The 138,120-nt window shown below is 41.6% G+C and overlaps 3 protein-coding genes, 1 non-coding gene and 1 pseudogene across 7 annotated transcripts; 2 read left to right on the forward strand and 3 right to left on the reverse strand.

The window, feature by feature from the left end:
• Positions 1–6,920: 6,920 nt before the first annotated feature.
• On the forward strand, positions 6,921–56,056 carry Phgdh (phosphoglycerate dehydrogenase). 3 transcript variants are annotated; one of them, XM_026413705.2, is made up of 13 exons: positions 6,921–7,022; positions 9,790–9,889; positions 29,366–29,517; positions 33,682–33,747; positions 34,969–35,023; positions 35,117–35,215; positions 44,944–45,076; positions 45,567–45,715; positions 46,942–47,094; positions 50,843–50,975; positions 52,160–52,290; positions 54,704–54,944; positions 55,758–56,056. In XM_026413705.2, the coding sequence occupies exons 2-13, from the start codon at positions 9,833–9,835 to the stop codon at positions 55,910–55,912; spliced, it is 1,524 nt and encodes a 507-aa protein (XP_026269490.2). In that variant the 5' UTR covers positions 6,921–7,022; positions 9,790–9,832; the 3' UTR covers positions 55,913–56,056. The 3 variants fall into 3 exon arrangements, with proteins under 3 accessions (XP_026269490.2, XP_077647360.1, XP_026269489.2); XM_026413704.2 differs by lacking the exon at positions 6,921–7,022 and adding an exon at positions 22,537–22,756 and having other exon boundaries at positions 9,863–9,889; XM_077791234.1 differs by lacking the exon at positions 9,790–9,889.
• On the reverse strand, positions 41,507–41,613 carry LOC113200322 (U6 spliceosomal RNA). The gene has a single exon (XR_003303037.2). It is a non-coding gene; the product is annotated as a U6 spliceosomal RNA (small nuclear RNA).
• Positions 56,057–59,615: 3,559 nt separating the features above from the next.
• Positions 59,616–81,159, reverse strand: Hmgcs2 (3-hydroxy-3-methylglutaryl-CoA synthase 2). Its single transcript, XM_026413713.2, has 10 exons — positions 80,988–81,159; positions 73,281–73,735; positions 70,274–70,399; positions 69,546–69,710; positions 67,724–67,886; positions 65,599–65,769; positions 64,311–64,417; positions 63,626–63,751; positions 62,074–62,182; positions 59,616–60,085 (listed from the first exon to the last, which is right to left on the reverse strand). Exons 1-9 carry the CDS (start codon positions 81,089–81,091, stop codon positions 62,076–62,078), a joined length of 1,524 nt encoding a protein of 507 aa, XP_026269498.1. The 5' UTR covers positions 81,092–81,159; the 3' UTR covers positions 59,616–60,085; positions 62,074–62,075.
• A 12,823-nt stretch (positions 81,160–93,982) lies between these two features.
• On the forward strand, positions 93,983–94,645 carry LOC113200319 (large ribosomal subunit protein eL29-like; annotated as a pseudogene).
• Positions 94,646–108,306: 13,661 nt separating this feature from the next.
• Reg4 (regenerating family member 4) lies at positions 108,307–122,668 on the reverse strand. 2 transcript variants are annotated; one of them, XM_026413717.2, is made up of 5 exons: positions 122,605–122,668; positions 116,854–116,951; positions 115,427–115,564; positions 112,354–112,459; positions 108,307–108,374 (listed from the first exon to the last, which is right to left on the reverse strand). In XM_026413717.2, exons 1-5 carry the CDS (start codon positions 122,666–122,668, stop codon positions 108,307–108,309), a joined length of 474 nt encoding a protein of 157 aa, XP_026269502.1. The 2 variants fall into 2 exon arrangements, with proteins under 2 accessions (XP_026269502.1, XP_026269500.1); XM_026413715.2 differs by having other exon boundaries at positions 122,602–122,668.
• Positions 122,669–138,120: the final 15,452 nt, after the last annotated feature.

Here is a 138,120-nt window from a genome sequence, read left to right on the forward strand (position 1 = left end):
TTTGGTTAGCAAAGAAATTCTGCTTTTCCTGCCTGCCCCAGTCCTGGAACAATCTCTGCATTTCTGAAACATCAATAATATGCTCAACTACTCAAAAGACAATTACCTTGGTCTCAAGCTTTAGCAATACAGGAAATAGATTTCCACATTTTTACTTCCTTTTCTCTTATACCCACTAAGATTTATAAGTAAAGAGGAAGCAGTAAAGATGCTTATTTTCCTTTTGCTGTGAATAGTATTTTTTCACTCAGCTATACTTGTTAAAGTAATCAATTTTAAAACAACACACTCAATCACTGATAGAAGATACCAGGTTAAACAAATAAAATACAGTAGTTTCCAAAATGTAATAGATCCAGGTGTTCGAAAATATGAAGATGCACACCTGTAATCCCAGAGGCTCCAGAGGCTGAGGCAGGAGTATCACAAGTTCAAAGCCATCTCAGCAAAATAGCAAGGCCCTAAACAACTCAGTGAGACCCTGTCTCTCTATAAAATATAAAAAAGGGCTGCAGATATGGCTCAGTGGTCAAATGCCTCTGGGTTCAATCATTGGTACAAAAAAAAAAAATAGCAAGTTGCCTGAAAGCATTTGTAGTATGAAGCCATTTGACATTTGGCAATGTCTGGATATACTTTTGGTTGTCACATCTGAGTGGTAGTGGTAGGGGACCACTAATGACATATAGTGCATAGAGACCTGGGATGCTGCTAAACATCCTACAATGAACAGGGCAACCCTCCAAGCAAAGCATTTTCTGACTCACCATGCCAACAGTATCAAGATTAGGAAAATCTGTTCTAATTGTGTTAAGTGAAGTAAGTCAAATTCATTTGACTTTTATGTTTGCATTTTATGTTTTCCCTGCAGAAGCTAAAGAAGAAAAAGGAAAAGAAAGGTCAGGATGTCTTGTGAAACTGAAGGAAGACCAGTAGAGTAGTGGAAATGGAACAGGAGGAGAGAGGAGGGAAGTGAAATGGGAAGTAGTGCAGAATGATATTGGTCAAATTATATTGTTATGTTATGTGCACATATGAATGGATACAAGTCCCACCACTGTACACAGCTATAATGCAACAATAAAAAACATTTCTAAAAATTAACCTTGTTCTAGAATTTCTCTGAACAGCGGACATCTTCAAGAGTTCAATCATGAAGGAATTATACTTTCTAAATCATTAATCTCTCAGTTTACATTTCTTTTAATGAGCATATTGTAATAAGAAGGTTTTGAGGGGCTGGCATTGTGCCTCAGTAGTAGAGTGCTCATCTCGAATATGTGAGGCCCTGGGTTCCATCCTCAGCACCACATAAAGATAAATAAAATAAAGGTATTGTGTCCATCTACAACTAAAAATGTTGTATATAATATTTATATATACATATATATAAAAGAAGTTTTTTTGTAATTTTGAAATAGGATGAAGATCACACACATAAAACAAAAATCAATATATTTGATCAAATTACACAGTGGATGGGCAGACAGGAAGAGCACAGGGCCAGTGCAGCTAGGAGAGGAGAGACGTCTGTTTCCAAGGGATGCCAAGATGAATAATGAACTCAGGTAAGAATCTACCCTCTGTGCACATGGAGGAATTTCCTCCTGAGAATACATCTCACCAATTGTCTGCTCCTTCCTAGACTCACCCTGAAATGTGCTGCCTGTAATTCAGCACATTAATATTCAAAGGGCAGGGGTTGGGATGTGGGAGGTTGTCTTCTTTCCTGTCCGAACATCACACCCAGAGACCAGGAGCTGAGGGATGGAAATGTCAGGTGCTCAAGAGAACATAAAACTACATGTGAACTAGAAGTCATGGTGCTATTTATTTTTCCACATTGTAAATCTCCCTTTTTCATTTTTGTAGAGTTGTTGCTACACTGGATTCTCTTGGGCGCCATCTGGTGGATAGATTTCCAATTCCCAGTTGGATGGTCACTCTCCTAACATTTTAGCTGTTATACCACTGTCTGCAGTTCAAGTTCTTCTCCCATAGTATATATCTACAATTCCTCATTACTATGTGATGTTGACACATTACAGACGACCATCAATCTTGTAGAAAGAGTAAACTCATCCAATATAAGCTTGGGATGAATACCAAAATCAGGTATAGACTCTTATCACAGGGCCTGGTGGGGGCAGTAAAAACCAGGAATAGGCTGTCCTGTTGCTACCTGAGAGTTCATGCCTGGAGCTAGAAGCAAAACCAACTCTAGGCCTAAGAACATGTAAGATCTCAAACAGACTCCTGGAGAACACAGAGCCTGAAAGACTTGTCTTGGAGCCCAGTAAATTTCTCATTAAGAAAAATGAGACTTAGGCCTGCTTCCCCAGTAAGATACCACAAGGTGCAAAAAAAACCCCACTCTCTTTCCTGTTGCTTAAACTCTGCCTCTTAGTTCCCTAATAACACAGTTCCCAGATTCCAAAGAGTGGGCCCCAGAGAACTTGGGAGCATTTTGCCATCTAACAGGGACCGCTGCCTCTTAGTGAAGTCTCCTGGTTGTTAGAGGCCAGTGCGGCAATGTTTGCAGACTTTTCAAAGTGAAAATCTTGACTGTTATGTGAAATTCCTTAATTTTTCTATTGTTGGCTCTAATTATTTTTGAAAGACTCCATGGGCCCCAAAACATTTGTGTTTGGAGCCAATATTTAATGAGCCATCAAAGAGTCTTTAAGTCCTTTTGAATTCTTCTGATGAACTGTGACTTTGACCTCTGCTCACATCTATTCATGATTACTTTTTTTTTTTTTTTTTTTTGGTGGTTCTGGGAATTGAATCCAGGGGTATTTTACCACTGAACTACATCCTGGATCAAACTTGTGATCCTCCTGCCTCAGCCTTAAAGGTTTTGACGGGCAGAAAGCCAGGCAGGAACCAACAGGAATGTCTCTGGCATCCCCTTTCTTGGTAGTAGTTTTTTAAAAAATCAGTATAGAATTATCAGTTCTCAACATATCCTTGGCCAGAAACAGATAGTCTTGGCAAATTTTCTTAGTTTTATTTATTTGTTTGTTTTCCATAAATCCAGTAAAGAGACAATATCGTGTTGTAGTATAAATTTGGAGCCAGACAACCTGGATGCAAATCTTGTTTCTGCCAGTGTCATGCGTCTAGTGTCATGTCATTAGTTGCATGACATTGGCAGATTTTTAAATTCCTCATGTAGAAGTTAACTTAATCTCTATTGTTTTATGAAAGACAATAGAATCCACCTCACAGAGTTGTAATGAAGGAACAAAATATATAACAATGCTTATAATGCCTGGCAGACAATAAATATGAACGTTAGTTTTCCAACACAATGACAAAATACCTGAGAGAGCTTGGTGATGTGGTGCCCACATGTGATCCCAGAGACTTGGGAAACTGAGGCAGGAGGATTGAAAGTTTGAGAACAGGTTCAGAAACTTAGTGAGACCCTCGGAAAATTAGTGAGACCCTGTCTCAAAATAAAAAAGAAAAAGGACTGGGGATGTAACTCAGTAGTATAGCACTCCTAGACCCAATTCCCTAGTACAAACAAAACAAAACAGAACCCACCAAGACTACCCACCATCTACAATTTTGCCATCTTACATTGAGATAATCAAGTTGAGATAATCAACTTGAAATTCGAATAAGGAAGGGTTTATATTGTGGCTCATGGTTTTGGTCAATGATCACTTGATAATCATTTTAAAGACTGTGGCAAGGAAGAATATCATGATGAGGATTGCTTAGTGGAATGAAGCTGCTCACCTCATGAGGGCCAGAAAGCAACAAGAGAGAGAGAAGAAGGGAAGAAAGTCCCAATATCTTCTTCAAGGGCATATCCCAAATGACCTTCCACTAGGCTCCACCTACTAAGGGTTCCATGACCTCAGAATAGCACTAGAGGCTGTCAGCCAAGCCTTTAACCTATGGGTTTGTAGGGAATACTTTCAATCCATAGCATTTGCCCTCAGCACCCTCAACATCACCATTCAAAAGGGAGGAATACAGGTATAGAAAGGAAGAATTAAACCAAAGCTCATGTCCACCTCATAAAACAGAATGCATCACTAGGAGTCCCCAAAGTCTAAACTGCTTTAGCAGGGGCTGGGACTCAGTGGTAGAGCTCTTGCCGAGCACATGTGAAGCCCCAGGTTTGAATACCAGCACTGAAAACAGAACAAAACAAAAGATAACCCAAGTCCAAAGTCTTCTCTGAGACTCAGTTCAAACTTTCAGCTGTGAGTCCCTATAAAAAATCAAAAAACCAAGTTACCCACTTCCAAGATGCAATGGCCCAGAGTAAACATCCCCATTCAAAAGGGAGGAATACATGTATAGAAAGGAAGAATTAAACCAAAGCAAAACTGGAATCCAGCAAGGCAAATGTTAAATAGCACAGCTCCATGCCTGGCATCGCAGGCATGGGTGCTGTGACATGAGCTCCAATGGACTTGGACAACTCCACTCCTATTCCCTTGCAAGCTGCAGCCCACATGGCCTCTCTCTTGGGCTGGCCCTGCTTGTTGTCTGAACAGGCATTCCACGTTCCTGGCATCTCTAATTTTCGGAGGTATTCAGCTTGGGCTTTACTCTCAGAGTTCACATTGCCCTGTTGTGGGGCTTTTTACAGGGATTTCCTCAAGGTAAGTCACTGGTAAGCCAGGCTTCACCGCAGGCAGAAATGCAAGGTGATGATTCTAAGCTCTGCTGACTCACAATGTCACTGGAGGCCCACAGAGAGTTCCCTTTATTTGCTGCCTCAGATTTCCTTTTACACCAAGGGTCATGGTCAAATACATGAAAAATGACGAACTTACCATTGAGAGGATGCATAAAATGAAAAATTTGAGAAAATAAAAGTTGTTTTTTTTTTTTTTTTAAATCCCCAGATATCCTTTATCCTAGATTTCCCTTGGTCAAGAGAGAACAAAATATCTTATTGTAATGCCTACGCTAAAAGAACAGAAAGAACAAAATGTTCAGAAAACTTAGGACAAATAATTGATGGATTAAATAGTGTATCATATTAGGGTCTATAAAAACAACAATGGCAGACAGAAATCAAAAGAAAATAATCATCTACAATTCTGCCATCTTACATGTTTTAATTTTTATACGTTCCGTTTACATTTTATTCAAATGTTTTTCCATTTCCCCCCACCCCAAACTCACAGAGACAAATCTTATGTGTCTAAGGGCGAGACCAGCCAAGGTGGTCATCAGGTCATGCTACAGTGACCAGGCAATATTTCTGTACTTCTGCCTCTAGTAGTTCTGCCAAAATTCCAGTCCTCTTCAAGTCCCTCCTAACGAGTTCTTGAATTCTCAGGAACGAATCCTCCGGCTATCATGTGTCACCTTCAGTTTTCCTCTCCTCTTTAGCGTCTCTCTTCAAACATCTGCTCTTATTGGTGCTTCCTAAGAAGCTTCAGAAGCATCAGAAACTGTCCAACTCCTCCTCCTAGTGGAATGCGCTGTTCCATTCTCTTCCATCAGCTTGAGAAGGTTGGGCCAGCTCCTTGGTTTCTTTTTTGCACTCCATCTACAAATCCACTGAGCTGGATTCGGGGACACTGGTTATCAGGCAGTGAAAATGTGAGGATTTTAGTGAAACTTTCCTTGTGTTTTTTTTTACTGGCTCTTTCTTGCAATCCATAGTCTCTTGAGCATCTCTGAGTCCATAGTTTGGGAAAGGGAAAACTAAAAGCTCAACAGTCTTCTTAGGATTACGTTTTTCTTATTTGCTGACAGTTCCTGAACTGTACTTTTATATTTGATTCTCTTCTCTTTATGATGAAGTTTTATTCAAAAAGTTCCTCTGTCCCAAATGCAAACAAACACATGCCAGACCTAAATATGCAAAAAGCCTTGAACAAACACAATTTAAGGTGACTGGCCTCCTAATACAATAGCATAGATAGAATTCTTGGTTTCATCTTTCTCATTATATAGTTACTTTGTGTATATTTCCAGCTTACTACTTAGTTCTCATAATTATTATGTAAGAGGTTATATTACAAATATTATATATAATGGATTTGCTATAATTTATCTAATTGTTCTCTTATTTGGAAATTTAGGTTATCAATGATTTTTCTTTTTTAAATATTTTTTAGTTGTAGAGGGCCACACAATATCTTTGTTTATTAATTTATTTTTTATGTGGTGCTGAGGATCTAACCAGTTCCTCACACATTCCAGGCAAGCGCTCTACCACTGAGCCACAGCCCCAGCCCCTCAATAATTTTTCTTTTTCTTTTTTTCTTTCTTTATTTCTTGGTACTGGGACTAGAGCCCAGGAGCACTTTATCACTGAACTATATCTGAGCTATATTCCCAGTCCTTTATATTTTTATTTCATTTTTATTTTTCATTTTGAGACAGGGTCTTGTTAAGTGGCTTAGGGCCTTGCTCATTTGCTGAAGCTGGCCTCAAATTTGCAGTCCTTCTGCCTTAGCCTCCCAAGTTGCTGAGATGACAGGCATGAACCACTTTGCCTGACTATCAGTGATCTTTCTATAGTTAAATGAGATGAACTGAGCAGAGACAATTTAAATGGTCATAATTGTGTGTTTTACTTGGGAGATGTGTATATTAGTTAAGGAAATCCTTGTTCTATGATTTTTCAAATTTCAGGAGCATGACATTAAAACTATTTATTTCTCAGTCATTTAACAGTCCAGTATGAGGTTCTTTATCAGCAATGTCAGGGATAGAGAACTCTGCCTCACATATTCATAAGAGACCCTAGTGATAGGGCTTTCACCATCTCACTGCATGGTTTCCAAGGTCTCTCTGGGCACCATCATCAGCTGGCAGATAAGTAGGAAAGAGAAGTTCATGTGAGAGTTTCTTAAAATAAAAATGACCCATTTTAATGGTGCAATTTGATGATCTATTTATAAGTGTGTATAGTTGTATAACCACCATGAAAATCAAAATATAGACTTTCCAACACCCTGAAAAGTTCCTAATGCCTTTTTATGTCTGATCCCCTTTTGCAACTCCTACCTCCTGACAACTTTCTGTGGATATAGGTAAGTTTGTTAGTTCTCAAATTTCATACAAATGGTATATAATATATATTATTTTTGTGATGCCTCCTTTACTTAGCAAAATTCATGTGATAATTGAAGTAATAGTAGTAGTAGTAGTAATCTAGTATTTGCATCATCCATTGCTTTTTATTGCTGTGTAGTATTTATTGTATATAGTAACCATTGTATGGTTACTATATACAATAAATATTCATAACATCATTCACCAATGGTTTTAGATGTTATGAATAATGCTGATAGAATTTATGTACTTATACTTTAATTTCTCCTGGGTAAATATCTAGAAGAAGGATCACGATGTCACATGGCAAGTGGATATTTACCTTGATAAGATATTGCCATACTGTTTACCAAAACTGCTGTACTATATCTGGCATTGTTACCAGCAATATCTGAGAGTTCCGGTCATTCTGCATTCTCACTAATCCATGGGATTGTCCGTGTTGTTAATCTTCACCATTTTATATTGTTTTGTAAAAACAGATATTTCTAGGGTCCGTATATATTGATTGACTAGATTTCTGGGATGGAGTCATGTTTTGTCTTTGTTTGTGTTTTCTGTAGTACTGGCGATTGAACCCATTAGTGTTCTATCACTAAGCTACACCTCCAGCCATTTTCTTATTTTTATTTTGAGACATAGTTTCACCAAGTCGCCAAGGATAGCCTTGAACTTGCAATCCTCCTGCCTCAGTCTCCCAAGTAGCTAGGATTACAAGCATGTGCCACCTCACTCAGCATGAAGCCATGTCTTATTCTTCTTGAGTTTCTTTCTGGCAAATATATACTGGGCACTTAGCAAATATTGGTTGAAGAGCCAGGCATGGTGGTGCATGCCTGTAATCCCAGGAGTCTGAGGCGAGAGGATTACAAATTTGAGGCCAGCCTCAGCAACATAGCAAGACCCTGTCTTAAAAAAGAAAGGAGGTATCTGGGGATGTAGCTCATGGTTAAAGCACTCAATCCCCAATACCTTAAAAAAATGGCTAGGGATGTGGCTTAGTGATTAAGCCCCTCTGGGTTCAATCCCTGGCACACAGGTGTGCGCACACATGTGCGCACACACACACACACACACATGCAAAAAAAACAACAAATATTGATTGAATATTTACATCTCTACATGTTTAAAATTAAATCTGAAACTTGTCTAAAAATCTCCACAACCTGTATCATACTGTATGCTATAAAAACACCAAATGCTTGCAGATTCCTGATCATCCATAATGTGTTCCATTCCTATGCTATTTGCATCCTCCACTATTCCTAGAATTTGTTTCCTTGTTCGTTTATCTGGCTAATTCCTCTGCCTGTTCTCTGTGACCCAATTAAGGAATCATTTCATCTTCCCCTTCATTCCTGGGCTGGATTATCTATCTCTTCTCTGAAATATTTAAAATACCTTGTGTTGATCATTATCATTTACTTATTGCACTGTTCTTAACAAAAACACCTAATATGGAACCAGCTGTGTAACATTTATGTCCCAGTTTCCTTAGCTATAAAACATGGATAAACACAGGGTAAAAATGGGAGTTCATAACCCACTTGAATCTAATGTATGAAATATGATTTGTCAAGAGCTTTGTAATGTTTTGAACAACCAATAAAAAAAATTAAAAAAAAAAAGAATTGCCCTTGTAATGCTGAGCATGGTGGCACACCTGTAATCTCTGAACTTGGGAAGCTGAGGCAGGAGGATCACAAGTTCAAGGCCAGCCTGGGCAACTTAGTGAGATGCGAGACCCTGTCACAAAAAAGGAGGGTAGCTGGGATATATCTCATGGTTAAAGCACTTAATCCCCAATATCCCTTCCTCCCCCCCAAAAAAGACTTGATATTTTAAGACCTTAAAAAGTAAATATTTGGCACCTAGAAAACTCTCAATAAAATTGTATAATCATGCAAAAAATTTAGCCATTTTAGTGGATTCATAGTAAATTATTCTTTTTCACTTGCATGATCACAATGACTAGTGAACTTCTTTTGTGTTTATTGGTTATATATGTGTGTACGTGTGTGTGTGTGTTGTGAAGTGCTTGTTCAAACCATTTGCCCATTTTTAAAAATGTGGTTGTTTGTCATATTTTATTTGTAAGAGTTCTTTACTTTTTTTACATATTGTGGATACAAGCAAAGAGTATACTCCTCACTATCCAGTGTTTTCTAATACATTTAGGTTGTTGCTTCTTTGTATTATGTCCAGCTTTTTTTTTTTAGTACTAGAGTCCTTGTGCTTGGTAGGCGAGCACTCTACCACTGAACTACATCCCCAGTCCTGTGTCCAGCTTGAATAGTTGAAAGAGTTGGTCCTATAGGATCTCATTGTATCATTATGGAAGATGGAAACTGTGAAGGGGATTTTAAGATTCAGAGCTAGAATTGGCTCTCATCAATTCTGCTTACAGTGTGTTGGCTGGAATTCAGTCATGTGACAGCGTCTAACTTCAAAGAAGCCTGGGAAAGGCAGGGCAGAGTGCCCTGGAAAAGAACAGGATTGATAATGAGCTAGCAGAATCTGCTGTGGGAGCCTCAAAGGAACATATAATTGTAGAAAGCCTAACCCAGGGACATGATAGATCTATTTCTAAATCCCTTCCACTATAAAAAAATCATGGTGTACTAACTATAATCAGACCCTGGGCTATAATAGCTGAGGCCAGAATTTATGGAGCATTTGCTATGAGCCAGGGATACAGAGACTTTCTATACATTTCTTAACTATTAAACAGACCCTGTTTTTAAGGTGGCCTGGGGAAGACTGTCCACACCTTTGATTCTACTGCTGTATGATGGTGTGTTTAACGATGCCTCCAAATCTTGTCAACCCCAGCAGAAGCACGGTTGTGAGTAATGAGGCTGCTTGCCAAGCTCTCCTAGTTCCCCCAAGGGAAAGGATCACTGGGGAAACAGAGCATTATTAATATTCCCAAATTTCAACAAGCCAGTTTTTCCACTCTCTGGTAATGATTGGTAGACTCCTGTTGACCCTCCGGGGATTGGGTAACATTCCAATTTGCAATTTTTCCGTGTGGCTCTCTGCATTTGCTCTACACCAGTCTCATGACTATTCACAGCATTCTGTTGTAGAGCTGTTCACAGACCAGTGTTTCTGCTCTCGCAGTTGAATTTCCTGCCTCACTACATGGTATGGACAGATTTATCTGTAATAGTTTGTTGATGATCCAAGTGGATTGGAAACGCTGCTTATGAGCCAGACACAAAACAAATGCAATGATAATAATAATGATGGCAGCACTCACTGGGCACTATTGCTGGCAAACTGCTTCCATGTACCTTGTTCTATCTGGTGTTGTCTCTCAGAGATCACTCTTTTGTTACCTGATGATTAGTGTCTTGAAAACCATTGTTATATGTGGTTTGTCCCTTGTTTTGGATATTCCAGGTAGGAGCATAAACCTGAGCTCAAGCAATTATTTCAGATCACCCTAACATGCAATGTTTCTATCAGAAGTCAGGAAATGATACCTGAAGTCCAGGTAGAAAAGGATATATTGCCTCTTGGAGGACAGGAGGGCTTGAACAGAAGGCAACCCGGGCCTAAAAGTATGAGAAGATAAACTAAGAAAAAACAGAACAGTGATTCCAGGGTTAGGAAGATGGATAAGGTTTTGCTGTCTAAGTAAAGTTGGAAGAACATGGAAAGACGAAAGATGAAGGTCTCCAGTCTAGTGAATGCAAATTGAGTAAAATGAGATTCATCTCAGTTCTGTACATTCATACTCTGAAATCCACTGGTAGTATGAACTTTTGGGCTTGACATTTGTTGAGGAAGCCTGATCTTAGAGCCATGGTTTGTGGGTTGGGGAGGGGAATGCTAATTTTTTAAGGCTTTTGCAGGAAAGTAACTCTGTTCTCCACAGATAACTTCATTTTGGGAAATGACTGTAAATAAAATGGGAAGAAACTTTCTGTCTTGTGTCTTCCTAGAGATGCTCTTTTTTAAAAAAATTCCACTTTGTATGTATATAGCAATCATGAAGGAAGTGGCAGGGCCAGGGTCCCGTTCCAATCCATTGCAGCCCAAGACCCCAGTGGCATGAAGTGATGGGACTATGCCTTCTCTAGGCATTGTGACACGGGCTGAATCATCGATGTGTGACAGAGAACCACACCTCAAACCGCAGAAGCCCTTTTCATTTGGATGCACTTCCAGGTTCTCACTTGACCTCAACGGTGCACATCTAAATTTGCTGGTTGTGTTAGCTTTTTGTCACTGTGACAAATGCCTGAGAAAAACAATGTAGAAGGAGGAAAGATTTATTTGGATTCATGGTTTTGGAAGTTTCAGTCCAGAGTCAGCTGACTTCATTGCTATGGGCCTGTGGTAAGGCAGAGCATCATGGCAGAGAGGGAATGGACACTGACTGGTTCCTGACCCACTTGCTGTGAGAATTAGCCTCTCTTCTGCTGTTCTATGGATGCTCTTGTGATGGTACAATAATCTCTGCCATGATGCAGCCAGTAGTCCTGGAGGCTCTAGAATGATGTTTTGCATATGCCCTGATCTCTGGACTTCTTCAAGTTTCATGAACATGCTCACTCCCCATCTCCACATCAAAGGATCTGCACTCACTGCTTCCTCTGCTTGGAACATTCTTTCTTCTTTCTCTCTCTTCCCCTGAAAGGATCAAAGGGCCAAGTTAACCTCTATGCCATCTTGAGGTTTCATATGGAGCTTCTCTCTCTCAAAGAAACCTTCCTACTCCCTTTCCTCCTCGCCCCACAAGTCTTGATTAAGTTCTTTTGTTAAAGACTCTCAAAGAACCAGTTCTACAGTCTGCTTACGCTAGGTTATAATTATTCCCTTATTTGTGGGATTACTTGATGCTTGTTACCTCCACTAGAAGTAAATTCCGTGAATGCAAGGACCTCAGTACCATCCCCAACTTGTCTCAGTATCAGTTACGTCAGGTTTGGGGAAAGACTGAATGAGGAGTGGGAAATGAATGAGTGCATCCCCTCTCCTTTCTCCCTCTGCCACCCAAGAGCACTAAAGTGGCATTCCCTGTGACCTAGGGTCACCTCCCTTAAATACCTCCTCCAGATTTTGCCTGCAGTGCCACATTCCACAGACTCAAAATCCAGCCCTTTGGACTGTTTGGGGGATGGACAGCACTTCCTATGTCCTTCTCTCTGGCCCCAGATATCCTTAATCACTCACTGCAGGAAACAGATGCTTGAGGATTGGGGACCAGAGGTGAGACAAGTTCTCTAGGTCCCATTCAGCCTATCTCACCTTCAGGGTTAGTGGGAACTACTGGGTTTTTGTTATTGCTATTTTTTCAGTGCCTAGGATCAAATCCAGGACTATGCTAGCATATGCTCTTCCACTGAGCTACAACCCAGCCCTGTTGGTGTTTTAAAGTAAATTTCCTGGTTAATTAGAAGCAATAGGGAAGGGGTCCATTAATGCTCCCTCTAGCCTACCTACCATCTAAACTTGCTTTTTATTTCACTGCTACTTAATCTCTCTCTCCTTGATAAAATTGGTTCTTTTAATTTTTCCTGGTTTCCAAGTATATTAGTTTCCTATTGCTGCTGTACAAATTAATCACTCTTATGGTGTTACTTTTTGCGGGCCTAAAGGGGCCCCAGGGTGCAGGCTGGGTTGCTTAGAAATTGCTTGTTTTGCATTCCAAGGGTTCATGGGTATTTCCTGTATCCCAATGGTTTATGGGTGCTTTTCTTTTGAGACTTATATGTTTTTATTTCTCTGTAGCCCCAAATTCCTTTATCATCCCTAATAGTTATTGTAACACCCAAGCCTTTTGCATTGTTTCTGAATTGAATATAATGAATTAAGGAATTGAAGGACCTTAAACTTCTCATGGTGGCACATGCCTATAATCCCAGAGACTCAGGAGGCTGAGGCAGGAGGATTACAAATTGAAGGCCAGCCTACGCAATTTCAGGAGACCCTGTCTCAAAATAAAAAATAAAAAGAACTAGGGGTATAGCTCAGTAGTAGAGCATCTTTAGGTTCAATCTCCCCATCACTCAAAATAAATAAACAATAAAAAGAGCTGAGGCTATAGGACAGAGCACACACCCGGGTTCAATCTCCAGTACTGCAAGAATAAATAGAGATAGATAAAATAAAAATGAGAAGAAAATAAATTGGAGGACCTTAAATTTCACTTTCATTTTGAAAAGTACAAAAGACAGCACATGAGAAGTTTAATTAGACATTTAAAGAATCCATAAACCAGGCCTGGAGGCACACACATGTAATCCCAGCTATTTAAGAGGTGGAGGCACGAGGATCACAAATTCTGTTACTCCAGCCAAGTCAAGGACCCTGTTTGGATTCCAGCTGGTTAAATTCAGCTGTCCATCCACATTGGAAATAAGCAAACAACATTAAAAGGGAAAATGAATTTCATGAAGTTTGGCCAAACTGGGGAGAAGCAGCTACATTACTTCTCTGCTAATCCTACAGAAGTGGTTACAATTTCCAGAAACAAAAGCCAGGTAATAGAAATATGTAGATTTACTTAGGCTATGCGGGCAGAGAACATGGCGGTTTCAGCTTTCTTGGTACCATGCAGGCGAGGGGGTAATTTTTTTCTTAGCATGACAACATTCAGGAGCTGTTTCAGTTCAAGGCCCTCCTGGAAACCTCAGCAAGATCCTGTCTCAAGATAAGGTAAAAAGTGCTGGGGATGTAGCTCAGTGGCAGAGTACTTGCTTAGCATGTGCTAAGGCCCTGGTTACAATCCCCTCCCCTGACACCCCCAGGACAGAGAAAGAGAAAGAAACAAAAGGGGCTATGAACTCAAATTTATCCACTTATTGCCATATAACCTTCAGTAAATCATTTTACTTTTCTAAATTACAAAGTAGGAATAAATACAACAATGCATCTCAGATTTACCATCAATGAAATGAGAACAATTATGCTACTTATCCCATAGAACTATTGTACAGATCTGTTGAGTTATACTCACCTAGCACTTAAAATTGATCAGCAAATATTTGTATTGTTATTATAGCTAGTTTGTATTTTATCACCATGCCTAATCCATGTAAAATGCAGGTTTTCATAAAAAGGTTCTTGGGATCCTAAAAGGGTCATGAATTGGCTTCAGGAGGTGCATGAATCATTTAAATTATGTGCAAGCTTAGAAGGTGAGAGAGCTTGTAGCTTTTCAGGTTCTTATAGAGTTTCAAGACACAGGTAGTTGAAATTAAAGACTTGAGATATCTGAGGGAAGTTCTCTGATTAGTAAACTTGCAAGGTAGCAAAAAAAACTCTGGCTCTAACCTCTAGTCAATACATTTAAAATGTGATTGTTAATAGTTAGGGTTGTAGCCCAGTGGTAGAACATTTGTTTAGCTTGCACAAGGCCCAAATAGGCAGATAGATAGATAGATAGGTAGATAGATAAATAAATAAATAAATAGATAAATAAATAAATAAATTTAAACCAAGTATGGTGGTGTACTCCCGTAATCCCTGCATCTCTGGAGGATCATAACTCAAGGCCATCCTGGCCTGAAAAAAAAAAGAAAAAGAAAAAGAAAGAAAGATAGTAAAGAGCTGGGGATATAGCTCAGGGGTAGAGCATTCCTGGGTTCAATCTTCAGCATTGCAAAAATAAACTAATAATAATAATAAAATAAATTGGAGGACCTTAGATTTCATTTTGGAAGTCTCAAAAGACAGCACTATTAGAAATTTAACTAGACACTTAAAGAAGTTATAAACAGGCCTGGAGGCATACACCTGTAATTCCAGCTACTCAAGAGGTTGGGCAGGAGGCTCCCAAGGAAAAAATGTGATTTTATAAGAGCCCTACTATTAATCAGAGTTTCAGAGACCATCAAGATCCTAATTAATAAAAAAATCAGTGAGCAAACCAGAATGCCAGGGATTGTTTGTCTAGTAACTAAAATACTTGTTCCACCGGGCGCAGTGGTACATGCCTGTAATCACAGCAGCTCGGGAGGCTGAAACAGGAGGATTTCGAGTTCAAAACCAGCCTCAGCAAAAGTGAGGCACTGAGCAACTCAGTGAGACCCTGTCTCTAAATAAAATACAAACTAGGGCTGGGGTTGTGGCTCAGTGGTTGGGTGCTCCTGTGTTCAATCTCCAGCACCAAAATAAGTAAATCAATGAAATAAAATACCTGTTTTCCTTATTCATTTTCCTGATGGAGGTGTCTGAGCATGATTGACAGAGCTGTCAACCTATAGAAAACAGGACCAATTGGTAGCTTCTTACCGGCATCAGGGTATCTGGAAAATAAATTACTTACTCAGAACAATGGTAAAGAAATCCAGGTATACAATTAGAAGAGATGTTTGTATATGGACTATGATACAATGTAATGAATTGTCCCTGTACCATATCAAAGCAGCCTCACTAATGCCCATGACACACCTGTCACATGTACAGTCTTTCCCTCTTTCTCTTGGAGTATTACTGTGTAAAAGCAAGACCCACCTTAGCTCATCTTTTTGAACATGCAGACAAGCTCTATTCATGAATTTTTTCTGCAGAAAAGAAATAATATAATTGATTATGTTACAGGATTTTTCTTTTCTTTTTTTTTCTTTTTTTGGAGTGCTGAGGATTGAACCCAGGGCCACCCCCCCCGCCCCCCCCCCCCGCCCCGCCGGCACATGTTTGACAGTACTTCACCACTGAGCTACGTACCCAGCCCACTTTTTTCTTTTTTAACCATCAGGTGCATTTTGATGAAACAGTATTCTTCTTACCTTAATTTCAATTGGTATTTCCCAAAACTCTCTTTTCAGGTATTCACTCACTTTCTCTCCCGGGGTGGTGACTTTCTCAGGTAGTTCATTCATTATTCATTGATTGGTTCTAGGTTTTCTGTCACAGTTGCCTTTTCATTACTAAGTGACTTCCTATGTCAACCAGAAGAATCCACCTCCCTGCTAATTACTATCATTATTGTCATCATCATCACCATAAGGATAATTAAAAACAACTCTGTAAAGAGGAGTTGCATGTGTGTATGTTAACAGAGCCATCTTTTTTTTTTCCCCCAACCCTTGGTACTTGTGATTGAATCCAGGGTCCTCTACCACTAAGCTAATGTACACATAAGCTACATCCCTAGTTCTTTGGATTTTTCATTTTGAGACAAGATCTTTCTAAGGTTCTGAGGGTGTAGTGACACCCTCAGTTGTTGAATCTGGCCTTTGAACTTGTGGCCTAAGTCTCTTGAGTGGCTGGAATTACAGGCATGCACCACTACACCCAGGCTGAAACCCTCTTTTTAAGAAAAGGGATAATACTAGTCCCCTTCTTATAACTAACCACACTTGCCTAGCTGGCAGGAGACCCAGGGTTCAATTCCCAGCACCATTAAAAAAAAGAAGAAAGAAAGAAAAAATCTAATGCAAACTTCTAGGATTGCTAAACTGATAGTATATACAGTTGACTCTTATATTCTTTGCTAACGTGCAACATTCTTTCCTCATTTTGCCTTTATGGAAATGAATCAAACCCCAAGGAAAATAGAGATACAGATTACCCAGGGACACCAGAGGATACTTCAGTCTACATTAGATCTCCTCAGACATCTAAGTCAATACATTCCTTTTTTTCTTTGAACTATTTTATTAAATATATATATATATATATATATATATATATATATATATATTTTATGGTGCCAGGGACCAAACCTAGGTCCTCGCACATGCTAAAAACCATTCTGTACACTGAACTAAACCAAGGCCTGAATAGCGTTGTGACCAGGCTTGAGAAAGGGTCTTGCTGAGTTACCCCAGCTGGTCTCAGCCTCGAAAATCGCTAGGATTATGGGTGGGTTCCACTGGATCTAGCACATTGTCCTGTTTTATATTCTTCATCTTTTTTTATCAAGTCCTGAGATTATCATGTTCAATTATTTTGCTTATTTTTTTTTTGTCCCATCAGAATACAAGCTCCATAAGAACAGAGATTTTTCTCAGAACGTCATTTTCAGCACCGTTAGGAGTGCCTGGCTCATGAGAGGGTGTCAGTAATAGACACTGATTGATTGATTGAATGAATGAGTGAGTGACAATCAAGCAGTACTGATTCTAATCGTGCCCCCTCAACTGGAAATTTAACTCAGGGGCACTTCACCACTGAGCTACACCCATAGCCCTTTTGTTTGTTTGTTTTTATTTGAGACAGGTTCTAAGTTGCTTAGGGCCTTTCTTTCTTTCTTCCTTTTCTTTTTTTGGCTCGGGGGTGGGGGGTACCAGGGCTCAAACCCAGGGTTGCTGAACCACTGAACCACATCCTCATCCCTTTTTATTTTTTGAAACAGGGTCTTGCTAAATTGCTTAAGGCCTTGTTAAGCTGAGGCTGGCTTCGAACTTTCAATCCTTATGTGCCTCCGCCGTACAAGACCCTGTGAGCCACCGTGCCCAGCTATTCAGTGTCTTTTTAAGTTGCTGAGCCTGTCCTCAAACGTGAGATCCTCCTGTCTCAGCCTCCTGAGTCCCTGGGATTACAGACATGTGCCACCTTGCCCATTCAGAAATATAATCTTTTGTAAGCTTTACTTTATCTAATCTTTACAATTACCTTATGAAATAAACAACTATCATACTATTAATTCACTTTATCATACTATTAATTTCATTTTAGAGAAGAAAACTCTTAGAGAAGCAATTTACCCAAAGTCATGTTTGATAGTAATTTGAGAAATCAGAATTCAAATCCAGACGTTCCATACACTTTCTATCCCTCAAAATATCTGCTTTATTTCTTGTAATGCAAGTCTGGAGATCACAACTGAATTCCAAGTAGAAAAATGAGTTTCCTGCTCCTGTCCTCACCCCCACTAACCCTGTTGGTCTTATCCTCAGAGCCACCGTCAGAGAAGCTGGCTAGCTGCAGCCCCTGAAACCCCAGGGACATGGGATAGGGCCTGACCTGAAGGGTTCACTACACAAGAAAGCAGGAAAGTGCACATTATCGGTAGGCTTCCAGCTCCAAAGCAGATAGCCAAGAAGGGGCTGGCCTGGGTATGCACTAGAACCTTTTCCCCAAACTTCACTAATCAGAAGAGTCTCTCTTCCCAAAGGGATGGGGCCAGGGGAGGGAGGGAGGGAATGAGGGGTCTAGAGAAAAGGGCAGAACTATTTATTTTCATAATACTTCCATGGAGGCCAAAGTTCCTGTCTTACAGATGGAGACAGTAACAGAGGGAGAAATTTCCCAATCTCCAGCATTGATTTATAAAGAGGTACACTTAACTCCCCACCCTCCCCACAACTTTTTTTTTTTTTTTTTTTTTTTGGTACTGAAGATTGAACCCACAGGCTTTTTACCACTGAGCTATATCCCCAGCCCTTTTATTTTTTATTTTTGAGATAGGGTCTCTATAAGTTGCTTAAGGCCTCACTAATTTGCTGAGACTAGCTTTGAATTGATAATCCTCCTGCCTCAACCTCCTGAGTCACTGGGATTACAGGCATGTACCATTGCACCCAAATCAAATTTCTTCCGATATTGTAGACTGCGGAGTGGAGCATTAGAAGATATTTTCTATATTAACAATATCAGGGCTCAATTAAACCCATAAATCTAATCAAATCACTTCTAAAAATTATTCTGTATTCCTATATCATTCATTTATATTTGAAGAATAAATAATTGGGTTTTATTCTTGAAAGGTGTTTTCTGATATGCACAGACACTGGAGAAACTACGGTTAATTTATTGCTCACTTTCACTTCACTTCATTCTCATTAATCTCAAATTATGCTCAAGTTAAGTAGCAGTTAAAGAGCTTCTTTCCGCCTATTAACCTATTATACTAGCTCGTAAACATATGTGAACAGTTCATGGTTCAATAATGCTCTGGGCTTCATAGCTCCAGCATAAAGACCAAATTTAAGACAACTAACCTGTTGTGTAGCCAGTTACCTGCCCCTTCAACACACATAATGGAATTCCACAGGATTTCCATAGTGCTAATCATTAAAAGCCCTGTCTAGTGAGTGTCACTGTATCAACAGCTGTGGAAACTGAGGCACTCAGTTTAATTGAGGTTAAGTTTAAAATCATACAGATCACTAGGAAAGGAGGCTTAGTTTGGGGGCTTTGAATATTATAGCTACTCAACTGAAATCTCTGTATGCCAAGTATTTTTCCTGAATGCCACTGATTTCTAGGTAAAGAAAAAAATTAAGGAAAAATATAGTTAAAATTAAAAAAAAAATTAAACATGGTAACATGAAAGGTAAGACCCTTTGTGATTTAGACCTAAAATGCTTTGTGATTTAGACCTAAAAAAAAAAGACTCAATGCCTTTATGTCACTATTTATGTACATTAAGTATGTAACACTATTTATGTACTTAAAGTATACTTAAATTATTAGAATAACTTCAGATGCTCTCAAGATCCCAGCAAGCCATAAAATATGTGCATCTTTTTTTTTGAAATGGGGCATTGCTATGTTGCCCCACTTAAAAAAAAAAAATGGTTGACCTTAAACTCCTGCCTAGGCCTCCCAAGGATCTGGGACTACAGATGTGCACCACCACACTCCAGGCCTATACTAGCTTTACAGCCAAATTTCAACTCCTTTTCAGGTAAAGGCTATTCACGAACAGCTCCAGGTCCTCTACAGCCTCATCTCCTGGTCTCCACAGCTATGGTGGAGAAACTGAGCGTTTTGCAGTTTCTCATATCTCCCAGTCTTTGTGTCATTTCTTTTCTACCTGGCTACTTCCTGGGCAACCCTCAGGATTAGGGAGTTAGCCACGAGCAGTGAGCAGTTTGAAGTCGGATTGTTTTAAAAATCCTTGTGTCCTTGGGTTGCTCAGAGTGACTTCCTTGAATGGATTTCAAAAATCAACTTTGCTGGACACTGTCTGAATTCACAGCCCAGAGGGCTTCCATACCTGATCACCTGACCTTTAATTTTCTCTCTTTTCTATGCCCCACTGACTTTAAGACTCCAGTTGGGTGTGGTAGCACACACCTATAATCCTAGAGACTTGGGAGGATTACAAGTTTGAGGCCAGCCTCAACAACTTAATGAGACCCTGTTTCAAAAGAAAAATAAATAAATAAGCAAACAGACTCAAGCCACACAGTAAAAAACAATTCTAAATTCATTAAGAAAATAATTAACAGGTAATAATTAATGTCCAGGTCAAAAGGACAGTATATAATAATCACAACCACAAATTAGTCAGAAATGTTCCTTCCTCCCTCTTTTAAATTTCAATGCAATTAATTGTTTTCAAGTTACCTCACATAGTCTTGTATAATATGTATGCTAACATTTCATGTCTTGTTTCTTTCTGGGCTCTCATTTCATAAAGACCAGAGACATGTTTTTATATCTCCACCCGAATTGTGCTAAGAGTGCTTTCCATATTGAAGACATTTGGAAGAGATTTCATTGAAAATTTAATTTATTGAGTACCTACTGTGTGCTAGGTATGGTGACTTAACACTGGGGATATTGGTGATGCATAGTCACAGTCTCTTCCCTCAGAAAGAAAAACATTTAAAGTATAGCTTAAGGATTATAAGCAGGGTTTGGGTGTAGCATAGTAGTAGAGCTTTTGCTTAGTGCATGTGAGGCCCTGTGTTCAATATCTCCAGCACTGAAAGAAAAAAAAATTACATACTGGTGTATTGGAGTGCTTTGAGAGCAAGGAGAAATCACCACGTTGGGGTGCAGAAAGGTCTCCAAGCAAGGTTGCCTTGTTTTGGTGTTAAGGGGTGGGATTAATATCAGGGTTTAAATCTACACTGAAAGGAAGAAGATGGTGAGCCCCAGAGGGAATTTAAGGCAACTGGTAAAAATAGGTAGCTTCCCAAGTCCCTCCATTAACTTCCTGGGATATATCTACTGTTCATCTGCAAGACTCCTGGAGAGGATGGGAACCCCCTGAGAGGCAGAGAAATGGAATACTCGTGGGTGCTAGAATTCAGAAACTCCAAATCATCCAAACAAGTAAACAGGGTTGACAAATTATCTTCTTTTCAATGAGAACATTGTGCCTAAAATCTGATTTGTATCTAGGAATCATTAGTATAAAAGTTCTTACTTTATAGGATTGATAGTTCTGCAGGAGGACTTGGCACTTGAATTCTGTGACTAGCTCAGAACAAGGGCACACAATGTTCAATGGTTAAACATATAAACATACCCACTCTGGCTAACAATGGTTAGCCAGAGTGGGTATGTTTCTAAAGCTGAATTCCAATTTGATTATGAGCATCCTTGATTCTGATTTTGATCCTGGGTGACTCTATAAACAATCCAAATAGGGCATGGAAGGGCATGTGTCATGATTTGGATGTGATGCATTCCCCAAAAGCTCATGCATGAGACAAGGCAAGAACATTCAGAGGTGAAATTATTAGATTATGAGAACCTTAACCCAATCAGTGAATTTATCCCCTAATGAGGACTAATTGAGTAGTAACTGAAGGTAGGTAGAGTGCGACTGGCGGAGGTGGGCATTGAGGCTGTGCCTTTAGGGTATATATTTTGTATGTGTGAGCTGAGTCTCTCTCTACTTACTGATCATCATGTGAGCTGCTTCCCTCTGCCACACTCTTCCACCACGTTGTTCAGTCTCACCTGGAGCCTAAAGGAATGGAGGTGGATTTCTATGGGCTGAAATCTCTGAAACTGTGAGTCCAAAATAAAACTTTTCCTTTAAGTCACTGCAGTGAAAAAGCTGATTGAAACAGCGTGCTTCCCATGGGGTTTAAATATAAAGGAATTAGAGGTGGCAAGTGCCTCCTTGGTTAATATATAAATTAGGCCAGACTGATCTCATTTTTTTTTTCCCAGAATCAGAGGAGTAGGAGAGGAAGAGGAGAATAGAGAACTTGAACAAAAAGTCTTGCTAGTCTAAATGCACCAGGTCCTCGCTCTCTTTTAAACTAGTATTTCTCTTTTAAACTAGTATTTCTCATTGTATCATTCATTTCGAACTAATCACAGTTTTGTGATATCTCAGAAATAGTTTTAGATGTCTTTTAATTATTTAACTTTCCATGTCTGTGTTTGTACTCTTGTGTGTTAGGCTCCCCCCAGAGGAAGGGAACTTTTTGATGTTTTAGCTCCCTACAAGTCTAACACAGCCCCTTGCACTTTACACCTTAAAAAAAATAATAATACTAGTTAAGGAATTAATAAATGAGTTTTTAGGAAGAAAGAAGTTAAGATAAAAAATTTCACCGTGAGAATGTGTATTTCCATGTGTATTTCAGATATGAATCCGCTAGTCAGCGAAAATCGTGCTTTTTAATATTCACCAGGTGTAGGCAAAATCTTCCGCTGAGCTTGAGAAATTCATCACAGGCAGAATAATAAAGTGGGCGGAGACATAGAAGGCTCAGAACCTTGAGGAGGTGGAGTCACAGAAAGTTTGAGCATTTCTGTCCAATCAAAATGAGACGGTAGGAGGAGGAGGGGGAGATAAAGGGGGAGCGGGAGATCAAGAATCCTGCCCAGTTACAGGAGCCAGCCAGTGCGAGCTGCAGCTTCTTGGCTTAAGTGCTTCTGCCCACCGAGAGTGTAGGATTCTTTGGCCTGCTCCACAATGGCCTTCGCAAATCTGCGGAAAGTGCTCATCAGTGACAGTCTGGACCCTTGCTGCAGGAAGATCCTGGAAGATGGAGGGTTAATGGTGGTGGAGAAGCAGAACCTGAGCAAAGAGGAGCTGATAGCCGAGCTGCAGGTAAGGTGAATCGGAGAAAAGCGAGGTCTCTGGGGCATCCTCCGCTGAAATAGGCTGGCTGAGCCCAGGCCTGCGCGCCCCCTTCCCGGCCCCGCATATCAGATTCTCGGCCTCCTGAGATTGGCAACTAGCGGGGAGAGGGAGAAGCGGGAGGAACTGTGAGCTGTAGGGTGCAAACTATCCGTCCCATTTGCAGCCGCGTGTTCGCGTTGGCTTGCCTCCCGCGAGCACTGCAAAGCGCAGGCTGCTCCAACTGGTGCTGCCGGCGGCCCGTGAGATGCCAGCGCGGCTCCTGCACTTTAGTGCCTAGTGGCTCTGGCTGCCAGGCGCCACCTCCCCTTTCCACTCCTTCTCACAGGAGCATCGAGGGGAGGGGCGCCAAAGTGGCCTCCCTGAGTGGAGCCCAGCTACTGGCCTTCCCCAACAAGGTGCTGGCCCTCCCGGTCGCGTTCGGCCTTCGCCGGGGGGCGCTGGCGAGTCCCAGCCAGTCGCGTGGTTGCTGGGGAAGCATCAGGGGTAGGCGGCCCTCCCGGAGCTGCCGCTGCGAACCGCCTTTCGTCTGATGCAAGACCTCCGCGAGCTTTCACCGCTCCTCCGCCTCCTGCGAGCGCCTGAGGAAATGGGGCGGGCTGGGGGCGCGGCGAGATCCCCGGGCCGCCCACGCGGTCGCCGCCACAGAGGTCGCGGGTTGATCTCCACCTTTGGCCTCATCCCTGATTAAGGGTGACCGGACTAGACTAGAATCTGATTCCAATCGCCCGTGGTAACTTTATTCTTATCAGATGTTCCGATTGCTATATATAATTAATGAAACCGACTTCAAATCTTTATCTACCTTTTTTGAAAAAGTCCTGTCAAGTTTGGGGACTTTTTTTTTTTCCTCTAGTTGCTGCGTTTCCTGCCTCTACATTCCACCCAGCCGCCCAGTCTCTATCTGCCTTACCCCATCGAGCTGTTTTTCCTATCTCCTACACTCCGCAGAGAAGCTTGTAGGCTAGTTAGGGAGCACAGAGGACACACAGGAGACAATTGATCTGGTGGCATGGTGCTTGGTGCTCAAATTTCAAGTTAGAATGCCCAGCAGCCTAGCCTAGCTGATGCTCACTTTCCTACAGGGAGAGTGCAGAGAGAGGTTGATCGTCACAGATTGAATTGGTGGGCAAGGGCTCAGGACCCGACCCTCAAAGCACGGGTGCTTGGTTGGGTGGTAGGCTCCTCACACTTGTCACCTCCTTTTTTGTATAAATGGTATCAGTGGCCTTGGCTCTGGGAGATGACCAGCGTCTCACCTTCACCTCTACCAGAGCACCAGTGGTTGCAACTGGAAGCGAGAGATCTTATACCCTAATGAAGCAGGACTGAGAAGGGAAAGCCTCTTCTGGAAGCAGGGAGGGCTTCTATGAAGTCCGGAAGTTGCATGGTGGGGGTGGGAGTCTGTGTTGAAGCCAGAACACTTTCAAGGCTCCCAGAATTCTTGGCAGGAAGAGAGGGGTGTTTGTTGGCTCACTTGACTGTGGGCATTGTTGGGTTGTTTGAGTGCTCAGCCTTCATGTCTGTCTTGGTAAAATAGTTCGGAATGCCAATTAATCTCTTGGGCAGCCACTGAAGGGCTCTCTTTCCACATTTTATTCTGCAAGGAGAGGGGTCTGGCAGAGTGTCTCCTGCCCTCTGCCATTTAAATCTTTTCAATGCTGGAGCAAGCGTTAGCACCAATGACAGAACTGGTCTTCCTACTTCAGCTTCACTGCTTTGTATTCTGAGCAGGTGCTACTTGCACTGCCTCATCCCTGATCAAGAAGTGTAATCATCCCCTCTCTCTCCTAGTAGTGCATTTTAGACTTGAACAGAATCATAGCTCATTAGTGGGTAATGAAGTTAGTTTAATGGGTCAGCATTTTAAAAAACAAAATAGATAATCAGAGAGTAATGCAGATAGCAAGGATATTATTTCATTCACTTTGTTTCAGTTATATGTGTAGGTGTGGTGCCTTAGTATGAAATCACAACTTAAAACTGTGTTTCTCAGTTAAAAAAAAATAAAAAGTTTGGAAGGAGTTAGGGATGTAGCTCTGGAGTAGATTTCTGGCCAGGCCTATGTGAAGCCCAGGGTTCAATCCCCAGCACTGCAAATGAACAAACAAACAAAAAAATAATTTAGAAAACATTAAATTAGAAAAATAAAGCATCTATGCAACTCATGTCTTAAATAAACCAGACATGCAGGAAAATGTTTAAATAATCTTATCATGTTTCAGGAACTTTCAAACTATGACCATGTGCCACCATTACATCTTAACTCAATACTCTCATCCACATGTGTGCACCTAGACATATATAAGTTTATGAAATAATACTACATAAGATGCATTCTGATATTTTCTTCTATTCATTAAATAGCAATGCTGGTCAGTACCATTAAATTGAACACTGGTAATGCATCTAATCTACTGAAGCACATTTATATTTTATCTCAGAATTTTCAGAAAGGTTAAGAAGGAATAAATTTTTCTATGCAAGAATCCATCATTTCAAAAGCTTTTTAAAAATAAACATTACACTGGGATTTGGTTTGCATGTGTTAAATAACCACCCAGTTAATCAGGATCATACATAGAGTGCAGAATAGAGTATTCCTGTATTCCCTATTGCTGGAGAACAAGACCAGGAGAGCTTCATTGATTTGCCCTATGATTTAAGTCAGAGGCAAGAGCAACCCTGAGCTACCTGCAAGATCAAGTCTGCCCTCCTGGGAAAGGAAGCATGTGTGAACTTGAGGAATGGGACTTGGTTTCCACGGCTGACTTAGCATAGTTTGTCTGGAACATTCATGAATCAAACTGATCTGTGGCTTACTGTTTTCCACCTTAGGAGAGGGGGAGTGGCAATGTGCAGGGAAGCCCTGGGTGTGCCTGTTCCAGCTGCAGCTCTGATACAGAAACCACAGCCAAGAGCAGTAAACAGCAGAGTGTATTTGCATTGAGATGCTTGATTCCCAAGATGGTAGGGAGGGGTGTTAAAAAGGAGGGCTGGTGTATTGAGAAGAAAGCTCTTTTGGATCTTTGGATGGGGCCATAGTTTGCACAAGTAGAAGAAAGGAGTGAGCAACCTGGAGCAATTTTGGAGGGAAGGAGTGTTACTTTGAGAGTTCCCTTGAAAGTAGGTTGGCTGTCAGGCTCTCAGTGAATTGTACTGATGGAATGAATAGGGAAAAGGTGGCTGGTGAGGTTGTGGGAGGTCTTGGAAGCTAGATAACTTTGACCAGTGCCATTCTAATATGGAACCAAGGTCTCCTGAATACAGTCTCCAAAGGCCAACTGGTCCTTGGGACAGGCCAGCACCAAATGCACACTAGTACCCATCGGATTGGGGGTGCTTCTGGCTCATTGGTGTCAAAGAAGGCTGGCTTAGGAAAAGATAGAGAGATTGTAGGGTAAATCTCCATAAAGAGATCCATCCAAAGAGGTGCTTTTGAAAGGAAAAATTGTGCTGTTTCTCTGCTTGTTCTTGGGTGATGCAAGAATAGGTGGATTCGTGGGGGAATCTGCATCCTTTACTGTTGGTTTTTCTTGTGGGCAGCAGATTTTCAGAGCTTGGGGAGTGTGATGACAGCTTTGGAGGAAGCACTGAAGGAGGCCCAAGGGAATGACTGAGTAGAATATCAGGAACAGTTCTCAGGGAAGGATGTAGGCCTGGAACTGATACAAAGGATACATCCCTACTTCATATCTTCCATCTCCCCACCTTGTCAGTGGAACTTTGATCTTGGGTCCTGGGTTGACCATTTCCAAAGGCGGTTTAATCCCTCAGTGTGTAACCAGTTACCTAAGGGGTGATTACTAGCCTCGAAGGAACACACTAAAAATGAGCAAACCCTGTTTTTACTCATATTGTTCCAGTTGCCCTCCAAAAAGACTATACAAGACACACTCCCATTTCCCCATATGTCTGCCAACACAGAATTTTATCAATTTTCATTTTGCCAGTATGATGGCTGAAAACATATTTGAAATTTGCATTTCTCTTTTTTTGTTTTTTTTTCCCAAATGCTTTTTTAAAAAAAAAATTCTTTAATTCATTTGAAGTTTTAAAAATTTGAAGTGAGCTAGTAATCTAAATATTTTTTCTCTTGAATTTTCCTAACTCTATACATTGTTTAGTCCTTCCTATCCCTGTCAATTTGAATTCTGACTTTATTTTCTAAATTCCCACGTGTTTATAGGTCTGTTTGTCTAGTGCCTATTTGGTTCTGTTGATCCATTTCTAAATATGTTTCTTGTGCTCTCTTTCAACTTGTTCTCCCTTTTCAAAAAATTCCTGAAAATCCTTCAGCACTGTCACAGGTGGATGACATGCCTTGTTATCACAGTCAAGGGAGGGGGTTTCTGGTGTTTAATTGGGGGAAGGCAGTAGGTGTGGGTTTCTGTGGGCCTCAAATCACTGAGCTCATTCATTCACTGGGGGTGTTTAATATGGTTATTAATATGCACCAGCCTGCAACCCAGACTCAATTTGCTCTTGTAGTTAGAGCTATTCAAGGCTGTCTGTGGCTCCCCATGGGCAGGCTGACTGGAAGGAGTAGGTAGCCAGAAGATCTGGGACCTTTATTGGGGATCCTAGAGGCCATCTCACAGGAGTCACATATTTCTGCCAGTGTCTCTCTTGGTTCAGGTGTTTTTAAATCCTGTATTTGTAAGATCTTAGACTTAGACCCTCAAACAACTTGGACTTAGTCTGGCACAGTGGTGCCTGCCTCTAATCCCAGTGATTTAGGAGGCTGAGGCAGGAGGATCACAAATTCAAAGCCAGCCTCAGCAACTTAAAGAGACCCTGTCTCAAAATAAGAAAATAAAAAGTACTGAGGATGTGGTTCAGTGGTAAAGTGCCCCTGGGTTAAAAAAAAAAAAAATGGGCATGATTCCAGCTTCTGCTATATCCTAGCTGAGTGACTTCAAGAAGTTACCTAAATTCTTTAAGTGTCAGTGAACTTGTCTGCAATATGGGGATCATTATACTATCTGTGTCAGTATTACTGTGAAGCACAGTGCCTGATGTAAGGGGCTTGCTCAAAAAAAATGTTAGCTCTTACTACTAGTAAATCCCTCCAAGGGATTTTACAGTTTAGATTTCACTCATAACTGGCCATGACCCTGACTCTGACCTTATCGTTTGGACATCTTGAGAAGCTTTTATATAGTCTGAGCTGGCCAACAGCAACGACTTTCCAGTTTTTAGGGCTGGTTTTCAATCTGTAAGAGTGACTTCGGGCAGCTTACCTCTCAAACCCTGTTTTTCACCTGAAAAATGAGGATGGTTATGCCCCTTCTCTTTGGAGTTGTGATAGGAATAATGCAAAGCACCTGGTGTAATGGTACATGCTCAGTCGATAGTTTACCAGCACAGCCCCAAGCCTGGTGAGACTGGTACTGTGGAGATTCGGAATACAGATACAGAAAATGTGTTAATACAAAATCCTCTCTAGGGCTTCAGTTTCTCATCTGCAAAATGGGCGAGGGCCAGATGTTCATGAATGTTTCTTGGAATCTCCTACTTTGAGGTTCTATTTCAGAACCACAAACACAAAAGGGGTTGGAGTGCCTTTCAAGCTGCCTGCATGGGGCTCTCTGCTGGCAGACACAGCCCCAGCCAGTGAGGATGTGTAAGTGCAACCACCTCTAGACAGAAAGTTCTACCACCACTCTTGTATGCGTATACAAGTACAGTGCTTAGAAGCTCTTCAGATCTAAATATTCTATGCTACAGCATAAGCTTCATTCCTTTTCTCTCCTCAGGGAAGATAAATATCTCTCTCTCTGCAGTAACTGCTCTGTCCAAGTGTGTTCCTAAACTCTAGGCTTGTGCCTAATAATGTGGTTTTGTAGTAGTGGGGATTGAACCTAGGTGTGCTTCACCAGCCCATTTTATTTTTTATTTTGAGGCAGGGTCTCACTAAGTTGTTTGACTAAGATGTTCCCGATTAGCCTGGAATTTGCAATCCTGCTGCTACCACCTCCCAGGTAGCTGGGGTTACAGGCATGTGCCACCACCACGCAGCTGGGATCCAGATTCTCAAGGCTTTTCTAGAGGAGGTTTCATGGAATTCAGCTGAGACCTCTTGTGGGGAAAATGGATCAAACCCTTTCCATTTATAGATGGAGACTAGGGGTGAGGAGTCAGGGGACTTGTCTGGGTGAAAGATAGGGGTTTTAATTTTAAAATTTATTTATTTATTTGATTTTGCAGTACTGGGGATTGAACCCAAGGGTGCTTTCCAACTGAGCAACATCTCCAGTTCTTGTTATTTTTTATTTTGAGGCAGGATCTCACTAAGTTTCTGAGGCTGGTCTCGAACTTGCGATCCTCTTGCCTTAGCCTCCTGAGTTGCTATGATTATAGGCATGCATCACTGTGCCTAGTTCTCCTTAACTATAATGGAAAATTACTGATTTCTGGTCCATATCTCCCTGTAGTTTTCAGAGAGGCTATCTAAGTTGCCTATGAGTGGACACACATTGCCAATTGTGTGGCTTTGGGAACACATCTCTTACTCTGAAACCTCAGGAGGTCTTATAGAATGACTTGGTGTCCCCAATTTTTTCTTCTTCTCCATAGGACTGTGAAGGCCTTATCGTTCGCTCAGCCACTAAGGTCACTGCTGATGTCATCAATGCAGCTGAGAAGCTCCAGGTGGTTGGCAGGGCTGGCACAGGTGTGGATAATGTGGATCTGGAGGCTGCAACAAGAAAGGGCATCCTTGTCATGAAGTAAGTCATGGAGGCTGAGGGGTGGGTGTGGAGACTGACAGAAGGATGGGGGAAATTTTGCTTAGAGACCAGGTATGATGTGCACTCCTATAATCCCAGCAATTTAGTGAGACTCTTAGCAACTTATCAAGACCCTGTCAGAGTTAGAAGGGCTTCCAGAGGGATGCCTGGTCCAGGCCCTGAGTCCCTATGGACCATCAACAACCTATAGTATAGCGTTTCCGAGGTGTGTGAGGTTGAGGCTCTCTGTAATCTCAGTGTTTCACATACCCACCCATGTGTAGTGCATGCACATTTGTAGCCTGGCTTGGAAATAAGAATATTAGTGAGTTTATCTGCTTGGCCCATCCCCTTCCATTGTTCTATTCAGGGTTGTTTTCATTATTATTATTATTATTATTTTATTTTTATTTTTTATTGATTTGGGATGCATTACAATTCTTATTACATGTGTATAGTACAATTTTTCATATCTCTGGTTGTAAATAAAGTATGTTGACATCAATTTGTGTCTCATACATGTACTTTGGATGATGATGTCTGTCACATTCCACCATCCTTACTAATCCCCTGCTCTCTCTCTTTCCCTCTCACTTCTCTGCTCTATCTAGAATTCACCAATTCCTCCCATGCTCTCCCTCCCTACCCCACTGAGTCCAGCCTCCTTATATCAGAGAAAACATTCAGCATTTGTTTTTTGGGGGTTGGCTAACTTTAATTCTTATGCTATAGGAGTCTTATTATTAGCATTATCTTCTCCAATGCCATCCCTTTACTTGCAAATGCCATGGTTTTATTCTCTTTTATTGCTGAATAAAATTCCATTGTGTATGTATGCCACATTTTTTTAATCCGTTCATCCACTGAAGGACATCTAGGTAGGCTCCACAGTTAAGCTATTGTGAATTGTGCTGCTATAAACATTGATGTGGCTGTGTTCCTGTAGTAAGCTGTTTTTTAAGTCTTTGGGGGTATAAACAGAGAAGAGGGATACCTGGGGCAAATGGTGGTTCCATTCCCAGTTTTCTAAGGAATTTCCATACTGCTTTCCATATTGGCTGCACCAATTTTCAGTCCCACCAGCAGTGTATGAATGTACCTTTTCCCCCACATCCTCACCAACACTTGTTGTTTGTCTTCATAATAGCTGCCATTCTGACTGCAGTGAGATGATATCTAAGAGTAGTTTTGATTTACATTTCTCTAATTGCTAGAGATGTTGAACATTTTTTCATATATTTGTTGATTCATTGTTTATCCTTTTCTGAGAATTGTCTGTTAAAGTCCTTGGCCCATTTGTTGATTGGGTTATTTGTTTTTTTAGTGCTTAGCTTTTTGTATACCCTAGAGATTAGTGCTCTATCTGATGTGTGAGGAGTAAAGATTTGCTCCCAGGATGTAGGATCTCTGTTCACCTCACAGATTGTTTCTTTTGCTGAGAAGAAACTTTTTAGTTCGTTTCCATCCCATTTATTGATTCTTGGTTTTAATTCTTACACTATAGGAGTCTTATTAAGGAAGTTGGGGTCTAATCCCACATGATGAAGATTAGGGCCTACATTTTCTTCTATTAGACGTAGAGTCTCTGGTTTAATTCTTAGGTCCTTGATCCATTTTGTGTTGAGTTTTGTGCATGGTGAGAGATAGGGGCTTAATTTCATTTTGTTGCATATGGATTTCCAGTTTTCCCAGCACCATTTGTTGAAGATGCTATCTTTTCTCCAGTGCATGTTTTTGGCACCTTTGTCTAATATAAGATAATTGTAGTTTTGTGGGTTAGTCTCTGTGTCCTCTATTCTGTACTATTGATCTACCGGCCTGTTTTGTTGTCAGGGCTGGTTTTTTGTTGGCTCTGTCATACTTAACCTCATACAGTCCACAAACTTTCCTAGTGGAATTGAGAAACTGATGTGACTCCTTGAGAAACTAGCCTCCACCTCAGAGCAAAGCCTGTTCAAGGAAGGGGGCGTGACCCTTGTCCTTGGAAAAACCCACAGAGCACTCCTAAGCACATACCCTGCTGAGTTGTTTGTCTACAAATAACAGGAGAGATCTGTGGCACCAGGTGTCCCTGACTCAGTCAGGCTAGGTGAGGAGCCCATAGCAACCCCCTAGCAACCACCAATCAGCATGAGACAGGGAAAATACCTGCGATGCTAGATGACCCCCCAGTAGTTTATGGTGGTTGATAACATGTTGGGAAACCATGTAGTTTAGCATGTACTCCCCTCGTGGCTTAAACCAATCAGTTCAAAGGAATCCCCCTCTTGTACTAACTAATCACCCCTTACCCAGCTTGTTCCCGCCAGTGAATGTGCTAATCAGTGTTAAGAGTTGTTGTTTGACTTTCCCGGGGTGTGGAATGATTTGCTTGTGTGATGTTGTGACGCATAGAGTATTCCCCAAAACCTATAAAATCTCACTGAACAAAGGACCGGGTCTCACTCCCTGGGACCGCTGTGTCGGGAACAATTGTGAGACAGGATCCAGCTTGCAATAAAGACTCTTGTGTGATTGCTTTGGATTCAGCTCCTGGAGGTCTATTGAGGTCCCACGAATCTGGCATTACAGAATAACTCCATCCTTTTCTCTTCCCTTCCCTTCTGGAAATTAGACCCCAGTTTCTTAGGCCCAAGAGGAGAAGAGTCTCCTTTATGGTGGTGTTTGCAGAAAGCTGTGGGCAAAGGTCATTGTCAGCATGTCAGTGCTGCACCACATCTATTTAGGCACTTTAGATAGTGTACAGGGCCACCCCTAGTCCTCTTCCCTGACCTTAGGCCCTTTCTGATCCCTCAGGGATCCATTGTCCTTTAGACCTTTCCCTTCCACTGCCCTCCCCTTCCCCCTGGAGGGGAGGGGTTAATTTACCCAAGGATTCACTGAGGTCAATATCCATGGGTAGAAATGTTAAATGCTAACTCACACTGGCCCTAGACCCAGAGGCGGCCAGCACCAACCCTCACCTCTTTCCCCTCCCTGGACAGCCTGTTCATTGGAGGGGAATGCGTAGTGGGTAGTTTTGTAAAAGACAGACTCTGGGAGTTCCTTTATCTTTTTCAGAATCTCTTGACTTTTCCTCCTTTATTTCTAGAGATGAAAGGATCCAAACCAGTAGGGGAAGAAGGAGGGTGAACCATGTGTGTTGAATTCTTTCAGAAAACATTAAAAGACTTTTAAAAAAAGAAAAATAGTTCTGTAAGTTTCCTCCTCTAGTCTCCTTTCTGTAAAATGGTCAGAGTCAGCAGTGCCCCCTGTGGAGGAGGCATTCTTGCCAAACAAGTAAAGATAAAAAGCTTTTGATCCCTGTGACCAAAATACCCAACAAGAAGAACTTAGAGGAGGCAAAGTCTGTTTTGGCTCATGGTTTCAGAGACTTCAGTCTGTTGTCAGTCGGCTCTTGCTCTGGGACTGAAGTGAGGCAGAGCATCGTGGCAGAGGATATAAGATGTTAGCTCATGGCAGCCAGGAATCAGAGAGAGAGAGAGAAGAGAGAGAGAGGCAGGCAGAGAGGAGCCAGAGAAGAGACAAAATATATAATCCCCAAGGCAAGTCTCAAGACACCCACTTCCTCCAGCTGTGCCCCATCTGCCTATAGTTAGCCTCCAACGATCCATTTAAGTTACTAACTCATGAAACGATTTAAAACCCACTGATTAGATTATGGTTCCTATGATCTAATCATCTTACCTTCAGCATGAACACAGGAGCTTTTGGGGGACACCTCATATCCAAACCAGAATGCTAATAAAAACCAGGTTGTGTGACCTAAAGAAGGTCTCTGGACAGTGGCCTGACATGTGAATTCAGTAGACTGGCTCAGCCATCACCGACACAGCCTTGGTAAGATTGACGGCATGGAGCAGCAGGGGATTTGTGCTTTCTGTAGGCAGGTAGACATGAAAGGGCTGAGCCACTTACATGTCTCCTAATCACGTGGAGTCCTTCTCTACCCTGGGAGAAGTGAGGTATTGGGTAGAAGGGCCAAGCGTTTCTCTGATGAAGGTCCCTCTGCATAGGAACAGTAGGCCCGGACAAGGCAGCTTCCTGCCCGTCGTGGGCCTGGGGCAAGAGTACATGGGAGAATCCAGGACAGGGGTCTGGAGTGGGGACAGAGGAATGCTGATTCTGGGCCTACTAATGTCCCCTCTTTTCTTTGGGTTTTAGCACCCCCAATGGAAACAGCCTCAGTGCTGCAGAGCTCACCTGTGGGATGATCATGTGCCTGGCCAGGTAAGCATTTGGCTTCTCAGAAGGAAGGTCATTGTTGTGACTTGTCAAGCAAACTGATGGAGAGAAACTTAAGATGACTTTTCATCCTGGCAACCTGTAGACTGCCGAGAACTTCTGAGGCCATCAGTCCTCTACTCAGTCCCCCTGTTCTCAGCACACAGAGGGTATGGCTGCTCAGGGTGCTAGTGAGTGCTCATGGGGAAGGGGTGGATAAAGAGCTCATTGAGAGAGTGTGCATAGTGTGATCTTCCTTCTCTTTCTTCTCACTCATTTGCCTCTCTCTATACCTTCATGGGCTGTGACTCTCTAACCTCTAATCCTTGCATGTTTTCCATACCCTGCTGCCTGGAACGTCTACCACCTTTGTCTAGGTACTGCTTCTTATTTTTTAGCTTGTTTAAACTCAAGATTTTAAAATTTATCTCAAATGTCATAATTCATCCATGAAGCTCCCTTTGGTTTCCCTACCTGGGCCCTGGCTGATTCTCATAGCCCCCAGGGCTTACCTGTCACTGCCCTGATAAATACGTAGTGTAATAGCATGGAATCCACACCTACTCCAGATTCCTGTGCCCACCTGTGGATTCATAACAAAACCAAATCCAAATGCTCAAATCTCTTACTCTTCCAACAGGGGTCCTGGAGGGTGTGAACCACTTGAGTAGAGGGGACAGTCCAGTGATCGGATTGGATGTGGCACATAATGTGCATGAGTCCCATTGTGTCCATTGTGTTTGGTACTCATTTGGCAAAAATGATGCACTTCTGTTGAATAGGCATTTCATGAATTTCTATGATCAACAGAAAGGAAAAAGCTCTCGATAAACAAGACAGGAAGCTGTTCTAGGTTCCTTTGAAGATTCTTGGATCCTTAAACCAGGGGTCCAGGTAGCCAGGTCTCTTTACTCATGCTTGAAACCTGCTAGGATCCAAAATTTACCCTTTTCCCATCCAGAGATGATGGAATATTCCTATAACCCCAGTTACTTGGGAGGTTGAGGCAGAAGGATCACAAGTTCAAGGCCAGCCTGGGAAACTCTGTGAGATCCTGGTCCAGGTTTCCTGGTCCCAGGATTCCTAAGTCAAGAGTTGCCAAGGGTCCCCTTATTTCTAGTAGAATGACCATTGGAGGGTGGAGGCTGTGCAGGTCTGTCTTGGTACTTCCTTCCTGGGTTGGTGGGAGCCTTGGTGGGCCTGCTGAAACTGTTTCTGTCCTTGCAGGCAGATTCCCCAGGCGACAGCTTCCATGAAGAATGGGAAGTGGGAGCGGAAGAAGGTGAGCAGTGGCCTGGCCTCATCCGACCGGGGCTCAGTGCCCGAGCTCCACACTCAGTATTGAATCAACTTCTCTGCTTTTTGCCCTTTGCAGTTCATGGGAATCGAGCTGAATGGAAAGACCTTGGGAATTCTTGGCTTGGGCAGGATTGGGAGAGAGGTGGCCACCCGGATGCAGTCCTTTGGGATGAAGGTAAGAGGTTGCCAGACCCCTTGGACATGGGGCTTTCTGTACATTTTGGAAGATACAGTTTAGCTTGGGAGAAGCCAGAGCCTTTGTCTTAAATGGGTCCTTAGAGCTCCTGACTACACATGAGAGCCAGGGATGGAGGGAACACTGACATGCTATCCAGGACATATGAACTCAAAAGCTTGATGAAGGACCGTCAGCTCTCCAGTGAGTCAATAGCCCTGAGTCCCAGTGAGCTGGAGAGGGTTTTAGCTCTCTGTCCATCCTGTCCTGTCTGGCTATGAGGACTCCTGGTTTGCTGTCTCTTCTCTCCTGCAATACTTTATAAAATAGCATCAAATATTTTTAGTACTACAGTTGTCCTGTACTTTTTGTTTCTCTTCATATTCCAGAAAAGATTAAAAAGTGTGTGGGGTGTCCATGAATAGGGGTCTGCTTTGTCTACTAAGCCTGGTGGCACATACCTGTAATCCCAGTAACTCTGGACATTGAAGCAGGATTATCCCAAGTTTGAGGCTACCCTCAGCAACTTAGCAAGACCCTCTCTCAAAATACAAAGGGCTGATGTGTAACTCAATGGTAAAACACCTCTGGGTTCAATCTCCAGTATTAAAAAAAAAAAAAAAGCAGATTTAAAGGTGCTTGTATGCACACTGTGGTAGAATTATAGAGCCCATAGTGGCCAGAAGATGTCTCAGAAATCCTGCCTGGCCATTTCCTACTCTGGGAGCTCAGAAGGCTTCTGGTCAAGGGAAAACTGTGATCAACAGTAGTGACATCCCCTCAGGCTAATCCAACAGACCATGCCAACAGGGAGACCAGTCAATTGAGAGAAGGGTCCTGCAGTGTTGCCCAGACAGGCTGGAGAGATGGAGGTGGCTAAGAGTGCCAGCAGACATCCCCAAGTTCACCATGGTTGTTGAAGGAGTTACAGGGGTTATGGGTCAAACTGCAGCCAGGAAGCCTTTAGTTAAACATTAAGGAAAATTGTCTTAACAATAATCAGACCATCGTAGGTCTAGAACATGTTTACATAGAGCTGCTTTGGAACTTTCCCGTTCTCTCCTCTTCTCTTCATCTCTAACCCTCCTACCTTCTTAGAGCTAGAAGGGATGTTATAGGTCAACCCTTAACTCAATATTGATTTCCAGATTTGTAAGTCATTGCCTAAGAACTCAGAAATGGATGGCAGCCTAGCACCCATATGGGCATCCCATTATACCACATTGAATATCTTCCTCTGCTTCCTGCCTCCATTCTTCACCCTATTTATTTAAGTCAGATTTCTTTCATAAATCTCAGCAACGGGAAGGAGAGAGATTTTTCTAGATCCCCGAGAAAGGTGGGCATGGCCCAGCAGGATCTTTTGATCATGAAAACAAACCACATCCTTGCTCTGTGTGCAGGGGTAGAGGGATGCCATGAGCCATCAACAACACTTTCTCCTCCGTTATGTTTTGTGAGAATCAAGGTCAACCTATAGCCCATGGAGAATTCTGATCTTCTAAAACCTAAGATCAGGTATGGTAGTTGGATTTTCATCACGGTGACCAAGATACCTGACAATAACAACTCAAAGGAGGAGAAGTTGATGTTGTGCTCCTAGTTTCAGAGGCTCAGTTCATGGTTAGATCCTGTTGCTGTGGGCCCCAGTGAGGCAGAACATCATGGTGGAAGAAGGCTGCTCTGATTATGACAGTCAGGAATCAGAAAGATTGACGCTTCAGGGACCAAACATGAACCCTAAAGACATGCCTCTTGTGACCTACTTCCTCCAGCCATGTGCCACCTGCCAATAGTTATCACCCAGTGCAGTAGTCCTTCCAAATCCATCAAATGGATTAGTACACTGATTAACTTACAGCTTCATAGTATAATCTTCTCACCTCTGAACATTGCTCCATGATTTAATATGAGCTTTTTATTGGGGGAACCTCATATCCAAACCACAACATCAGGGGTTAAAGAGCACTAAGAGCACATGAAGCCAACCAGATGAGTGTATCATTGATGATGCAGTGACTTGGAGACAGATGCCAGCAGCCAGCCCCTAATTCCCTCTCCCCTTCCTGGCGTACCACCACCCACCAGACTCTTCTAGCTCAGGAACATTCGTCCTCAAGGAGATCATGAGGGTGACCGAGTCCAGCCGGTAAACCCCACTTTGTTTCCTGATAGTGGCAATGGTAGTGAAGCTTGTTCATCTGCTTACCAACTGCTTACCCCTAGCTGCTTTTGAGGCGCATGGGCATTTGGAACCTTGAGTGTCAACGTCAGGAAATGATTGATACCTCTCAGGCACGTGTTTATTCAGAGAGATGTCTGGAGCCTGCAGATTTCATTTCCTATGTTTCCAGCAGATCACCCACAACATATTTTCTCAAATGTTTTATTCCCACGACGATGGTCTTGAGAGTGCACATGCTTCCCCTGGGAAATCTTCTGTCCCAGAGTATCTGGAAGGTCACTCACAGCTGTCTTGATTTTGAAATACACTCTTTGTAAACTTCTGGAATGTCCCCCTCCCACCTCAGCCCCTCCAGAGCAGCCTGACCCTGTTCATTTGTGAGTGGTCCAAATGGGCCTCTTTTTCTTGGCTGCTCAACTTGGCCATGTTCTCTAATAATACACTTCTGTGTCCTGATGAGTTTTGTTTTAGGGCAGAGAGAGCCCAATATCATCATCCAAACTTCTATCCATTGTCTAGCAGTCACGGAGAGCAAGACGCCTTTATAAAGAAAGGAAGATTCTCTAACAAATTAAGAAAAAGATAGTTTCTGAGTGTCCAGAGAGGAAACAATGATTGATGTTTATTAAACACTGGCTGTTTCAAACTAGCCTTGTTCTCTTTGGAAACTATTACGGAACTGGTAGAGCATGGAAAATATCATTTATCTGGACTGTTTAAACCAGTAAGTCCAAAGTTTTAAATTCTGCAGATATTTCAATGAAATCTACACAGGGGCATTAAAATATGTTGGAAATCATAATCTAGTGCATATATAGCCTTTACATATCTATTTATGTACCCACACAAATTTTCATAAATACATCTAGAAATATCCATATATTTTCAAAAGTATTAATATATCTATTTTCAAGTGTACCAATTACTTTTCTCACAAGAGCAGAACTTAAAGACAATATTTAGTTCAAAGCAACCATAAGTACTACATTTATTGTTCAGTTTAGGTTTTTTATGGATATCCCATATATAGAATGATGGGGTATAATCGGTGAAAGTAATATATTTTAGTCATATAATAAATGAATTCATTCTTAGGAAAATTAGGATATAGATTTTTTTAAAAAAAACCTTATCTAGTTTCCCAATCCTAGTCTGTTTGGCATGTATTACCTAAATGCACAAATTTTTTTTTCTGTGCATTGATATAAAATGCATACAGTTTTATGGATCTATGCTGGTAGAGAACACAGTATTGTGTGTGGTATTAAAATAAAAATGTTTTGCCTGGTGAAGTGATGCATTTCTGTAATCCCAAGCAATTTAGGAGATTGAAGATCACAAGTTCAAGGCCAATCTGGACAACTTAGTGAGACCCTGTCTCAAAATAAATAAATAGGACTGGGGATGTGGCTCAATGGTGGATTGTGCTGGGTTCAATTCCCAGTATGGAAAGAAGGTGATAAAACTATAGGTTTTAGACTGGCTAGATTTACCACATTTTAAAACTCTTCTGTGGAATTCCATTGTATGGATAAATTGCCTTTTTTTTTTTTGCCATACCTTTGATGATAGATTGTTTGCAAATGTAGACTTTAGGTCTCTTTCATGATCTCTTGGGGCTAAGATAGAGCCCCTGAGCTTGGTGGTGCTTCCACTGTTAAAGTGATTAGTAACAGGTTGAAGAATTGACACTGTCCATCTGGAGGAAGATTATCCACGAATAGGGGTCTACTTTGTCTCCTAAAAGCCTGGACCATGTGTCATTTGTGGATGACAGGAAGCAAGGAAAGAATTTAATACAGAATCAGAATTTAATGCAGAATCAGGTCCTAAAAGACATAAGAAAGCTCACGTAATTAGGCATCCTACCAGGAAATTTAGCTAGAACCATTTCCTTTTTTGTGTGTCCGAAAAACAACTAGACAAGGTTTTTTTTTTTTAAATATTTATTTTTTAGTTGTAATTGGACACAATACTTTTATTTTATTTATTTATTTTTGCGTGGTGTTGAGGATTGAACCCAGTACTCCGCACATGCTAGGGGAGCACTCTACTGCTGAGCCACAACCCCGGCCCAACTAGACAAGTTTTGCATGGAGAAGCGTTTGTGAAAACCTTTCCTTGGGAGAGGATGGCTTTGGTTGACAAAAGAGCAGTGTGATTAATGTGATAAAAAAGATGTGGCAGCATTAAAAGAAGTACAGATTCCAGAGCAAGGGAGGTGTAATTCCACACACTCTGTACTAATCGGCCTGCAGCCTGCTGGTGGTGTGAGCCATAAGGTCTTATACTTAATACTCCTCTTCCTTAGACATTTTTCTCAATAGTGTTGCCGAATAAAGACTCAGATAGTTTGTGCTAGTCTGTTCCCTACAATGTGTTAACAGACCCAAGCCAGTTTGGAACTGAGCCTTGTGCTTTCTTATCCAAGTTTTCCAAAGGGAGGGATCAGCATCCAAACATGGAGGGAAATGAATTACAGTAGATGGGGTAGAGAGAGAAGATGGGAGGGGAGGGAAGGGGGGATAGTAGAGGATAGGAAAGGTAGCAGAATACAACAGCCACTAATATGGCAGTATGTAAAAATGTGGGTGTGTAACCGATGTGATTTTAAAATCTGTATTTGGGGTAAAAATGGGAGTTCATAACTCACTTGATTCTAATGTATGAAATATATCGAGATGTCAAGAGCTTTGTAATGTTGTGAACAACCAATAAAAAAAAAAAATTAAAAAAAAAAAAACAGTTTCTTTGTGGCCAGTGTTGGGATGAAGCTGACTTTAGCCCAGAAGGATGGACCTTGAACCTGAGCCACCAGTTGTTACTGAGCCATCAGACTCAGCTAATATTTACTGACGTCTGCCGTGTGGGTCACTCTGCTCACAACCACCCTGCCTACCGCCTGAACATATTACCCCAGGTTTACGGATAAGAAAACTGAGTCCCAGCAAGGTCATCTGATAAGCTCCAGGTGATAGGACTAGACAGAGGAGCAGTCTCCTTCACTCTGCGTGTGCTCTTGGCCCAGGACCACCACTGGCTTCACTGGTGATCTCTACTCGTTTAATGTAGCTCCTGTACCATGTCACTGTGCTCAGCTGTTCAGAGGACAGATACTCTCTGGGATAGGCAGCTCTCATCTCAGCTTGGTACCTGGAATTCTTACTGCCTTAAAGCGCTGCTTTTAGAACTTCCCAGATCCTCAGGTTCTAGAAGGATGTCCTAGGGACACAGGTAGGAGCAAAGAGGAGGCTCCAGGAGACAGTAGGTATTGGACTTTGGGTCTTTATCTCAGCAGCTTTGAACTGATCTGATTCTTGTTGTTGTTGTTGTTGTTTGTTTTGTTTTTCTCAGCACTGGGGATTGAACTGGGATGCTGTACCACTCAGCGACATCCCTAGCCATTCTAATTTTTTATTTTGAGACAGGATTGCATTCAGTGGTTGAGACTGACCTCAAACTTGTGGTCCTCCTGACTCAGCCTCCAAGTGGCGGGGATTACAGATGTGCACCACTGTGCCTGGCTTTATTAGTAATTTTTTCCTTTAATGTCTTTTTGTTTTTTTTTAAATTGGTATAGTATAATTGCCCATAGTAGGCTCATACATGCACATAACATAATTTGATCAATTTTATTGAAATGGTCTCCCTTCTATTTTCCTGAGATTCCCCCCTCCCCCATTTCTTCCCTTTTTTTTTTTTCTCTCTGTATATTCCACATTAGAAAAAACATACAATCCTTAACTTTCCAAGTTTGGCTTATTTTAGTTAACATTGTACTCTCAAATTCCCTCATTTTCCTGCTTATGACACAATTGTTCTTCTTTATGGCTGAATAAAATTCCATTATATATACCTCATTTTCTTATCCATTCATCCATTGACAGACACCTAGGCTGGTTCCATAATTTGACTCTTGAGAATTGCACTGCTATAAACATGGGCATGCGTGTATCGCTACAGAACACTGACTTTAATTCTTTTGGATAAATGCCAAGGAGTGGAATAGCTGGGTCATATGGTAGTTCCAGTCCTAGTCTTCTGAGATAACTACTCCATCGCGGATGCACTCATTTATAACCTCATGAATGCTATATAAGGATTCCCAAACTATGGAATGTTTCATGAATTTGCATGTCATCTTTGTGCAGGGGCCATACTAACCTGCTTTGTATCGTTCCAGTTTTAGTATATGTGCTGCCTAAGTGAGCACTGAACCTTTTTTTTTTTTTTAATTTAAGTTTTTTTTTTTTTTCCTTGCAACAATAGAAAGAGTTCCAGTGATAAGCTAAAGAACTTGGCTATGGGATAGAAGGGAGTGTGACCATTGTAGTTTTCCATTAGAGCCCCTTGAATTTGAAGGCTTTTTCTTTCCTCCATCCTGTGCTGAGCCAGCAGCACCCTAGAACTAGAAGAAGAGCCTCCCAGAGTGTCCTGAAATACCCCTGGAGAACTGCTTAGAAGAGGTGGTTTGCTCCTCTGTTGCTCTAACATGAAGAGTCTATGCTGGGGCTGGGGCTAGGGCTAGGGCTGGGGCTGCCACTGAGGTGGGGGAATCCTTCTTATTTCTCCCCAAGGATCCTCTCTGGGAATGATCTTTGAAAGGCATGTACTTGCATCCTGTAGGACATCGGACCTTTTCCAGGATAGATAGGACACTGGGCAAGCAGGTGACTTCTGGACCTGATGTCATTTTTTCAACTCCCCAAACATATGCTAGGCTATTCTCTCTTGTGTAGGAACCCTCACTGAGTTCAGCTACTTTCTGTTCTAGTTATCTCATGGGAAAAATGAGAACAAGGCTTTTTTTTTTTCAGCCAAATTTGTTCCCCGTAGTTATTTATCTGCAAATAAATGAGATATTGTCTCTGTGAGAAAGAAACTGAGTGGTGCCTTGCCAACCACTAGGAAGATGCTTATCTGCTCCTCTCCCAGGCTGCTCCCAGCAGCTTCAGACACCTGCTGGCTTAGCAGAGGCACTGGGCCAGGCCAGGACTGCAGGTTCCTTCCTCCTCCAGCCTTGGCTCCTGAGAACAGAACAGGCCCATAGGGTGCTGTGAGCTCCTTCCGTGAGGCTGTCCTTTTCTTCTCCTGGCTCCACATGAAGGAAAAAATACATCTGGATTAGAGATGAATGGGGATATTGTTCAGTGTCAGCAGACAAAGAAGACTTGTCAGGGTGAAGACAGGGACCCTCCCTCCTCCCCTGGACACTTCCTTCTCCGCACCAGAAATGAGTAGGTTTCATATAAAAGGGAACGGCAGTATCTGATTGGGGGTCCAGAACTTGTAAGCCCTTGGTGCCCTGTGGCCATGGTCCTGGTAGGCCCCAGGAAGCAGCCTCCAATGGACAGCAGTGGTTGGGTTGGGGCTGCGTGGCTTTGCTCGGCTCATTCCACAAGGCAAATAATGAAATGTGGAATCCAAAGGCTTTGACGTATGCATGAGCATTTTTATTTTCTTCCCCAGCTGTTCTGCATTGGAAATGAAAGTCTTCTTTTCCACTGTATTGTAAAATAATTCTTATGTTCCCCTAATTCCAAAAGGAATCTACAAACACATCTAGTTGAGAACTCAAAAGAGCAAAGGAGGGACCTAATTCCTCCACCCAGGGAGATCAAGTACTATGCTGTTTTTTTTGTTTGTTTGTTTTGTTTTTTCCTGTTTTTTTAATACTAGATTAGCTCTGAACATTCTCCTCTCAGTGTTAAGGGGAATTTTTTTTTTACAAGAAACTTTAAAGGATTGAGTATTAAAGCAGGGGGTGGCTGAAGTCATTCACCCACTCTTATTTGGGATTGAGGACCTGGGTCCAGAGGGGCCTGACACTTGCTTTGATATGTGATTGGTGCCTCTGAGGCAGGGCTCTGGATTACAGGTACATCCCTGGGGTGCTGCAGGCCTACCCTGGCATGTCGTCGCCCTGCCTTCTTGGATGTGGATGCCTTTCAGACTCTTATGGCTCCTCCACCTCTTTTCCCCCAGTTGGTATTGCAGACAGGGTCTGAGCTCCTGGAGGGAGCCCTGGAAAGGCCTCTTGGGTAGATCAAGCAGAAAATGGATAGATCTTTGCTGTTGTGAGAGGTAGAACTTGAAACCTGGTTGCTGACTCTGCCTGGCTGCTTGCACTGGCTTGGTAACCTTGAAAGCATGACCCTTTCTGAGACTGGCATGTTGGGCACCCAAGATGCAGGAGACACGTTTTCACCTGGCTTCACCTTTGCTTTCTCACACAGGGTATAGCCCTCTGGTGGCTCAGATTCAGGGAGAGTGCCTTCTCTGGGTTCCCTGTGCTGATGGGAACCTTGCTGCTATCTCCCATTACAGACACTGGGCTCCTGTCACCCCTCCCCAAGTCCTCGTGTTGACCTGTGCCCTTTGCCCACCTCTTCTGTTTGCCCAGCTTCCAGCCACTTACACAAGGAGGGCAGGCTTCTGGAGTCAGAATGCCTGGCTTGTGCTCTGCATCAGCTGTCACCTCTCTGCCTCATTTTCTCCCTTGTAAAAGGGGAAATAATAGGCCCTAGCCCATCAGGAATGAGGTAGGTAAAAACCCCAGTGAGAGCTTAATAAAAATATTTGCTTAATAAAAATATTTAGCCAAGAGCATGTGCCCCTTTTCCTATCTGAGCTTTCCATTGTCCCACCACTGACATCTTATGACCTGGTGCCAATTTCATGAGGCTGCTGTAGTTGACACCTGAATTTCCTACCTGCCCCTACTTCCTGGGAGTCCATGTTCCATTTCAGTGGCCCCAGGTAGGATCCTCTTTGGGGGGTTCCACATCTTCCCTGGCCAGCCTAGACCATGGTTGTCTCAGGCTTCCCTATCCCTGGTGCTTTTAAGTCTCAAACTTTCCTCCCCCAGATGTCCTTGCTCCCCATCCCAATCAAACCTGCCCTATTAAAGAACTTGCCATTAGTCATTTATACCTCCGTGTTGTCTTATATGCCAAGTGATACAAATTGTGCCATAAAGCCCTACTAATAGAAATTTCAAAGAAAGGTATTGTTTTTTCTCTGCTGCTGTCGGCTCTGATATTTCAACCATGTTCCCAGTGACATATCTTGGTGTCATTCCTGATCCTGTCTGCACCAGTGATGCCCTCCTCCCTCACTTCTTCCTCCCTGTCTGAATCCTAAGTGCATCTGTCTGTTTCCTGGACCTGTATGCCTTCCATCTGCAGCCACCCTTTCCTTGCCTGGTATACCCTGTGATGACCTCATTGCTCCCCACGTGATCGTGGTCCCTCACTTAGGGTCCCTGTTTCAGGGTTTCCAAGCTCCACCTTGCTCAGCCACACCTGGAATGCTCTAGTAACTGCTTGCAGTTGGAGCTTTTCTCTGGCTGTGCCCCCTCCTAGCTGCACAGTCCTGCTTCCCATGGTGCTAAAGTAGCATCAGGCTCGTTGAGTTGTCGTCGGAATTAAACTGGAGGATGTTTTGTATGCAGCAAATGCTCAATAAATGGTAGCTGTTATTAATAATGTCAGTATCCAGATTTGATAATGACGCTTCCTTCATCTCTCTCACTTCTGATCAGACTGTAGGGTACGATCCCATCATTTCTCCAGAAGTCTCAGCTTCCTTCGGTGTCCAGCAGCTGCCCCTGGAGGAGATCTGGCCTCTCTGCGATTTCATCACTGTTCACACACCTCTCCTACCCTCCACGACAGGTAGCGTGCCTCTATCTTATGGGTTGGCCACAGAAGCCACAGACCAGAGAGAGTGGACCTTCAGTCTGGGCCTTCTGCAGATGCTGCTGAGCCGGTTTGGGAAGGGGCCCACCAGGTCCTGCAGAACATGGTTATGCAGAGCATTTGTCAGCTGCTCCTGATGAGATGAAGGAGGGGTGAGGTAGCTGGAAATGTACAGGTGTCTGGGTAAGCTGATTGTATGAGCAACTAGTGACCTGTGTGGATTTCCCTTTCTGATTCTTACACGCACTTGGAGCACCAGTAGCTCAAGAACTCCTAGAATATTTCTAAACTGGGTCAAGGACAGGGATTCCACGTCTAGGAAGAGATGAGAAGACAGAGGGAGCTTTCCAGCAGGAAGAGAGGCCTCTGGGGAAAGAGCTGCTTCAGGGAAGCCAAGGCCTCTGCAGTTGTGCCTCACATGAGACCCAGCAACGTCACAGCAGGCAGGGTCCTCTCTTTCTTCCAGGCTTGCTGAATGACAGTACCTTCGCCCAGTGCAAGAAGGGTGTGCGTGTGGTGAACTGTGCTCGAGGAGGGATTGTGGATGAAGGTGCCCTGCTCCGGGCCCTGCAGTCTGGTCAGTGTGCGGGAGCCGCACTGGACGTGTTTACAGAAGTAAGTGCTTGCAATCCAGGTCTCAGGGGAGGAAGGGAGACAAGGAGCCGAGAGGACAGGGCCAGAGAGAGAGCCCAGCATTTTTCAGGAAGTCTAGCACAGAGTGTCTGGCATTAATGGTAAATGAGAGAAACTGTGTCACCAAGAATACACCTGTCTGGTTTGAGGAACTTGCTAAGGAGCAGCCATTCTGTCTTCTGCAGAACACAATGTTAGTTTTTTGTTGTTTGGTTTTATTTTGTTTTGGTACTAGGTACTGAACCTCGTGTCACTCTACCACTGAACTACATCTCCAGCCCTTTTATACTTTGGAATAGGCATTTGTGGTGTACAGGTTACTAGCTGTGTGGCTTTGGCAAATCACTGACCCTCTCTGAGTCCCTGTAGCACTCACTGACTATTCCTACCCTTGAGTGCACAGTGCATTTGGATTTGTACTCCTGGCCATCCATCTCTCTATTGTGGGCTCCATGGAGGAGGCGGCCCTCTTCGTATGGCCATCCTCTTTAATGTAGCACCTCTGATGTCTTCAATGTCTTTGTTCCAGCTGCTATTAGGTGGCTGGAAACAACAGATCCCTAGGGAGAGTGCCCAGAAAAGAAGAACCCTAAGTCACTTTCCCAAGGGCAGTATTCTGCTCAATGATTAGAAGGGGTGGAAGGGGCACAGGAGTGAGTGGTTGGGATGGTACCAGTGGGCAGCCTGTCCTGGTGAGTACCAATGCTCTTACGTGTGTAAGGTACCTGTGAAGAGCAGGGCATTGTGCTACGAGCCCTGCAAAACACACAGACGGTTAAATGCTATAAGGATACCAGGTAGGGGTGAGTTACAGAGAAAAACCCAGCAACAATAGAATGATTGCTTCCACTGGTTGGGAATATCAGAGCCTCTAGTGTTCAATCCCCACAACAATGTGATCTAGATAGTGTTCAACCATTTCATGGATAAGGAAACTGAGGCATAGAGATGGAGGATTTTCCCCCAAGGCACCTGGGTGGGAAGTGGTGGAAGGGAGATTGGAATCCACAGTTTCTGCCCTGCCCACTCTGCTATGATGTAACATTCATGGGGAAGCTGGTAAAGAATCCAAGGGCCACTGACAAAACAAGTAGAAGGTGGTGCAGCCCCTGCCTTCCTCTCCTACAGCTTCCCTTGTGCCCAGGAGCAGCCCCAAGGGTTAGGGTCAGTCCATTGCGGCCAATCTAGAGGCATCTCTTTCTGAGCAGGAGCCACCACGGGACCGAGCCTTGGTGGACCATGAGAACGTCATCAGCTGCCCCCACCTGGGTGCCAGCACCAAGGAGGCCCAGAGCCGCTGTGGGGAGGAGATCGCTGTCCAGTTTGTGGACATGGTGAAGGGGAAGTCTCTCACAGGGGTTGTAAGTATCACTGCATGGGGCTGGGGCCTGGAGGCAGAGGGAGGAGACCCGGAGAGAGTCATGGTGGGGGTGACAGCAGGGTTGGGGTGAGGGTGAACAGATTCGTCCCTGGGAGCTGCAGAGGAGGGAATTCACTTGAGTCTGCTCTCATCGGGACAGGGTGGGCAGGAGCTGCCTATCTGCAACCTTGAGAGTTGAGACCTTGGAGCAGGGAGCTCAGTTAGTGCTGTTATATTGTAGCCCTGCTGCAGATTGTGGCCCTTCCCAGGGCTCAGCCTCCAGAGAAAGAGCCTTTGTTCTCCACATGCCTTGGGAACACCAGTGTTGTTAGGGTAACAGCTGTACGCAGTGGGTGGTGAGGGATGGGAGGGGGAGCCTGCCCAGAAAATCCCTGTGGGGAGCTGGCACCCTGTAAACTCCCCAGAGCACTCTGCATCGTGCCCAGGACCAGAGTCTCACCCTGCTGTGACAACTGCTCTCCTCAGCTACCAGTAGGAACCCTCCCTGCCAGCTGGCCCCTTGATTTCCCCAAATAGTGGTACAACATCCCCACTTCTTCGCTCAGTCGGGCCCTTCCTGGCATACGTTTCTCCCCCAAGCCTCTCCTGGCTCATAGCAAGTGTGTCTGGATATTCCTTCAGTTCTGGTGAGCACCAAATACTGCCATAGCCCTTGGAGGACTCGCTTGAATGAGGAAAGCATAGCTCCTTCAAGGGGCTCACCTCTCCTTCGCCCAAACCTGCTTGGCCTTTCCAGCACCACCTCAATTCTTTCATTAATTACATTCTCTTTTGTTCTAAAGCTTCACAAATTTATATGTTTGTGGGTTTATGTTTGTTTGTTTGTTAATTAATTTTTGGTGGGGCGGATACTGGGGATTGAACCCAGGGATGCTTGACCACTGAGCTATGTCCCCAGTCTCTTTTATTTTTTATTTGGGGACAGGGTCTTCCTAAATTGCTGAGGATGTCACTAAGTTGCTGAATCTGACCGTGAACATGTGATCCTCCTCCTTAGCCTCCCGAATCACTGGAATACAGGCATGCACCACAGCATCCAGCTTGTGTCTTTACTTTTAATAAATCTGAAGTTCCCTGAGGACCAAAAAAACCTGACTTAAGTTTCTCTGCAGCTTATATAGGTGGGCCCAGAGCATATAACAAAACTTGGAAAAAGGCAGTGGATGAGACTTAGTATGGGTGGGTGGGAGTGAGGGGTTCCTGGCCTTCCTGGTTGACCCTCAGCCTGGTGATCTTTGCTGGTGAGGACTTAGGAAGGGCACCCTCTTTTCTAGGTAGCCAGGCTCGCTAAGCCACCCAGCCCTCTATGTCCTGAGAGAATTAGGGTACCTAATTTTGCCATCTGGCAAACCTCCTGCCCATTTATTCTGTGGAAATCAGGAGGGATTCTTAGGTCAGTAATTACAGCTGTGATGGTGGAGGCTGGAAAGCCTGTGGTGGACACAGCATGGGGGTCAACTAAGACACTAGACCTGCCCGTGTTCCATCTCCTCCCATATTGTATTGGCTGCTCAGGCTGGAGCACACTTACCCACCTTCTTACCTACCTACTAGGTTTCTGAGCAGGTTCATTCTTCCCAGGTGACCCTGATTGGGACACAGGCTGAGGCATGGGCCCATGTCCCTTGCCAGGCAATCTGGGTGAGGCCTGACCCTCTTAGATCTTTCATAAAGCACTTGTCTGCCCTCCCCGTTGCAGCCTGTGTGAGATACTCACCTTGTCAGTAGGTAGTGGGGACATTCCATGGCTTTTCCTCCCTGGGACTCCCTTATCTCCACCAAATGGAACCACACAATGTCTCCATCTAAACCTAGCAGTGAAAACCTAGTTAAACATCAGCCACCCAAAGTGGCTGATTAGTTTTAAGAAGGCATTTGTAGCCAGGCGTAGTGGCTTAGCTCAGGAGACTAAGACAGGAGGATCACAAGTTCAAATCCAGCCTCAGCAATTTAGGCATTTGGAAAGAGACATTTTTGTTGCATAGGAGGTATTTTCTCCCTAATTCTTCACTGTATCATCTCCAGTTCAGTCTGTCCTCATCTTAGCAGAGATGAATGCTAGGGTCAGGTTGGAGTCCAGGGACATCTGTCTTTTCCCTGGTGTCCTGCTTGTTCTCTAGAGATTGAGGACTGTCCTGTTATTTCATAGATCTGCAATGAGCACCTTCCCAGGGCTGGGCTGCGTGGGCCCCACATAGAGGACAGAGGAATGAGGCATGGTGTCTGTTTTGGGGGGCTTCTTGGTGGCATCCAGTTCCTGTTCCAGCCATGGGCTCCTGGCCCGACTGTTGCATAGTTTTCTGGCCCTCTTCAGGAGCTGCTCAGTCTCTGGTTCCACTTTCTCACCCATTGCTCTTCCTGTGTCTCTGCAGAGAGGATAAAGAAAAGTCCTCTAGCAGAGAGCCCTCATACCAGGTTGCCTCCCACCCAGATGGGTCTCCAGTGTCACTTTCAAACCTGAGACTGTCACACTCTTCTAATGATATATTGTGTGCGTATGTGTGTGTGTGTGTACTAGGAATGGGACCCAGAATCACTCTACCATTGAGCTACCCCAATAGGTCTCACTAAGTTGCCAAGACTGACCTTGAACTTGCCATCCTCCTGCTTCAGCATCCTGAGTCACTGGGATTGCAGGTGTGCACCACTGTGCTTGGCTACTCTTCCAGTGTCATCTTTATGAAAACAGAGATAGAACCGTCATGTTTTCATCTCTTCACATCTTGTAGCTGCCTATTCAATTTGCATCAAACTCCACGTTTCTCATAAAATCCTTCTCAGATGGTTCTCTTCACGGGTTGCCTCCATAAAAGTGGCAATTATCTAACTCATAACTTCAGCACCTTAAACCACTAAATGGAATAGAAATTTCATCCAAGAACAAACTGGCTTTGTTATCAGGCCCCTGCTGGGGACCCAACCTGGCTGACCCTCAATTTGGAACTCTGTGGCTGGCTCCCGCAACTGTGCAGTGTGCACTTGACACACACTAATTTTCAAAGCATGATAGGATCTCACAACAATATGAATCTAGCTTTGTAGATTGGGATAATTTATCATGGTATTTAGTGACAAAATAGACATTTTAAAGAAAAATCAAGATAGAAAATTTTTAAATGGAAGACAAATCAGAAATATGCCATTCCAGAGAGAACCACCATTCTACTTTCAAGTCATCTGTGACTCCATATATTTTGTTTAATAATTTTTTAGGTGTAGTTGGACACAATACCTTTATTTTATTTATTTATTTTTATGTGGTGCTGAGGATTGAACCCAGGGCCTCACACGTGCAAGGCAACCGCTCTGCCACTGAGCCACAATCCCAGACCATTCCATATGTTTTATGTCAAAAATCCACCTTTATTGTGCTGCCCAGATCCTTCCCCAGAATCGGACAAACAAGTCTCCCCTGGAGAGGGACAGGGCCAACTACTCGGTGAAGACAGAGGGGCCTCTTTTCCTGCTCTGTCCGTTGTGTGGGGTCTTAGCCTTTTGTTTCCATTTCTAGTTCTCCAGCTCTCCTCACCGATAGGGTTAAGTCATTGTCTTCTAGTTGGTGGCTGATGGAAGTTGTCACCTACCAGCCATCCAAACATGGATGGCCCTACGCCTCTTCTCCCTGCAGAGCTGGCTCTAGTCAACAGAATCTCGATTTTGTCTCAGAGTCGGGCAGGAGTGCCTGACCTGCCTCTTGGTGACTTCCCCCGTACCCCCTTTCTCTGCAGATAAATGCACAGGCTCTTACCAGTGCCTTCTCTCCGCACACAAAGCCTTGGATTGGTCTGGCAGAAGCTCTAGGGACGCTGATGCGAGCCTGGGCCGGCTCCCCCAAAGGGACCATTCAGGTGGTAACACAGGGTGAGTCAGGATCTAGGGGTGTTGGAGAAGCATGGGTATGGAGTGGCACAGACCCATCCCTATTGGGTGTATCTGCCGCTGGCCTCAGAGGTGATGGGAGACTCAGGTGACTTGGGCCCTCCTCTCAGTACAGGTCACTTAGTATCAAGGGTAGGGGAGAAGGGTGGGCAGTACCAAAATTCATTGGGAAAATAGATTTAATTTTGATAAATTAAGTTTATGTAGTAATTTTAGGACAGAAAATGTTTGGGGTACAAGAGAGACCTCCACAGAGATGATTTAATGCAAGAGAAAATGTGGGACCCAGTATAAGGAGTCCCAGATTAAGCAACAGTACCATTTGGTTCTGGTTTTGACCTGTTGCTTATCTGCTGGGTGACTCCTTCCTTTGAGCCTTGATTTTTTTTTTTTTCCACAGTGAAGTGGGAGTCCAGGTGGTTGTGCCTCCTGAGGCGATGGGGATATTTTGTGTGGTGTGACTCACCAAGGTGGGCTCTTGTGCAGTCTGAGAGTCCTGGGCGGGGTGTTTGCTGAGCTGTGGAGAGGAAATGAGAACACTGCTGTCAGTCTGTCCACCCCCAGGCTCTGGCTGGCTTTCTAGCAGCTCCACTGCTGTACAGATATGGTTGAGTGGCCAGGAAGGGCTCCAATTCCCTTGACGCTGCAAAGGGTGGTTTTCCCTCACAAACTGTTGGGCACCTGACACTGAAGGAGAAATTATGGAGTGGGGGGAGTTAGACCCAGAGCATTGGCAAAAACACCAGGGAAAGACAGCCAGGGGATCCCCACCCAGACTCCAGAGGAAACAAAGTTGCCCCTTTCTGCTCATTTCTTGAGGCCTGTGAGGGTCTGAGTGCCAAATTATGTAGGAGTCGGGAGTTTTCCAAGTCCCCTGGGAGACCCATAGGCAGGCCAGGGTGGCCAGTGGAGTTGGGCTGTATTTTGGAGAGGAGTTTCTCAGACCGGCCAAAGTCCTGGTTTCCTGGCTCGGACCCAGGTATGTCTCCCTTGCTGGCTCTGAGTGATCTCTGCAGGAGAGGCAGAACTATCTAGTGCAGGCTGCATTTGGGGTCCTCGTTGGGCAACGAGGATCCTGTTGTAGTTCAAGGTCCTGTTGTGGCCTCCTGCTCCCTCCTGTGATGCTTATCGAACAAGGACTTAGCGTGGCTTTTCTCTGTCCCTAGGAACATCTCTGAAGAATGCTGGGACCTGCCTAAGCCCTGCAGTCATTGTCGGCCTCCTGAAAGAAGCTTCCAAGCAGGCGGATGTGAACTTGGTGAACGCCAAGCTGCTGGTGAAAGAGGCCGGCCTCAATGTGCGTCCCCCTCTCTCCACATTCCCTGCCAGCACTGCTCTTGGACCCCACCTTTCTAGAACTTACTCACAACTGAACTCATGGGGTGGAAGTGCTGCCTTCACCCTGACCTATCCGGTGCACCTTATACCATAGCACCCATTGTTGTTTTTTTTTTTTTCTCCCACTTTTTTTTTTTTTTTTGTATTGGTGCAGTACAGCTGTGTATAATGGATTTGTTGTTATATATTTGTGAATGCACACAGTAGAACAATATAATTTGACCAATATCATTCCCCGGCACTAACCTCCTCTTGTCATCCCTCCCAACCCTGGTCCCTTTCCTTTACTGATCTCCCCATGTTCATGATATCTGCTCACACCTTTCTTTTCCTTTTTCTCCTCTAGCTTCTGCATATGAAAGAAAACATGCCCCTTGACCTTATGAGTTTGACTTACTTTGCTTAACATAATGGTCTCTAATTCCATTCATTTTCCTGCTAATTTTGTTTGTGGCTGAATAAAACTCCACTGTGTATACATACCATGTTTTTCTTAATCCATTCCTCCATTGTTGGACACCTAGGCTGGCTCTATAGTTTGGCTATTGTGAATTGTGCTGCTATTAACATGGGTATGGGTGTATCACTGTAGTAAGTAATTCTTTAGGATAAATACCAAGGAGTGGTATATATCAGGGTCATATGGTGGTTTCATGCCTAGTCTTTTGAGGGACCTGCATACTGATTTCCGTAATGATTGCACTAATTTATAATCCAACCAGCTGTGTAAAAGTGTTCCTTTTTCTTCACATCTTCTTCAGCATTTATTATTTGTATTCTTGATGACTACCATTCTTACTGGTATGAGATGAAATCTGGTGTAGTTTTGATTTGCATTTCCTCGATTATTAATGATGAATATGTTTTTTCATATATTTATTGGCCATTTGTTTTTCTTTTGAGAAATGTCTGTTTAATTTGTTTGCCCATTAATTAATTAGGTTATTTGATATTTTTGGAGTTTAAAGTTGTTTGAGTTCTTTACTCTAGATAATAATCCTCTGTCAGAAGAGTACCTAGCAAATATTTTCTCCTATTCTGTAGATTCTCTCTTCACATCCCTACTTATTTTCTTGGCTGTATAGAAGCTTTTTAATTTGATGCCATCCCATTTATTAGTTCTTGGCATTATTTCCTGAGCTTTAGGGGTCCTATTGAGAAAGTCATTGCTAGTGCTTAAAAGCTGGAGTATTGACCCTATATTCTCTTCTAGGAGTTGCATAGTTTCTTGTCTAATACTGAGGTCTTTGATCCACTTAGAGTTGGTTTTTGTGCAGGGTGAGAGATAAGGGTCTAGTTTCGTTTTTCTACATATAGATAACCAGGTGTCCTAACCAATTTGTTAAAAAGTCTGTCTTTTCTTCAGTGTATGCTTTTGGTACCTTTGTCAAACATCAGATGTGTGGGTTTGTCTCTGGGTTTTTTATTCTGTACCGTTGTTCTGTTTTATGCCAATCCCATGCAGTTTTTGTTAATATAGCTCTGTAGTATAATTTGAAATCAGGTATTATGATGCCTACAGCATTGCTTTTTTGGCTTAGAATTGCTTTGACTATTCTGGGTCTTTTATTCTTCCAAATGACTTTTTAAGACTTTTTTTCCCCTGCTAGTTCTATAAAAAATGTTATTGGTGTTTTGATGGGGATTGCAGTGAATCTGTATATTGCTTTCCGTAGAATGGCCATTTTTTCTATATTAATTCTGCCTATCCATGAACATGGGAAGTTTTTCCATCTTTTGAGGTCTTTACCTTTTTTCTTCTTCAGTGTTCTATATTTTTTTTGTCATAGAGGTCTTTTGTCTTCTTGGTTAGATTTACTCATAGGTTTGTTTTGTTTGTTTTGAGGTTATTGGATAGCACCCATTTCTTGATTAGCTTGCAAATTCTTGGAGCAGGCATCGTTTGCTGCTTCTCACAACTTCCCTTTGGCATCTTCCCCTCTGCTTCTCTTTTCAGATCAAAGTCTGTTTCTCAGCTGGTGGGAGCTGGCAGGGAGTAGAGCTTCTGTGATCCCTCCTGGCTTCTTCCCTCCACTTCTATACCCCAGGAATGAAGGAGTCAGAGCAGGAGAGTCATCCTGGGTCAGCTGGGTCCCCACAGCCCTGCCTTCCTCCCTCTCCCCAATTCCCACCCCTCTACTAAAACCCTGCACCTGGTTAATCTCTTTGCCCTTCCTTTGGAGTGGTCATTAACTGTTCTAGGAAGCTAATGCTCAGGGGCACAAGCTTTACCCCTATTTGCCCCTACCCCTGAATTGCTGAGCCTTTTGGCCAGGCTAGAGCCCTGCAAATGGGTGATTAGATTGAAAGAGAAATGTTGGGCATGATGCAATCAGGAAAAGTAATTGTGCCTCCTTGCATTCTCTCTGCAGGTCACCACCTCCCACAGCCCAGCTGCAGCTGGGGAGCAGGGCAGCAGCGGAGAATGCCTCCTGACCGTAACCCTGGCTGGTGCTCCGTATCAGGCTGTGGGCTCCGTCCAGGGCACCACACCTGTGCTGCAGGTGCTCAATGGCTCAGTCTTCAAACCAGAAGTGCCTCTCCGCCGGGGCCTGCCCCTGCTCATGTTCCGAGCTCAGCCCTCCAACCCTGCAATGCTGCCTACCATGATTGGTGAGGAGGGATTTGGGTGGTGGGGTTGGCCAGGGTTCTTAAGGCAGAGGTGAGGTCTGCCCTGTGATTGGGCCCTGCAGATCTTCTTTTGATCCTTCTCCATGCATTAGGGAATGTCTGGCTCTCTACCATACAGAGGATCTGTCTTGCCAATTTATAGAACAGTTAGGGCAGATACCAAGTTCAGAGAGAGAAAATGCTTTATCTAAGCCTCAGAGCAGTGTGGCAGGGTTGGGACCAGAATGCCCATCTCCATCCTGGCCATGAGTCCCAAGATTGCCATATTAAGCACCCTGCTTGCACCTGCCTGCAGAGCCATGTCCCATGAGTTCAGAGCCATTGAGTAGAGATTTCCTTCGTGCCTATAAGCCCTGGTGACCAGCCTAGCCACAGCAAAACCTATCTGGGCATCCTGTCCTATACTTGGGGCATCTTAGACCTACCCCAGTCTCCTGGGGCCTGTACTCCTGGGGTTTTGAGCATGTCCAGGGGTTTCTAATTTCATCATTCTTGCCAACTGCCCAGAGGAACTTTCCCTGTTTTTCTCCCTTGCTGTTGGCCTGGCAAACAGCAAGTCAAGAGCTATATAGTTCTTTGCTCATATGCCTGATGGTCAGAGTGTGCCTGAAGAATCTCCGAAATAATCAAGGGAGGCTGGGCAGATGTTCTGTTGCTCCTTCCATCTAGGCTCCTCAGTACTGAGACCAGCATCCTCCCATTGCAACTTTGATCATAGAAGCCTGGCTTCTGACTGCTCCCAGTTCCTCACTTTCCCCAACGCTCTATGCCAACAAGGGTTTCTTTTACTTCTAGGCCTCCTGGCGGAGGCAGGTGTGCAGCTGCTGTCCTACCAGACCTCGATGGTATCTGATGGGGAGACCTGGCATGTCATGGGCATCTCCTCCCTGTTGCCCAGCCTGGAACCGTGGAAGCAGCATGTGTCTGAGGCTTTCCAGTTCTACTTCTAACCCTGGGGCTCCCTGGTTCTGGCCTCTGAGGCGTCTCTAAAGAAAACTACTCACTGTGAACCATTAGGAAGGGAGATCCACATTCCTAGGGCTGACATGGCTGCAATCCTCTGACCCCTGCAATGTAGCATCTAATAAAGAGCCTCCCCCAAGTTCTCCATGTATCTTTTTGGTGTTGTTATTCTTAAGAGCCACCAGAGGGCATCCGTGGCTAGCTATAGGGATTGGTTTGGGCTGCCAAAGGGTAGCAGGTGTGGAAGAAGTTTGCAGTGGACAAATGTATTACTGTGGTATTCTGAATATATCCCTCTCCTATTTAAAGTTATTCAAAGGTGTTTCCACAGGAACAAAGCTCAGGATATTTCAGATTCCTATGGTATTTCAGATTCCTTCCTTCTGGAAATATCTGTGCACATTAATGAATAAAATTCATCAAACAAATGTCGCACTATGTGCTAGGAACTGGATTAGTTCCTAACCCAGCTTTGCTTTAAGAGAAATCAAACCCCCCATAGAAATCTTCTGGTGGGAGGGGCACAGCCTGCAGTTCACTGGACCTATGCAGTTGTGTGGGAGATGACCTTGAGTCCCAAGAAGAAAGCACTTTGGAGGATGTTGGTGTCTCAGGGCAGGTGTTTGGAAGAATTCCACAAGGGGAACAAAGCGTGTGTAAAGGTTTGGGGGCATGTGGATATTTGGGAAGCTCACAAAGCAAACCTGGAATAGTTTTTTTTAAAAAAAGTGATTTTCATGAAAAGTATGGGCTTCTTCATGCAAAATTTTTCCTCTTGAGAGCTTTTCTGCCCCAGTAGTTCATTCCCAGGCTGCCTGCTGAGAAGGCCTGGCACTGGGCACCTGCCTGGGTTCAAAGGAAGCAAATTCACCACTTTAGCCTCCTTAGTTCCACAGGATTGAATACCAACCACAAAGGCTCTGCTGGCATCTTCAGTGAGCTTGGAATGTACACTGTGGCCTTCATGTAGCAAACCTTGAAGTGATGGGCCCACACAAGAACAGAAGGTCAGCTCTGTGCAGTTCCTTGACCTGGAACACAGTGTTAATTCTCCCAAGCCTGTTTCTTTATCTGTAGGAGGAATAACAAGGCTTTCAAAGCTGCAGTGACAGATTGATGGGTTAAGAAGTAGGATGTGGGTGCCTGGGACACATGGTAAACATTGGTTTCTTCATTCCTATGCCTTCCTGACAGTAGACGAGCAGGTCTCAATCTTACATGGAACCCCACAGACCAAAGAGCCTTCCACAGGCCCTCATGGTGATGGCATCTGGCCCATCTAGACACTGGGTGTCCTACCATCAGACAACCCACTTCCTCCTATTGGAAAAATATCTGTGCTTCACATGGCGTCTGTCAAGGTCACACACTCTCACTGATGACTGGAAACACAGGCTAAGACGGTCAAGATCATCATTCAGTTAAATTGAGCTAAATTTTCAACCCCTTAGTCTCCTTGCTGAAAATCCCTAGATAAACCACAGTGCACACTAAGGTGGTCAGGACTATTCTAGAACTCCAAATGACTTGAGCATCTCACAATGTCTTCTGGATCATGATTCACACAAGAGTGCATGGGCAATTTCATTGCATCACCTGGCTGTTCACATAACCTCTCCTACGTTTAAAAGACATTGATTTATCCCCTCTGTGCACCATGCTAGAATGGAACCCAGGGCCTTATGCATGTTGGGCAAACACCCTACTGTGGAGCCCTATGCCAAGCACCAGGATTAATTTTGAAATGCAGCTGGTGCTACATGGAGGATGCCATTAACTCTTTTGTGTTACTCTGGTTTGTGGCATCTCTGTACCACCTAACTTTAAAATGGAGTTTCACTCTTGTATATGTTGGCTGGAAAGCATAAGTTTCCAGACATTCAATAATGGAGTTAGAGCAAATGCTGGAAGGACACAAGGGAACTGGTTTCAAAATAACTGACTCCTGAGGCTCTGAGATTCAGAAATAGCTATGTGTGTGCACAGTGCGTCCCCTTAGAGACCTGAAGTTGCCTCATGGACACTGGATTGGGCCCATTCTTCACATCTGTCTACATGTAACATTTGAGCATTTTCATTTGAGATGAGCATTCTAGTCTAATACTCCATCCTCTTGTACATCCTGCTGTAGGTCACTCCTGAGTGATGCTTTGCCCACACAGGCAAGTTCTTTTGTCTGCCTGGTATCAGCAGACCTTTGGGTGCACATGGTGACAGGACAATGGGAAACTCATGAAATAAAACTCAGACATATTTTTATTTTATTTTTAGACAGGGTCTAAGTTGCCCAGGCTGACCTTGAACTTGTGATCCTCTTTCCTGAGTTTCTAGAGTAGCTGGGATTACAAGTGTATGCCACCACACCCAGCAGGTGCCAGTTTTAATGAAATGGATCCTAGAATTGTTGGAAGAAGGCTTAGGGCTCAGTATAAGAAATGGTTAGAAAGGTGAGTGGAGGGGGACCAAAGATATGTGTGGTACAATGGTGGTGACCAACAGTGATGACCAAGGCCATCCTGAGTGCCCTGCATGTGATCCAAGGCTGATATTCATCTGGTGTACCAAGGCAGTGTTCACTGATATTCTGTGCCCTGAGGGGCCAGTGCCCTGATATTCTGGTTCCTAAATATTCTTAAGATCATTTTTGGTTGTGTTCAAATGATCCCTAGTGGAGGCAGACCTGGCCCTAGCACTGAGTAATGGGGAAGTCCTGTTGCTAAGAACTAGGGAGGCCTTTCCAAACACCGACAACCTACAGAGAGCCCCAGCCTGGATGGAAGGTCAGGCTAAATTTTGTCCGTCTCAGAACTCAGGTAACATGGACTTTTCTCCCTTGAAGATGGACACTACTTCAGAGATCTTAGGAAGGGCCGTAATTGTTCTGCCAGAGATGGCACAAGGATTGAGGGCCCCTGAGCAACTTTCTGAGGGGATACAGGCAGTAGGGAGTATGAGGAGCTGCTGCTAACCAGCTGAGCTGGTTAAAGAGTCTTCCAACAGCACCTGACAAGGCCTGGGCAGTAACAGTTGATGCTGGATTAGCTGCTCAAACGACTATCATGGATTTGCTGGTGACTGTGTGACATGATCAGTCTTGAGCAAAACAGCAAAGGCCCAGCATCTCATTTCCATGTGTACCTCTCGGACTCCCCAGCCAGCTGGCTTTGCACCAACAGAACCTATCTCTTCCACAACCTTGTTTTTTTTTAAAAAAAGGCTGCAACCCCTGTTCTCCCCCTTCCTGTCCCTCTCTTTCCCCTACTCAGTTCAACCCCCGCCTCCCTGAACCTTTGTTATGAAGACCCTAGAAAAAGGAGTGTCCTCATTCAAGAGGGGGAAATTGTTTTAACAGAAATTTTCCTGCTAGGCATCAAACCTATAAAAATTTTTTTTTCATTTTCTTTTTTTGATCATAGTAGCTAACCCTGGCCAGGTATGGCATGGAGGTCTGATACACAGCTCCAACTGGCCCTTGCCTGGATGACGATTGTAGAGCAGAGAATTGGGGGAAGCTATGTGTCACCATATTTATCTACCTTGTGTTTTCCATGGTACTCAACACATGACAGAATTAAATGGGCATTGGAAAGGAAATAGAGGGGACGAGACTATTCCGGTGGGCTGATGTACCTATTGGCTTGTTTGTGTTTTGTGTTTTAGGTTCCAGAAAACACAAGAATCACTTCCTCCTTCTTACTTTTTTAATTGCCATATATTAGCTCAGAACAAGATACAAAATTGAGAAATTCATGGGAAACCTTAAGAAATGAGCAAAAATATAACAGCACAGAGGTTTAATAATAATAATAATAATAATAACAAAGCTGTAACAAATGAGCTTGATCTGGATCTTGAAGGAGACAACTAATCTGCCACATTTCTTGGAGGCCAGGGATTCAGGAAGAGGCCTCCTCCCCTTTCCTCCATCTCCCTCTTTCAAAAAGGGGCCCTGGTCCATAGCACCATGTGCCTGTGATAGTGACTGTAGCAGGAACAGGTAGAAGAACCTGCCAAGGATGGTCCCTCACTACAGGGTCAATGCTTATGGGGGCTACTGTGTCATTTCTGATTTATTTACCAGCTAAGGGTGGAATTTGAAATATATGATTCGTGGGCAGAAGCGCTGCTAGCATACTTTCCCCGGGAACCAGTCCACAATTCTGTAGAAACAAAAAAAGATTCAATTGTGAGTCTCATCCTAGGCACCCTGACTCCCTGTACCTATGCTTTGGCTGAGGTACAGCTGTGCAAAGGTGCTCCCCTAGTAGCATCCTGAGTTCTAGGGTGCTCTAACTGCCAGTTTAGCTTCAATCCTAAACGCCTGAGGGACCTAGCATCCATAGCTGCAGGAGCCAAGTCTGGGGGGGGGTGGTCCCCCCCTTATAAGCTCTGCTTGTGATACGAGAACAGCCTAGGCAGGCTGGAACAGTGCAGGAAAAAATCCACAGAGCTCCACACTGACGTAAGACCTTCATTTTAGCTAAAATCTCATTACCGTGAATTCATGGCTCATGTGAATAATCAGCACGAGAAAAGTACAAGAGCCCCAGTTTTCCCTTTATAGGCACAACGCCATCTAGACACATGTGAAGTAAGGAGCCTGATTTAGAAATTCTCCTTGGAGGTCCTTTGCATTAGGCAGAGGGGAGAGAAGAAAGGGGAGGGGGTATGGGGTTAGAAATGACAGTAGAATGAATCAGACATTATTACCCTATGTGCAGATGTGACTACACAACCCTTTGTGAATCTACATCATGTACAATCTGAAAAAGGAGAATTTGCACTCCATGTATTTATGATGTATGTACGTGTATCTATAATGCATTCTACTCTCATGTAAAACTAATAAGAACAAATTTTAAAAAAAAAAGAAATTCTCCTTTGAAAACCCCAATAGATAAGCAGAATGGAAGAGGGACAAGCAATTTCTCTCTGTCTCTTGTCTCTTGGCTACTGAACTAGTTAAACACATTTAATAGCTGCCTCTTTGCCACTGATTGATTTGTCCCCAAAGAACTCTATTTCAAACTCTCTGGTTATACCCAAGTCTTCTGAGCTGATTCTCAGCCTCATCCTGCAGCCCTGGCCTGTCAGCCCCGCTGTCCACTTTGCCCAGTCCCTAACATCTGAGCTACAGAACCTCAGCAGCCTAGCTGAGGAAGCTAAGCAACAGAGAATGCTCCAGGGGTTAGGGTCAAACTGAGGGGACCTTGTCCCGCACTTTTCTTGCCTCTTCTCATGAAGCTTATCTGTGCCTCTCCCTTATCCACGGATTTCTTCCTTTCCTCCTCCTGCTCCCTGCTCTGCCCTTGACATACCTTCTTATTCTTCCCACTTTATTTACCAAAGGAACAAAAAAAATAATTTTAAAACTTGGGTATGGCGATGTTATTCATGGAGATTTGGGGTTGTGAAAGAAATTGCTTCTTGTTCTTTCATTCTGCGTATCTATTTGATAGATATACTGAAGCAGACACACTGGACTACAAGATTGCAATTTTGAGTACTTGAATGCCATAAATAAATAATTCTTTCACTTTTCATCTCACCCCAGTCCTCTTCTAGTAAACTCTCTTCTCTCCCTACACTCATCCCACTAATGTCCCAAGTCTCACTTCTTCTCCCCCGAAAGAATCTTGTAACACCCAAGAATTGTCACAGAGTTGTAACCTAGAGCTCCCTCCCACCAAGGCTTCTGGCTCTAGAGAAACCCACAGTCCCCCAGCTCCTTTGTGACTGTCCCCAACACATTAATGGATTGCCTTTCTGAAGCCATCATCTTTGTCCCTGATTTCGTCTCCTTGGAGCAATGAGTTCCTTAGGCTCAGGGTCACTGCCAACTTCCTCTTACAGATGCTAAGTTTGTTTCTATCAAGGCTCTAGAGGAGGCTCTATCTAAGGCTCTTTTTTTGAGTTAAACAAGTCTGAATTGTTTTTTCTTCATATTCAAGATTTCAGAACATGTCCCTCTCTTTTGCCCTTTCAAGGCAAACAGCTCCTAGAGTTTTCATTTTCCCAACTAGTACAACCCACCCCCCCACCCACCCATAATATCAGAAGCTATGAATCTTCTCTCTCCTGGTAACAGAACTTCATATGTCACCAGAGGAAGGCATCACCACCAACCCTGCAAGCTCTCACTCATCACCTTTAGATGGGACGCCGGGCATACTTTCGGCGATGCATTTCATCCACTCGCTCTAGGTACCAAGTACCTGGGAAGAGGTTGTTTGTATCTCCAGGTGGTGAGAAATTTACTGTGGAATGAAGAAAAGGGACAAGACTCACAAAGAGGAAGAGATAATATTAATAGGAATATTAATAGGAGTGCCTACAGGTTCACAATTAAGTGATCCCGACTTGGGGTCACCTTCAATACAGCAAATAGAACACTGGACCAGCCTGGCAAGGTGGTCACTCTTGTAATTCCAAGGTCTTGGGAGGCTGAGAAAGGAGGATCACAAATTCAAGGCAAGCCTCAGAGATGTAGCAAGACCCTCAGCAAGTTAGTAAGACTCTTATCTCAAAATAAAAAATAAAAAGGCCTGGAGATGTAGCTTAGCCATAAAGCCCTTCTGGGTTCAATCCCTAGTACCAAAAAAGAAAAGAACACAGAACCAAGGAAGCGTCATCTTGGATCAGGTACTTCAGGCTACCCAGCTATTAACAATTTCATCATATGAGTTTAACATTTTGCCCTTAATCCACTAAAATCTTCACATATCCATCCCTTTGCCAGTGGTATGTAGGTTGATGTGTATCTCAGAACATCCTATTCCCTAATAAATACTACCTTCCTGGTTGTAAGATCTCTGGCTCTGGTTCATTATAGTGCTTTAGTGCTTTTTCCATTAATGGGCATCTCAGAGGGGCCAATTTTTATTTTTATTGTTTTTCTTCACTCTAATATGTCCCTGTTCCAGATGAGATCAACGACCACTGGGTCAAGGTCTTGGGAACATTCCCAGTTCCATATATTCTTTCTCCTTTTTAGACCACTCTGAAAATCATATGCTTCAAGTTTTGCTTGATAATATCTAGTTACCATTGTTTGAAAATCTCCATCTAATCTCTCCAGTTTTTTTTTCCTTTTCATCTATTGCTTTTGGGGAGCTTTTTTGTTTGTTTGTTTTTTATGTTTGATGGAGAAAGGGGTCCATTGGGAGGAGATAATAATATTTGTTGATATTTGTTGATAATTTATTTAAGTCCATTAATTTATTGAATCTCTTTGAAAATCCTGCAGTTAGTGTGATTTTAGAAATGTGACATCTGAGAAAAGTTCAATAATTTTTTCCCAAAAGACAAAGAGATAGTAAATGACACAGCTCAAGTTTAGATTTAGATATCTTGCTTTAAAGTCTGGGATCTTGCAACATTTAAACAGGAACATTTTCAAAGACTATCATAGCTTTCCTGGGACAGCATTGACTGGTATGTGAAGTGTGCATAGCTATAATCCATGCTGAGAAGCACCATGCTGCCTCCTTCTTTTTCCCAACTCTGTCTTCTGCTTCCCCTGGGGGGGGGGAGTTTACTCCTTTTAACAACATATCTTGTCCTAATCATATGTCACCAAAGTCTGGACTGTGGCCCAGGATAAGCTAGATTTCTGGTGAATCCTGGATCCCCAGCTACTGGCATGGAACACGAGAGGACTTGCCTCTCCTCCTCCTCCTCTCTTTTGCCCTCTTCCTTACCCTTGTGGTAGAATTGCTCTCTTTGGTTCATAGTTTCTGTGAATTCCTCGGGAGACATGCGTTTCCGAGAGGCAAGGCGTTTGGGCAGGTCTGATACGCTATTCACCAGTGTGTCTAGTGGGGAACCTGGGGAGCCAAAGCAAGATTGTTAGGCCTTGTTTACTGTCATCATACACTAGGACAGTGCTAGGTTTTGTGGTAGCTTGCACCCTGGGGAAAGTGTCTTAGTGTCCCTTTGACTATCAGGAAATGATAAACAACACACAGGCAGACAAACTCACTTAGTTTAGGTTAGATCTTAAACATGCTTGGATGTGTGTCCTGGATTATACCAATCATAAAGTAATCAACAAACACTTACTGGAAATCTCAAATCCAGCAACTTGTCTCTAGCTAGTTGCAACTAAACCACAATTAACTCTCGCCTAGACTATTGCTCAGGAATACTCTAACTGGTCTCCCTATATCCACCTTTATTCTTTCTCACCTAGTCTCTAAATAGTAGCTAGGGAAGTGCTGTAAATACATAAATTACACAAACTTACTCCCTTGCTTAAATATCTTCAATGGTCTTTTATTTGGTTTTAATCAAAACGTAACAGCCTCCAGCAGAGGTGAGGCAGAAGATGGATTCTTTCACGAGATGAATCTTGTCAGGAGTGGCTGATAAAGATCGAAGACTCACCTGGAGAAGCATCTTGGGACACTCGAAAGGAAAAAAGACTTGCTGCTAAGCCAGAGCCATAGGAGAAGGCACCAATCCTGGAGCCAGCCAAGTCCTGAGCAGAGTGACTGCAGGGGAAAGAAATGAAAACAAATGACACGCCAGCATTATATTTGACACTTCAAATAAAAAAACAATCTGCCTATCAGCCCAATCTTGTCCCCGTGTACCTCCTGCAACTAGAAATGCACTCTGAGCGCTGCACACAAAGAGGGCCTTTTGGTAGATCCTGGGGACAGGCCCAGATGTAGGAAACCTTGCCAAAAGGAGAGCAAGCAAAATCCAAAACATATAAGGCACAAGGAGCACAACAGAATTTCAGGTATAAAAGGAACGACTCCCCTCTCATGATGACCAGCAGGATTCAGTGAAGGTGCATCCAGGTGGAAGCAGGCCCCTGGACTCACCCTTAAGGCTCCCAGTTGACTGGTAATGGACTCAGATTTTTGATCCCCCCCCATCAGTAAAAATTTGATCAAACTCCCCCATAAATATTTTTTTCTATGTCATATGCCATGTTTTCCTATAAACTTCATAAAATAGAAAAGAAAAACAGCTAACATTTGAGTCTGCTGAGAATTGTACTTTTGTTTTTAGACCCCCCCAAAAAATGTAGTTTTCATTCTCATTCAAACTTTAAAAGCAGGCATTGTTATACATGTATTTCACAGGTATGGAAAGTGAGACACATACAGTATTACTTTTTTGGTTGTTTTTGCTGCTTTTTTTTGAAACAAGGTCTCTACATTGCCCAGGCTGGCCTTGAACTCCTGGGCTCAAGCAATCCTCCTGCCTCAGTATTGCAAGTAGCTGGAACTATAGGAATAAGTCACCATGCCTGACCCAGGTTAAGTATTGTTTTCAAGGTCGAAGTTTCTAGATTTGAATCCAGGTTGTGGGCTCTAAAGCTAGACCCTATTAACCCAGAATTTCTCCTAAATACAGAGTACATAAGTAAATGAAATGAAAATATGGACCCAACTTCTACTATTTTTGTGCTATGCCCAAGGAGATCTTATATAGCTATCCCCTGCAATACACGTTGGAGATCACTATTTAACACAAATATAAGTCTGCCTATACAGACACCTTCAAAGCAAGTTTCTTTCATCTTCTTTCCTTCTTCCTTTCCTCCCACTTCTCTCCCTTCCTTCCTTTTAAGTCTGAACCAGAAGAGGAACTGGATTTGGTTGTCTCCTCAGACACCATGGGATAGGAGAGTGTGAGGTGGGTCAGAAGAAGTACTCACTGGGACAGAAGTGATGCCAGGCACCCGTATAGGGACGAGGTGTACATGTTCCCGTTGTGTGTGGAAAGGTAAAGGGAGGCCTTGGTTTTTTTGTTGAACGTATCCAGAGAGGCCTTTAGAAGTGCTTTGTCCAGGTCCTTGTTGGTGTAGGTGTCTTCCAGCTTTAGCTCCCTGGAGGGAGCAGAGGTAGCAGTTCAGAGGTCACAGGAGGGGAGAGGGTACAAGGGGGAAAGAAACAACACCTGGAAAGGAGGCTTTGGGGTACGTATTTTTATTGCAATACTCAGACATACAGAAAATCTCAAAAAAAAAAACACAGCACTAACAGTTCTACTATTCATAGAATTTATGGCTGATTTTTCTTGTGGAATCAATTTCTCCTTTCATAAAAGTCTATTAGAAAATCAGGAATAAAATTATATGACACATTCTGTTTACAATCCTTCTTAACTCAGAATATGTAGTTAGCAAACAATCATAAGCTCTGTCCATTCATTTTGGTACATTTACTAAGTATCTTCATATACAGGGAAAGAAGGGAAAGAACATCTTTATATATACTATTGCCAACCTCTATGACAGATGCATTCTCTAAATCAATCTGTGTTGTATGATTTTCCAGGGGAGGAAATTGTTATATAGATTTAGATATTTATAATATAGATATATACATATAGACAGGTATGGATTGACATATATAGAGAGATATATAGATAGATTTCATTTATTTATATATGTGTGTGTGTGTGTGTGTGTGTGTATGTGTGTGTGTATCTCCATGGCATTAAATCACCTTCTATAACATTATCATTATTATTCTTGTTGCTATTATTTGGAGCTGGAGATTGAACAAAGGGCCTTGCATATGCTAAGCACACTGAGCTATACCTCCAGCCCTATAACATTATTTTTAAGCATTGCAGGGTCCATGACAAGGTATATCCTACTTTAACCAATCTCCCTGCTCCTGTTCCTCACTAGTTAAAATATTACAGTGAATAGCTACATGCTCTTTTAACATATGGAGTTAATAAGACAACAACTATGCACATCTATAAGACTTTTTGCTCCATGTTCTCCATTACTCCTCAAAATATTGTATCAGTTTTCAATTCACTGTTATTCGTTTTCCCATAGCCTCATCAGTTCTAGGTATTCAGATTTTTTAAAGACTATGGTAACCTGCTTACATTTTTTTTTACTATTGAGCTTAAACATTTTAAAATATGATGATATGCTTTTCTTCTTTGAGGAAATTTCTTGTTCATATCTTTTGTTCATTTTCCACTAGAGAATTTACCTTATTATTGATGAGATCTTTATATATTAAAGATATTAAGCCATTCTCTTTTGCAAATGTGACACTTTGTTTTGATAGGACTGGTCTCAGAAGCTGTGCTTGTGCTAATTCTGATGTTTTAGTGTTAGGGTTTGTAGTAGTAAGCAATCGAGGAAGATGTGGGTAGTTCAAAACTTGAAATAAACAGACACCAAGAAGAGAAAGATTCCCTCTTCAGTGAGAATTCTTATACCACAGACACCTCTTTTCTAAATACCATAGAGTAGTGTGCCAATAAATAACATTTTGCTTGCTTTTTGACATCTCAGGGGGTGAGCTGAATTATGTTCATTTTGTAGATGAGAAATTGAGGCACAAGCAAGACATTAAGACAGGTGAGAATGGGACCCTACACCTGGGTTACCATCCTATTCTATGATTATTTGCTTCTGTGCATCTGTGTCTATGTAGACTATGAGATCCCTCCCAGGAAAGGATCATGGAGTCACAGTAAGTACAATGCCTAGCACATATCACATGTTCAGAAAATACCTATCACTCCGTTTCCCCCATCCCCTTTTCTTATTCTCTTTGGCTTCTTTTAGTCACTAGATGCAGAGGTGCAGGTAAACCCTGCATGCTCCCCTGAGTTAACCCCAGGAGGACCCCATGCAGATTTAGCCCACCTCTCTCTCCATGCCAGAGCTTGACATCCTCTCTGTTGCACTGTAGGATTGCCATTTGCTCCCCCACAATAATGTCTGTAGTCCAGACTCAGGGAGTGGGGAATCCCCCCCCCCTTGGCTCACCCCTTGCCAGCCTCCTGGATCCCCATAAAGGGCTTACCTAAAGGCCTCCAGCCCCTGATATAAAGCATGGGTGTCACCACTGGATGATCGGAAGTCATTGAACATCAGGCGAGCCAGAGATTTCTGGACCATCTTGCAAAAGGGTGTGTGAAAGATCATATACTGTAAATCATCCAGGGTGAAAGGCCGGTCGATGCCAGCTGGAAAAGCAAGTGTGACAGCAAGGAGGTGACGTGATGATGCACTATTTAGATCTACTCTCTTAGCTCTAACTGTGCCAAGGACTCTAAGCCTCCCGGGGAACTACCTCCTACCTCCAGCACATGCACATAAAGTTTGTTCTATTATTATTATTATTATTATTATTTTATTTTGTTACCAGGGATTGAACCCAGGGGTGCTTTACCACTCAGCCACATCCCCAGCCCTTTTTATTTTTTTATTTTTGAAACAGGGTCTCTCTAAATTGCTTAGGGCCTCACTAAATTGCTTAGGCTGGCCTCAAACTTGCAATCTTCTTGCCTCAGCCCCTGAGGCACTGGGATTATAGGTGTGTACCACTGCATTCAGCTATTCGCTCATCTTACATGTATTACTATGTGAAAGAAGGGAAAGAAAGGTCTTTGTGTCTACTATTGCTAACCTCTATGGCAGATGCTGTCACTAAATCAACTTTGTGTTGTATCATTTTCCAGAAAAACAGTCTCTAAGTTATTAAGTGATATGTCCAGGGCCACTGGATAAAAGGTTGGTTTTGAATTCTGGCTCAGGTATCTCAGCTTGTATACTACAGTCTGTCCCTCTTATTCTAAATAGGAGGATAATGCAACTTCTGCCCTTAAGGAAGTTTAAAGTTCAGTGCTATGATTCAAGGCAGCATCCATTCAAACTTCTTATAAGAACAAGGAGCAAAATTAAAATGCCATAAGAATCTAAAAGAGATGAGAGCAATTAGTCAACAGCAATTTTATAGTGGATGGGCAAAGGTAAAGACGAGTCAACTCCCTACCCATGGGTATCACCTCTGGTAGGCAGTACCCATCTGGGTCAAAAATGAGGTTGCGCTCTGATGCTTAAGTTCATGTCTTCTCTCACCTTAAAACTGTTTTCCAATGCCCATTTAGCTATAACTAAACTGGTAATAATACTTTTTCAAAAAGTGGATTTTTCTGCATTTAAAAAAAATACTCATTTTCTGATTATCAAAGCAAGTGCATATTTTTAACAGGAAAATTCAGAAACTATTCAGGTGAATATAAAAAAAATCAACCTGTAATGTCATCCTCCACAGAAGAATCACTGGTAACACTTAATATTTTTAAAATGTAAGTAAGACTTTTCAACATCAATCATACTACAAACTAGAAACCAAACCAGGCACAGTGGCGCATGTCTATAATCCCAGCAGCTCAGGAGGCTGAGGCAGGAGGATTATAAATTCAAAGCCAGCCTCAGCAACTTAGTAAGGCCCTGAGCAACTTAAAAGAGGTGAGAGCAATTAGTCAACAGCAATTTTACACTGGATGGGCTAAATCCCAATCCCAGAAGGATGTGGCCACTCTTTCTTACGAGTATCTTCCCAGATAGGGGACGCACTGGTTTCATATTTGTGGTTTTAGCCCTGGATTGCTTATTTTATTAATTTTTTAACCTTAAGTTATAGGCAATTTTGTACTTGAATTTGAATGACCTTCAAATGGATTTTAGCACAGACCCAGGAAGAGTCTAGAAGGGGATTTAAAATATTTTTCTTGACATAATTTTCAGGGAAGGAGAAAAGAAACCTAATCTTAAGCTTTTTACACACTCTCAGCCCATGGAAATAGAACCTCCTGCTTTCTGCTCTCTGAATCCCTTACCTTGCTTCCACTGTTTTTGGATTTTCTGGCGGTATGATGTGTAACATCGATCCAAGGCCCTCAAGTAGCACTGGATGGATAGTTTCCCGTCTACCATTGGGTACTCTGAGGCCAAATTCGGCTTGTAGAAGTCATATGCATTCTCCATATGGGTTCCCCTAAGTCCTGTAAAGGCACACAGAGGGCTTCAGAGACCACACAGTGCAGGTCACCTTACACAGAAAGGATGGGAGAACTGTGTGAAAGGATCTGCCTGTGTTTTATTCATCTCCCCTGCCAAGACCACGCCTACTCAAATCTCTTACTTATTCCAAAGGAGCTGAAAGACGGTTGTCTTTACATAAATGAGGTTTACAGTTCTCTCACTCCATCTATGTGGGCTTAAGAAAACCTGGAATAGAAGTCAGAATTCTCAAAGAAAGACTTACTTCATATCCAGTTCTCTTCTTTCCTTGCCAATACCCAGTTTAGTTCCCTAGGTTTTCTTCATCAGCATCTGCACCACTCATTGCATGCATCATTATCCTAATGCACGATGATGCAGAAGAAGAAACCTCTCTGATTCCCCTTTTCTCTTCCTTCCCACCTTCTGCTCCCAAGAACAGAATTTTGGAGGCAAGCGACACCATCCTCAAACCCATACCACATCCCCGAGTAGCAATTTGGGATTAGGATCTATGGGTTTGGCTATGCCATGCACAGCCTCTTGGTTACAGGTTCCTACAAACCTTGCTCCAGGGCTAGAGGGGCCTTGGGCCCAATCAGCATTGCCACAGCTCCAGCCCCACCTGTGGGGCGAGCATTACCATTGGGATAGACAGCGATGTCTCCACAGACCACCAGTGCATAGCGACCTGCAAAGACAGGCAAGAAATCATTTTATCACTGACAAATCCAGAATGGACTCAGTGCCTACCATGTGCCAGGCACAAATTTAGGAACTCGAAATAGAGGAAACAAAACAAAACAAAACAAAAAAATTCCCAGTCCCATGAAGTTTATGCTGTAGCAAAACTCATGATGGATTTGAAATGCAAAGTCAAAACTCAGTGGCCTTGCATTCTAGCTGCTGAACGCTCATTTATTCAGAATTCTGCTCCTGAATTTAATAAAAAAATTATTTGCTGGCACTTGTGGAGACAACTTAGGTTCATATCAATCACCTTATAGCCCTCCACAATCCTGAACTATCTCCCAAATCATAGAAGGAAGGCCAAGAAATAGGGAGGGAAACTAACATTTAAAATACCAGCTAGACAAAAGTTACCTTTAAACAGTTCTTCAAAACGCCTAATGAGGCGGTTAATATCTACATTCATGGATGAAGATGTTGCCCTCCAAAAACATTTAAAAATTTGACTCAGGTCACATATATAGAATTCAAGAGTCAAACCAAATTATGACTAGATCCTAAAACCATGTGCCCTGAAGAGTTTATGTTGAATAACCACAATTCCTGCAAATGATTCACAGTACCTAACTCTGTGACAGACTATTATTCATTCCACTCTTATCCAATAGAAGTACTGTCATCAAAAGTCAAATCTAGGGATGGGAATATAGCTCAGCTGATAAGAGTGCTTGCCTTGCATTCACAAAGCTGTGGGTTCAATCCCCAGCACCACACACACACACACAAAAATCAAAAGTATAGGACAAAAATGTTAGCGATTTTAGTGTTCTATCTAACCCATGAGTAAGCCCCCAACATTCACCCCAATCCTGTGTTGGAAACAAGATTTTCATATAATTTAAACCTCACGATAATCCTATGTAGCAGATATAATAAACTCCTCTTTATAGGTGAAGAAACTGAGGCCCTAAGAACTTCAGTCACTTGTCCAAAACCACATAGCTAAATGGTAAGATAAAGATTCAAATTTGTGAAGTCCAAGGACCTTCTCTTAAGAATCAAAACGATCCCAACAAAAAGTTTTGCTTTTTCCCCCGAGTGGTGTGTGTACATGTGTGTGTATATGTGTTTACACACACATATGTATTCATGTATATATATTTTTCCACACACATTGTGCAAAATTGAGAAACTATAGGGGAAAACTTAGAAACAATTCAGAAAAACACTAGAATCTGACTACCTAAAAAGCAATACCTTCTATCAGGAACAAAGTAAAAAGAAAATAACTTGTAAAATATTTACAAGATTTACAAACAACAATACCTGTTTTCCTTCATTTATAAAGGCCTTATAACAATGGCCTGTAGAAACTGTAAAAAATATTCAAGGTATCTTATAATAATAGAAAAGCCAATAGAAATCACTATGATTTTAATCATTAAATTGACAAACATGAAAAGGCTTGAAAACATGTATTGTAGAAATGCAGTTTAACCCAATATTTTGTAGATCAATTTGGTACATTTTAAACAAACCTTTTAATAGACATATCCCACAATTCAACTTTTGGAATTCTATTTTTATACCATATTTCTGCTGGCATGTAAAGCTATTGTAAAGTGTTCAAAAACTTTACTTATAATTGCCAAAATTTAAAAATCTAAATATCCATCAGTATAAAATGAATTAAAAAAAGTTTGCCATATCCACAAATAGAATATAATATGTAGCTTTTTAAAAAATGATGCAGCCAGGCACAGTGGTGCAAGCCTGTGATCCCAGCAGCTTGGGAGGCTGAGGCAGGAGAATGGCGAGTTCAAAGCCAGCCTCAGCAACAGTGAGGCACTAAGCAACTCAGTGAGACCCTGTCTCTAAATAAAATACAAAATAGGGCTCGGGATGTGGCTCAGTGGCCGAGTGCCCCTGAGTTTAGTTCCCAGTAACCGCCCCCTGCCCTGCTTCAAAAGATAAAGAAATTTCTAAACTCCCATCAACATTAAAATTTTATGATTATTCTTATAATAATTAATGTTTACAATGGATCTCAAGGATTTTAGTTCTAGTTTTAAGCTCAGCAAACAGAGTACCTTGATGGGCAAGTTACTGTGTTTTATATACATTTGGATTATTTTATTCAAAGTTTCTTACCAGCCCTGCAAAGCAGATAGGCAAATAAGAACCCTGAGGTTCCAAGAGGTTAAGGGATTTGTCAGCAATTACTGAGAGAGCTAGGGTTTCCAACTTTCATCTTGTATTCTTTCCCTTTGTCATTTTTGTCCCATCACAACTGATGGTATCCCTCCATTATAGCTTTGAGGGAAGATATAAATAAGACACAAGGTATTGTTAATACATTAAGCAAAATCAATATCCTAGGAGTCAAGCAAGAGAGAAAGAGCAAAATATTATGCAAACAGTTTTTCCTGTGATTCTCTGCCATAGAAATTTTTCTTTACTACATAAATTTGTGTGAACCTTTCACCATCACCAATCTCTCAGAGACTTAGGAAATATTTAAGAGAAATAGGTACAGTAAAGGGAGAAATATAGTGCATTTGATTTGTGTCTTGCCTCTGCACTCACTGCGGGTTAGCTATCAGATCTTTCATTTTATTGTCTGAGATGTAACACCCACATCCTCCTCTGCTGTAAGGAGTAAATGAACAGCTATGTGAACATGCTACCTGACTAACTGTATAAAGCTATCCACGTCTAAGTGGTTATTTACACTGTGGCTGTTGGATGATAGCAGCAGCTATGTGAATGAGTTGTCTTTCCATCCTGGGATGAAGCCCCCCTGAGGAATTAAGAACAAATCTAATAAGATTCAGCCTCCAACCCAAGCTCCTTTCTTACATAATGCCCCTGGCGGTACTTACCGTCCCAATAGCTGGACTCCATCCAGTTGGCAGCATTGAAGAGGGACGCAGTGCCACCATAGCATGCATTGGTGGTATCTATGCCCTCAATGTCAGTGTTGCCAGAATCCTGGAAGAGTTCCATGAGCACTGTCTTGACAGCCTTGGACTTGTCAATGATGGTCTCCGTGCCCACTTCCAACCGGCCCACAGCATCCCATGGGAGCTGTGTGCGCTCCATCAGCCGCTGTACCACTGTCAGGCAGAGGGAGTTGATGTCCTCCTGGACTGAGCAAAAGCCCATATGAGTTTGGCCCAAGCCCACTGTGTACTTCCCTGCCTCCACATTGTTGTACTTCTCCAAGTCAGTCTGGTCCACGTATTGGGCTGGGAAGTAGACCTCCATGGCAAGGATGCCCACATCTTTTGGCCAAGTATCTGTTTTGGCCAGGGGGACGGCAGAGAGACTGGCAAACCTGTGGTGAAGACAGCAATCATCATTCCTCTAATAGTCTGTGGCCCAATTTCCTCAAGAAACAGTATTATAGCAACCATTAAATTCATGTTTTAATATGTTTTGAAGCTATGTTATCAAATGAGTAAAAGTTTAGTATTTTTCTGTTGAATTAATACTTCTACTAAGGAGGTGACATCATCAAGATGGTTGACTAGAAGTACATGGGTGCTTCCCTCTACAAGGAAAAACTATAGCAATTTTATGGGCATGTTTTAGATAGAAGAATGCTAGTGTGAAATGGGAATGTGGCAAAGACATTGCAGAGCATGGGGATACATGATAACTTTATGAAGAAGGGAACTAAACAATAGCACCTATCTTTCTATCCACTCTGAACAAAGAGGGCTTTTACTCAGTGGGGAAAGGGTAAGCAGGAGGCAACCAGAAATCCTAACTCATCTTATGATATTTGCTATTGGAAAAGTCTGTAGCCCTTGCAGACTCTTAGCCAAGTGCATGGCATTGCTGGTTTATTACACTCCTATATTACCCCAAAGAAAGAGCCCAATTCACACAGTGCCTTCCCTCACCCATGCTCCTGCTGCATAGTGTTACCTTGAGATCCTGTGTGGGAAGCCATTTCTGACACGTGATTGGGTGGCTCCCGTTAAGGGCCTGAGGCGCTCTGGCTGTGTCGGAGCTTTCCCGGCCCTTTCCTGATGAGAGAGCCCATCTGTGTGGGGGTGTGCCTGACCACTGACCCCGGGGGCCCAATCACTGACCCTGACCTTGGAGTGCAGCCCCCCCCTCAACCTTCACTGGATGGAATTCTCCCCTGAATCTCCTGTTCCCCAATAAAAAGCTACTCCCAGGGGTGTTCTCTCTCTCTCTCTCTCTCTCTCTCTCTCTCTCTCTCTCTCTCTCTCTCTCTCTCTCTCTCTCCTGCTAGCCCTGAGTAATACTTGCTGCCCTGCTGGGCGGTTAGAGGAGGGAACCAGAGAGGAGAGCCGTCTCGGACCTGGCAATATAAATAAGGTAACTGAGTCTGTGTGTTTTATTTCGATCTCATCTAGCTAACTTTATGCCTAGAACCTCATTAATGAAACCATTGCGCAGGCCGCATGGTGGAATCCTGCCCAATTCAGGTTCTATGAAACTGCTGGGCAACTGCCCCCATCAGCTTGGCCAGCCCAATCCAGTTAAACGGCTGTGAGGCCCCGTTTACCCACTTTCAGCCCTAGGAAGCAGATGGGTAAATAGTCATCCCTAAGTGGCTCATCTCACAAAGGCCCTGGGAAGCAGCCAGGTGGCCCTACCTACCTTCCTGAAGCCCTCAAGAAACAGTTGAGAAGCTCAGCAGAGCTCACTAAAACCCTGAGAAGCAGATAAGCAGAATGGAGATCACATAATGACATCCATAGCCTTTAGCCCCTTACAGGTGCCCTGTCTGGGCTCACTGGTACCACTCAGGTCTTGTGTAGCCCTCAGATATTGGCAAGCAACCCACCTCACTTCTGAACATGCAGTGCCACACATGCCTCGGCCCTGCAGAGTGAACTTGTCCCCACATCATCTGTGGAAACTAACAGAAGCCCCCCACACCACCACACACACACCCAGCACCAAACCTAGAGCTGCTCCTTGCCTAAGAAAGCAGCATTCCATCTAATGATATGATCCTGTAACTGCTATAGCCCAATGATATCACTGACATTAATTACAGCTGATGAAGCTACAATAGTCACTACATTAAAGTGCCCACCTGGAACCAACCCATTTCAGCATATCTAACCAATACCATGTGACACACAATGAGGAGAAAGTCTTTTACCATGAAAGTCACAGTTTCTTGATCCACCAGATGCACAAATGCCAATGTAGGGACACTAGGAACATGAAAACCAAGGTAATGTGAAACGTGGAAAGAAACAAAATAACTCTAGAAACAAATCCCAAAGAAAAGGAAAATAATGAATTGCCTGAAAAAGAATAAAAAAATGATTTTTAAGGAAACTTTATGAAATACAAAAGAATATAGACAATTCAATGAAATTAGAGAGATAATTCATGACATAAATGAGAAATCCAACAAAGAGGTAAGATCATTAAAAAAAAACCCAAAGGAGAATATTGGAGCTAAAACGCTCAATAAATGACATAAAAATATAATTGAGAGCCTCAACAGCATAATAGTGAGAAGAAATAATGTAATAATTTCTGAACCTGAAAATACAGGTCTTTTAAAATAACACAGAGAAGAAGAAGGAGGGGGAGGAAAAGGAGGAGGAGGAGGAGGAGGAGGAGGAGGAGGAGGAAGAAGAGAAACAAAAAATAACCAAGAAAGCCTTTGAGACTTACGTGATGTATATGCCAGCAAACTTTTGCATTATGGGTGTTCCAGGATAAGAGACAAGAAATGACACAGGAAATCTATTCAATAAAATGAAACTGACAAAATCTTGGAAAACATGTGAATGTTCAGATTCAGAAAACTCAAAGCACCCCTAGTGGATTGGACGAAAACACACACACACACACACACACACACAAACAAACAAAAAAAAACAGCAAGAGAAATGTGTCAAGTTACATATAAGGCAATCTCCATTAGACCAAAAACATATTTCTCAGCAGAAACTTGAGCTAGAGAAATCTGATAAATTGCCAACCAAGAATACTATAACCAGCAAAGGTATCCTTCAAAAGGAAAAAGAAATAAAGTCTTTCCAAACAACAACAAAACTTGAGTGTATTTATCACCAACAGATTAGCCCCATCAAGAATGCTGAAGAGAGTCCTACATTAGAATTGAAGTGATAACCACTACTATGAAAATATCCAGAAGTACAAAACTTAATAGTAGAGCAGATACACAAAAGAGAATAAAACCCTATCAATATGGAAAAACATCAAACAATAGACAAAATGACCAGGGAAAAATTAACAAAATGCTTTTGCTTATCAACAGTAACCTTGAATGGAAATATTTAATTTCTAAATTAAAAGATATAGACAGGCTGAATAGATTTAACAAAAACAAAATCCATTGATATGCTCTGTATAAGAAACTCTCTTCACCAGGAAATACACAAATCAACTGACTGTGAAAGCATAGAAAAAGATGTACAATGTAAATGGAAATCAAAACTAATCAGGAAACCAAAATTACCAGATAGAACTGACTATAAGTCAAAATTTGTAAAAAGTGCTATAGAGGCTCACTATATAATAAGGGAATCAATTCAATAAGAGGAGATAATTTTGAATATATATGAACCCAATTCAGGAGGACTCAGTTGTATAAAGCAAACACTATTAGATCAAAAAGGAGAAATAGATTATAACACAACAATAATGGGCAACTTCACCTCCCCACATTCATCCATGGACAAATGACCCAGACAAAAAAAGGGAACAAAGAAACAACAGAGATAAAACTAGACTATGGCCCAAATAAATTTAAGAGACATTTATAGGATATTTTGGCCGCAGAATACACATTCTTCACATCAGTATCTGGCACATTCTCCAGGATAGACCTGTATTATAAGCAAACAAAATCAGTCTTAATGAATTCAAAAAACTTGAAATCATAGCACATATCTTCTCTAACCACATGGAATAATACTAGAAATCAACAGTAGGAGGCTCCTTAGAAATTGTACAACTACATGGAAATTAAACAACATTCTCTTGAATGAGCAGTAGGTCAATGGAGAAATCAAAAGGGAAACTTTAAAATTTCTTGAAACAAATGAAAATGAAAATATACAGCAAGAGTGGTACTAAGGATAACGTGTACAGCAATAAATACCTACATCAAACCAACAGAAATATTCCAAATGAACAACCCAATGACACAACTGAAGAAATTGGGGAAGCAAGAACAAACCAAACCCCAAATTAGATATCGAGAGCAGAAATAAGTGAAATAAAGACTTAAAAAATACAAAAGATGAATAAAACACAGAGTTGGTTTTTTGAAAAGAAAGATAAGATTCACAAACCTTTAGCTAGACTAACCAAGAAAAAATAGAGAAGACCCAAATAAATAAATCAGAGATGGAAAAGAAGATATCACATCGAACACCACAGGAATACAAAGGATCGTTAGGAATTATTATGAACATCTACAGGTCAACAAACTGGAAAACCTAGAACAAATTGACAAATTTCTGGACACATACAACCTACTAAAATTGAACCATGTGGACAAAGAAAACCTGAAGAAACCAATTACAAGTAATAAGGATGAATAAGTAGTAAAAAGTCTCCCAACAAATAAAAAAGCCATACTTGGCTTCACCATTAAATTTTATCAAAACTCCAAAAGAGAACAACGTCACTCGGTTTTTAAAATGTCACTCTTATTACCTCCCCCTTTCCTCCTTTTTTCTTTTTCCCACTCAAGAACATCATCACCATTTTCCTGCTCTTCAAGGACATTTTCTGCTTATTCCATCCTGTCTGCTTTTGGAGACACCCAACCCAGGGCTGACAGACAATAGTGAACCAGACATCCTTTGTGGCCAGGAAGAGGCAGACATTGTCACAGATCAACACATAGTGGAGCAAGCCACCTGCAAGATCACAGAGGGCAGAGAGAAAAATGGGGGTCAGTAGAAGAGGGAAGAGAATCTGTTTCCTTTCTGGACCCAGTGCATTTCTCTTCAACCTGACTCTCCAATTCTCTTGGTAAAAAAAAACTGAAGTTTCTCCTCCCAGCTGCAAGTGTAGAGCTCACCAAGTCCACTTCCCACAGGCTCCCGTGGGGGAAGCACTTGAGCACTGGACACTTCAGTGACACTCTTTACTGTACAGATGGTGAAATCAGGGCACACCTTGGTGAAATCATGTGCTCAGGGGAACGTCATAGTTTTTCATGTGTTAGAAATATTCCATCCCTTCACTTCCTTGGGTTCCTGACTTATAACCTTATCCCTATGCCATAAGAGCTGTAGCTTATATTAAATGGTTCTATTCCTCATTTCAGGATTCTGTGCCTCTGGAAGCACCAGATTCAGGAAGGTCACTTTCAGGGACTGCTGGGAGGCAAAGCTGGATCCTGTGATCACAAGATAGCAGGCAAAGTGATAACATGCTCATCAATATCTATCAGGGGAGGTTTGCAGTTCATTTATCTGCCCTATTTATTTGGTGCCCCCCAAATAAATGGAGTTTGTACTTTCAAATATTTATGGAGGAGCTTCCCAGTACCTAGGAGGTAATGGTTAGCCAGCCCTTGAAGCTGCCAACCTGGCTGGCTTTCCCCAGCTTCCTTCTCACTCTGCCTCTCCTAGGCTGACTTCCTTCCTCTTTTCCCAACTAGCAATCTGTGGCTCAAGGAGAGTTTCCAAGAACCAGTCACTTGGTATCTTTGAACTGTCTTAGTAGGACAATTTCTGGACATGGATTTCAGAGGCTTGAAAACAAGGATTATTTCAAGGTTTCCGGAAGCATTAGGGCATTGGAGTGAAGAGTGTCCTTCTAATCCTGCATTTTCTCTGCGAAATAATCACTCTAATTTAAAATCTGTTTGTTCTGGTTTCACTTCCTTCAAGAACGTGCACCAAACCTTTCTTCCTTTACTCCATCTTGCCTCCTTCAAGATGAACTATTACAGACCAGGTACTCTGCTGGCCTGGGGGTGAAGGGGTTGTATAAAAAAGAGCGCAAGGTTCATGATGATGTCCTTCAGCAGGGCAAGAAATGAGATGAGCAGGTGCCTAACCCAACTACCAGGTAAATGTGGTGAGGACCACAAAAAAAAAATATGGGCAAAATCCTGCAGTTCAAAGGAAGCAGAGATTTGCATGGGTGGGAAGATAAGGAAAGGCTTCATGAGAGAGGCTGCATTTGAGATCAGCCCTGGTGGATGGGGAAGTTTCTGCTGGTGAAGAATTGGAAGGAGATGAAAGGGTCGTTGTCACAGCAGAGGTGATGGAACAGACTAGGGAAACTGGAGAGGAGGGTGGGTCGGAGAGGAGGGAACAATAGTGAGAAACATAAGACAGTTGGGGCCATGACCTTGCTTAACTTCTTTAGAAGCAGAGAAGCAGATACTAAGGCAGGAATAAATAGTTCTTTGGTTGGACTTAAAACCGAACAGGTTGGATTAGAGGAGCTAGACATTTGGAGAAAATGTGACCCATAATGAGCATTTTTGGTATTAGCTCAGACCACAGATAATGGAATTAAATGCAAATGAGGATTCTAAGAGTTTGATTCAAAGATATCAGAACACTGAGGACTGAGGTTTGTCTTTTGGTTACTGGCCAACTGTTGCTTATTGAAATAGGCAAACCCATGCTAATTGCTTCTCTACAAATACAGAGACAAGTTAAATTCTGAGCTGGGGTATGTAGTGGTTTGGCAAAGGTGGGTGGGATAGGAGGGATGTAAATGATGATGAAGTCATGAGGAAAATAAGGGGGCTAATGAGCATTAGCCTCTCCCCCCACCATATCCCTGTGTGCAGGTTCCCAGTGTCAGGTAAGAGAAGACACTAGCACAAAATCTTTTTTCTACATGTTCAGTATGTATGGAGTGCTGAGTAAAAATGCAAGAAAAGATAGGGCTAGTCCTGAGATGTAGTTGATGATTTGGGGACTAGATAATAACACACAGTTGGCTGGGAGCCCAAGGCACTAACTACAGCTGTTACCATCATCACTAGGAGATTGCAGACACTTAGAGGAGACTGAGTAGATATTTACAAAGAAAAGAAATATGTGTATTCTTCTTTCCCAAGCACATGCATGCACACACGTAAACAAGTTACATGCTTTATCTTTACATTTCATTTCCCCCTTGTATAAAATTAGAGCACCAAGAAGCACAGCTTCTTATCCTCAGTCCACTTTGCATTTTGCTGAAGCAACTTAAATTCGGTGGTATTACTAATATGGTAGTTGCATAATCCTGAGGGGCTTGTCAGGAGCAGGATAGGGGTAGTAGACAAAGAGTAGAGGAGAGGAGAGAGAGACCTGGATCCTGATACTGGCAGGGTAAACGATGCTATTGTTCCCAAACAGCATGTGTCAGGGGTTTGGGGTCCTCCAATTCTAGAGTAGAAATGGACCTGTCTGTTTAAGGATGAGGTAACTGAAACGCTGATAAGTTGCTTCTCTAAGGCTATGCACAAATCTTGCCAACTTTTGACTGGGATTCTAGTGAGCTTTCCCTCTGGCAGGCCCTGTGCCTATCTTTCACTGGTCTGTGATACTTCTCAAACAGTAATCTGTTCAGACCCTGGGGAGAAGGCGACTCACCTTTGGTGGGCTGCTGGGAGCAGGCGAGCAGGTGTGAGGGAAGCCTCCTGCATCACTCTTCCCACCTGCAAGACCCGCCTCACTGGAGTCAACAGCCGCTGCATTTCCAGAGAAGCAAGCAGACAAGCTAACAGTTCACAGTCCTTGGGAGAGATGCCCAGCAAAGATTGGTTGGGCTTTATAGAGCCCTAGAACTTCTGCCTCAGGAAGCCCCGCCTCAGCTTGGCTCAGCCTGCTTCTAAAACTGGGCCAAAGGTCTCCCTCAGAACATGGGTGAGTCAAAGAAAAACATCATCTGTCCAACATGTGCACAGTTGCCCTATTCCTGGGTGTGTGTGGGAATGGTTCTTCCTTTCTCAGTCTCTCCTGGGAGCTTTGTTTTTGTCCAGCTACCTAATAGGGAGGTTTTGATGTTTCTTCTAACACATCTGTGGAAACCCCAACTGGTCTTTCTTGGACCCTGACTCCTCATCTGAGTGATGATATATATATATATATATATATATATATATATATATATATATATATATATATATATATATTCCATAATCCTCTTGGTGGTGTTAGTTATTACTGGTTTCATGTATTATGCATTATAAGAAAATTTTTAAATAAAGTACAGTGACTAAAAGGTTTTTCAGGCATGGAGCTTGCAATCCCAGAAACTCGGGTGACTGAGACAGAAGGATTGCAAGTTCAAGGCTGAACTTGACAACTTAATGAGCTCCTGTCTCAAAAAAAAAAAAAAAAAGTCTGGGGACACCAATGGTAGAGCATCTCTGGAGTTAATCTCCAGTATTAAAACAAAGACAAAAAAAACAAAGAAAAGAAAAATCTTTCAAAACTAAAGGAAATTAATCTTTTAATAGTAACTCTTCAAGGGCTGGGGATGTGGCTCAAGCGGTATCGCGCTTGCCTGGCATACGCAGGGTGCTAGGTTGGATCCTCAGCACCACATAAAAAAAAATAAAAATAAAATGTTGTGTCCACCGAAAACTGAAAAATAAATATTAAAAAATTCTCTCTTTCTCTAAAAAAAATAGTAGCTCTTCAAGTAGTTGGGAGTGGGTATTGGCACAGAGGCAAAGGACTGTGTGTAAGATTATATTGAACTAGTTATATTTCTTCTACCTTTATTGCCATCATTTTGTTTGTATAGTTCTAACACAATTTCCATTTGGAGTGTGATTAGTGCTGTAGTAGATGTATAGAACTCCCCAAAGAAAATGGATGGCATTAGAGCAGATTATGCTAAGTGAAGCTAGCCAATCTTTAAAAAACAAATACCAAATGACTCCTTTGATATAAGGGGAGGAAACAAGGACAGGGTAGGGACGAAGAGCTTGAGAAGAAGATTTACATTAACAGGGGTGAGAGGTGGGAGGGAAAGGAAGTGAGAAGGGAAATCGCATGGAAATGGAAGGCGATCCTCAGGGTTATACAAAATAACATATAAGAGGAAAGGAGGGGTAAGACAAGATAATACAAATGGAAGAAATGATTTACAGTAGAAGGGGTAGAGAGAGAAAAGGGGAGGGGAGGGGAGGGGAGGGGGGATAGTAGACAATAGGACAGACAGCAGAATACATCAGACACTAGAAAGGCAATATGTCAATCAATGGAAGGGTAACTGATGTGATACAGCAATCTTTATACGGGGTAAAATTGGGAGTTCATAACCCACTTGAATCAAACTGTGAAATATGATGTATTAAGAACTATGTAATGTTTTGAACGACCAACAATAAAAAAAAGGAAAAAAAAGAATATTAATATAGATTAAAAAAAATAAAAAATAAATAAAAGTTTATTTAATTGAAAAGTGAAAAAAAAAAAAAGAACTCCCCAAAGAGGTTACTGTCATTTGATGTTCAAGCTCTCCTAAGGAAAAAAGACTTATTTTAAAAATGATATAGCTGGTTGTTAGAGTGCTTGCCTAGCATATGTGAGGCACTGGGTTCAATCCTCAGCACCACATAAAAATAAAATATAGGTATTGTGTTCATCTACTATAAAAATATTTTTTTAAATGATATCAGAAATATGTAGAAAGATGTGATTTTTTTTCTCCCCAAAACTTACAGCTAGTGAGTTGCAGAGTAGGGCTCAACCTTACCTTTTGACTTTAGATTCTAGTCTTTCCATGTTGCTCTTCTACTTCTCAATACAAAGTTTCCTGCTGATATTCTAAGTAAATCTCTCATAGCATCAATCTCCCTCTCCCCCTCTTGCAGTACTGGAATCAAACTCAGGGTCTTATGCATATTGGCCACGTGTTCTACCACTGAGCTATATCACCAGCCCTTCCTCTATCTTTTATGGGGTCATGTATTCACTTATTAGTTCATTCAGCTAACCACTCTTCTCTAATATTACACTAGGGAGGACACAGAAGATCGAAAGTGATTTTTATATTAGGGAGACAGAGTTTCCTGAAAACAGAGAACTTCTAGGCGTCCCCAAAAGTCTGAGACCCCTAGGTCTTCTATCATCTTAAGGTTCTTGTCTCCATGCATCTTGGTTCATTACTATTCTAACTCAGTCTCCCACCTCATTCTGTCACTCCAATGAGCTTTTTGCAAAGTTCTATCATCAAGAAACACTTTATTGCCTATCCCTTCTCTGAAATGCCCATTGTTTCTTGTCTATGTCAACCTGAAGCTCTTTCAAATGGTGTGTGCTTTGTTTCCTCCCAAGCCCCACACCCTGGCCACACTCAGTGCATTTCAGTGCTTAGAAAAAGGCATGTATCCTCTTCCCTCTCTGTTGATACTCCAGAATATTTTTGCTCTTCATGTTCTCAAAAATCCCCACTGACTTAAAGCACACACCATCAGTCTGGCAACCGAGGGCACCTTTGTTCTTATAGTCCACTAAGAGTCTTGCTCTACTTCCCCCATTCATAAAGAGTTAAGCACATGGATCAAGCCTTCCTCTCCACCATCATTCCTCTCATCCACCTTGGCCATTTGGTAAAGCTCTCCTTTCCATGTTCTTATCCTGCCATGACTTCAGCTTCTCCCTCCTCGGTGATAAGCTTGACTTATTATTATAGTACCCATACCACCTCCAAAATTTCATTTTCATGCATCCCAATTTCTAACAACTTCTACTTTTCCAGCTCACTTTTAAAATACCTTCATCTTTGCTTCCCCTGGGACCACCATTGATTCTCCTAGTTTTGCACCCTTTATCATAGCTCATAATATCTTTTCTTTCCTTACTCAGCTCAGGTTAGCCATGGTGCATATCATAAATAATTCCTTGGATACATTTTGCCATTCATTCTCTTTGACCCAGCAAACCTTCTTCTGTGTATAAACCCAGCTCCTGATCTATTCTAAACTTGCAGTTGAGCACCTAACACGGGCGAATTAGAACACAATGTCATATTGACTGCTAAGCTTTAAATTTACAAACATGCTCCTCAAGTGGACAGACCCTTAGCATGGCCTGGTCATTCTACTGCATTTTTTCAATCCCAAGAGGGCTAGTAACAATGTCCCTTTGTCTTGATCCCCTCTCTGCTTGTTCTCAGCTGATCACTTTGACCTTTGTTTCATTGAGAACATAGCAGCAATCAGAAAAGGGCTACTCCAATTCCCATCAACAAGTTCAGCAACCTGCCTTTATTTGCAGTCCCTACTCTATCTTCTCTCTGTTCCTACAGAGAGGAACCAGCCCCGTTTTGGTGCAGGGCCAAAGTCACACTTATACAGTGATTACTTGCCTCTTTTCTGCATAAGGTCTGTCCTACAGTTATTCTCCCTCTTTCTTGTGTTCAATTTTCCCTTTCTACTAGGTTATTTTTATCTTATTGTTCTTGCATCATCCCATCTTTAAAAACTCTCTTGGCCCAATATGTCTTATTGAGTGTACCACCAACTTTATGTCCCCTTGTATAGCAAAATTTATTAAAATGTCTGTCCTCAGCTGGTGGCCACATACATATAATCCCAGCAACTTGGGAGACTGAGGCCAGATGATTACAAGTTCCAGTCCAGCCTGGGCAACTTAATGAGATCCTCAGCAACTTAGCAAGACCCTCATCAAATTAAAAAATAAAAAAAGACTGGGGATGGAGCTCAGTAGTAAAGTGTTTCTGGGTTTAGCCCCAAGTACAAAAAAAAAAAAAAAGTCTGTCCTTATTTCATATCCTGTCTTTAAACAACCAGTTAGACTTTGTTTCCCAGTGCTCCATTGAAATACCTCTTATCAAAGTCAACAATGATTACCTTTACACCCAATCCAATGGTTGGTCCTGAACCTTTATTTTCCCACACCTCTCAGGAGCAAAGCTGTGCTCCCTTGGCCTCAAAGCACTTTTTTTTTCCACTTAGCCCACAAGACCTTACAGTTCCATGGTTTTCCTCTAAATCACTGATCGATCCTTGAAGCTGCCTTCCAGGTAATACTCACATGCTCTTTTTTTCACTAAGGTGATAGATAGAACTGGTTAGAAACCTTAGGCTCTTACATAAATATTCACGTAGGATTATGGGCACAGAATGAGTCAATTTGAAGATCAAAATCATCCACTCTAATACAAACTTTACTTAGTGTATATTATAATTCAGGCACTTTGATAGGCCCTTCCCCCGTTTTTTGTTTGTACGAGGGATTGAATTCAGGGGCACTCAACCACTAAGTCACATCCCCAGCCCTTTTTATTTTTAATTTTGAGACAGGAGCTTGCTAAGTTGCTGAAGCTTAGTTTTGAACCTGCAATCCTCCTGCCTCAGCCTCCCAAGCTGCTGAGTTTACAGGCATGTGCCACCAAGCACGTGATATGCACTTTTGAAGAGAATGCATCATAATTGTTGCATCTAAAGAAGACACCACCTCTCCAATCCCTACATGAATCCACATTTATTTTGATACTTCTTAAAGGAAAAGACTTTTCATTTTTGCATTGAGATTTTGAGCTCCTTCAACTCCTATGGAGTATTAATGTAAAGTAGGATTAATCAAAAAATGTGTGTTAGGTATTTTATAAACATTAAGAGTCAGAGAAATTGATTATAGGGATTAAAAAGTTTAGACATCTAGGGCAAGATATTGCAAAACCAGTGTTTGTTTTTTAAGCAATGCTGCTAAGAAAATTGGTTTAGGAGAACAAAATCATAAACAGAGTTCCCAAGAATCTAGATTTTTCCTCTTTTTGCCCACAAAAGTTCTGTTTCTTGTACCTCAGAAAGCCATAGTCCTTTTAACAAAGGCCCTGAAAATGCACTTCCCCAAGGTTCCCATGACTGACCAATCGAAGTAATCTCCTCTATGCAGATTGGCACTTTTAACTTCAGCCACAAGGGAAAAAAAAGCTTTTGGAATTCTAGGTATCAGAAAGTGGGTACAAAAGCTATATCTATAGCAAGTGTCGATCTAGGGAGATGTTATATGTTTGGTGTTACATTTTAATCTTATATTTTTGGATATTAATTGTTTATTTCATAATGATACTAATCCAGAGCAAGTATACCTGGTGCTCTTTCAGTTTCCAAATGCACATGGTCTGTACTTACAACAGTTCCATGAAGTTGACCTGAATTAGAAATGTCCCTTTCAGAAGACACGAACATTGAGGCTTTGATAGATTAAATAACCTGTCTATGGGGTGTGTGAAGAGTGACAGTGGCTGAAAATGGATCTAAACTGCCACAGCTGCAAATCTAGGGCTCTTTCATTTTTACCCACATATGGGTTCTGTTGTGGAAAGGAGAAAGCCAACAATATTTGTGATTTTGCTGCTGGTTAGGCCAATCTCTTATTTGCCACGTCTTACTTTTTATGACACCTGGGGTGAAATACAGACCTTTGATTCCAAACCCTGCAGAGTTTGGTGAGGAAGGAGTGTTGAGCCCTCGTGGGTAGTGTGTTTAGATTCCTATCTCATTGAGTCAGAGTTGCTGAGAAAAGTAGGGGAAAGGGCATGGGCTGGAAGGAAGTTTCTCATAATAACAAGGAGTGCTAGTGTCTGCTTCCCCGTGCCAGGTGTGTCCTTGTGTATGTTATACACCCTCCAGGGGACAGACCTAGCAAGATGATATGGGGTCTCAAGTGGGAGTGACTTGGCATCTGCATGGGGCGGGGGGAACCTAGTTAGAGGTGGTGAAGTTGCCCATGATCATCAGTGAGGGTGTCCTGTGTCATCTTTTCTCCAGCATCTATTGTCAAGCATTCACCTCCACATACCTTTAAACAGTTAAAAAAAAAATGTTTTTCTGTTTTCACAACCATTTTATGTCAATAGCAAATAATAAGTCACAAAAATGCCCAACTGGCAAGAGTAATTTCTTTTTCTTCCTTTCCCCTTTTCTTTCTTTCTCTCTCTCTTTAAAGTTTTTGGAGTTTTATTCATAGATAATTAGCAGTATTTGTTCTAGTTATCATCACAACTTACATTTGCAAAGATTTGATCATGTCAAACTTACTGCCTGGCAATATGGTAATTGCCATAGAGTGTTGAATGCTTCTTCCTAAATCTACCTGAAAAGCACCTGAACAAGGAGAAAAGTATAAATTTGAAGAAAAGGTACTTTAAAAATTAATGAGCTGGGTACAGTGGCACATGCCTATAATCTCAGAGGCTAGGCAAGCTGAAGCAGGAGGATCGTGAGTTCAAAGACAGACTCAGCAATTAGTGAGGGCCTACACAACTCAATGAGACCCTGACTCTAAACAAAATACAAAAAAGGGCTGGGGATTTGGCTCAGTGGTTAAGTGCTCATGAGTTCAATACCCCATACTAAAAGAAAAAAAAAATTTCTTGAAAAATTCTTGAAGCATCTGCAGGATGCCCAGTATAAATATATCAGGGCAGAGGCAGGACAGGGGAGGGGAAATAGCTGGAGCCTGGGGTGGAGGATGGCTGGGGAGGGGTGTAGGAGAGAAAACTGTCATAAAAACCCCATTGTGGTGCCTAGTGGATAAAAAGAGCCACAGATCGACTAATCATACTCCAAAAATGTCACTTTCATTTCTAAATCCTCACACTGGTATCTTCTCCCAGGACTGTTGCTTCCTAGCAGCTTAAATGCTAAACCTGGGCATCTCCTGGTGAGGTGGCAGCAAACCGATTGTCCACAATGGTTCTGCAGGGTCTGGAGCTCTTCACCAGGGAAGTGCTTATCCCCACCCCCTTCCGCACCCACTTCCACCGCCCACACGTAAATACACAGCACTGGGGAGAACAGGCATTACCCCTGGCCCCAAACACAAACTCTCCTGCCAAAATAACAATGCCTGAGGGCTAGAGGAGTGAGAGAGCACAGCGTGTACCCTCTGAAACAGAAGTCTTGAAACAGACAAAACAGGAATTCAGGAAAATCACTCTAGGTCTACTTCAGAAGACAAAGAAAACTTTCACACTTTCAAAACTTTTTTCAAACGAAAAAAGAAATCATAACTAAGAATTATGTATGTAACTAATCAGGCATAATGTTGAAATAAAATATGTGCTAGATGAGGAATATTATAGGATGGACAGAACTAAAAATCATTTTGAGGAGTGATAACAAAAACATCAATATCTAAGAGCAAAAAAGGGAAAGATGATTCATCAGACTTGCCAGAGACAATGTCAATTGGGTTTCCCTGTGTGAGCATTCACCGATTAGGAAATAAGATGAACGTGAATGAAGGATGGAAACAAAATGTATAGCATGGAGACATTAGTTTGACCAAGATCTGTGCAAGATTTCTACAGAAAAACTTTTAAAACTTGAATACATTTTCCCTCCTTCCTTTTGAAATCAGTCCATGTTTGGGTATGGGGGTGGGCAGGATGTAGAGGAAAAGTCAGTGTTAAAGCCTTTGGACAGAATACTCAGAAAACAAATGCTTTGCTCACATGTTCACTGCTGGGGCAGTGGTGTTGCCTGGACTTTGGACTCCTGTGGAAAACTTTGCAGCCTGCAAAATTATTATTAAATGCTTGTATTTCCTAATAAAAACATGAACAAATGTAATATTTCCCCCTCAAAGTCAGTTTCCTTAGTTGTTCTCTTCTCCATATAAAGACAAAACACTCATTTCAGCAAAACGCAAACAAGCAAACAAAAAACATACCATGATTCTATAAGGACGTGATTAACTCTTTCATGTGTTTATGGACGGTTCCTGAACAGATACATTAAAGTTGAAAAAAAAAATGTAACATCAATGCAGAAAATTTGAAGCTGATAGGGGGCTGGAGAATTTATATCAGATATCAGATATCCCTCTTTTGCAGTACAGGGTGTTTTGTTGCTGCTGTTTGGGGGTTTTGTTTTGTTTTTGTTTGGGTACCAAGCATTGAACCCAGGGACACTTAACCACTGAGCTACATCCCCATATCCCCTGCTGTTCCCCTGCCCCTTTCTGACACAAGGTCTTATGAAATTGTTTAGGGTCTCGCTAAATTGCTGAGTCTGGCTCTGAACTTGCGATCCTCCCGCCTCTGCCTCCAGAGTTTCCAGAATGACAAGTGTGTTCCTCCATGTCTGGCTATTTTTTTTTTGTTTGTTTGTTTTATTCTTATGATTTTTTTCGTTCTAATTTAAAAGCCACTTTTTCTTCACTTTCTGTTTTTACACTGCTAAACTGTTCATGGTGTGCTTCCCAAGTATTCTGTCATCAATACAAATCCACCCATCCTCCAGATGGGTCCACTGGCACCTTCCAGATGATTCATCATGCTTACACTGATGTCTCTGTTCTCTGACTTCAGGAATTGATGGCTCAAGGCAGAACTGTGTTCTTCAGTAGCCCCTAGTCCCAATTCACCAATTCTGGAATCCCCACAAAACAATGCCATCTCCCTCACACTTCCTCTCCTGCTACCATCTCAGTATGGGCTGAGAGATTTTATTAGACACACTCCTCTGTCTAATCCTATTGAAAGTGCTCATCCTCATATTATAGAAATCAGTACACAAAGAGCTGTTTCCTTCTGTGAAGGAAGATCAGCTAATTTCTTCAGGCAATGGTGTCTGATGAAAAAAAGAAAAGAAATATAGAAAATGGAAAGAAAGAAATGAGGGAGGAAAGGAGGGGAGAAAGGAAGGGAGGGAGAGAAAGGGAGAAAGGATTAAATATCCTGGAGTTGGATTTGTGCTATTTACTCTCTGTACCATCTCAGTCGGTTTATTTAACCTCCCAAGCTTTAACCTCCCAAACTTTAACTTCCTTTTTACTGGAATAATAAAATTAAAATATTTAAATTTGTGGTGAGGGTGAAATGAGTTAATTTACAAGTAACATACTTGAAAAATATTCAACAAGTGCGGGTTAACTGTGATGGTTAATTTTATGTGCACTGGACTATGAGGTTCCCAAACATATGACCAAATAGTATTATGGGTGTTTCTGTGAGGATAGTTTTGGATGAGTTTAACTTTTTTTCAGTATTAGGAATTGAACCCAAGGCCTGTGCCTGCTGAGCAAGCACTCCATCACTGAGCCACATTCCCAGTGCTTTTTATTTTTCATTTTGAGACGGGGTCTTGCTAAGTTGCCCAGGTTGGTCTCCAGCTTGCAGTGGTCTTGGCTCAGTCTCCTGAGTCACTGGGATCACAGGCATGGATCACAGAATCCAGCATGTTTAACATTTTAATCAATAGACTAAATAACGCAGATTGACCTATCTAACATGGTGAGCCTCATCCCATCACTTGAAGATTTGAGCAGAACTAAAAGTTCTATTGAGTGAGAGGGAATTCCTCCCACCTGACAACCGTCGTCCTGGAACATCAGCCTTTCCTTGCCTTTGAACTCAGAGAAGTAATCTCTTTCTAGGTTTCAAGCTTACTACCTTTGGACTAGAGCCATCTTAACAGCTCCCCTGGTTCTCAGGCCTTCAGATGCCAACCAGAACTATAGTACTATCTCCCCTGCAGTTTGCTGTTTGCAGACCTTTTGACTTGTGAATCTCAATAATTGAGTAAGCCAGTTCCTTAAAATAAAACTACACACACACACACACACACACAAACACACACACACACACACACACATGCCCTGTTGGTTCTGTTTCTCTGGAAAGCCCTAACTAGTACAGTAATTTATATTATTATTTAAAAATTATATCTTGATGCCTTTCTGTATATTCAAGATATCTTCACTCCCTGTCTCATTCAGTCCTGTGGAAAATTATTTTATTTGCAAAGTAAGAAACTGACATTAAGTCTTCCAACAGAAATCTCCTGAAGCCACAGTCCTAGAACCTTTATTTTTTTCTGGTGGTGAAGTGGCACCCACAGAAAAGCCCTCTTCACCCTGGCTGATTTTAGGACTGTCAGCAAAAGAGTTCAATGTAGATAAACTTCCTATTTTCGTGTCACCCTGTTTACTTGGCCACTGACCGAGAAAATACCAGCACTCCGGGTGCTGGACACCCCCTTACTAGTTTTTCACAAACATATCCAGTATAATACTTTGTAGAAATGTGCAAACAAGGCCTCTGGCCTTGAGCTGGGCTTCACAGAGATGTCTACATTTTTAAGATAAGTTACAATTTGGCTCCATGGTAACAGCTGGCAGGGGGAGGAAAGAAAGGGGAGAAGAAGCTCTCCCCTTCTCAGGTGTTGTCCTTGAAGAGTTAACATGTCCAGAACAGTGAAAGAAAAAGCTGCTTTTATGTGAACTTCTGCAGACTGTGAACTTCTGAGCCCCTCCCCTTATCTACTGGGTATAAAACTCTGAAACTCCCTGAACTCGGGGTTCAGGGGATTGATTGATTACAGCAAAAGCTGTGCCCTCTGGACCTGGCTGCAGCCAAATAAAACTGTTTCCTGCTATCTTCGGTGCCCTGCCTCGTTTGTCCCTACAACAGTGGGGGAACATTTCCAGAAAAGTGGCTATTTATTTGGAGGTGATGGTTTCACACCCTGTTTTTAAATTTTTATTATAATTGCTTTGGTATCTGATGAGTTAAACAGTGACCAGAAAGGGGAAAATCAGAGGCTGTATGGAGTAGGCAAAAGTTTGACAAGTTCAAAGGAGAAAGCTCCAGACCCCAACAGCTCATAGAAAAGGGGAAGTATATTCTATAAAAGTTTAACTGGGTGGGTGCGGTGGTGCATGCCTGTAATCCCACTTAGCTCAGGAGGCTGAGACAGGAGGATTGAGAGTTCAAAGCCAGCCTCAGCAATGTAAGACCCTGTCTCGAAATAAAGTACAAAATAGGGCTGGGGATGTGGCTCAGTGGTTGAGTGCCATTGAGTTGAATCCCTAGAACCCGCCCCCCCCCACCCCCATTTAAAAAAAAAAATGTTTAACGGAAGACCTTTCCTCTAACAGGCCAGTAGTACTTTAGTCCTTGCCCCCAGGAGGCCTGCAGGGGCCACATGGGAGGCCAATGATAGCTCTACGTCCAAGTCACTATTTGACAAAAGAGATTTCAGTGATCTGAACCCAGCTGATTTCAAGAACTGGAATGAATCTGAGAAGTTATCCAACTAATAGATTCTGGGAAGATGACAGCAGCATAATTTTTGAATCTTTGAATCCCCATTTAAAAATAAATACAGGAATGTCAGAATTTCAAAAACATTCGCAATAATGTGATTGACAGCATATCCCCACGATCCCCCAAATGCAAGTGGGTGAGCATAAACCAACAGCCACGAAAGCTGTGGTGGCATCTGTGAGGGAGAAAGCACAGGACAGACACTATGGTATGTCTGAGGCATCTGAGAACTGGAGAACCTCTCAAGAGCCTGTGAGAGCCCACTGGAGAGCAGGCAGACACACTGAGGAGCTGCAGCCCCCACGGGGAGTGATCTGACCCACCCGGTGCTAATGACGCTCCACGCCCTGCAGGCTGGAATAGCACCACCACTGGTGTGTGGGTTATTGTTTAACTGTCTGATTGGTAGCACTGGCTGATTTCTATGGTGTAAGCACTGTCATCATAGTGAACTGCCAGCTATCAACATGAACATAAAGTTGGAAAGAGCTGTATACAATTGATTCTTGTAAGGTGGGAGCCCACTGTGAACAATGGAAAAAAACAGGGCTCTCTTCCATGACTGGCCACAGAAACCACTGAGGGTGAAGGACGAACAAGCAGAATAAGGACAACTGCAACGAAGGGAAGGAATCTCAACCTTCTTTTCTACTTATTGGGGAAATGAAACAGAGAAGGAAAAAGAATGGGCCAGAGCCAGGAAATCTGAGAGGGGTGGAACAGAGCCAGGAAATCACAGAGAACCGTCTACTGTATTTCTGAGCACCCTACAAAAACAAAAAGAATTAGGGAGCTCTGCAAAACTGCCAACGGCTACTTTAAATCATACCACCTTCCAAAAATTCAGGAAAACTGTTATATAAAATGAGCAATAGAAAGCACAGGGCAATATCCCACGCAATGTTATTATAGGAAGTCATGTTAACTCTTTGGATTCCAAACCTGCCGCACATGAGCATCCACCAGAATAGAGCAGAGCCAGAAAATGCTCTTCCTGAGCCATTTATTCTGGATAGGAGATGACACTCATGACCACCTGCCAGGAGTTATGGAGAACTAAGGCAAGCTGTGATGTTAAGGGTGGTTGTCTTCTGCACCTCCTTCCACTCTCTATCCCTTCATGGCCCTAAATGAAAGCTCATAAAGCTTTGACAACTAATGACTTAGCAATTGATTTTAGCTTAACAGAGTTCCCTTTCTCAGTGCTTTCCTATGGCAGCTGTATTTCATTGATTTTCACTGTGTGACTTCCTTAAGGAATCACTAATATGAGAATTTCAAAAGATTTCAGGCTGGGTGTGGTGGGGGAGGTTTGTGGTCGGAGATGCTTTAATCATTCAGGTCTTTGGTAGCAAATTAAACTCTAAGCAGACTAGAAGAAAGGGCTGATCATGACTTAGGAAGGGTAGGAGCCAGGGACCCAAAGGGAATTGTAGAAACACGGTTCAAGAACCATCTGTTGAGGGTGCACATTAGGTAACACAGTTCCAAACACATTTTAATTCTAAATATTAAAATCCCTGGGAAGGAAGCAGCTTATGGTGCAGACATGGCCAAGTCCAGGAACCACACCACAAACAACCAGTCCCCAAATGGCACAGAAACGGCATCAAGAAACCCTGATCACAAAGATATAAATTTGGGGGGGGAGGGTATTTGGGATTGAATTTAGGGGCACTCGACCCACTGAGCCACCTCTCCAGCCCTAGTTTATATTTTATATAGAGACAGTGTCTCACTGAGCTGCTTAGTGCCTCGCTGTTGCTGACGCTGGTTTTGCACTTGCGATTCTCCTGCCTAACTCCCCCCACCCAAGCTGCACCACCACTCCCTGTTAGATATGAATTTCTTAAGGGGGTACACCCCAAGTTCCTGAGAAATATACGTTTTGCCAAAAAGCACAACAAGAAAGCCCTGAAAAAGATGCAGGCAAACCAAGGAGATGAGTGCACATGCCCTGGTAAAGCCCAAGGAGATTAAGCCCCAAATGATAAAGGGTACCAGCAGAAAGCTTGATCGCCTTGCCTTCCTTGCCCACCTTAAGCTTGGGAAGTGTGCTTGTGCCCACATGGCCAGGGGTTATAGACTCTGCCGGCTAAAGGCCAAAGCCCAAGCCCAAGATCCAGTATCAGTTCTGGCTCCAGCTTCAGCTCTTGCTCCCAAAGGTTCCCAGGCCCCCAAGGGTGCCCAGGTCCCTGCAAAGGCTCCATGATAAAAACCTCTGTCTGTGAATGTGAGGACAGAAGGACTGGTGTGACCCCTGGGCCCCTGTCTACAGAGGACTAGTGTCCTCCTGTGCTTTTGTACAAATAAAACCAGAGGCAGGATCTGTTAAAAAAAAAAAAAAGAAAGAAAGAAAAATCCCTGGAAAGGAAGACTCAATTGGTCTTTTGAGGTCACATGTCCATTCTATTGAGAAACAAGTGAGATTTTATAATCAGCAGCTATAGACTGCACAGAATTTCTCAAAAAGAGAAACAAAGAAGAAAAACCACAAGATACCTACCAGACTTTCTCCAGATCTGCCCACTTGCTGTCATCCTAAGATTCAATGCACTTTTGTTGAAAGCCATCTAATAAGTAACTTAAAACATTAGAACAAAAAATTTCAACCTGATGTGGCTGGTTTTTACATGGCTTCTCTTCTGTCCCACACCAACCCAGGACTGGACTTGACACTGCTTCACATTCCCTTGCAGAACTCCCTCACGTATCACATTCTTAAAGAAAGATGCTGCACTGAGACAGAGAAGAAAACTATTGCATGCCCAGAGTAAACAAACTAAAATACTGCTAAGAAATGACCCCAATACCCATCATCTGTAAAATGAACAAGCAAAATAAGTGTAAGTGCAGAATGGAATTGCTACACAGCCTGAGAGTGAGTGATTACAACTGCACAACAGCATGGGTGATCTCACAAACAACACTGAGTCAAAGAAGTTGGGCAAAAACAAATACCTACTCTATGGTTCTACATGGAATACAAAACAGGCAAAACTAACCCATGTTGTTCTAAGTCACAATGCTTGTTACCCTATGGGAGGGGTCCTGAGTGCAAGAGGACAAAGAGGACGGCTTAGAGCTCTAGTTCTGTGGGTGTGTTCTATTGGTGAAAATGTACCAGGGGTGAAGTTTTTAATACAAATGCACTTTTGTTTGTATATTATATACCTCAATAAAAAGTCGAAAAGCCAGGCGTGGTGGCACATGCCTGTAATACGGCTCAGGAGGCTGAGGCAGGAGGATGGTGAGTGCAAAGCCAGCCTGGACAAAACAGAGGCGCTAAGCAACTCAGTGAGACACTGTCTCTAAATAAAATACAAACTAGGGTTGGGCATGTGGCTCAGTGGTCCAGTGCCCAGTGTACCCCCCCCACACACACACACAAAACAGTCAAAGAAACTTTATCAGACATTATTGCCCTTCCTAAAGTCCCTCCTGAGCTCCCTGAGTATCTCTCCTACCTTGTACTCAGAAGCCTTCTCTGGCTTCTCTGCTCCTGCTACACACACACCACCAGCCCTGTCCTGTGTAGCTCCCCAGAGGGGGCTGGTCTTCTGATTGTCTCTTAGACAACAACCTTGCCTGACCTTCTGTCCTATGCTTTTTCATAGTTTTCATGAACAAAATGTTCTTCATCTCATCACATCCTCACCTGAAAAGCACATTTGCAAACATTCATAATTTTGGATTCACGAATCCTCTCCTCAGGGTATGGATTAGACAAGATTCCACTAATTTATAGTCCAAACTTCCTCCTGCTCCCTCCTTTCCTTCTCTCAGGGAAGTTAGACATTAAGTCCAAAGGGTTCATGTCTAGTGATAACATCTATGATATCATGAGTGTGAAGTATCTGTCTGGGCTTTGGATCCTCTCAGTCCTGCCTCAATAAAAAGTCAAAAAGCCAGTAAATACCTCAGCTCCTTTGCCCTTGGATAATACTCTAGGGAACTTGTATTATGTGGGCTCCTGAGCTCCCCAGAGGAATTCAAGCTCAAGTTGCCCATCATTTGTAATTTGTTGAAATCCTTTATGGGTTGCCCTTCTTTCTCTATCTCAATTCTCCAACCCCCTATATCCCTTGAAGATGTCTCCTAGATCATCTCCCAAATAGAACTGCTCTACTTGAATCTCTCTGTTAGAGTCCGAATCAAATCTGAGAACTAGAAACAAAAGTGGTGAACTACTTTACCTATAACACGCACATGCCAGTGTGCGCACACACACACACACACACACACACACACAATAAAGTATATTAGTGTGTGACAGACATCCCCTCAGGTGACTCCCAAGGAGTCATGGCCTTTGCATAAACCCTCCCCTGAGTATTATGTATGTATGTATGTATGTATGGAACTTGTGACTTCCTTCTATCCAACTGAATATGGCAGAATTGATAAGCTGGTCACTCCTGGGATTACATTCCATACAGTAGACCAGGGAAAGACTACTGCTGCTTGGAAAGAAGCAGACTGCCATGTTTGAGACACCTGAGAAGATCATAGGACAAAACTGCCGTTGTCCTCTAGAAGTTGGGTCTGATCTCTAGCAAGAAAACGGGGACCTCAGGCCTGCAACCACAAGGAAAGAAATTCTGGCAACACTCAGAGTAATTCTGGAAGTGGATTCTTTTTATGTCAAGCTCCAGATGAGAACGCAGCCCTGCTAACATCATGGTTGCAGCCTCATGATACCTTGAGCAAGCGGACCCAGGTGAGCCATTTCTGTGGGCTCTGGACCCACAGAAATCCTGAGATTAATAAATGTGAAGCTAATGAAATCACTATAAATTGGTGGTAATTTGTTAACAATGATATAATTCTCCATGCAACCTTTTGACCAGAGATGAGGACTTATTTCTCCTTACTCCCTAGGACCTTGCTGGCAAGGATCTGGCATCAAAGGCATCTCCAGTTCCACTTTAGTCTGATTTTTATCATCTGAGGACAGCCAATACTGCTGTGCTTTCTTATTCCTCTTGAATTGTTTTCACTAAAAGTGAATATTCATAGGGCCCAACAATTCTCTGGTGAAGGCAAGTTTCTTCATAATGCCTCCATAAATTCCTTCTGGAGGGCTTGATCCAGCAGAGCCCGATTTTCCCATTGACATGACCAGGTCATGGATCACAAGATCTGGTTCCAGGCTCGTTGCAAAAGTCAGCTGTGTTGGAATAGAGTACATGAATTTCTTTCCTTACTGAACATGTATATCAAAGATTTATATCATGAATTCAGGCAATCCTCCAAAAGACTGTAAGGCTGAGAGGTTCTCATCTCTGCTATGAGAAGTTTAACAGAATTATTTGGCAGCTCTGCATGATGAGCTTCCAAAAACTGCCCTCCAGCTTCGGAGGCTGAACTGTGTTTGTCTCTTCTTGTACTCCCTGATATCTGCTTTCTCTAACATTTCAGTGCTCTTTCCAGTCAAGTTGCAAGGATTTCTTTCCTGGGGGTTGGTGGGATGATGGGGTCATTCTTCTTTCATCTCAGCATTTCCATTCAGCTGAGTGAATTTTTATCCTGACTGTCCACCTGCCAGCTCCCATGTCTGTTGGTTGTCCCCAGTTTGGGCAAAAGGCATGCTTTTGCAACTCAGGCCACAATTATATGTATTCATGTCCCAAGAAGAGGATTCATCTTTTAAAAAAAATTGGATGAAGTTAGGATCTTAAAAAGTCACTTTCTAGTTATTTTTTTACCTCTATTACCACACCAGAAATCAAAATAAATAAATAAATAAATATCCTAATAAAGTTTTATTAGCCTTTTCTGTGAATAATTTTGCAAACCATTTTATATTTGTCCCGCTTTAAAATGGTCTCCCAGTAGGTTCCTTTAGACTCCATCTCATCACAGTCCACAGTTTTTTTCCCCAGATGCGCAGTAGTTCTGAGCCTCCACATCACCTCTGCATATGAATCCTTCCCAGGGCAGTTCTCTGCTAAATTCTGGATTACTGCTGCCATTGCTCTTGGTCTCACTATTGTTCAGCCTATAAGAGGATGGCTAGGCATATTCAGTTGATGTATTGGGTTCACTTCTGGGGAAGGGGACTTGGCCAAGGGTGGCTCATGGGTGGGCTCTAAGCTCACCACTCTCTCAGGTTCCCTACTCATGCTCTACCAGGAACCCGAAGCCCAACCACTGTGCTGAGAGAGCGACTTTCCTGGAGCTGACAGACTCAGTCGCAAGCTGGGCTGAGGCCATTCTCCGCTCTCTGGAGCACAGCTACTATGCCTGCACTGGAGCTGCTGATGCAGAGTCACTTCTTTCCTGCAACAACTTTTCATAATGAGACTCGGGAATTTTAATCAAGTCTCAGAACTTTCTGTTAAATTCTTATCCTAGAACAAAGACTGCCTGGAGCAACATACCCTTGAGGACAGCCTTGAGATTTGTTCTCTTGAACTGGCACAGTTGGTGTCACCGTGTTCCCATTGAATACCTGCCTTGACAAACAAGTTCATTCAATCTATTTGATGACCCCTTACAAAGTCATATATTTTTGCATTTTCCAGATAGGAAAGAAAGATTGTTTAAAGTCACACAGACATCAGTTGGTAAAGCTGAGATGGGGACCCAAGTGTGTTTGACTACAAAATTCATTCTTTTTCCTTGTCTGTGGACATGAAAGAAGAGAATATAGAGACTTGTCTTCCGAACCTAAAACACCAAAGAATGGTGTTTTGCAAAACCTTGTGTTCTGTAGGAATATTTTGTGTTTGCTGCCGATTTTCTGGGGAAAAATAATCTTTAAAAAATTATATTTAAAAAGTGCTGGAGGTATTATTGACATAAAATACTATATATTTTTTGTATGTACAACTTGATGTGTTTAAAGAAAAACCATCATGCTAATCAATGTAACAAAGTTGTACATTGTCTCCCAATGTGCCCCTTCTGCCCCTTTTTAAGTGTATTTTCATTTTGCTGATAATGTGTGTGTGTGGGGGGGGAACAAAGGAAATTTCTAGATTACTTTCTGAGTAATTTCCAGAGATTTTCATGCTGTTTTGCATTTATGATAAGATTCCCTGGTGCCAAGTGATGTATCTACTTGAATACTCACTTGAATAGCTCACTTCCCAAGTGTTTACTTGAATACTCTACTTGAATAGCTCACTTCCCAAGTGTCGTGATGTAGAGGTCATGGAGAATGAAAACCCCACATGGTCTGGATAGAGAAAAATAAACTGATGTTTGAGCCAGAGTGATTGTTGAACTCCAAGAGAACCTGAGCCAGAGCAAGACATTCCAGGCTCCTTTCATAAGCCAAGTTTAGTTACAGCAAACTCACATCCTCTAAATCAAATTAATGTGAGTTTGAAATTTACTAGAAATGTAGTTTATTTCTCCTTACTATGTCATTTTTTGGTTTTATAAGAGCCACAAGCTTCAAGGATATATTTCTTAGTTTCATGATTGCCTATTTTTAACATAAGAAGATGATTTTCTCATATACTGGAGATCTTCAAAATTTTTCCTCTCTATAAAATCTGAACATAATTCAAATTTTAAAATGTTTTAAAATTAAAGTCTAAAAGCTTTACTTTTTTTTGGAAAAAAAGATGAGCATGTTATAAAAATTAATTCTAAAAAAAATACAGAGAAAGTAATTTTTTTAAAAGTGTACTTCAATCCCACTACTGCAAAAATAAACATTGCTAATGATAAGCATGGTTTTAAATATCTCTCTACAAATATGCAAATGGAAGGGGAGGGAAATAATTTTACAGATATGAGATCATACCAGATACAACATTTTAAACAAAAGTGTCAAGTTTGGTTTTTATAGAAAAGAAATAACTGCGCAATGAAATTAAAGGAATTCAAGTTTGGATAAATGTTCTTTCTGATAGAAAATATTACTATCTGAAGAATCATTTTAAAATAATCTTGAGAACCCTAACAACTTTTATTGTAAGAAATACACATTTCAATTCTAGAGAGTACCTGTTAGCTCCTTACTAAAAAAAAAAAAAAAAAAAAAAAAAAAAAAGAGAGAGATAATTTATACATTTGTACTTCATTTCCTCCCCTTCACATTTCTAATATTATATTAATGTTTTTCATGTTGTTGATGTTAAAAACACTTGCATACCATTCCATTACCTTAATTCACATAGTTGCTCAGTCCTAGTTTTATGGAGTCAATGAGTACCAATAGTGACAATCTTGATTTTAATTAATCACTACTGTTATTTTGAATTATGTTTTTTTCCATTGCTGAGCTCTTTATTTTTTTTCTCTTTTGATTGTTTATATTTCATTACTGGATATTCTTTCTAGGAAAGAGGCTCATAGGGTCTGGATCTCCTGAGATCTTGCATGCTTCAGTGTTTAGTACCTTTTTACTTTGTGTATACAACTATTGGCTATATTTCTTTCCTCCACAAGTTTTTAAGTGTTACTTCACTGATTTTTTTTTTATATATAGGGTCTCACTACCTTGCCCAGACTGGTCTCCAACTCCTGGGCTCAAGTGATCCTGCTGACTTCACCTCCTGAATGTCTGGACTATAGGCATTTTAACTTCACTGAATTTTGACATTGAGCATTGCTGTCAAGAAGTTGGAGATTAGCAAAATATTTTATTCATTTGACTTTATTTTTGCCTGCATATCCACTGGGATTTTTTTTTTAATCCTCAGACCTGAGAAGTAAAAATTGGATCATCTTTTCAAGGGAACATTTGTGTCTTTTCAGTGAGCAGATTCTATTCTGTAGTTCAAATTTTCTTATAGTTTATCTTTGAATTTTTTTTTCTGTTCTGTATGTTCTGGTCTCTTCTTCAGGAACAAAAAAAAAATCACACATTTATTCTTTTATGTTTTCCATACCTGTCACCTTTTCTCTAACACTTAAATATGTGAGGCTATTTTTCTTTTCTTTATGTGATTTCCTCCAGCCAAGTCACCATGCTACGTCATTTTCTTAGAAATATTTTTCTCCTTTTAATCGTTGCTACTCTAGCTCTCATCTTAGTGCTACATTCATTCTGTGTGAGTCAACTTTCCATTACAATTACAAATATCTAAGAAAAAAAATTTACAAAGAGAAAAGGTTTACTTTGATTCACAGTTTTAGAGGTTTTGGTGCATGATTGATTGAACCCCCAAAGCTTTGAGCCTTTGGTGGCATATCATGGTAGGAGCATAAGGCAGGGTAAAACTGTTTACCTCCTGGTTGGGTAGCAAAAAGAAAAGAGAAAGAAGAAGAGACTGAGGACCCATAATCCCCTTGGAGGGCATACCCTCAATAAACTGAAGATTTCCCACTAGGCCTCACCTTTTAAATGTTATATCATCTTCCAAAAAGGATCACACTAAGGATCGAGCTTCCAAACACATGAGCCTTTGGGGAACATTTAAGGACCAAACTATAGCACTTTCTTTCTTTCTTTTTTTCCTAGAATTCTCTTGTATTTCTCTTTCCATCTCTTTTTGAGAGTTAGTCATGTAGTGCTTATCATATTATCTATAATTTATTTGAATAAATGTGGAATTATTTTTCTGATTTCTCCTTGTTTCCTCCTTCAGCAATTCCTCTTGGGATAGATTTTTTTTACCCTCTAGGTTAATAATCTCTTCTTCACTTTTTTTTTCTTTTTTTATGGTGCTGGGGATTGAATCCAGGGCTTTGTACATGTGGGACAAGCACTCTATCAACTGAATTATATCCCCAGCTTTCCTCTTTTCTTTTGCAATAATTACTCATAGGTGTTGTGATGATTTCATTTTAACTATTAATGTAGAAAAAATTGTGTTTCAAAGAAAATCTATGCATTGCCTATAACATACCATTCTTGGTTATTAGATTCTAGACCTGTTCCTTGTCAAAGTGTCATCCTCGGAAATTTTTGAAGCAATAATCGTTATTAATTAGATGCAATCAATCAGGTATTTACTATGTATTTACTATTCTAGATAGTAATATCTATATAGTATAGTATTTCTATACTAATATAGAAATATTCTATATTCTAGAATCTTAAATAGCCTTAAATTCAAAGCAATACTCTCAAATCTAGGCTTGCACCTCAGCTTCCTTTTTGCCTGAACTTTATCCCTAAATTTTCATTTCCAATTGCCTGCATGGGGCCCTCAGGCTGCAGGGTAGGGCCCTAAGCCTGGTCATAAACTTCTACTTTCATAATCTGTTCACCTGTGCTGTGTTGTTTGCAACATAGCCTGGATTGACTGCTAATAAAACATATCAATCCTTCATTAAGATGTATGTTCTTTTATTTTATGGTCACGGTTACTTTTATGAAAGTTCCCAATGACTTCAGAGACTGATCCTGGACAGGGAATGCTATGACATGTTCATGATACAAATGAACAAGAGAGCCTTGGAGCCAGAGGGATTGTTCATTCCAGGGTTATCAACCTACCCTCAGGGGCAAAGTGCAACACACCCACTTTGTTTGGATCACACCTAGTTGAAAGAAATAAATTTTAATGCTAGCTTCCCAGTCCTAATTACCTGACACCAGAGCCCTGCACTTATTCACACCTAAGACCCTGTAAGTGCTGGAGTTTAGATCAAGGACCTCATTTTACAGATAATGACACTGAGGTTTGGGAAAGAGTCATATATCAGAAATGGCAATTAAATAGGCAGAGGCTGTGTGCTCTAGCAGCTAAGAGAAACAGGCTAGCAGAAGCAGGATAGGTGCCTAGAGGTGGTGGGACACTTCATCGTCGACAGCAGTTGGAGGAGTTCTGGGGATTTCCGCTGCAAGTCAAGATGTGTTTTAAAGGAGGAAGAGTGATTAATCCACGGGTTTCTCATTTCACTTCACCGGGGCTCTTTGAGAAGTTGCCAAGGTTAAGTGCCTTGGTATTTTGGTTAAGAAAGTAGGCACAAGGTCACACAGCTAGTCTGGGGCTGTCAGATCCAGAACAGCTTAACTCCAAACCCTTTGCTCCTCCTACTGTAATAAACTGCAGTAGGCCTTGGCTGGAGTCTTACCTAAGTGGGCTCTTCTCAGGAGTAACTCCTACTTACAGAGTGTACACAGGAGGGTAGGGCTTGGATGGAAAGTTCTGATGAGGGAAGTCCTGGGGACTGAAGTAGAGCAAATTTTATCCCATGCAGATATGATTGTGCCAAAACAATCCCCCAAATTATGTGTAACTATAATGCACTAATAAAAACAAAACAATTATTCTGACAAGGGATGAGGATGAGGGGTACGCAACATGATCAGGGTGGGCTTTTGTCAATAGATAGATTTAAACCTGAAGGTTTTTTTTTTTTTTTCCCCTTGTTGGTCACAGTCCTTTACCAGACATGTGTGGTACAACTGTTTCCACCCATTCTCCAGCTTGTCTTTCAGATTTTTCACAGTGTATTTTAAGATCAAAGATTTACATTTCAAAGCCAAATTTGTCAATTTTTTTTCTTTTATGCCTTGTGCTTTTTGTGTCCTAAGAAATGTCACCTGAGATCACACACAAAATTTCACCCATTTTTAATCTAAAAATCAATGGTTTGTCTGTCTTGATGTGATCAGGTTACTTTGTACTTATTGATTCAATGGCTACAAAGACTTCACATAAATAAATCCGGTGGAAGTGCTCATTGTACTTTTGAGATAATGCTCAGTCTTCCCTTTCTTCTGCTACCTTGTGTCTATACTGCCCCCTCTGTCCACAGAGCCTGCTGGAGCCCACGGTTTTCCTTTGCAGTCCTCCCATACTCCAGTAGAGGGTGCTAAATTATAATTTGGCAGCTACTGTGGTCTAGCAGCTAATTATGACTGCTCCTGTGACTTCCATAGAGGACAATAATGTTTGGCCTCATTCCAAACTCTTCTCATATCTTAACTAATTTAATGCACAAATCCCTGAGAAAAGAAGACAAATATCGAGAAATGAAGCTCTAGGTCACACAATCAGTTTGGGGATGTCAGACAGATCCAGACAGATCCTCTGTTCTTCCTACTGTAATTCACTCCCATGGGTTGAGATGGGACTCTTACGTAACTGGACCCGTCTCATGAAATAACAACTACCTGAATTTTCTCTTTCTCACATCAGGTGCTTCTCCAGTTTTAGTTTAGACTCCCAAGTCTCAGGTCTTGTAGTGGAAACCTAGGATAGAATTTCTTAAAGGACTCTTGGCTATTTGGGGAAAAAAATCACGCTGACCCACTCTCAGCCCATGTATGTTAGCAAAGTCCCAGAATAGGGCTGTGGACTTTGTACACAATACAAGAATACACGGCTAAGAGGGCAAATGGTGGCTAAAATCCAGTCTGCTTTGGTCCTATGAGCCCATGGGTTTGTTTTTTCCCATGAAAATAAGGAGTGATCTCTTCTCAATTTCTACCAAGTCATCATGTGGGCTAGGAGTGGTCCTCTCTTTCCAGGTAAGCCGAGTAAATTCCTGAGCTGTAGAGGAGTTACATGTGGTATAACTTGGCCAACTTAATCATCACATTCTATCCTCCTGGCTGTGGTGATTGGTTGGGGGAATGACACATAACTCAGGTCAGGCTATTCCTGGCTAATGAGACTTCATTTGGAGGCTTTTGTGTGAGGGACGAGGACCTCTCTTCTGGTAGGGATGAGTGCTGGAGCTGCTATAGCCATCTTGCAACTAGATGGAGCCTGATAATGAAGCTAATTCCCAGCAAAAATGACCAAAAAATGAACAGAGAAAACCTTAACCTTGAACTTGACAGCATTATGTTAAGAAAAAGTAGCCAGACGAACTCTGGATAGGGCAAAGGGGTGGGAGGGGAAGGAAGGAGGCATGGGAGTAAAAAAGATGGTAGAATGAGATGGACAGCATTACTCTAAGCACATGTATGAAGACATGAATGGTGTGAATATACTTTGTATACAACCAGAGATATGAAAATTTGTGCTCTGTATATTAATATGAATTGTAACGCATTCTATGTGGAAGCTAGAGAGAACAAAGAGGGAAGAGGGTATGAAGGAATCTTTTGAAAACAGAAGGAAAACTAGTTGAATAGAGGAAAGAGACCAGGGAAGGGAGGAGGTGAGGGAAAGGAGAGGTACTGGGGAATGGAACTGGCCAAATTATGTTATGTGCATGTAAAATATGTCACAATGCATCCCACTATTATGTATAATTATAATGCACCAGGACAAAAAACATTTAAGAGATGTAATTTCCAATGCTCCTGTGTTCAAAGCTATATATACATCTGCTACTTTGTGAAACCTCAGCACATTTTCAGACTACTTGAATCTGTTTTTTTCTGTTTACAATCCTAATTAGCCCCCCCCAAAAAAAAATTTTACTTTCTTTGAAAAACAAAAAAACAAAACCTATCCTGGTGATTTTATTGAGCCATTGGTCAAGTTATACCTGAATCTCCCATTTGTTTATAAGAATGTGAAATAGCATAAACCAATAAATTCTCTTCTCATTGGTTGTCATAAGCTATTCCATACATACCCCAGCACATTTCTATTTCTTGCACCCTGTCTTGGCCTTATATTTTCACTACAGAACCTTCCATCTTCTCATACTGTATTTTTTTATTTAGTTTAGTACTTGTCTGCTTCTATTCCCCACTCCTGCTGAAATGCATGCTCCACGTTTTGTTTGTTCAGTGATGTTTGTTCAGTGCTGGATTCTCAGCCCCCAAAACGAGTTCTTGTACACAATTTGTATTAAATAAAGTTTTGCTGAATGATGTAACTACTCAGTGAATCACTAAGGATAACTGAAATTTCATAAGCATACGTGAAAATCATCACAGTTCTACAGTTAACCATGGGCTAGCCTAGTGCTCTTTCTCTTCCTCTTTTTTTGTGGTACTAGGGATTGAACCCAGGGCCTCACATATTCTAGGCAAGTGTTCTACCACTGAGCTATACCTCCAGCCCAAGCCTCCTTGTAGTAAGAAAGGTGACTACTTGTCAGTTCTTAGCAGTGTCATGAGGATCCCAATGTATACATGCAGATCTTTGGCATTTCAGCAATTCCAGGGAGAGTACTGTATTATTATTACATCACCAAGACTGTTAAGGTGGCCATGCTTTTCAATTGGAATTACTTTAAAATATTTTTTTCAATTTTATTTTATTAGCTTTTTTGGGGGGTTTTGAGTTTTCATTGGTGTAAAATGTATTTTAAATATTTTTAGTATATTTACAGAATGACAGATTTTACTTTATTTTGATGTATCTACTGTTTATTATTTTTTGGCTTTTCATGTTGCTCATCCTTACTTTTACTATCATGAGGCATTATTCCTCCTGGAAATGTAAATAAATTAAGAAGGGAAGGTGGGCCATATTTTCTTTTATCTCTTGGTATGTGTCTTAGAAAAAAAATGAGACCTATTTTGAGGGGATATTTTCACCCATATTTCCTTGACATATTTGGCATTTAAATCGGCAGGCTTCTCTGGCTCACATCAGTCTGGCAATCTGAATTTATCTATTTTCTTTATCCAAGAATCTGGTACTTTTCTTTCCCCAGCGGCAACCTACTTGGGACCTTTTAAGAACTGGTAGTTGCTATTTTGCTAAAACTAACTCTATTCTTCCAAAGGATGACCCTTTGCCACCTGCCTATCATCTCATCTGAAATCTCACTATTAACAGATTTATCTTTTATATGGACAATCCTTTCTAATGCTTCAGAGGAATAATTCATTTCTTTTGATGTTTTCTTCTTTGACAAGGAAGAGTATGGTCCTTTCTTCCCTGAATCCTTCTTTCAGCCAGCACTCAGCAGGTGGTCTTGGACTGCTGAGGTGATAAGGAGTGTTTTCAAATTAGGGTAGCAGAGTCTGCATGTTTACTGGCTGCCTGCCAATAGAGGAAGCAGCTGCCTTCTCCCAGCCTGACTGCAAGGTGGGGCTCTAAGACCTTCCCATTGCTTTTGCCTCTAAGAAATATGAATGTGATCCTGCCAAAGAAAAACTTTCTATAATCAAGTCCTTTTTATTTCTTCTTAGAGTGCTATGCAGATTTATGATCTAGGGGACGCAGTCTGTTCGAGGGTACAATTATTTCCTCATAATTGAAGTAACCATACAACAATTTCAACTGTCAAAGCAAAAGAGAATTGAGAAAGGCCATGTAGGTGACTCCTAGGCCCACTAGGCTGCACTATCTGTGATTGTCTTCCCAGCTCCCAGATCTGAAGTACGCATAATCCAAAGACCCCCCCACCACCACCACTCATCCCTGTTCTGAGGTTGGCAGGCATCTCACCTCCTTTTCTCCCCTATTCCAGCCAGGGCTACTGCCGAGCAGGTGAGAGGCAGAGACTCAAAGGAGAAAAATGAAGACATGCTTAGGAGTATTTCTGAGTCTGATATTACCTTTCCACTCACTGGATTGGAACACAGAAGCCTCCTACGTATGTAACTATTTATTAAAAGAATTCATAGCCCAGCTCAGTCTACTAGGGACTCTAGTGATGAATGTTTCCACGGCAAAAGGAAGAATAGGCGGACGGCTGATGGAGTGGGCATGAGCTATGGAGAGGTTGGAGAAGCTGAAGTGGGTAGAAGCTCCTTCTTATGTTTCTGCTGTCTTTGAATCTTTACACTTACAGCCAAAGACCTAGCTGTTTCCTCAGTTGGGGATGCACACTCCTAGCCTGCTTGAGACAATCAGAGAGAGGGGAGGAGGAAAAAAGAGTAAAATGGAAAGAGATTGTGGGGTGAGCATTTAGTGCTAGAAGCCACTGGCATACCAATCCTGAGATCTCTGTCTCTAGGCCTAATAAAATCCGTGCACCAGAGACCTTATCCACCTTAGTGGCTATGTCTACTGTCTGAGACAATGATCAGATTTAGACAGCCGGGCAGAGAAGGAAGAGCAAGAAGTTTGTGCAAGGGCTGGCAGAATCTTGATTCTTGCTCTATGGTCGGTACTTGCACAAGAAGTGTTGGCGCTTGCTGCATTCATTTTTGTTCCAAGTTACAAAGTCTGTAAGAGAATAAACAGACATTTAAATCAATCATCAATCCAGCTCAGTACAGAGCTTTCCCATGTTGTCTTGTTGTTTTGCTTTTAGATATGGGGAAAGCCCAGTGATGGCTATTTTTCTGTTTTTGTATTTTGGGTACCAGAGCACTTAACCAAACAGCCACATCCCCAGCCCTTTTTTTTTTTTTTGCATTTTATTTATAGACAGGGTTTCATTAAGTTGCTGAGACTAGCTTTGAACTTGTGATCTTCCTGCCTCAGCCCCCCAAGCCACTGGGATTACAGGCATGAGCCACTGCACCTGGCTAATTATGTCTATTTTATGTATCAACTTGGCCGGGCCATGAGGTCCAGTTTTTTGGTCCAGATATCTAGCAGTCTAGATGCTGTGGTGACAGTATTTTTTTTTTTTTTTTAGTTATGACGGACATTTAAATTAGTAGACTTTGAGTAAAGCAAGTTACCCTCCATAATGTGGGTGAACCTTGTCTAATAAGTTGAAGGTTTTAAGAGGAAAGACTAAGGTCCCCTAAAGCAAAAGGAATTCTGCCTCTGGACTGTCATTAGGCTCGAGAATGAAGCGTTGACTCTTGCAGGAATTTTCAGTCTGCCAACCTGCCCTGCATGCTTCAGACTGACCGGTCCTCACAATTTCATGTGCCACTTCCTTTAAATAAATCTCTCTATATACATACATCCTCCTTTTATTTGTATGTATATAGAGAGATTTATTTAAAGGAAGTGGAGAGATCCCTTACTAATGCAAATACTAACAAAAAGAAGAACCATTTAAAGGTTACACGCACTTGCAAAAGCTCCCTTCCATCCTGTTTTGGAGGAAGGAAAGGCTTGACATGAATCTACTGAAAATGTCTCATGTTTGACAAAGGGTACAGTGAGGACTTGGGGGTGCTCCTTCGTAAAGTCCATAGTTGATCTCTAAGAAGCTTCTTCTCAAAGAACTGGAAGCTGCTGACGCCAGTCACATCCCACCAGGCTACCCATTTATAAAGATGGATGGAGCCAGGAGCGGGTAGCCTTTTGAAGGACTTGAGATGTTTTTGAGGAGAGGCTCAACTATTTCACTGCCCCCAAATCAAACTCTTCAGAGTCCCCTGTCATTCCAGGGTGTTCTGCTACAGAGTGATGCATCTTTCCCCAATTCGGTGTCTGCTTGGGCTTTGGCCAGCAGACATGATCTTGTTGGCAGTGTGTGTGTTTCTTGGGTGTGAGAAAGCCTAGGAGGGAGGGATGTTGCTCCATTCCCTCTCCCATTCCAAGATCTCAGGAAGCACAGAGAAGGGACTGCCCATGTTCGCATCCATGGAGCCCAAAGTTGGAGACACATAGTGTAAATGCAATGGGGATGGCAGGCTTATTGGGCATTTTCACAGTGCAGGGCAAAAAAAAAAAAATGGTGCATGAGGTCACTAGCATGGAATTTACCCCAAGGGGGTCTGGTTGAGTCTGGTTTGGAGCATAAATGCTTTGGGTGCTGCTTGAGATGGAGGGTGTTCTTACTGGGTCCTTTTGAGTTGACACCCACAGATTCCATCAATAAACTGTAACTGAAGCTTCAAGCAACCAAGAACAGCCAGCTCACCCCAGGTACCCACCTAGAGAGATATCTGTTTTCTCTTTCCTCTTCCCTTCTCCATTATGGGAGGGGAAGTGCAAGGAAGGGGAAGTAAAGATCAAACTCCTCCACTTTGGGGCACAGGAGTCATGAGCCCAGCCTGCACTGCAGTGGAAGCACTTCACATGTTGGTGAAGTTGTTGTTTCCTTCAGGCATCTGAGGTACAAAGGAATGGGAAGAGCTGGAATTCTACCTGGGCACTCAGAATACAGAACTCCTGCTCTTGACCACAAACCAGATTGAATGTGAAATTTCTTAATAAACTGCAAAATGTAGTTACCATTATTAAATGTCTCAAAGTGAACCAAAGATAAGTCAGGAAACACAACACCACCAGGGAGTCACGAAACAGTTACACTGTGGTATAAAGCAGAAGGTCCCAGAGGATGACCAAAGGACACACAGAATAAAATTTCCTATTTTTTTTCTATTGTTGTTTTTTTTCTAAATAGAAATCAGAAAAAGGAATGAGCCTTGTCACTGAGAGAGGAGAATGTGTATATCACTATGAGTTGGGAGATTAATATTACACACTTTGAATTTTAAAATTAAAAAGTAGAAAGGGAATCTGGGGGCAAAAATCCATTTTCTACATAGGAAATGACACTGATGGGGTTGAAGACCATGTCCTTTCCAATTCTACCTTCCGCCTGGTTTTCACTCAGCCTTGGTTCCTTGCTTGTGGTTTCTTTCTGGGAGCCTGTTCTCTAAGAGTCAAGTTGAGGTAAGTAAATACAGGGAAAGAAGGGGATGCAACAGACCAGATGCTCCAGAGAAACTGAGGGTCTTGGTTCTCAGCATTATCATACAGGTGACATCACTATGGATTTTTTTTTTGTTGTTTTGCTCATCTGATCAAGGGCTGTCAAGGAAAAGACTTTTTTGTTTGAGAACTTTGACTAGTGGAAACCTCAGAAACTTGAGTCTGCGAGGGACTCTGGGAGGCATCTGGTATACCACTTCCCCAAAGCTGGTCCATCTTCCATCCCCCGAGAGCCTTATGTTGTAGATCTGAAATGAATACCTGGAATTTATAATTTAACATGCTCCTCAGTGGATCTTTTGTGTGTCATTAAGCTTCTCGCCAAACACTCTGAATGTTTCAACTACAATGAAAACTATAACATCCACCTTTTGCTTAGCTGGCTCTAGCAATGGGTTTATCGCAACTTCCTGGGCGAGCCTGTGGTGTGTTTGGATGGTGCTGAAAGCTCTGCTTTCTCCTTCATATGGGTAGGCATCCACATTTTGGTAGCTTCTGCTGATGGGTCCTGACTGTGTTTCTTTCAGCTGAGCTGACGGATGCCTTGTACAGCAGTATGGACTCTGATGGTCAGTGAAAAATCCCCTCTCCAGCTTTCTGTCTCTAAGGGTCTTCCTCAAGTCTTTCTCTTAATGTCCACCCTCCCCCCTTTGCTATTAGAAAGTTCCCTCACTCTTTTTTTGTTGTTGTTCTTATGAGCTTTATCCCTCAATTAGTAGTAAACCAAAGCACCTGGTCCCTTTTCTACCCTAGACCCAGTTGCTGAGTACTTGACCCAGTCCCTGCACCAGTCCACTTTTTGGCTAAGAGAGGGGTCTGGTGTCACTTATGGTGGTCTTTTAGACTCACAAAGATGTTCTCAAATATACATATTCTTTCACCTTTAAAACTCTGTGTTCTTATTTTGCCACTGAAAACTTCCATTCACTTACTGACTGTGGTTCTCAATGCCCAGTGAATCTGACCCCAGAGAACACACTTAGCAATGTCTGGAGAGATTTTTTGGTAGGCACATCCTGGGAAGGAGAGTGGTGTTTATGGGATCTATGGACTAGAGAGACCAGGGATGCTGCTAAACCTCCCAGATTATACAGGATAGCCCCCCCCCCCCCAACAATGAATTTCCATTCCACATCATTGGTCCTTGGTATCAAGGTTGGAAAATATAATTTAGTATCATAAAGAGAGAAGAATGAAAGCAAGCAAAGGCAAGCCTGAACCCCAAGTGACTGAGTGTATGCAGTTTGCAGCTGAGATTCAGCCTGGATTTACCAAAGCGGGACATGTGTCCTCTTCAGGGTATACAGTATGATTTTAAAATAAATATATTTAAGAAAATATGTAAGAGTGGATCTAAAGAAAATACAGAGTAAATTGTTGAACGGCTTGTATATTGACATGGCAAAGACTGTTTAGTGGTCACAGACGACTGAAGTTTGGTAAGCATTTGCTTTGGCAATGCCATTGTCCTGTAGGAGAAAATTGTTGGTGTGACAGGGAAAATGTCCATCTTTGCTCTCAACAGATCAAGGAAAGGAGCCGTGCTTTGGGAAGAGGTACAGAATGCAGGTGCACTTACTGCTCCTGTAGCCCATCTCGGTGCAGTGCTTGTTCCCACCCAGGGACCTTCCGCTCCAGGGTCTGTACAGGTATGAGGCCCCATCAATCCACTGCCACTGCTGCTTCTGCAATGACAGGAGACAGAAGTTAGCCAGCCTACCTTCCCAAGCCCGAACCCCTGTAGGCTTTTTTAAAGTAGTTTTCACTGTAAAAACTGGGAAGTACAGGAATATGTAAAGAATGAAAAATAGAAAAGTTATTGCCCTCAAACACTGAGAGGAGAAAATTGCTGCTATTTCAGCAAACTTACTTCTGAAGTGAATATTTTCATGGATCACTGCATTTCTCTGTTTACTCATAAAGAAATAATATTTGTATATACTTATAATGTGATAATCAAATACATACATATATTATGGGTAATAATCAGTTAGGGTAAAGGCACTTCCATCTTTTCAAATATTAATCATCTCTATGTGTTCAGAATGTTGATAATCTTCAAGTTATTTTGAAATATGTCAGGGATTGCTGTAGACAACAATCGCCCTATTGTACTATGGAAAGCCAGAAAAAAATTCCTCTAATCTGTGTTTTGGTGCCCAATTTTCAATCATTTCCCTCTCCTGGAGGGCAGGAAGACGTGCTTTTTCCTGTCTCTAGTGACCACTGTTCCATTCCATTCTTCACAGTTTCTACAGAGGAGTGAGAAGATGTGGCATTTTTCTGTGTCTGTCTTATTTCACTTAACCTAGCAATCTCCAGTTCCAATTATGTTGCTGCACACGGAAGGATTTTATTTTCTTATGGATAAATAAAATTCTATTGTATACAGGGCCACATTTTCCTTATCTATTGATCCTTAGGTTGATTCCATAACTTGACTGTTATGAATAGTGCTGCAATAAACTTGAGAGTACAGGTATCTCCTTGACATAATAGTTTCTTTTCCTTTGGCTAAATACCCAATAGTGGGATTTCTGGGCCCTATCATAACTCAATTTTTAATTGCAAAGGAACCCCCATACTGTTTTCCATAATGGCTGTACTAATTTGTATTCCCATCAACAGTGTTCCAGGGTTCCCTCTTCCCCCAGATCCTAACCGCCTTTATTATTGGTTCTATTTGATAATGTCCATTCTCACCCAGGTGAGGTGACAGGTGGTTTTGATTTGCATTTCCCTGATGATTTGTGATGTTGAACATTTTCCAGCACTCATCGATCATTTGCATGTCTTCTTTTGAAAAACATCTATTCAGATTTTTAGCCCATTTTTTAATTAGATTTTTTTTGTTAAGTTTGTTGAGTTCCTCATATTCTGGATATTAACCCCTTGTCAGATGAATAGTTTGAAAATATGTCCTCCCATTCTGCAGGCTGTCTCTTCATTCTGTTGATGTTTCTTTTGCTACAGGGAAGCTTCTTAGTTTGATGATTATTTAACTATTATAAATTTTATATTTTTATCTATTCACAATTACTATTAAACAGAACTTTACTCTTCAGAGATTATTTCTCTATTTTTGCCTTTGCTTTTTTGTGTCCTATCAAAAAAAAACAACAACTTTTCCCATATAATTGTTTTGAAGTATTTTCCCCATGTTGTAAATATATATTCAATAAATTAAAATATATATTCAATTTATAACTTGCTTTCCAAATATTTTTAATGGCAAAAATGTACAATAATTTCCCTTTATTTTCTTCTATTGACATTTATATTATTTCCAAATTAAATTATTATAAAGAATACTGCTCTAAATACTTCATGAATAGTTCATAAAGCTGTTTCATATTTTATGAAAATATGATAGAATTTCAGAAGTAGAATTAATGGGTTAAAGGGTATGAATATTTTGAGATTATTGATATGAATTGCCAAAGTATGTTTCAAAATAGTTCAGTTGTAGAAGTTACATGCTTACAAACTGGGCATAAGAACAATTTCTCAATATACTTCAAAATATTCATCAAGACAAAGCAAAAATTAGACAATCTAACAAGTCAAATTATATTATCTTAATTTACATCATTTGACTACAAGAGACATTACTCAATTTTTAAAATGTTTATTTGTCACTTATTTTTCTTGGTCACAAATATAAAACACTAAATTACAAAGCTCTTCTAGAAATATATGTAAATATTTATCCTATCTCTGAAGAGCAGAATTCTACTTAACAGCAATTATGAATAGATAAAAACGTAAAATTTATGATAATCAAAGAAACATCATTAAAGGTTGAGTAACTGTATAAAATATTTGTAGCAACTATGACCAAAGGTTACTGGTTTTCTCAGACTATTCAAGAGGAGAAAAAACAGGAAGATATTTATGGTGCATTCTTAAGGATAAATATGCCTTCACGACAAATGTGATATGAATGTCTGGTATCTCTTGCAATGTGATCAAGAAACAAAGTTTTGGGGTTTTCTCCTGTGTCCCTATGAGTTAAGAACCAAAGCTCCACAAAATATCTATAAACTGCAGACCTCAGCAACCTTTCGGAGACCTCACACGGCATGTCTTACAATGAAGTATTGATGGAAAGTACAGCCAGAGTTCAGTGGGAAAAAACTCAAGGATAATGAAAAGAAATAACAGCATTTGAGAAAAAGATAAGCAAAGAGTTTTCAATTTCCATTCAAGATCTAATGAAGATGTAATAAACCTGAGTTTCATGACAAGTCTCCCTGCACACACACTCACACATACACACACACACACACACAGATGCACACATACTGCACACACACTCACACATACACACACACACACACAGATGCACACATACTGACACCAACCTAATTTCTTTTTTGAAAGGGTCTAGAAAGCTGGTAATTTCACATTTTCAGATTCAAGAGGACCTTAATTATCTAGAAGTTTGTAAAATGGTTCTATTTAAATTATATCCTCCACTGTAGGCCAGATCTGGGTTCCTGACCCTGATGTCTTGGCTTTTATCGGTTAGAGGCACCTGACAGAAGAGCCACTACCTGTGCCCCTATTAGTGGGCCACGAGGCCATTTCCCAGAAAGGGGCTACCTTCCTGGCTTTTTCAAAAGGCATCTGTGAGCCATGTCTGGGGTTACCTTCTGTGGGTCATGCAGGCCAATCCATACAGGCTGGGTTCTTTGATAGCCACTTATGTACTCTGCTATGACGCTGGCTTCCTTTAGATTCAGGATAGATGCCAAGTGGGCTCCGTTTCCATAAGACTGACACTCAAGCTGCACACAAGGAGAGGTCCCATTAATGATGCCTTGACGTTCCCTTAGTGTGCCAAGCAGAAGGGACTCACATAGCCCCCTCTTACTCCTCCAGCAACTAAGACCTAAATCCCACAGGAGACTCCTGTCACCACGGGAAAAAACAATGCCACAGAGTCAGGTCTGTGAGGAACAGGCAGCGCAAGGTGAAGGCAAGAGATTTAGGGTCAGAGGAAGTGCCTGATGACCTGGTCTTGCCTGGTCTTGCCTTTTGTTGGTGCTTGTGACCTTGTGACCTTGACAAGTTACTTCACCTCTCTGAGGTTCAGTTTCCTCAAAATTGCAGTTTGGGAAATTCCTTTGCTTAATGCTCTCTCACACACTCTTTCTCTCCCTCCTTCCCTCCATTGCACGCGTGTGCACACACACACACACACACACACACACACTCTCTCTCTCTCTGGTTATTCAGGACTCAGCTCAGGAAAGCACTGCATTACTGCAGACTTCCCTGGGTTTTCCCTATTAGTCATTTTTGGTATAATCTTAGAAAAATCGTCTATGCTCATGCTGTGTTGGCATTTTCTGTTCAAATGTCACAATCCTCACTCATCCTGTACTTTTTAAAGCCATAGATTATTTTTGGAGTCCTCAGTAGCTATCACGTGGTAGGCGCTCCACCCTTGCTTTATTTCTTTTAAGTTATGTGCAGGGGCTCCGAGACCAGATCATGCCACATCATACCCCCATGGCCTCCCCAGCCAGTTGCTTCAATAAACCACATTCAGAGGCAACAGTGAATCTCCACTTACTGGGACTGGTTATTTGGGGATGCTGCACACAAAGTCTCAATGAAACAACATCAGTACATTTTGGGGTTGTGTAGAGCAATGAAACCTCCCATTTATTGGGATTACTTCCATTTCTTTAGGCAGTTCCAAGGCCTCTGTTCCATGCCTTTCTACATATTACTCTCTTTCTGGTAAACCTCACTCAAGAATTCAATTAATTTTTCCTGAAAGCTGCTGGTCTTTTCATTCTCCTTTGTTCTATGTTGAGGTCAGGGGCTGTTTCCTATTCATTCTTGTGTCCTTGCAGCCCATCCAGGGCCTGAGCATATCCTATCTGCTTTATCAGTGCTTACAATATGGAATGAGTTGAACACCGCAACCCTCTTCTCTATATTTCACCATCCAGGTGGCTTCTCCTCAAAATGCCCAGGGGGATCTCTTCCTCATTCTGAATCAAATGAGATCTGGGGCTCTGGACGGCCCCTTGCTTGAGAGAAGCCAAATGGTCAAATCCCTTACCTCAGCATCAGACCAGTTTCTCAGCTTCCGGAAGTATCCATAGCAATTGGACCTGTAGTAAAACCATCCTGTAGCACAGCTGGGTCTCATGATGATATCTGTTCAAAAACAAAAGTAAGAAACATTTAAAGTCATGACAGCAAAAACAATCAAGCCCAGCCTTGATGCAGCTTATAGATTGAGAATCCTTTGAATGAGAAGATAAAAGAGTCCTTTCTTCAGAAGGACCCTGCTGCATTGCTAAAAATGTACACTGTTAAATCTTTCCCTCAGCCTTCCTCAAAGGGACCGGTGGCCTTTTACCAGAAGAGCTGTGCAGTGGAGAAAAGGAAATAGTCAGAGCTTTCTGGGACTGCTGGACCCTGACTCTGAACTGACACTAATTCTAGGAGACCCAAAATGATACTGTGGCCTAGCCGTCAAGAATGAGGTCAGGTGAACAATGGAATTTTGGCTCAGGTCTGTCTCACAGTGGGTCCCCTAACCAACTGTGGTCATTTCCTCAGATCTAAAATGCATAACTGGGTAAACATACTCAGCATCTGGCAGAAAACCACGTTGGTATCTGAGACCAAACAACTATGATTCAGGCAGCACAGGACTGGAGGAGGCGTATAAAGTGGTGGGTTTAGGTATCAGTGAGAGGAAAGAATCCTTTAGGTGGGGATACATGGAACAGGTTCAAAGGCAACTTGGCTGGAAGCAGGGCACAGGTGAGCTGTGCTTCTGTTGCAAGGGGAGGGGACATGTTAAGAAAAGGGGATGGGTTGGGCAGAAGAGGCCTTGAGGCAAAGAAAGCCATGATTCAGGGCAACTCACACTCTTTCTGCTCACCAACTGGTGAATGGGCCACATCACCTGACTTGGAAGTTTATGAAGGGGATGTGGATGGTAGTACAGAGGGGGATAGGTGACAAAGGGAATTTCAAGCTAGCAGTCTGGGCTTTGTGATAATGTGGCTACGCTCTGACACCCTGGATGGGTACAAGGGTCTTTCCTCCCACACTGGCTGTCCACGGACTAGTTATCATAGTAACATTCTTCTCTTCCCAATCAGTTGACACTGTTGTCATTGGTTTGCTCTGCCCTTCTGATCTGTTTCATCTCCAGGTGCTCCCCACTGCTTTCACATAAGCTCTTGTTCATTAGCATATAAGGACTTTCTCATTCTAGTATCCAGCCACATCTTCCTGTACTGTAAGTCCCAGCTGTGACTTGGAACAAGATGCTCATGATAGATTTAGATCCTTCCCATGTGCTGTTGTGTCTATGAATGATGGGTAATGATCACCCAGCTAAGAAGGAAAAGTGCTGAGGGGTACCAGAAATACACTGAGACCAAGCCAGCTGTCACTGTACTCATTTAAATAAACACTCATTTAAATAAAAATTCATTTATTTAAATGCCTTGTGTCCAACTATCTCTAGAAAATTGGACAAAATTTATAAAAACTTTATACCACTGCTGCTCCTAATGCTGTCACCACCATCACCAAATTCTACATAGGAATCACTTACTTGGTGCCAGGTACTAGGCAAAGGGGCTTATCCATATTATGTTTTTATCAGAATAATTTAGGGAGATGAGGAAACAGGCGGAGGTGGTCACCTGCTCAAGGTCACACAGTAACATGGAAAAGCTGCTTTTCAGATTCAGTTCTAAGACTTAAAATTCCATGTTCCCACCACTAACTCTCGAAACCTTCAATAAATATGAAATAATTAGAAATTAGGAATTTAGCAACAGAAATGATCAGCAGGTTGGGATGCCTCGCTTACGACATCAGGAGGAAAGAAAGCAAAGAAGATCCTTGACCCTTGAAGTTAAAGCTGATCTTCTTAAGAAGGAGGCTGACCATTGATCATCATCCGTAAAGACAGAGCTGATGAACTGGGCTCCGATGTCTGAAAGGGGCAGCCTGAAGACACATTCAGAAGCAAAGCTTCTGTCTTAACATTGGTGGGGATATCCTGAAAGAAGGGTCAAGAAGGGCCCAAGTCTTCCACCCTAAGTCTGAGGACAAAGAGCCCTGACCTCACACCCAATATTCTTGGTGCAGTTGGATCGTAATTCCTCATTAATCCTGAAATGCCAGAATCCTTGGGGTTCTGTGGGCAAATGGGTCAGGACAGATCCTCCACCGCGGTGGCCTTTTCTTTTCCTGACTCTGGGTAGTGACAGCAGAGATCCCAGGGGCGCAGGCAGAGGATCCAGAGTGGGTGAGGTGGGGGGGTCGGGAAAAGGAGACCTAATGTTACATTTCAGGCCAGACAATCAGTAATCTCTTCTCCCCTCATTCCTTCCTCTGTGTCTGTTTCTCTGAGGGTTTCTCTCCATCTCTGACCATCTCGGTTATTTTCCCCAATCTGTCTCTGTGCATCTCCAGGTCTTTCTAAGTGTTGGTTTCTCTTTCTCTGTCTCCATGTCTCTCTGTCTCTCTCTTTCTCTTTGGTCTCTGTGCTCTGTGTATCACTCTTTTTTTTTTTTAAAGCAAGATTCTTCATTCTTACTCTTTAAAGATGACTTAGCTACTTTCTCTCCTAATGACAAGGGCTTGTATGTCTCTCTTTATCTGCAATTCTGTATTCGCCTTCTGTTCTTTCTCCATCTTCCCCTCCTCTCCCCTTGGCCCCGCAGGAGTGCAGCTCTGGCCATGTGCCCCCTGGTGGAGACATTTCAGCTCCTAGAAATGCAACCAACTGCTGCTCTGCTGAGGCACTGCTGTGCCTCCTAGTGCTCCACACATTCATGGAGCATTTGCTGTGTACCAGGTACTGTCAGAGACGATTTACATATATTCCAATCATCCCCACAATAACCCTATGAGTTAGATACTCATCCCCATGATCCAGATGAGAAAATGAAATGGTCAGGTCCTAGGATCACATAGCAAAGACAGAGACAAGATTTCACCCCAGACAGTCTGACGCCCAGGAGAAGCTCCTGCCATCTTAGTCACTATTCTGAAGCTATTTGTTTTAAAACCAACCACATTTTTTCAGAATGCCCTAAGTACCAGACCCTCCCTGAGACATAGGGATGGGTATCTCATTGTGCAGATGAAGAGACCTCCTCAGAAAGACCCTCTGAAGTCACCAGATGGGGAGTGTAGTGGACCCTCAGGAAGGGATCAATGTTTTTCCAGCAGCCCTAGACCCCAGATCCCACCTCTCATGATGCTAGAGCTCCCCATTATATGCATGCAGTGACAAGAAGTCTCAGCTGTTGACATCTGGTCTGTACTTCTCTGACCGTCTTTCTCCACCAGAGACCAACTTCTTTACCAGAAGTGTTATGCTGAGGCACTGCTTCTCTTGCCAGAGGAGCAATGTTAGGAACATTGTTTAACCTCCTCTGGTCTTGTTTTCTTGTCTGCAGAGTGGGGTTAACAATATATATCTTCTTCAGAGAGTTCCTGGGAGGATTGATTAGTTTAACGAATATACGGTGATTAGCACAGAACCTAGTATATTGTAATTGTTCAATAAATACTAGCTGATAGAATCACTGCTATTAAAATCATCATTATTACTGTAGTCAGTGTGATATTGTTGAAAATATTAACCAGATGAAGCCTTTTTTTGTTGTCTCTGAATCATGATGCTCTATGGCTCTCTAACCATTGAATTGGTCCTGTGCATTGCTCCAAGGTGAAGGACAGACACAGTCCAGAACAAAGAAATCATTGCAGAAACAATAAGAGTTACAATCATGACCATGGGTCCTGTTGAGAGAGAAAATTCATTTCTAAGTTCTCCATACTTCCTTTAAGTGCAAGATCAGACTTTTCCTGTAAGCCATAGCACAGAGAGTATACAGACTCTCTATATGACATATTTACAACATAGGCTCCTAAAGAGGGAAGCTAGAGAGGTTGGTGAAATCTGAAATACGGGTTTGCTTATTATTCCCCAGGAGATAGCAGACGCAAATGCCAAGCCCCAGTCTGAGGTCAGCCCAGCACCAGAGCAGCAAGAAACCACCTGTCCATGTAGAAATGGCCACGAAGGTAACCATGCAGGGGCATTCAGGGCAGTCCTGCATACACTTGCCCAGTTCAGAAAAGTGGCTGATGCCCATCAATGGATGAATGGACAAAGAAAATGTATACTATACACGATGGGGTTTTATTCAACCATAAAGAAGAATAGAATTATGCCATTTGCAAGAAAAGGAATGGAAGTTGAAAACATTGTGTTAAGTGAAATAAGCCAGACTTGTAAAGTTAAGGGTTGTATGTTTCTGTCATGTACGGAAGCCACAGAGGAAACAGGAAAGGAAAGGTAGTGGGGGGCGGACGGTCTCATGAAAATTAAAGGGATATCAGTGGAGTAGAGGAAAAGGATTAGGAGGAGGAAAGAGGGGAGGAAAAGGGAAAATAATAAGGAACGCTATTAGCCAAATTATACTGATGTATCATGTGCGTATATAAATATTTAACAATGAATTCCACCATTCTGTGTAATTATAATGCACCAATAAGAAATATTAGGAAGGGCTGGGGATGTGGCTCAAGCAGTAACGTGCTTGCCCAGCATGCACGGGGCACTGGGTTCCATCCTCAACGCCACATAAAAATAAAATAAAGATATATGTCCACCGAAAACTAAAAAAATAAATATTAAAGAATTCTCTCTCTCTCTCTCTCTCTCTCTCTCTCTCTCTCTCTCTAAAAAAAAGAAAGAAAGAAAGAAAGAAAAGAAAAGATGACTGAGTTCCCAGAATCTGAACACCCATAAATGGTTGAAAGAATTAGTAGCTAGAAATAGTTGTGAGGTTGAGGACAGAGAACCACATAGTACAAGGACGTATAAAGAGTAGAAGATAGCAAGGACCACAGATTTCAACTGTGGGGGCCAACATGGTACCCAAGAATGCTTGCTTTCCTTCAGATTTCCTTCCAAGGTTAAGTGGGAACAATGCTAAGTTATGGACAGCAATGCTAAGTTAAGGGTCCCTTAGAAGCCCTTCTTCTCAACAGAAGTGATGCTCAAGTCAGGATTCTTCACTCTTCCACATACAACTCCCAGAAGGCCACATGGGATTATACCAGACACTTAGGGCCAGGAGCCAGCCAGAGGAAAACATCATCTTGTTGGGTGATCTTGGGCAAGTCTCCACCTTTCTCTGGGCCTCATTTTTCTCATAAGTAGAACAAAATAGTTATGTCAAATAAACCCACATTTTATGGAAATGGAAGATTTCAGATATTCCATGATGTTTATTCTTAGCACACTCAGTTCCCCATCCCCCACTTTCTCCATTGGTAGATTCTATAGCATTGCTTTCCATTTTGTTGACATGCTACTTTGTACTTGACTCCTGGCCTGTAAGTGTGGAAGAGTCATCTCTACAAATAGGTTGCAGATTTCTTGCAAACTGGAGTTCCTGCTCAGTGGAACTCTAAGAAAACATTGCCTAAATATTACAAAGTTCTGACGATAGCTATCATTTATTGGCGGTCTGCTAGGTGTATGGTGTTTTCAACCGTTTCTATATCCTTCACAATAAACTTTCAAAATTTATTCTATTTAAGTCTGGCTTACAACCATCTAGGGTTGGTTTGATTTGAGAGCCCTTGAACTTTTTACCACATTGTTGTTCATTTGCACCTTTAATATGTATTTCCTGCAGTGCTCAAATGGCTTTCTTTGGAGGTGGGGGCAGGAGAGGGAAAGTCCATGACTGTATCATGAGCATTGTGGGATCAACCATGGGCTCAGGTCCCGCTCAATGGCCTTACTCACCACCTAGGACTTCAGGGCTGAGCACACAGCTCAGCAGCAGGAGCAGTCGCATACTTCTGGATGCCATCTTCCTCATCCCCTAAGGACAGTACTTTCGATACTTCAACTCCAAGAATCTCAGAGTCCTTGTTAGTTTTTCTTTGCAACTCCTAGATTTTCCTAGATCTGCAATCAGAACACATTTGCACCAATGTAAAGGACCCAGGAATTTAATGGAGGAAAATAATATTTTTCTGGTGAAATCCAGATTTTGCAATGAAGAGAATATCAAGTTAATGTAGAGATAGGAAAACTTAATTTAAACGATTTTGTTCTTTCCTGCAAGGCATTCTGGACCAGTGCCTGAGACCTAACTACAGCAGTCTGAACAGTTTAATAGTCTAAATGGAGAAGGCAATTAATAACTACAGGAAAGCCGGTTCCTGTTATTTTCAAGAGAGCCAGCAGAGGGCGAGCTTTCTCAACTAGATAGTGATGGGCTTTCTAAAGTCAAGAAAAGCAAATCAAATGGTTCCAACACTAATGTTAAAGTTCAAACTAAACATAAGGCCCAGCATTCAGATTTTAAAGGTAAAAAAACCTGAGGTCTATAGCTATGAAGTCTCATTTTTACTAGTTACAGCTAGATCTGACTTCAACCCAGCACTTTTTTCCTTTATAGTTTGTTGACATCACTTTTTTTAGTAGCTTTGTTATCTTCCTCCATTATCAAAAAGTATATGTTATGAAAACATCAATGCAAAACCAGAAAATAAAAATTAAATACCATTGCTCAGAACTAAACTATTCAGTGAATAGCCTTACAGACATTTTTCTATGAATCTCTTTGTACAATTTTATATAAATTTCATTATTATGGTTTTGTTTCTCAGAAACAGATCGATTTTAATGGTGTTCTTGTAGTCACATTTCCTCATGCAGTTTTGATTCTCATATAAGTTCACTTATGCCAGGTTGCAACTTAACAGAGTGTGCACATTTTTGTTTTGAAACTCTGCTAAAATTCCTTCTGAAAGGTTTTACCAGGTATTCCACCAGTAGTTTTCAGGGATGTTGGTTTCTCCAACCTCTACACCAAAATCCCACACCCCCCACCAACTTTTTTCCCCCTAATTTAGGTATATTAAAGAAAACATCAGTATTTTGTCACTATATTAAAGTTGCTAATAAAATCATCTTTTTTTATAATGATTAGCTTTTTGTTTTTCTTTTGTGAATTTTAAGTGGACAGTTTTTAATATTTTTCTATTTCATCATTTTTTGGAGGTGGTACTTGACCACCAAGCCACATCCCAGTCCTATTTTGTATTTTGTTTAGAGACAGGGTTTCACTGAGTTACTTAGCACCTTAATTTTGCCTAGGCTGGCTTTGAACTCGCGATCCTCCTGCCTCAACTTCCAGAGCTGCTGGGATTACAGGCGTGCGCCACTGTGCATTCATCCTTCTTTTTGATCATGATTTGTGAGACCTTTTTGTATGTCTTTTATATGCTATTAACAGTGTTTCCCAGTTTCTATTTTTCTCTGGTTCATATTTTTTTTACCATTCTAAAATTTTCAAAAAATTACATTGTCCTATGTATGATCTCCCTTAGAATTTTTGGAATTTATATCAGACTATCTGACCGTCACTGTTGCATAAGTTTAAAATAGTCATCCTTATTTCCTTCTTTTTCATCTATCTAGGCTTTATGTTAGTGTAAGTCTGAAAATGGCTTCTAGATTTTCTTTGTCAAATAATTATTTAAGTGAATGACCCATTCAGTTTTTATTTGACCATAATTTATGGTAAAAAGTCAGGACACATGGTCGAGCTATCAAAGAATAGATGGCTTAGGGAGAATAGTGGAATTACAGATCTGAACTGGAGACTTTCCTGGAAAATCTAATCTGGGGTCCATATGAACACTTTGATGAGTGTTAACAGGAGAAAAACAAAAGGTGAAGAGTGTGGAACTGTTGTATACCCTCCTTTTTTATTAATTACATGAATACACACTTATATCCTCCCACAAGTAATGGAGTATTATCAGTGTCCTAAAATCCGTTATATGCAAATTGTTAAAATTTATCTATCAAGATGTCTGGGGGAAGAAGGATGCAGCTTTTTAAAAAAAATCAATCTAAATGAATCATTGATGTCTAGTGGATACCTATGCCATGGTATTTAAGTCCCACAATAAGGCTGCATTACTGGTATCATTGCCTTATTTTACAGGTGAGGAAAGTGATGTTCATTGAGATTAAGTCACATTTCTAAAGTTTTACAGCTGGTAGGCAGCAGAGCTGTGATTTAACCCAACGCTGAGAGACACCAAAGCAGATGCTCCTCAAAATGAGGGAGAAAGAAAATAAGCAATTCAAATCAGACAACACAGCAACAAAAAGCATCACCAACCTCATGAGAGCTATGATTTGTAATTTCTAGCAGAGGAAAACAGAAGTCCAAAGAAAGCCCTCTGACCCTGCTTCCATGAGGATTATTACCTGGTTGGCCCCGAGGCTTTGAGAACCCTGCCTTCTTCAGCGTCTCCAGTGGTCCCAGGCAAAATTTCTGGAGCTCTTATATCATCTTGCTTCAGGATTTAATAACCTTTATTTTCATCATAGGGGCAATAAGGTTATTTGCCAACAATAAGCCTTATCTGTGGTAAAAAAAAATGAGAGAGAAGAAAATTAACCATGTAACCATGCAAGTGATGGCTTAAGGATAGAGGCAACTTGTGCTTTGAACAGCCAGAAAAAGAACCTCTCCCAGTATGCAAACAGAATCTCTCCTTTATATCCCATGTTATAAAAATCAACAGTATCCTATAGTCTGTTGATAGCCCATCTTCCTTTCCCCTTACTTCACTTATTATTATTTTTTTTGTTCTCTGTCTTTATATTTTTTGTTGTTGTTGTTGCAGATTGCCCGTATCTCCCCTTCCTTTTTAGAAAGATGCCCCACTTTAGCTCCAAAGAATCATGTTTCTATCCTTGCAGACAGGTTTTACCATCAGGGATGGACCTATGTGTCATGACCCATGTGGTTTGCCTTACAGAATTCCCTCTCTGAAGCCCAACCTCCTCTCTCCCAGCATGCATTAGGTTTCTCAGATTTCTACTAGGTGAGTTCTTCCTGTAGAACAAGATTCTGAAATCTTGTTCTTATGCAGGGCAATGATGTCAAAATATCTTTTGTGGATATAATATTTTACAACGGTTTCTCTTAGATCATCAGATGAGATCCTAATAAAATCCCTATGATCAATGTAGGACAAGTCATCCCCATTACACCCTCAAGAAACCCAATGACAAGAAAGATTAGGAAATAGGCACAGGTTCTCAATGCTGGCCAGTAGTGGAACTAGAACCTGGAACCTCTGACTCAAAATATGGCCCTGCTTGCAGAAGCATGGTCTTGTTGAAAAAATAAACTTTTTGGAAAGGGCAACAAGGTTTCCTTTCCAGTGTAGGTGGCAAAGTATTAAACAATGTTGTAGTTGCCAGAAGTCATTAGCCTTGAAGTATGTAAAGGGTCTGTGTGTTTGGAAAACTTAAACCTTAAACCTGGAAAGAACCGTGATAATTATCAAATCTTACTCTACTGGAAAGGAGCTGAGGCCCAGAGAAGGGTCATGAGCTCTTCAGTCCACAGTTGGTTGTAGGTGAAGCTGACATCAGAAGTTAAGCTTCCATGCTCCAAGCTCAGTGTTGTTTTTAAAAATGCTACTGAGCCTTTTTTGATTGTATTTTCCAACCTGTGCATGAAGTCATTATAGGACCTGAGAAGGCTCTGCTTTACTGGTTTACAAAGGATGTTTTAACTTCTACTCTGATGATGCTCTGGGGGTCTGGTTTCCCATGGAGCTTGGCCCCCTTTCATTGGGTAGCACTGAACATGCTATGGAAACTCTCCGAGCCTTGGATTTCACATCGGTATGTGGAAGGATGGTATTACCAGATGAATTTCATTGCATGCACTACCTGTTTAACACAAACCTTTTTCTGTTAGGCAGCTGGATGGGAATCACCACTGCTTCGCAGCACAATGGACAACAAAGAGAGTAACTCCAAGCCTTGTAAGTTCCAAAACCCAGGTCCAGATGTAATACAGAAAAGTTTCTACAGGTTAGGAATTGTGGTGTGTGCCTGCCATCCCAGCAGAAGGATGACAGATGGATCACCTTAGCCAGATCATGTTTCAAAATAGAAAAAAAAAATTAAACAGTCTGGGGATATAGCTTAGTGGTGAGGTGCCTCTGGGTTCAATCCTCGGAGCCCAAACAAACAAAAACAAAACAAAAACCAAGCTTTTACAAAATATGTGATTACAAAACAGATAATTTTACAAAGTAGGTAGGTCACTTCCCACTCCACCCTGTCCCTTGCTCTGCTATTCTACGCCACTGTATAAAGATTTCATATAGTGAACAAAAGAGGAGAGAGAAATAGAACAGCTAATAAAATTAGCCATTTCTAGAACTTAAAAAGCCTCTCACTGAATCCTCCCTTGATTAGTTCCAAATGAGGGCATTCATAGAATACAACTGAAACTCCCCCCGCCCCTTCTTAGGGCCTTGCTAAATTGCTGAGACTGGTCTTGAACTTGTAGTACTTCTGCCCCAGCCGCCCTAGTTTCTGGGATTATAGGCATGTGTCACCACATCTGGCCATACCTGAAATTTTGGGACAAGACTATGATGGACTAGAAAAATATCTGAATCAAAAAGATCCACCCAATGTGGAGTAAAATTAGTTTAAAATGAAAGTGCAATTTTCATGAAGACACACTGTATGTGAAATTTAGAAAGCAAGAACCCTAGAAACCACAAATCAGCAAAAATTACGTATAAGGTATGAAAGATCAGAATGACTCCATAATGGAGAAATAAAATGGGATCCAGGCAGCTTGAGAGAGCTATCTTGAAAGTGTGAAGAGAAGCACTTTGGAATGCTACACCTAGCCAACCAATCACTAAGGGTGAGTATGAGATAAAGACATGTTCAAATCATAAGAACTTAAAAGGTTTTTATTTATTGTTTTGTTCAAATTATTGCACCAGTATGTCCTTTGGCAAGAACATAGAATGACCCCAGAAGAAAAGTATGTGAATCAATAAAGAAATGAGTGTTGACTGGAATGAATAATTACAATTATGCTTAGAATACGATTGGTAGTATCTTTATTTTTAATATGAACAGGAGCTAAAATACCAGACAATAACAACCGAGATTAGAGAGAATTTGGAATAAAGTTAAAATGTTCTAAAATCAGATGTGGATTAAATTTAGACTTTATTAGAACTCTGAGTATACGGATTATCAGAGTACTCTTGACACGCAAACTTGATGTTGTTGTGGTTATGAAGGAAAACTGCAGTTGAGCCCCACCTTCACCCAGACTTTTAGAACAGCCGGAAACCCCTTCCACATCCCAGTCCCTCCTGTCACTCTTGCCCCCATACATTTGAATTTCTGTTCCCTCAATACCACATGTCAGTATTTCCCCCCAGGGCCATCTTCTGTGCCCTTTTTCATGCTATTCCCTTTTTTGCAATGCCTTCTTCTCTTTCTTTGATGGTGTTTATTCATCTCTTAATTAATTCAATAATTAGCAAATGTGATTGCAAGGATCTGGGTGCATGGGTGTAGGTACCATGAAGAAGGGAACAAGAAGTAAGAAAAGTTCCAGAACACTGACCCTATCCCTGTCATGTGAGAGCTTTCAACAATGGCAGCTTGCTTTGGTCCACAACTTTTTGGAAGTTTTTTCCTTATTCCATTCTCGGACAGTGGAGATGCCTCCCCTGCGGCTCATGTGCCCCATCCTTGCATTTGAAGTCTCTGTTTTATGTCTTTGTTAATAAATCTCTAAGCCACTCCCAAAGAAGAAACGTACCTCCTTCAACTTTCTAAGCTCGTGCTCAGAAAGTTTACTGTCTAAACTGACCCAGAACTCAGTAAAGACAGCTGCTTCCAAACCTGCCCCTTTCCTTCCAAAGCGTTTCCTTCCACACATTCTAGAGAACAAGTCAGCTCATCTTGATCATTTTTTCCCCTTTTACTTAACATTTTTTTCTTTTTGTGGGAGAAGACATTCACTTCTTTTTCATGGAGAGATGTTTTCTTTCCTCTCTTGGAAGGATTCATACCTTAAGTGATGTAATGACTCCACTTGGCTTCCTAAAAGACCCTTCCAAATGGGAACATACATATTGATATATCTCTATGGATAGTACATTCCAGAAAAAAGATGCATGATTAAAAATGCTTCCATTAGGGACTGAGATCATGGCTCGTGATAGAGCACTTGCCTAGCATGTGAGAGGCACAGGGTTCAATTCTCAGCACCACATATAAATAAAGATCCAATGACAACTATATATATATATATATATATATATATATATATATATATAATGCTTCCATTGGGTTGGAGATATAGCTCAATAGTAGAGCACATACCTAGCATGTGCAAGGCCCTGGAATCCACTCCCAGAACCTCTTCTTGTGTGTCCACAAATACTCAGTGAGCTCTCACCAATTCATGACATACTGGTATGACTATCCAGTGGAATCTTCTATGCTCATAGACATGCTCCAATCTGTGATATCTATGAGGTAGTCACCAAAAGCACATGTTCATCAAGTATTTTAAATGTGACTTGTGATGATGAGGAATTGAATTTTAAATTTTATTTAATTTTAATAATAAAATCTATTGTTAAATGCCAATGTGTGACTTTAGGCTACCATATTGGATAATGCAGACCAGCAATATGGGAACCAATTTCTTGTGGAGATGAGTTGATGAATACCAAAAGAAAAATTGTTTCTGTTTGCAGGGAAGTTTAGGGACAGAGGAAAACTTGTACAGGTAAGTCCTAAGAACTTGAAGGAACTGTGGGGAGTATGGAAGGAAGCTGTCAAACTTGCATTTAAGCCAAAGTTAATTATATCTCTAAGCATTAGGGTCTCTGCTGACGAGTAAAGTACACTTTGATGAGAAAGCTTTGTCACTGTGTGTGATGTTATAGGCTGAGTTCCGAGTTCTTTCATCAAGTCTACCATGTTTTTTTTTTTTTCTGGCTTTACTTTCCTTGGTTGAAGCTTGGATCACAGTGACCCCTTGACTTTCTCCTTAAATGATTGATAAGCTTCATTTTTGAGTCAAATAGTGAAACCCTTCATTGTTTCTTCATTTGAATTCAGGGATAATTTTTTCTAGCTTTGCTATGACAGCAACTCATGTAGTATCCATTTTAACTAATGAACAGTTTCTATTTTACTATTGCTTCTGGTCCAAAGTATTTTCAAAGTTTCTATTATTATCATCATCATTATTATTATTTTACATCTAAGTACTAGATTATCATGAAAGAAGAGCCTCAATCACTGGCAGTGCTGTGGAAAGCACTTAATGGAATGGTAAACATGAAAAAGAGATCAAAGAATGCATTTTAAGAGAATATTTTCCAAATGAAGTCTTTTAGAAGGATTTGTGAAAGATGTGAAGAGGCTATATGATCAGGAAGTGAGTCTTAACTTTTTTCCCCCAGTTCTAAGCCCTAAGAAAACAACATGAACTACTCATTATTAAAAAAAAAAAACTATCAAGAGCTCTTTACTGTCCCCAGAGGGTACAAATTTTTATGGTCTTGAACTTTGCATTTCATATTTGACAGAGATATGAACCATGGGCACCAATGCAAGCGTGCCCTACAACATCCCTTGATAGTGAAGCAAATACTACCAGCAGGAGAGAGGAAATGAGTCACTGTGGAGGTGTTCATTAACTTTTACAGCCAGTCTGAAGAAAGGATTCATTGAGCCCACCAATCTCCAGAGTTGGATACAGGTGTCAGTGAGCCCCCTTCCCCTCCATTCCATGAACAATTTATTATCTAGATTCATGAAAAACTTTCCTGCTGGAAATCATCAGTTGATTCACTCAAGAGGCTCAGCAAAAAGTCCACTGCCAAAATGTAAATAGAAAATTATTCACACTTCTAGATTTTTAACTCAAGCCTTAATCTCTCCCAGAAGGCTGCCCTAAACCAGCCCCTTTCTCTGTAACATCATCTCCCAGAGTTTATGGAAAGCAGTGTTTATGGGCCTTTTGCTTCCAACAAAGTGTCATTTTTCAAGAGCAGGGATGTGATTTTCCATCTTTTCCTGTATGTCTAACACCTCGGTGGTGTTCAAAATGTATTTGTTGGAGAAAAGTTAGCCTTTAAACAAATGGTCCTGAGAAAACTGGATATCCATAGGTAGAAAAATGAAGCTACATCTGTAGCTCTTACCCTGTACAAGTCAAGTCTCAATGGATCAAAGACCTAGGAATTAGACTAACAAATTTGCTTCTGCTAAAAGAAAATGTAGAGCCAATCATCCAGCATATTGGCACAGGCAATAACTTCCTCAATAGGGTTCCTAAAGCTTGAGAAATAATATGAAGAATTAATGAATGGATGACATCAAATTAAAAAGTTCCTGCACAGCGAAGAAAACAATTAAGAGCATGAAGAGAGAACTTGCATAACTTAACACCAAAAATATAGCCTAAGAAATAAATGGGTAAGTGAACTAAACAGGCACTTCTCAAAAGATGAAATACAATGGCCAACAAGTATGTGACAAATATTTGAATGAAATACAAATGGCCAAAAAGTATATTCAACATCTTTAGCAATAAGAGAAATGCAAATCAAAACTATGCTGAGATTTCATCTCATTCCAGTTAGAATGGCAGCCATCAAGAAAAATAAATGTTGAACAGGTCGTGGGGGAAAAGGAACAACTTTATATTGATGGTGGGATTGTCGATTAGCACAACCCTATTGAAATCAGGGCAGAGGTTCCTCAGAAACTTAGTGGAATCACCATGTGACCCAGCTATACCATTCCTTGGTATTTATACAAAGAATCAAAGTCAACATAATACAGCAATACATGCATTCCCATGTTCATAGAAGCACAATTCACAATATCCAAATTATGGAACCAGTCTAGGTATCTGTCAGTGGATGAGTGGATAATGTGGTATGTATACACAATGGAGTTTTATCCAGCCATAAAGAATGAAATTATATTATTTGTAAGAAAATGGATGGAATTTGAGTACATTATGTTAAGTGAAATAAGCTAAACTCAGAAAGTCAAGGGTTACATATTTTCTCTTATATGTGGAAGCTAGAGAGGAAAAAGGAAAAGAAAGGTTGTGGGCACTCTCATGAAGATAGAAGGGAGACCAGAGAACACAGGAAGGGGACCAGGGGAAGGGAGGTGGGGCAGTAAAAGGGAAATACTGGGGGATGAAATGGACCAAATTATATTGTTCTATTGTGCAAATCCCACTATTATGTATGATCATAATGAACCAATAATTAAAAAATAAATGAAGTGTTATTGTGATGACCTGGAAAAATGTATTTGTTGTACCAGTCTCATATACAATTTCAACGCAGTGAAATTCCTGGCAGAGTCTGGACACATAAAAGACCCACAAAACCCATTAGCTGCCAGATTCTATTTTCATCTAAAGCTTTTTACAGATTAGATTGGGTTTTTGTCTTAATATTGTATATATATATACCTTACATATACATATGTGGAGGTGTGAAACGTTGTTATAGTAGCAGGAACCATAATTTATTTTTGAGGAAATTATCTTGATAAGGAATATACCTTGATAAGAAAATTGGAGTGGGAAGACCCCAAGAACACTGATCAGGAGAATACAAGGCAGTAAAACATCCATATTTTAGGCAATAGAATTGATATAGGAAGAGGTGATCAGAAAAGAGGTGAGCAGAGGGAGAATGAGGGGAAGGTGGAAAGCATGGTGTGGGTAAGGGACATTTAGGCATGTTTGTCTATTGTCAAATATCAAACTAATTGTTTGTTTTCACTATTTTTGTAATTTTTAAATTAATTCATAAATTTATTCATTTTTATTTATTTATTTATTTTAAAATTTATTTTTTAGTTATAGTTGAACACAGTACCTTTATTTTACTTATTTATTTTTATGTGGTGCTGAGGATCGAACCCAGGGCCTCACACATGCTAGGTGAGAGCTCTACCGCTGAGCTACAAACCCAGCCCAATTTATTCGTTTTTAGTACTGTGGACTGAACTGAGAGGTTCTCTATCACTGGACTACATCCTCAGCCCTTTCCAAATAGCATATTTTGAGAGAGCCTCACTAAGTTGCTGAAGCTGGCCTCAAAACTTGGGATCCTCCTGTCTCAGTGTCCCCAGGCACTGGGATTACAGGTGTGCAGCACGACATCTGGCTATTTGGTGAACTTCTTTACGTTTCCCTAAGAGTTCAACAAATTTCATCATACTCATAAAGGCCTTCTGAGAATAGGGGTTTTAGTTTGCTTTTATTTTATTTCATATTAAGATTTCATGGTATAATGATTAGAAATTTTCAGTAATGTATGTAGATTTTATACCATTTTTATAAAATAAGCTTTATAATTTTTTTTTACGTGTGTAGTACTAAGGATGGAACCCAGGGTGTGCTTTACCACTGAGCTACATCCAGAGCCCTTTTTATTTTCTATTTTGAGAGAGGGTCTCCATAAGCTGCTGAGGCTGGACTGGAAATTGTGTTCCTCCTGCCTCGGCTTCCCGAGTCACTGGGATTAAGGCTTGCATCACGGCACCCAGCTAGATTTTTAGGTGGGTATTAATCCACGTGCATAGAACACCATGCAAATCATGTTTATCTGTGATTATCCATCTGGAGAATGAAATAGAATATAAAAGGGAATGACTTTCACCTTTTATCTTTATTTTTTTATTTTTATGTGGTGTTGGGGATCGAACCCAGGGCCTCGCCTGTGCTAGGCGAGCGCTCTACTGCTGAGCCACAACCCCAGCCCACAACATTCACTTTTTATGTAATTATGTTTTCTTTGAAAATAGTCACCTGTATATTTTATTTTTGTAAGTAGTCAAAACAACAAATAAATGAAATAATCTTTCCTCTTTACCTCACCAGTCTGCTGGGAAAACCAATAAGTATGATCAAAGTGAAAGACATTTTATACTGCAAAATGCCCCCCAAAACTCAGAACTGCTGTATATGCACGTAAGGAATTACTAATAACATTGAGCAAAATACCCATGACTTTGGCTTTTCATCTATCATTCAAATGAGGGTATTGGACTAGATGGTTTCTCTAGCTCCTGCTAAATTCAGATTCTTTGGGTCTTGCCTCTTCTCCTGATTTTCAATCATATGGCTCTTTAAATTTCATCCGTCTTCCTCCTGGGCTTCTGTGGCATGCCCTCCGTAGCTCAGCTGTTCCTCTGCCCTGGGCTTTGTGAATAATTGGAGATTGTTTATACTGGGTTCAAGGGGGGCTGCTCTCCAGCACTAAACATACAGGATGTTTTTCCTGTGTGCTGACCTCACTGGGTTGCCATAAGGCTGGATTAGATGTCTGCAAACATCTTTAATGACTAGGATTATCTGATAACTTGTCAATACCTGGTCTTTCTTGGAGAAAGCTTTTAACCAGAAGTTCTAGCATGTGATTTAGTTACTTCCTTTCTCACTTTTGGATTCTGATGACTTTAAATTTTCTCCCTCCTTCCTCTTCTCCTTCTCCCCCTTTCTTCCTTCTCCCCCTTCTTCCCTCTCCCCTTGCCCTCTAAGTTATTTTTTATTGCATATGTACCCCCTTGTTTCTTATCTGTTGGGTTTTGCCACATTACCTCCTCAAAATAACTAGCTGAAAATGTGGTTTCCCTAATTGCCAGATTTCTTGTTTAATTTTGTTTTGTATTTTAAAAGATTTTTTATGATGATGTTACTTTTGACATGTCTATACGTCTGTGTAACAATGACATGGATCCAGATAGAGACCATTTCCATTTCCTTGGGACAGCTCCTTCTGCCTCTTCTCAGCAGGTACTCTCACCAAGGCTACAACTATGTTGATCTCTATCACTATGGATTCATTTTGCCACTTTCTGAATTTTATATTAATTAAATCCTATATTATGTACTCTTCCATGTTTGGATTATTTCACTCAACATAATGTATTTGTGAGCCATACACTTTGTTGCTTGCATGGATATAATAGTTGCTCTTTTATATTGCTAAGTAGCATTTCCTTCCATGAATACAGCAAAATTGATTGATTGATTCTCAGTTGACATTTTGTCTATTTCAATACTTCTTTTTGTATGTGAATATTTTGTGTGTGTGTGTGTGTGTTTGGTTTTGGGGTTTTATTTTCATTTGTTTTTGGTGCACGTATGTTTTTATTTCACATGTAAAAATGAGTTTTCTTGGCTGGGGTTGTGGTTCAGGGGTAGAGCACTTGACTAGCATATGTGAGGCACTGGGTTTGATCCTCAGCACCACATAAATATAAATTAGTGAAACAGAGGTACTGCGTGCATCTACAACTAAAAAATATTTTTAAGAAAAGAATGAGTTTTTGTGTGTGTTGTGGAATATGTTCATTTTAAAATCTGTTAGAGACTGACAGACTGTTTTCCAGAGCATTTTAACTATTTTATATTCACACCAGCAATGCCTGAGAGTTAGCAGTGCTCCCCATCCTGAGTAACACTTGGCATTGTCAGTCTTTTAATACTTTTTGTTCTAGTTTTAAAAATAAGATATATATTTCACATACTATAACTAATCTTGAAGTTAAGAATTAGAGACCGTCTACCTATCAAAGGCAACCCACAGGATGGGAAAAAGAATCTGTAAATCATATCTCATAAGAGATTGATATCCAGTTATACAGAGAACTAATAAAACTCAACAAGAAAACACCAAAAGACTCCTGTTGAAGAGATATCTGTGTCCACATGTTTATTGCAGCTCTATTCACAATAGATAAGATACGGAATCAACCTAGGCATCCATCAATGAATAAATACGTAAAGAATATGTGGTATTTACACAATGAAATATAGTTGTTTGTGTTGGAGATTTGGTTCCAGAACCTCACAGACACTTGTGCCTTGTTGGGAGGAATGTAAAATAGGACAGTCACTGTGGAAAACAGTATGACAGCTCCTTAAAAGGTTAAAAACAGAATGGTCATCCATTGCTGGGACAAAATAGCTGAGATGAACAACTGAAAGCAAGAAAGATTTATTTTAAGTCACAGTTTCAGAGGATACAGTCCATGGTCACTTGACTGTATTGCTTTGGGCCTGTGGCAGCATAGTATGTCACAGTACAGGAGCACATACTAGAAGTGGATTCACCTTGTGGATTCCAGGAAGCAAAAAGAGAGAAAGGGGCTAGGGTTTCAAGACCCCCTTCAAGGGCATGTCCCCCATGACCTAACTTTCTCCCATTAGTCCCCACCTCCTAAAGGTTTTACCACCTTCTACAAGTGCCATAGATTGTGAACAGCCTTTAACATGTGGACCTTTAGGGTACAGTTAAGCTCCAAATCATAACACCATAGGATCCAGCAATTCCACTTCTGAGTGTATGCCCCAAAGAATGGAAAGCAGGATCTTAAAAAGATTTTTGTACACTCAGGTTCATAACAGTATTATTCACAATAGCTAAAATATGAAAGTAAGCCAAGTGTCCATCAAGAGATGAATGGATAGGCTAACTCTGGTAAATCCATACAATGGGATATTATTCAAAATTAAAAAAAGACATTTGGTAATGCACTACAAGGATGAATCTTGAGGACAGTGTGCTAAGTGAAATAAGATAGCCACAAAAGACAAATACTTTATGATTCCATTTGTTTGAGGTGCTTAGTCAATTTTTTTTTTTTTTTTTACAGAAAGTAGGATGGTAGCTTCCAAAAAGTTGAGGAGAGTGGGGGAGGGAAGTTATTGTTTTAAAGATTCTGTTTTATATGACAAAAAGAGTTATATATGGTGGTAGTTTTGCACAACATTATACATGTACTTAGTACCACTTGAGATGATGAAGATGTAAATTGTTATGCATATTTTTAAAAACTTGAGGGGGCAGCGGGAGACCTGTTTAAAGAAAATGTCCCAGCCCTTCTCAAGAAGATAGTTCCTATGTGGGAAAATCAATATTCCTTTCTGGGCCTCAGTTTCCTCATCTTCAGAAGAAGAGTATTTGAGTGGATGATTTCTAAAGTCATCTCCTACTCAGATACTAGATTGGAAGGAAGCAGAGGAGCATGGTGTTTGGTGTCTGGACTTTGGCAACAGTCAGATTTTCACTGGGTGCTGCCACTTGTTAGTTGGGGCATTTTGAAGTAGATACTGAACCTTCAAGGGTCCACTATTTTTTTTTATCTAATAAAATCAGATATTAATTGTACACCTTCCATGGGGAAATTGTGACTACTGAATGAGACAATGAATGAAACATGATTAGCACAGTGCTTGGTACATAGTCAGAGCTTAACAAATGTCAGATTTTTAAAAATGGACACTTTCCAAAGTGCCCCAGTTGTTCATGTGACACATACAAGTTGGGAAGGAAGCATGGAATATCATGCACTCCCAGTGGTCTATCCAAAGCTCTTGCTCTAAGTGGAACATGAAGTACACTTCCATACACAGAGTTTGTTCAGATGTGACTAAACCAAGACTGTGGCGAATGGCAAGCCTTCACTACCTTCAGCCTCCCTTAATTTATAAGCAAGCCCTTCCCACAAAGTTCCTATGAAAGTATTGTTTATTCTGCTTTCTAATCTCTTCAAGAAAAATAGCAAAGAAATTATCATTTACTTTCAAGTCTGAAAGTTATTCATATCCTTCAATGCTTTCAAAAGATGTCTAATCTTGCATAAATAATGATTCAGTTTTCTTCTAAAAGGTGGAAGTGAATATCGTCAGCTTATCTTAAAGGATGGATTTATATAAATTTTTTTTGTATATATCAATCATTGGTTAAAAATTTTTAAAACATCAACAAATTAGTTGACTCCATGCTTTTTGATTGAGGGAGACTTGAAACCCTGGTCCTGATAGGAAGGGAAGGAGTAAGCCAGTTTCTTGCAGGTATTCGACAAAGTGGTAGGGAATTAGATTTCATATCATTCAGTCCTGTGTACTGAAAGGTAGGGTTTGTGGTACATGGTTTCAAATGACAGCAATGAACTTGGTCTGCTACCTGAAGTATCAAGAGCATGAACTTTTGGTGATGAATACCAGAGTACCCATCAGCTGTTTCAGCAATCTTAGCCCTAGCTAACATTGGGAAGCCATCCTGGAAGATCCCCAGAGCCAGAAAGTGAAAGCCTATAAAATTATCATGTGAGCATGTAGCAGTAAGGATCAACTATGGACTGCAAAAATGCTGACATCTTGAGCTGGGTGACAGTAGAAGCTCATTGCTTTTTTCTAGCACCTTACACACTACCTGGAATGTGGTAAAAGCTTAATATATGTTTACTGAATATACTAGGGGATTGTTTTGAGGATCCATGTGCTTATAAACTAACTACCTTGAATGCAATGCTCCTTGGGGCTTTCTCCCTATAGAGACATCCAGATATTTGGAGAAATGGTTGATCCAACAGTGGTCAACCTGGGTCATA

This window comes from Urocitellus parryii, chromosome 11, assembly GCF_045843805.1.
Source record: "Urocitellus parryii isolate mUroPar1 chromosome 11, mUroPar1.hap1, whole genome shotgun sequence".
In the NCBI taxonomy this organism is placed as follows: Eukaryota; Metazoa; Chordata; class Mammalia; order Rodentia; family Sciuridae; genus Urocitellus; species Urocitellus parryii.

Bases quoted from the DNA above. Each gene is read 5' to 3' on its own strand.
- Phgdh (XM_026413704.2), top strand. From the start codon at position 22,619: ATGGCCTTCGCAAATCTGCGGAAAGTGCTCATCAGTGACAGTCTGGAC. The intron at 52,291-54,703 runs GTGCGTCCCCCT...TTCTCTCTGCAG, and splicing joins TGAAAGAGGCCGGCCTCAAT to GTCACCACCTCCCACAGCCC. The intron at 54,945-55,757 runs GTGAGGAGGGAT...TTTTACTTCTAG, and splicing joins AATGCTGCCTACCATGATTG to GCCTCCTGGCGGAGGCAGGT.
- Reg4 (XM_026413715.2), bottom strand. From the start codon at position 122,668: ATGGCATCCAGAAGTATGCGACTGCTCCTGCTGCTGAGCTGTGTGCTC. The intron at 116,952-122,601 runs GTGAGTAAGGCC...GTTTTTGAACAG, and splicing joins CAGCCCTGAAGTCCTAGGTG to ATATCATCATGAGACCCAGC. The intron at 108,375-112,353 runs GTAAGTGCACCT...ATTCTCTTACAG, and splicing joins CGAGATGGGCTACAGGAGCA to ACTTTGTAACTTGGAACAAA.
- Hmgcs2 (XM_026413713.2), bottom strand. From the start codon at position 81,091: ATGCAGCGGCTGTTGACTCCAGTGAGGCGGGTCTTGCAGGTGGGAAGA. The intron at 64,418-65,598 runs GTGAGTACTTCT...TTTCCCCTGCAG, and splicing joins CTGGCATCACTTCTGTCCCA to TCACTCTGCTCAGGACTTGG. The intron at 62,183-63,625 runs GTAAGGAAGAGG...TTCATTCCACAG, and splicing joins AGAGCAATTCTACCACAAGG to TAAATTTCTCACCACCTGGA.